The following is a 127,605-nucleotide window of genomic DNA, read 5'->3' as shown; positions in this document are numbered from 1 at the left end:
GGGTAAACCATGGAAAGCTGTGTAGGTATGTATATTTGCGTGTGTGGACGTATGTATATACATGTGTATGGGGGGGGGGGGTTGGGCCATTTCTTTCGTCTGTTTCCTTGCGCTACCTCGCAAACGCGGGAGACAGCGACAAAGTATAATAAATATATATATATATATATATATATATATATATATATATATATATATATATATAGATAGATAGATAGATAGATAGATATAGATAGATAGATTTCTAAACAGAACAGGAGTTAAGCGGGGAGTGCTCATCCTCCTCGTAGGCTCAGATTGGGTTGTCTAAATGTGTGTGGATGTAACCAAGATGAGAAGAAAGGAGAGATAGGTATAGTATGTTTGAGGAAAGGAACCTGGATGTTTTGGCTCTGAGTGAAACGAAGCTCAAGGGTAAAGGGGAAGAGTGATTTGGGAATGTCTTGGGAGTAAAGTCAGGGGTTGGTGAGAGGACAAGAGCTAAGGAAGGCGTAGCACTACTCCTGAAGCAGGAGTATGTGATAGACTGTAAGAAAGTGAATTCTAGATTGATGTGGGTAAAACTGAAAATGCATGGAGAGAGACGGGTGCATATGCACCTGGGCATGAGAAAGATCGTGAGAGGCATGTTTTGGGAGCAGCTGAGTGAGTGTGTTAGTAGCTTTGATGCATGAGATCGGGTTATGGTGACGAGTGATTCAAATGCGAAAGTGAGTAGTGTGGCAGTTGAGGATATGATTGGTGTACATGGGATGTTCAGTGTTTTAAATGGAAATAGTGAAGAGCTTGTGGGTTTGTGCTGATAAAAGACTGGTGAGTGTGAATACCTGGTCTGATTTATATATATATATATATATATATATATATATATATATATATATATATATATACCTATGAGTCCACGGGGAAAATGAAACACGAAAAGTTCCCAAGCGCACTTTTGTGTAATAATCACATCATCAGGGGAGACACAAGAGAGAAATATAAGTCAGTTGATATACATCGAAGAGACGAAGCTAGGACACTATTTGGTAAACATGTTTACATGTTTACCAAATGGCGTCCTAAAAGGGAGTGACTGTATTGTTGACTGGTTGGTAAGGTTATCTAATGTATGTATGATTCATGGTGAGGTGGCTGAGGATTGGCGGAATGCTTGCATAGTGCCATTGTACAAAGGCAAAAGGGATAAGAGTGAGTGCTCAAATTACAGAGGTGAATGCAAGAGTTTTGGAAAGAGGGGCAAGTATGAAGTCTGTTGGGGATGAGAGAGCTTGGGAAGTGAGTCAGTTGTTGTTCGCTGATGATACAGCGCTGGTGGCTGATTCATGTGAGAAACTGCAGAAGCTGGTGACTGAGTTTGGTAAAGTGTGTGAAAGAAGAAAGTTAAGAGTAAATGTGAATAAGAGCAAGGTTATTAGGTACAGTAGGGTTGAGGGTCAAGTCAATTGGGAGGTGAGTTTGAATGGAGAAAAACTGGAGGAAGTGAAGTGTTTTAGATATCTGGGAGTGGATCTGGCAGCAGATGGAACCATGGAAGTGGAAGTGGATCATAGGGTGGGGGAGGGGGCGAAAATTCTGGGAGCCTTGAAGAATGTGTGGAAGTCGAGAACATTATCTCGGAAAGCAAAAATGGGTATGTTTGAAGGAATAGTGGTTCCAACAATGTTGTATGGTTGCGAGGCGTGGGCTATGGATAGAGTTGTGCGCAGGAGGTTGGATGTGCTGGAAATGAGATGTATGAGGACAATGTGTGGTGTGAGGTGGTTTGATCGAGTAAGTAACGTAAGGGTAAGAGAGATGTGTGGAAATAAAAAGAGCGTGGTTGAGAGAGCAGAAGAGGGTGTTTTGAAATGGTTTGGGCACATGGAGAGAATGAGTGAGGAAAGATTGACCAAGAGGATATATGTGTCGGAGGTGGAGGGAACGAGGAGAAGAGGGAGACCAAATTGGAGGTGGAAAGATGGAGTGAAAAAGATTTTGTGTGATCGGGGCCTGAACATGCAGGAGGGTGAAAGGAGGGCAAGGAATAGAGTGAATTGGAGCGATGTGGTATACCGGGGTTGACGTGCTGTCAGCGGATTGAATCAGGGCATGTGAGGCGTCTGGGGTAAACCATGGAAAGCTGTGTAGGTATGTATATTTGCATGTGTGGACGTATGTATATACATGTGTATGGGGGTGGGTTGGGCCATTTTTTTCGTCTGTTTCCTTGCGCTACCTTGCAAACGCGGGAGACAGCGGCAAAAAAAAAAAAAAAAAAAAAAAGTTTGTTTAGTATTCCTGGTAAATTATATGGGAGGGTATTGATTGAGAGGGTGAAGGCATGTACAGAGCATCAGAGTGGGGAAGAGCAGTGTGGTTTCAGAAGTGGTAGAGAATGTGTGGATCAGGTGTTTGCTTTGAAGAATGTATGTGAGAAATACTTAGAAAAGCAAATGGATTTGTATGTAGCATTTATGGATCTGGAGAAGGCATATGATAGAGTTGATAGAGATGCTCTGTGGAAGGTATTAAGAATATATGGTGTGGGAGGCAAGTTGTTAGAAGCAGTGAAAAGTTTTTATCAAGGATGTAAGGCATGTGTACATGTAGGAAGAGAGGAAAGTGATTGGTTCTCAGTGAATGTAGGTTTGTGACAGGGGTGTGTGATGTCTCCATGGTTGTTTAATTTGTTTATGGATGGGGTTGTTAGGGAGGTGAATGCAAGAGTTTTCGAAAGAGGGGCAAGTATGAAGTCTGTTGTGGATAAGAGAGCTTGGGAAGTGAGTCAGTTGTTGTTTGTTGATGATACAGCACTGGTGGCTGATTCATGTGAGAAACTGCAGAAGCTGGTGACTGAGTTTGGTAAAGTGTGTGAAAGAAGAAAGTTGAGAGTAAATGTGAATAAGAGCAAGGTTATTTGGTACAGTAGGGTTGAGGGTCAAGTCAATTGGGAGGTAAGTTTGAATGGAGAAAAACTGGAGGAAGTAAAGTGTTTTAGATATCTGGGAGTGGATCTGGTAGCGGATGGAACCATGGAAGCGGAAGTGAATCATAGGGTCGGGGAGGGGGCGAAAATCCTGGGAGCCTTGAAGAATGTTTGGAAGTCGAGAACATTATCTCGGAAAGCAAAAATGGGTATGTTTGAAGAAATAGTGGTTCCAACAATGTTGTATGGTTGTGAGGCGTGGGCTATGGATAGAGTTGTGCGCAGGAGGGTGGATGTGCTGGAAATGAGATGTTTGAGGACAATATGTGGTGTGAGGTGGTATGATCGAGTAAGTAATGTAAGGGTAAGAGAGATGTGTGGAAATAAAAAGAGTGTGGTTGAGAGAGCAGAAGAGGGTGTTTTGAAATGGTTTGGTCACATGGAGAGAATGAGTGAGGAAAGATTGACCAAGAGGATATATGTGTCAGAGGTGGAGGGAACGAGAAGTGGGAGACCAAATTGGAGGTGGAAAGATGGCGTGAAAAAGATTTTGAGTGATCGGGGCCTGAACATGCTGGAGGGTGAGAGGCATGCAAGGAATAGAGTGAATTGGAATGATGTGGTATACCGGGGTTGACATGCTCTCAATGGATTTAACCAGGGCATGTGAAGCGTCTGGGGTAAACCATGGAAAGTTCTGTGGGGCCTGGATGTGGAAAGGGAGCTGTGGTTTCGGTGCATTATTACATGACAGCTAGAGATTGAGTGTGAACGAATGTGGCCTTTGTTATCTTTTCCTAGCGCTACCTCGCACACATGAGGGGGGAGGGGGTTGTTATTCCATGTGTGGTGAGGTGGCGATAGGAATAAATAAAGGCAGACAGTATGAATTATGTACATGTGAATATATGTATATGTCTGTGTGTGTATATATATGTTTACATTGAGATGTATAGGTATGTATATTTGCGTGTGTGGACGTGTATGTATATACATGTGTATGGGGGTGGGTTGGGCCATTTCTTTCGTCTGTTTCCTTGCGCTACCTTGCTAACACGGGAGACAGCGACAAAGCAAAATAATATTATTATTATTATTTTGCTTTGTCGCTGTCTCCCGCGTTTGCGAGGCAGCGCAAGGAAACAGACGAAAGGAAAGGAAACAACCTACCCCCATACACAATGTATACACACACACGTCCACATACGCAAATATACATACAAATATACATCTCAATGTATACATATATATACATACACAGACACATACATATATACCCATGCACACAATTCACACTGTCTGCCCCCATTCACTCCCATCGCCACCTCATCACACATGGAATGCCTTCCCCCTCCCCCCTCATGTGTGCGAGGTATCACTAGGAAAAGACAACAAAGGCCCCATTCGTTCACACTCAGTCTTTAGCTGCCACGCAATAATGCCCGAAACCACAGCTCCTTTTCCACATCCAGGCCCCACACAACTTTCCATGGTTTACCCCAGAAGCAAAATAAATAAATAAATAAAATATATATATATATATTTTTCTTTATACTATTCGCCATTTCCCATGATAGCGAGGTAGCGTTAAGAACAGAGGACTGGGCCTTTGAGGGAATATCCTCACCTGGCCCCCTTCTCTGTTCCTTCTTTTGGAAAATTAGAAAAAAAAAAGAAAAAAACGAGTATAAGTATGTGAGTAGGAGAGATGGTCAAAGGGCATTATTGGATTACATGTTGATAGGCATGTAAAGGAGAGACTTTTGGATGTTGATGTGCTGAGAGGGGCAGCTGGAGGGATGTCTGATCACTATTTTGTGGAGGGGAAGGTGAAGATTTGTAGAGGTTTCTAGAAAAGAAGAGAGAATGTTGGGGAATAGAGAGTAGTAAGAGTGGGTGAGCTTGAAAAGGAGACTTGTGTGAGGAAGTACCAGGAGAGATTAAGTGTAGAATGGCAAAAGGTATGAGCAAATGATGTGAGGGGAGTGGGTGAGGAATGGGATGTATTTAGAGAAGTAGTGGGGGCTGTGCAAAAGATGTGTTTGGTGAGAGAAAGGTGGGACGTGGGCAGATTAGAAAGGGAAGGAAGTGGTGGGATGATGAAGTAAGGTTGTTAGTGAAAGAGGAAAGAGAGGTGATTGGACGATACTTGCAGGGTAGTAGTACAAATGACTGGGAGATGTATAAAAGAAACCAGCAGGTTGAAAGAAAGGTGCAAGAAGTGAAAAAGAGGGCAAATGAGAGTTGGGGTGAGAGTATCAATAGATTTTAGGGAGAATAAAAAGATGTTTTGGAAGGAGGTAAATAATGTGCGTAAGACAAGGGAACAAGTGGGAACATCGGTGAAGGGGGCAATTGGGGAGGTGATAACAAGTAGAGATGAAGTGAGGAGATGGAGTGAGTATTATGAAGGTTTGTTAAATGTAGCAGATATACTGTGGTTTGGTCAGGGTGGTGTGCGAAGTGAGAGGGTCAGGGAGAATGGTTTGGTAAAGAGGGAAGAGGTAGTGAAAGCTTTGCAGATGAAATCCGGCAAGGTGGCGGCTTTGGATGGTATTGCCGTGGAATTTATTAAAAAAGGGGGTGACTGTGTTGTTGATTGGTTGATAAGAACATTCAATGTATGTATGGATCATGGTGAAGTGCCTGAAGATTGGCAGAATGCATGCATAGTGCCATTATACAAAGGCAAAGGGGATAATGTTGAGTGTTCAAAATAGAGGCATAAGCTTGTTGAGTATTCCTGGGAAATCATATGGGAGGGTATTGATTGGAAGGGTGAAGGCATGTACAGATCATCAGATTGGGGAAAAGCAGTGTGGTATCAGAAATGGTATAGGATCTGTGGATCTGGGGTTTGCTTTGAAGAATGTTTGTGAGAAATACTTAGAAAAACAGATGGATTTGTTTGTAGCATTTATGGATCTGGATGCTTTGTGGAAGGTTTTAAGAGTATACAGTGTGGGAGGTAAGTTGTTAGGAGCAGTGAAAAGTTTTTACCAAGGATGTAAGACATGTGTACAAGTAGGAAGAGAGGAGAGTGATTGGTTCCCATTGAATGTTAGTTTGCGGCACGGGTGTGTGACATCCCCATGGTTGTTTAATTTGTTTATGGATGGGGTGGTTAGGAAGGTAAATGCAAGAGTTTTGGAGAGAGGTGTGAGTATGCAGTCTGTTGTGGATGAGAGGGACTGGGAAGTGAGTCAGTTGTTGTTCGCTGATAATACAGCTCTAGTGGCTGATTCAGATGAGAAACTGCAGAGGTTGGTGACTGAGTTTGGAAAAGTGTGTGAAAGGAAAACTTGAAAGAAAATGTGAATAAGAGCAAGGTTATTAGGTTCAGTAGGGTTGACGGACAAGTTAATTTGGATGTAAGTTTAAATGGAAAAAAATTGGAGAAAGTGAAGTGTTTTAGATATCTGGGAGTGGACTTAGCAGAAGATGGAACCATGAAAGCGGAAGTGAATCACAGGGTGGGGGAGGGGCTGTAGGTTCTGGGAGCGATGAAGAATAGAGTTGTACGGAGGAGGGTGGATGTGCTGGAAATGAAATGTTTGAGGACAATATGTGGTATGAGGTGGTTTGATTGAGTAAATACTGAAGGGGTTAATACTGAAGAGTGCGGTTGAGAGAGCAGAAGAGGGTGTGTTGAAATGGTTTGGACATATGGATCACAGGCACCTCCTTTAGGACATGAGGAAGTATGCCATCTGAGTGATACACCTTTTCCACCTGGAGCTGGAAGAGTACTCAAAGACCTTGCACAAGAAAAGTACAGGGTGTATAGGGTATGACATGGTTTCAGTGGAAGGAGGTCTTTCTTCTACTCTGAGTACCACCTTACATTTAAAATCTCAATTCAACATAATACAATAACTTGAACAAGTCTTAAGCTTATGACATGTATTAAATGGAGAAATATCTGTAAATGTAATGCCCAACATTCCTTACCATAAAATATATTACGTCTTTTTACTCTGTACTAGAATTTTCAGGAGTAGCACCATTTGCCATCTAAATGACTTTCAAATACAAGTGACAGAGAACCAAATTACACAACAATACCAAATTGATTGAGTAACATTTATGTACCTTTGTATTAATGTTTTGTACATACTTGCCTTTTCTGCCATAGAAAGGTAACATTAGGAACTTAAGTCCTGAAGAAAAATACTTACTTAGCTCCTTTTTCTGCCTTCAGGAAGTGATTATACAAAAGAGGAGGATTATTATTGTCATCATTGTTACATAACTTTAGGCCACTTTCACAGTGATTCTGTAAAATTATACTCCACACAAGAGCAGGTTAAGGTGGGCTCCTTTGGGGTGGAAAGGCCTTGACAACACTATGGTACTCTTGTCTCTCCACTCATGGTGATAAAGCCTCAATGAGTGGTGTTACCACTCCAAAAAATGAGTTCCCTAGACTGGCCTCTAAAAAATCCAAAGATGGACCATAAAATACTAAGAATCTAATTTCATATAAATAACATCCATATCACTAAACAAGATATCATTTTAGAAAAACTGGCAATAATGCTTCTTTGTCATCACTGGGAGCCTTAGCATCGCCAGGGTGCAGAGTTGCCATGTCCCTATTTTCCTGTTGACTTCCAGGTCCATGTACCACTTGTGGCACTGCCCATCCTTAACTTCTTTCACAAGTGATGTTGAAGGCTCCCACTGATGACAAGGTACCTCTTGTCACACAATAGCTTGCTTTGCAAGGAGGCAATTGGCTGTGGTGGACACATGGAGTCTATTTGTCTGCTTAATTCTGATTATGTTAAACAGGGAGAGGACCCTCTTAACACATGTATAGGAGTGAGGTAGGGCCACAATGCTGCACATAAAGTTTGAAAGAAGACTGAATTTGAACTGATTGTTGCCATCTTTATTTGTCTGTAGTTCAAACCAGAAAGTTGTTGCCTCATCACTCATGCTTCTCAAGGATTCTTTAGCATACAATAAATGCTCCAGTGATCCTGCAGCTTATCCAAGTCTTCTTTCATGAGTGTAATAGAATGGAGTGCCAATTTTACTATAGACTCAGTGTTCCACAAAGAGGAAAGAGATTCTTTAGAGTTCTGTGATTTGCAGCATGGATAGGACAGTTTTCATAAAATGTAAATATGTTTTTGGTTTGTGAACACAATTCCATGAACACTCAATGGTCAAGGTGAAATCTTTTCTCCTTATCTCTTAGAGATTCCTTAAGTGTACCACTCCCCCAGGATCAAGAATTCCTAGATGCACTCATTGTTCTCATGATACAGCAGTCTTAAACCACACCAGTCCAAAAAGAGGTCTAAAATGTAAACGAAGACAGGAGCAGAAAGGGGACAGGGAAATCTCTCAAACTCACAGGTCCTGGATGCATGAGTTTTCATGTCTGCTACGAGTGATTTCTTAATGTTCCTTAAATCTCACAAATTCTATCACTTTTAGCTAAATTTAGTGACATAGAAATTCAGCATATGTTATTGTTTCAACAGCTGTCCTACTAGAGAGAAAAAACTAATCCATTGCCCAAACTAAAGAGAACTTTACATTAATGGGGTCAGAAAAGGGACTATATACCATGTTGGAATCTGGTCTCACATACATTCATGTCGAAGAATATGGGTGTACACAGTCATGAATGTGATTAGTTATATATGGCTGTATGCAAGTATACTATGATGTATAAACAAAACCAGCAATGTACTTTCTTAGCCTCTTTTATTACATTATATACAATGTTTATCAATAGTAAGAAATACTTTGAAAATCCAAAAATCAGGGGGATCTTGCTGATAAAAAGCCAAGATCCTAAGACTGCACCTAATATCCCATGATCTTGGGAAAATACCAAAGACTGGTAACTGACAGGGGAAATCTTTCAAACTCACAGGTCCTCGACACATAAATCTCATAAATTCTGCCAATCTTAGCTCGACTTTGAGGCATACAGAAATTCAGATGATGTTATTGTTCCAACAAGCATCCTACCAGAAAGTGAAAAGCAGTCCATTACCCAAACTGATGAAAACTTTACATTAACAGTCTTGGGCATGTCCACGTCCATGAACACAAGTGTGTACAGTCATGAATGTATGCATGGACACTCTAAAGTATAAACCAAACCAAAAATGTAATTTCTCAGCTTTTTTTATTACATTATTTACAACGTTTACTAATAGTACGAAATGCTTTGAAAATCCCAAGATCAGCAGCATTTTGCTTATAAAATGCCAAGATCCCAAGACTTTACCTAAAATCCTAAGATCTTGGAAAAAAATGCCAAGGAGTGGAAATGCTGCTTTTAGGTGAAGTTTCTTAATGCCATAGGTGAGAATTTGTAGTTTTCCCAGGGATAACCATGCTTACCCTGTGTGTCACTCCACCTATTTTTGGTTACACTACAAATGGTAAGTCACTTCTTGCAAGGCTGTATCATCATCAGTTGACCAAAGAGTACACAGTCTTGTTAAAGAAATTTTTACCTCAAAGATATCCATTCCATCCCTCTTAATGAGTGAAGTGCAGTCTTGATGATGCAGGATCACCTACAGAAGGGGTCCTAGAGTTATGTAATATTTAACAAGCCTTAATCAACCCGGTCAATCATAATTTATAGTTGGATCAAGTCCCTTGTGTTAAAATGTTTTATTTTGACTGTACATATACATCCCTGCAATGCATAAACCAGAAAAAAACATTTGTGGAAGAGTCTTTATTTGCAGCCTTTTTCATCAGTATTTGTCTTATGTATCATTTATAGCCTTTACTCAGGTGATATAAAATTCTCTAAGTAACCTAAATACTATGTTTATTCTAATAAGCTTCAGTACAGATTGCAAGAGGGACCTAGTATAGAATGAAGGGAGTTTCATGAGATATATAAATTTAAGTAAGTAAATATTACCAATATATTATACATCATGTCAAAAAATTCTAACACCACTATGCCCAATTAGATGTCTCAGGAGATTACCCTTATGTGAAAACAGTTTCCCAAATTCATTGCATCCAAACTTTTACATGTCACTGTGTACAATCAAGTGCTCTGGAAGAAGTCATCTGCAAGAAGTTTGCTGCATTCTATAAATCTCTTTTATAAGTCAATGTGCTGAAGTTGATGTTTTTGAAGGCTAGTTTTCTGTGAAAACTCTTTCCCACACTTGTCACATCCAAACTTTTTCGCACCATTATGCACAGACAAATGTCGCTTAAGATGACATTTCTGTGAAAACATCTTACCACATTCATCACATCTAAACTCTTTAATACCAATGTGAATAGACAAGTGTCGCTGAAGATCACATTTTTGCATAAACAGTTTCCCACATTCATTACATCCAAACTTTCTCACTCCACTGTGTATAAGCAAATGTTGAGATAGCGCATACTTCCGTAAAAACAGTTTCCCACATTCTTGACATCCAAACTTTTTCACACCACTGTGTATATGCAAATGTCGTTGAAGATAATAATTCTGCACAAACAGTTTCCCACACTGATCACATTCAAATGTTTTCTCACTACTGTGCACAGGCAAATGTCGTTGAAGATCACAGTTCCACAAAAATTGTTTCCCACATTCTTCACATCTAAACTTTTTCTCACCATTGTGCACAAGGAGATGTTTCTGAAGATTTCTCTTACATGAAAATGGTTTCCCACATTCAGTACAATAACTTTCCTCTCCACCAGACATTGCAAATTTCTGATCTGTTCTGAGTCTTGAGATGTGATTTCACACAGCATCTGAAAAAAAGTGAGTTATCTTAAGACTGCAGTATCATCATGTGTCAAATTTCATACTCTGAACTGCTGAGGAATATGTCATATCAAATAGAGATGGCACTGGAATAATAGCTGTTTGAAAGTAGAATTCTGATTATATACACAAATTCAGCAAGAATAACAATATTAGTCAAGTTTGCTGAAAATGAATAGGGATGTAAGGTAGTTTGATCAAGTAAGTAATAAAAGATGGAGGTGTGATAATTTGAAGAGTTTCATAGAAACAGCTGAAGAGGATGTACTGAAATAGTTTGAATATATAGAGAAAATGAGAGGGGAAAGATTAACAAAGGGAATATATGTGTGTCAGAAGTGGAGGGGAAGAGGAAAACAAGGAGATCAAATTAAGATGGAGGGATGGAGTGAAAAAGATTTATAGTGACTGGTGGGGCTTGAACATGGTAGAGAGTGAAAGGCATGCACGGGAGCTTTAACTGTAACAATGTGGTGTACAGGGGGTAATGTGCAATCAAGTATAATAAAATAATTTTTTTGATTATGCTTAACCACCGTCTCCTGCGTCAGCATGGTAGCACAAGGAAACAGATGAAGAATGGCCCAACCCACCCACGTACATATGTATACATACATGCCAATACACAGATATATACATATATATACATACACAGACATCTATACTAATTCATCTAAATTATTTTATTTTACTTTGTCGCAGTCTCCCACGTTAGCAAGGTAGTGCAAGGAAACAGATGAAAGAATGGCCCAACCCACCCACATACACATGTATATACATACATGTCCACACACGCAAATATACATACCTATACATCTCAACGTATACAAATGTATACACACACAAACATATACATATATACACATGTACATAATTCATACTGTCTGCATTTATTCATTCCCATCACCACTCCGCCACACATGAAATAACAACCCCCTCCCCCCACATGTGCATGAGGTAGCACTAGGAAAAGACAACAAAGGCCACATTCGTTCACACTCAATCTGTAGCTGTTATGTATAATGCACCGAAACCACAGCTCCCTTTCCACATCCAGGCCCCACAGAACTTTTCATGGTTTACCCCAGATGCTTCACATGCCTTGGTTCAATCCATCAACAGCATGTCGACCCCGGTATACCACATCATTCCAATTCACTCTATTCCTTGCACGCCTTTCACCCTCCGGGATGTTCAGGCCCTGATCACTCAAAATCTTTTTCACTCCATCTTTCCACCTCCAATTTGGTCTCCCACTTCTCGTTCCCTCCACCTCTGACACATATATCCTCTTTGTCAATCTTTCCTCACTCATTCTCTCCATGTGACCAAACCATTTCAAAACACCCTATTCTGCTCTCTCAACCACACTCTTTTTATTACCACACATCTCTCTTACCCTATCATTACTTACTCGATCAAACCACCTTGCACCACATATTGTCCTCAAACATCTCATTTCCAGCACACCCATCCTCCTCCACACAACTCTATCTATAGCCCATGCCTCGCAACCATATAACATTGTTGGAACCACTATTCCTTCAAACATACCCATTTTTGCTTTCCAAGATAATGTTCTCGACTTCCACACATTCTTCAACGCTCTCAGAACTTTCGCCCCCTCCCCCACCCTATGATTCACTTACACTTCCATGGTTCTATCTGCTGCCAAATTCACTCCCAGATATCTAAAACACTTCACTTACTCCAGTTTTTCTCCATTCAAACTTACCTCCCAATTGACTTGTTCCTCAACCCTACTGTACCTAATAACCTTGCTCTTATTCACATTTACTGCCAGCTTTCTTCTTTCACACACTTTACCAAACTCAGTCACCAGCTTCGACAGTTTCTCACATGAATCAGCCACCAGCGCTGTATCATCAGCGAACAACAACTGACTCACTCCCCAAGCTCTCTCATCCACAACAGACTGCATACTTGCCCCTCTTTCCAAAACTCTTGCATTCACCTCCCTAACCCCATCCATAAACAAATTAAACAACCATGGAGACATCACACACCCCTGCCACAAACCAACAATCACTAAGAACTAATCACTTTCCTCTCTTCCTACACGTACACATGCCTTAGATCCTCAATAAAAACTTTTCACTGCTTCTAACAACTTGCCTCCCACACCATATATTCTCAATACCTTCCACAGAGCATCTCTATCAACTCTATCATATGCCTTCTCCAGATCCACAAATGCTACATACAAATCCATTTGCTTTTCTAAGTATTTCTCACATACATTCTTCAAAGCAAACACTTGATCCACACATCCTCTACCACTTCTGAAACCACACTGCTCTTCCCCAATCTGATGCTCTGTACATGCCTTCACCCTCTCAATCAATACCCTCCCATTTAATTTCCCAGGAATACTCAACAAACTTATACCTCTGTAATTTGAGCACTCACTTTTATCCCCTTTGCCTTTGTACAATGGTACTATGCAAGCATTCTGCCAATCCTCAGGCACCTCACCATGAATCATACATACATTAAATAACCTCACCAACCAGTCAGCGATACAGTCACCCCCTTTTTTAATAAATTCCACTGCAATACCATCCAAACCCGCTGCCTTGCCGGCTTTCATCTTCTGCAAAGCTTTTACTACCTCTTCTCTGTTTACCAAATCATTCTCCCTAACCCTCTCACTTTGCACACCACTTCGACCAAAACACCCTATATCTGCCACTCTATCATCAAACACATTACTATCATTATCATCATATTTATCTATAATTATTATCATCATCATCGTACTTAATTGCCGTTCCCGCGTCAGTGAGGTAGCGCAAGGAAACAGATGAGGAATGGCCCAACCCACCCACATACACATGTATACACATAAATGCCTATACATGTATACGTAATATACACCTGTACATATTCATACTTGCTGCCTTGATCCATTCTCATCACCACCCCACCACACATGATATAGCACCCCCATCCCACCACTACCACCACCTACAGTAAGGTAGCGCTAGGAAAAGACAAAAAAAGGCCACATTCATTCACACTCAGTCTCTAGCTGTCATGTGTAATGCATCGAAACCACTGCTCCCTTTCCACATCCAGGCCCCACAGACCTTTCCAGGTCTACCCCAGACACTTCACGTGCCCAGGTTCAATCCACTGAAAGCACATCGACCCAGGTATACCACATTGTTCCAATTCACTCTATTCCTTGCATGCCTTTCACCCTTCTGTATGTTCAGGCCCAGATCGCTCAATTTCATTCCATCCTTCCATCTCCAATTTGGTCTCCCGCTCGTCCTTCTTCCCTCCACCTTTGACACATATATCCTCTTTGTCAATCTTTCCTTACTCATTCTCACCATGTGTCCAAGCCATTTCAACACACCCTCTTCTGCTCTCTCAATCACGTTCTTTTAATTACCATACAACTCTCTTACCCTCTCATTACTTAACTGATCAAACCACCTCACACCATAAATTGTCCTCAAACATTTCATTTCCTACACATCCATCCCCCTCTACACAACCTTATCTATAGCCCATGCCTCTGACACTACTTCACTGATGCAGGAAACAGCGATTAAGTAAAAAAAAAATTTTCATACACATTTGCCATTTCCCATGTTAGCAAGGTGGCATCAAGAAGAAAATATCAATAAAATAAAAGTTAAAACTGGAGGGGAGAACTTCCAGCCCCCTACTCCCATCTCTTTAGTTGCCTTCTAAAACACACAGGGGATACATGGAAAGTATTCTTCCTCCCCAATCCCCAGGATAATATACATATATTCTATTTCATTTATCGTACTTGATCGCTGTTTCCTGTGTCAGCGAGGTAGCACCAGGAAACAGACGAAGAATGGCCCATCCACTGATATACACATTTATCACACTTTTATCAATATACTTAACAGCCGTCTCCCACATTAGCGAGATAGCGCAAGGAAATAGACAAGGAACGGCCCAACCCACCCACATATATATGTATATACAATAACACCCTGGGGATAGGGGAGAAAGAATACTTCCCACGCATTCCTCACGTGTCGTAGAAAGCGACTAAGGGGGACAGGAGCGGAAGGCTAGAAACCCTCCCCTCCTTGTATTTCAACTTTCTAAAAGGGGGAAACAGAAGGAGTCACACGGGGAGTGCTCATCCTCCTCAAAGGCTCAGATTGGGGTGCCTAAATGTGTGTGGCTGTAACCAAGAGGAGAAAAAAGGAGAGATAAGTAGTATGTTTGAGGAAAGGAACCTGGATGTTTTGGCTCTGAGAGAAACGAAGCTCAAGGATAAAGGGGAAGAGTGGTTTGGGAATGTCTTGGGAGTAAAGTCAGGGGTTGGTAAGAGGACAAGAGCAAGGGAAGGAGTAGCATTACTCCTGAAACAGGAGTGGTGGGAGTATATGATACAGTGTAAGAAAGTAAACTCTAGATTGATATGGGTAAAACTGAAAGCAGATGGAGAGAGATGGGTGATTATTGGTGCATATGCACCTGGGCATGAGAAGAAAGATCATGAGAGGCAAGTGTTTTGGGAGCAGCTGAGTGAGTGCGTTAGTAGTTTTGATGCACGAGACTGGGTTATAGTGATGGGTGATTTGAATGCAAAGGTGAGTAATGTGGCAGTTGAGGGAATAATTGGTGTACATGGGGTGTTCAGTGTTGTAAATGGAAATGGTGAAGAGCTTGTGGACTTGTGCAGTGAAAAAGGACTGGAGGCTGGGAATACCTGGTTTAAAAAGAGAGATATACATAAGTATACGTGTGTAAGTAGGAGAGATGGCCAGAGAGCGTTAATGGATTAAGTGTTAATTGATAGGTGCGCAACGAGAGACTTTTGGATGTTAACCTGAGCTGAGAGGTGCAACTGGAGGGATGTCTGATCATTATCTTCTGGAGGCGAGGGTGAAGATTTGCAAAAGTTTTCCGAAAAGAAAAGAGAATGTTGGGGTGAAGAGAATGGTGAGAGTAAGTGACCTTGGAAAGGAGACTTGTGTGAGGAAGTACCAAGAGAGACTGAGTACAGAATGGAAAAAGGTGAGAACAAAGGACGTAAGGGGAGTGGGGGAGGAATGGGATGTATTTAGGGAAGCAGTGATGGCTTGCGCAAAAGATGCTTGTGGCATGAGAAGTGTGGAAGGTGGGCAGATTAGAAAGGGTAGTGAGTGGTGGGATAAAGAAGTGAGATTATTAGTGAAAGAGAAGAGAGAGGCATTTGGACGACTTTTGCAGGGAAATAATGCAAATGACTGGGAGATGTATAAGAGAAAGAGGCAGGAGGTCAAGAGAAAGGTGCAAGAGGTGAAAAAGAGGGCAAATGATAGTTGGGGTGATAGAATATCATTAAATTTTAGGGAGAATAAAAAGATGTTCTAGAAGAAGGTAAATAAAGTGCGTAAGACAAGGGAACAAATGGGAACATCAGTGAAGGGGGCAAATGAGGAGGTGATAACAAGTAGGGGTGATGTGAGAAGAAGATGGAGTGAGGATTTTGAAGGTTAGTTGAATGTGTTTGATGATAGAGTGGCACATATAGGGTGCTTTGGTCGAGGTGGTGTGCAAAGTGAGAGGGTCAGGGAGAATGGTGTGGTAAACAGAAAAGAGGTAGTAAAAGCTTTGCAGAAGATGAAAGCCGGCAAGGCAGCAGGTTTGGATGGTATTGCAGTGGAATTTATCAAAAAGGGGGTGACTGTGTTGTTGACTGGTTGTTAAGGTTATTTAATGTATGTGTGAGTCATGGTGAGATGCCTGAGGATTGGCGGAATGCTTGCATAGTACCACTGTACAAAGGCAAAGGGGATAAGGGTGAGTGCTCAAATACAGAGGTATAAGTTTGTTGAGTATTCCTGGTAAATTATATGGGAGGGTATTGATTGTGAGGGTGAAGGCATGTACAGAGCATCAGATTGAGGAAGAGCAATGTGGTTTCAGAAGTGGTAGAGGATGTGTGGATCAGGTGTTTCCTTTGAAGAATGTAATTGAGAAATACTTAGAAAAGCAAATGGATTTGTATGTAGCATTTATGGATCAGGAGAAGGCATATGATAGAGTTGATAGAGATGCTCTGTGGAAGGTATTAAGAATATATGGTGTGGGAGGCAAGTTGTTAGAAGCAGTGAAAAATTTTTATCGAGGCTGTAAGGAATGTCTATGAGTAGGAAGAGAGGAAAGTGATTGATTCTCAGTGAATGTTCGTTTGTGGCAGGGGTGTGTGATGTCTCCATGGTTGTTTAATTCATTTATGGATGGGGTTGTTAGGGAGGTGAATGCAAGAGTTTTGGAAGAGGGGCAAGTATGCAGTCTGTTGTGGATGAGAGCTTGGAAAGTGAGTTAGTTGTTGTTCGCTGATGATACAGCGCTGGTGGCTGATTCGGGTTAGAAACTACAGAAGCTGGTGACAGTTTGGTAAAGTGTGTGAAAGAAGAAAGCTGAGAGTAAAGGTGAATAAGAGCAAGGTTATTAGGTACAGTAGGGTTGAGGGACACGTCAATTGGGAGGTAAGTTTGAATGGAGAAAAACTGGAGGAAGTGAAGAGTTTTAAATATCTGGGAGTGGATTTGGCAGCGGATGGAACCATGGAAGTGAAAGTGAATCATAGGGTGGGGGAGGGGGTGAAAGTTTGGGAGTGTTGAAAAATGTATGGAAGGCAAGAGCGTTATCTTGGAAAGCAAAAATGGGTATGTTTGAAGGAATAGTGGTTCCAACAATGTTATATGGTTGCGAGGCATGGGCTATAGATAGAGTTGTATAGAAGAGGGTGATTGTGCTGGAAATGAGATGTTTGAGGACAATATGTGGTGTGAGATGGTTTGATCGAGTAAGTAACGAAAGGGTAAGAGAGATGTGAGGTAATAAAAAGAGTGTGGTTGAGAAAGCAGAAGAGGGTGTTTTGAAATGGTTTGGTCACATGGAGAGAATGAGCGAGGAAAGATTGACAAAGAGGATACATGTGTCAGAGGTGGAGGGAACGAGGAGAAGTGGGAGACCAAACTGGAGGTGGAAAGATGGAGTGAAAAAGATTTTGAGTGATCGGGCCTGAATATGCAGGAGGGTGAAAGGCATGCAAGGAATAGAGTGAACTGGAACGATGTGGTATACTAGGGTCATCGTGCTGTCAATGGATTGAACCAGGGCATGTGAAGCATCTGGGGTATTTGGAAAATTTTTCCAGGGAAATAGTGCAAATAAATGGGAGATGTGTAAAAGAAAGAGGCAGAAGGTGAAGAGAAAGGTGCAATAGGTGAAAAAGAGGGCAAATGAGAGTTGGGGTAAGAGAGTATCACTAAATTTCAGGGAGAATGAAAAGATGTTTTGTAAGGAGGTAAATAAGGTGTGTAAGACAAGAGAACAAATGGGAACATCAGTGAAGGGGGCTAATGGGGAAGTAATAACAAGTAGTGGTGATGTCAGCAGATGGGGGGATCATTTTGAAGTTTGTTGAATGTATTAGAGGATACAGTGGCAGATATAGGGTGTTTTGGTCGAGGTGGTGTGCCAAGTGAGAGGGTTAGGGAGAAAGGATTGGTAAACAGAGAAGAGGTAGTGAAAGCCTTGCAGAAGATGAAAGCTGGTAAGGCGGCGGGTTTGGATGGTATTGCAGTGGAATTTATTAAAATGGGGGTGACTGTGTTGATGACTGGTTAGTGAGGATATTCAGAAAACCTCACACCACATATTGTCCTCAAACATATATCAGGTTTATTTTCATTCATTATACTTTGTCGCTGTCTCCCGCGTTAGTGAGGTAGCGCAAGGAAAGACAAAAGAATGGCCCAACCCACCCACATACACATGTATATATATAAATGCCCACACACGCACATATATATACATATACATTTCAACGTATACATACACATAGATACACAGACATATACATATATACACACGTATGTATATATTCATACTTGCTGCCTTCATCCATTCCCATTGCCACACATGAAATGGCACCCCCCTCCCCTGCGTGTGTGCAAGGTGGCACAAAGAAAAGACAACAAAGGCCACATTCGTTCACACTCAGTCTCTACCCGTCATGTGTAATGCACCAAAACCACAGCTCTCTTTCCACATCCAAGCCCCACAAACTTTCCATGGTTTATGCCAGATGCTTCACAAGCCCTGGTTCAATCCACTGACAGCATGTCAACCTCAGTATACCACATCATTCCAATTCACTCTATTCTTTGCATGCCTTTCACCCTCCTGTATGTTTAGGCCCAGATCGCTCAAAATCCTTTTCACCCCATCCTTCCACCTCTAATTTGGTCTCCCACTTCTCGTTCCTTCCACCTCTGACACATATATCCTCTTTGTCAATCTTTCTTCACTCATTCTCTCCATGTGACCAAATCATTTCAATACACCCTCTTCTGTTCTCTCAACCACACTTTTTTATTATCACATAACTCTCTTACCCTCTCATTACTTAACTGATCAAACCACCTCACACCATAAATTGTCCTCAAACATTTCATTTCCTACACATCCATCCCCCTCTACACAACCTTATCTATAGCCCATGCCTCTGACACTACTTCACTGATGCAGGAAACAGCGATTAAGTAAAAAAAAAATTTTCATACACATTTGCCATTTCCCATGTTAGCAAGGTGGCATCAAGAAGAAAATATCAATAAAATAAAAGTTAAAACTGGAGGGGAGAACTTCCAGCCCCCTACTCCCATCTCTTTAGTTGCCTTCTAAAACACACAGGGGATACATGGAAAGTATTCTTCCTCCCCAATCCCCAGGATAATATACATATATTCTATTTCATTTATCGTACTTGATCGCTGTTTCCTGTGTCAGCGAGGTAGCACCAGGAAACAGACGAAGAATGGCCCATCCACTGATATACACATTTATCACACTTTTATCAATATACTTAACAGCCGTCTCCCACATTAGCGAGATAGCGCAAGGAAATAGACAAGGAACGGCCCAACCCACCCACATATATATGTATATACAATAACACCCTGGGGATAGGGGAGAAAGAATACTTCCCACGCATTCCTCACGTGTCGTAGAAAGCGACTAAGGGGGACAGGAGCGGAAGGCTAGAAACCCTCCCCTCCTTGTATTTCAACTTTCTAAAAGGGGGAAACAGAAGGAGTCACACGGGGAGTGCTCATCCTCCTCAAAGGCTCAGATTGGGGTGCCTAAATGTGTGTGGCTGTAACCAAGAGGAGAAAAAAGGAGAGATAGGTAGTATGTTTGAGGAAAGGAACCTGGATGTTTTGGCTCTGAGAGAAACGAAGCTCAAGGATAAAGGGGAAGAGTGGTTTGGGAATGTCTTGGGAGTAAAGTCAGGGGTTGGTAAGAGGACAAGAGCAAGGGAAGGAGTAGCATTACTCCTGAAACAGGAGTGGTGGGAGTATATGATACAGTGTAAGAAAGTAAACTCTAGATTGATATGGGTAAAACTGAAAGCAGATGGAGAGAGATGGGTGATTATTGGTGCATATGCACCTGGGCATGAGAAGAAAGATCATGAGAGGCAAGTGTTTTGGGAGCAGCTGAGTGAGTGCGTTAGTAGTTTTGATGCACGAGACTGGGTTATAGTGATGGGTGATTTGAATGCAAAGGTGAGTAATGTGGCAGTTGAGGGAATAATTGGTGTACATGGGGTGTTCAGTGTTGTAAATGGAAATGGTGAAGAGCTTGTGGACTTGTGCAGTGAAAAAGGACTGGAGGCTGGGAATACCTGGTTTAAAAAGAGAGATATACATAAGTATACGTGTGTAAGTAGGAGAGATGGCCAGAGAGCGTTAATGGATTAAGTGTTAATTGATAGGTGCGCAACGAGAGACTTTTGGATGTTAACCTGTGCTGAGAGGTGCAACTGGAGGGATGTCTGATCATTATCTTCTGGAGGCGAGGGTGAAGATTTGCAAAAGTTTTCCGAAAAGAAAAGAGAATGTTGGGGTGAAGAGAATGGTGAGAGTAAGTGACCTTGGAAAGGAGACTTGTGTGAGGAAGTACCAAGAGAGACTGAGTACAGAATGGAAAAAGGTGAGAACAAAGGACGTAAGGGGAGTGGGGGAGGAATGGGATGTATTTAGGGAAGCAGTGATGGCTTGCGCAAAAGATGCTTGTGGCATGAGAAGTGTGGAAGGTGGGCAGATTAGAAAGGGTAGTGAGTGGTGGGATAAAGAAGTGAGATTATTAGTGAAAGAGAAGAGAGAGGCATTTGGACGACTTTTGCAGGGAAATAATGCAAATGACTGGGAGATGTATAAGAGAAAGAGGCAGGAGGTCAAGAGAAAGGTGCAAGAGGTGAAAAAGAGGGCAAATGATAGTTGGGGTGATAGAATATCATTAAATTTTAGGGAGAATAAAAAGATGTTCTAGAAGAAGGTAAATAAAGTGCGTAAGACAAGGGAACAAATGGGAACATCAGTCAAGGGGGCAAATGAGGAGGTGATAACAAGTAGTGGTGACGTGAGAAGAAGATGGAGTGAGGATTTTGAAGGTTAGTTGAATGTGTTTGATGATAGAGTGGCACATATAGGGTGCTTTGGTCGAGGTGGTGTGCAAAGTGAGAGGGTCAGGGAGAATGGTGTGGTAAACAGAAAAGAGGTAGTAAAAGCTTTGCAGAAGATGAAAGCCGGCAAGGCAGCAGGTTTGGATGGTATTGCAGTGGAATTTATCAAAAAGGGGGTGACTGTGTTGTTGACTGGTTGTTAAGGTTATTTAATGTATGTATGAGTCATGGTGAGATGCCTGAGGATTGGCGGAATGCTTGCATAGTACCACTGTACAAAGGCAAAGGGGATAAGGGTGAGTGCTCAAATACAGAGGTATAAGTTTGTTGAGTATTCCTGGTAAATTATATGGGAGGGTATTGATTGTGAGGGTGAAGGCATGTACAGAGCATCAGATTGAGGAAGAGCAATGTGGTTTCAGAAGTGGTAGAGGATGTGTGGATCAGGTGTTTCCTTTGAAGAATGTAATTGAGAAATACTTAGAAAAGCAAATGGATTTGTATGTAGCATTTATGGATCAGGAGAAGGCATATGATAGAGTTGATAGAGATGCTCTGTGGAAGGTATTAAGAATATATGGTGTGGGAGGCAAGTTGTTAGAAGCAGTGAAAAATTTTTATCGAGGCTGTAAGGAATGTCTATGAGTAGGAAGAGAGGAAAGTGATTGATTCTCAGTGAATGTTCGTTTGTGGCAGGGGTGTGTGATGTCTCCATGGTTGTTTAATTCATTTATGGATGGGGTTGTTAGGGAGGTGAATGCAAGAGTTTTGGGAAGAGGGGCAAGTATGCAGTCTGTTGTGGATGAGAGCTTGGAAAGTGAGTTAGTTGTTGTTCGCTGATGATACAGCGCTGGTGGCTGATTCGGGTTAGAAACTACAGAAGCTGGTGACAGTTTGGTAAAGTGTGTGAAAGAAGAAAGCTGAGAGTAAAGGTGAATAAGAGCAAGGTTATTAGGTACAGTAGGGTTGAGGGACACGTCAATTGGGAGGTAAGTTTGAATGGAGAAAAACTGGAGGAAGTGAAGAGTTTTAAATATCTGGGAGTGGATTTGGCAGCGGATGGAACCATGGAAGTGAAAGTGAATCATAGGGTGGGGGAGGGGGTGAAAGTTTGGGAGTGTTGAAAAATGTATGGAAGGCAAGAGCGTTATCTTGGAAAGCAAAAATGGGTATGTTTGAAGGAATAGTGGTTCCAACAATGTTATATGGTTGCGAGGCATGGGCTATAGATAGAGTTGTATAGAAGAGGGTGATTGTGCTGGAAATGAGATGTTTGAGGACAATATGTGGTGTGAGATGGTTTGATCGAGTAAGTAACGAAAGGGTAAGAGAGATGTGAGGTAATAAAAAGAGTGTGGTTGAGAAAGCAGAAGAGGGTGTTTTGAAATGGTTTGGTCACATGGAGAGAATGAGCGAGGAAAGATTGACAAAGAGGATACATGTGTCAGAGGTGGAGGGAACGAGGAGAAGTGGGAGACCAAACTGGAGGTGGAAAGATGGAGTGAAAAAGATTTTGAGTGATCGGGGCCTGAATATGCAGGAGGGTGAAAGGCATGCAAGGAATAGAGTGAACTGGAACGATGTGGTATACTAGGGTCATCGTGCTGTCAATGGATTGAACCAGGGCATGTGAAGCATCTGGGGTATTTGGAAAATTTTTCCAGGGAAATAGTGCAAATAAATGGGAGATGTGTAAAAGAAAGAGGCAGAAGGTGAAGAGAAAGGTGCAATAGGTGAAAAAGAGGGCAAATGAGAGTTGGGGTAAGAGAGTATCACTAAATTTCAGGGAGAATGAAAAGATGTTTTGTAAGGAGGTAAATAAGGTGTGTAAGACAAGAGAACAAATGGGAACATCAGTGAAGGGGGCTAATGGGGAAGTAATAACAAGTAGTGGTGATGTCAGCAGATGGGGGGATCATTTTGAAGTTTGTTGAATGTATTAGAGGATACAGTGGCAGATATAGGGTGTTTTGGTCGAGGTGGTGTGCCAAGTGAGAGGGTTAGGGAGAAAGGATTGGTAAACAGAGAAGAGGTAGTGAAAGCCTTGCAGAAGATGAAAGCTGGTAAGGCGGCGGGTTTGGATGGTATTGCAGTGGAATTTATTAAAATGGGGGTGACTGTGTTGATGACTGGTTAGTGAGGATATTCAGAAAACCTCACACCACATATTGTCCTCAAACATATATCAGGTTTATTTTCATTCATTATACTTTGTCGCTGTCTCCCGCGTTAGTGAGGTAGCGCAAGGAAAGACAAAAGAATGGCCCAACCCACCCACATACACATGTATATATATAAATGCCCACACACGCACATATATATACATATACATTTCAACGTATACATACACATAGATACACAGACATATACATATATACACACGTATGTATATATTCATACTTGCTGCCTTCATCCATTCCCATTGCCACACATGAAATGGCACCCCCCTCCCCCTGCGTGTGTGCAAGGTGGCACAAAGAAAAGACAACAAAGGCCACATTCGTTCACACTCAGTCTCTACCCGTCATGTGTAATGCACCAAAACCACAGCTCTCTTTCCACATCCAAGCCCCACAAAACTTTCCATGGTTTATGCCAGATGCTTCACAAGCCCTGGTTCAATCCACTGACAGCATGTCAACCTCAGTATACCACATCATTCCAATTCACTCTATTCTTTGCATGCCTTTCACCCTCCTGTATGTTTAGGCCCAGATCGCTCAAAATCCTTTTCACCCCATCCTTCCACCTCTAATTTGGTCTCCCACTTCTCGTTCCTTCCACCTCTGACACATATATCCTCTTTGTCAATCTTTCTTCACTCATTCTCTCCATGTGACCAAATCATTTCAATACACCCTCTTCTGTTCTCTCAACCACACTTTTTTATTATCACATATCTCTCTTACCCTTTCAATACTTACACGATCAAACCACCTCACATCACATATTGTCCTCAAACATCTCATTTCCAACACATCCACCCAATCTATAGCCCATGCCTCATAACCATATAACATTGTTAGAACCACTATTCCTTCAAACATACCCATTTTTGCTCTCCAAGATAACGTTCTCGAATTCCACACATTCTTCAACGCTCCCAGAACCTTCGCACACTCCCCCACCCCATGACTCAGTTCTGCTCCCATGTTTCCATCCCCTGCTATATCCACTTCCAGATATCTAAAACACTTCATTTCCTCCCATTTTTGTCCATTCAAAATTACCTCCCAATTAACATGTCCCTCAACCCTACTGAACCTAATAACCTTGCTCTTATTCGCATTTACTCTCAGCTTTCTCCTTTCACACACTTTACCAAACTCAGTCACCAACTTCTGCAGTTTCTCTAACGAATCAGCCACCAGCGCTGTATCACCAGTAATGATATATATTCTATCTATCATTATTATACTTTGTCGCTGTCTCCCGCGTTAGCAAGGTAGCTCAAGGAAACAGACGAAAGAATGGCCCAGCCCACTCACATATACATACATATATATATGTATATATATATATATATATATATATATATATATATATATATATATATATATATATATATATATATATATGGGGATAGGGGAGAAAGAATACTTCCCACGTATTCCCTGCGTGTCGTAGAAGGCGACTAAAAGGGGAGAGAGCGGGTGGCTGGAAATCCTCCCCTCTCGTTTTTTTTTTTAATTTTCCAAAAGAAGGAACAGAGAAGGGGGTCAGGTGAGGATATTCCCTCTAAGGCCCAGTCCTCTGTTCTTAACGCTACCTCGCTAATGCGGGAAATGGCGAATAGTATGAAAGAAAAGAAAATATATATATACACACATAAACGCGCACACATGCACATATATACATAAAAGCCCACACACGTGCATATACATACCTATACGTTTCAACATATACATATATATACATGTACATATTCATACATGCTGCCTTCATCCATTCCCACCGCCACCCATAAACGGCACCCCCCCCTCCCCGTGCATGTGTGCGAGGTAGTGCTAGGAAAAGACAACAAAGGCCACAATCGTTCACACTCAGTCTCTAGCTGTCATGTGTAATGCACCAAAACCACAGCTCCCTTTCCACATCCAGGCTCCAGAAACTTTCCATGGATTACCCCAGACGCTTCAAATGCCCTGGTTCAATTCATTGACAGCAAGTTGACTCCGGTATACCACATCGTTCCAATTCACTCTATTCCTTGTACACCTTTCACCCTCCAGTATGTTCAGGCCCAGATCACTCAAAATCCTTTTCATTCCATCCTTCCACCTCTAGTTTGGTCTCCCACTTCTCGTTCCCTCCCCCTTTGACACATATATCCTCTTTGTCAATCTTTCCTCACTCATTCTCTCCAAGTGACCAAATCATTTCAATACACCCTCTTCTACTCTCTCAACCACACTCTTTTTATTACCACACATCTCTCATACCCTTTCATTACTTACTCGATCAAACCACCTCACACCACATATTGTCCTCAAACATCTCATTTCCAGCACATCCACCCTCCTCTGCACAACCCTATCTATAGCCCATGCCTCACAACCATATAACATTGTTGGAATCACTATTCCTTTAACCATACCCATCTTTTGCTCTCCAGGATGATGTTCTCGCCTTTCATGGTTCCTCCGCTGCCAAATCCACTCCCAGATATCTAAAGCACTTCACTTTCTCCAGTTTTTCTACATTCAAACTTACCTCCCAGTTTACTTGTCCCTCCTCCACCCTACTGTACCTAATAACCTTGCTCTTATTCACATTTACTCTCATCTTTCTTCTTTCACACACTTTACTTAACTCACTAAACTCAGCCATCAACTTCTGCAGTTTCTCACCCGAATCAGCCACCAGCACTGTATCAGCAAACAACTGACTCACATCCCTAGCCCTCTCATCCACAACAGACTGCATACTTGCCCCTCTCTCAAAAACTCTTACATTCACCTCCATAACAACCCCATCCATAAACAAATTAAACAACCATGGAGACATCACGCACCCCTACCGCAATTCATCTCACTGGGAACCAATCACTTTCCTCTCTTCCTACTCATACACATGCCTTACATCCTGAATGAAAACTTTTCACTGCTTCTAGCAACTTACCTCCCACATCATATGCTCTTAATACCTTCCAAAGAGCATCTCTATCAACTCTATCATATGCCTTCTCCAGATCCATAAATGCTACATACAAAGTCATCTGTTTTTCTAAGTATTTCTCACATACATTCTTCAAAGCAAACACCTGATCCACACATCCTCTACCAGTTCTGAAACCATAATGCTCTTCCCCAATCTGATGCTCTGTACATACCTTTACCCATTCAATCAATACCCTCCCACATACCTCTGTAATTTGAACACTCACCTTTATCCCCTTTGCCTTTGTACAATGGAACTGTGCACACATTCCACCAATCCTCAGGCACTTCACCATGAACCATACATACACTGAATATCCTCACAAACGCAGTCAACTACAGAGTCACCCCCTTTTTTAATAAATTCCACAGCAGTACCATCCAAACCCGCTGCCTTGCAAGCTTTTACTTCCGCAAAGCTTTCACTACCTCTTCTCTGTTTACCAAATCATTCTCCATGACCCTTTCACTTTGAACACCACCTTGACCAAAACACCCTATATCTGTCACTCTATCATCAAACACATTCAACAAACCTTCAAAATACTCACTCCCTCACACTTCCCCACTACTTGTTATTACCTCCCCATTTGCCCCCTTCACCGATGTTCCCATTTGTTCTTGTCTTATGCACTTTATTCACCTCCTTCCAAAACATCTTTTTATTCTCCTAAAATTGAATGATACTCTCTCACGCCAACTCTCATTTGCCCTCTTCTTCATCTCTTGCCTCTTTCTTTTAAACATATCCTCATCATTTGCTCTATTTCCCTGCAAAAATTATCTGAATGCCTCTCTCTTCTCTTTCAGTAACAATCTTACTTCTTCATCCCATCACTCACTACCCTTTCTAATCTGCCCACCTTCCGTCTTTCTCATGCCTCAGGCATCTTTTGCACACGCCATCACTGCTTGCCTAAATACATCCCATTCCTCCCCCACTCCCCTTGCATCATTTGCTCTCACCTTTTTCCATTCTGCGCTCAATCTCTCCTGGTACTTCCTCACACAAGTCTCTTTTCCATACACACACATATACAATTTTATTTCATACATGTTCGTCATTTCCCTCATTGGTGAAGTAGCATTAAGAAGAGGACTGAGCCTTAGAGGGAATATTACTTGGCCCCTTTTTTGTTCCTTTTTTTGAAAAAGTTGAAAAAAAAAAAAAAAAAGAAATTGGATGGGAGGATTTCTAGCCCCTTGCTCCCTCTCCTTACATTTGCCTTCTATGACATGTGGGAATACGTGGGAAGTATTATTTCTCCCCTATCCCCAGGGATACATATTGATATTCACATATACATACATATTCATATGCATACACGAACATATACATATATACACAAGTACATATTCATACTTGCTTGCCTTCATCCATTTCTGGGTATACCCTGCCCCACAGGAAACAGCTTCACTACCCACTGCTTCAGTAAGGCAGTGCCAGGAGACCAGACAAAAAAGGCCACATTCATTCACACTTACTTTTGGCACACTTTCTACCACACTTACCTGCATAATAGCAAAGTTTGACCACATAACAAGAGGGACTGGTAGAAGTATGTCTCTTACAGAATAGTAAAATCACATATAGTGATCCTGTATGAAGCGAAAAATGGGTGTAATTTGAAAGCATATCATGAGGTTTTATAAAAAGGTAAGTCAGTTATATCCACAAAGCTTTAAGATAATGTACTATCAAAGTAAACTTAAACTCCCATAGCTCTGCAAATTTTGTTCCTGTTTATGACTGTTACAACCATTCTTAATGCAACTAAAACCACCCTGTCATAGGCTGTCCACCATTACTCTTGTAACCTTTTACTAAGATTTGGGCAAAAATGAAAATGCAAAGCTAAAACATGAAAAATTCAAAGAAATATACCGTAAGTTCATTACATACCAAAATGTGGTGGCATATCAGTATGCATCAGCTCATAACACGTATGAGTATGTTGATGTGAGAGCAACCAACAGAAATGTAAGGCCACTCAATGTCTGAAAAAACAAAATTGTTTCATTAAATAGGACAGTATTTTCATCACTGTACAATGAAATATCAACATGAGAGCAGAAATGAACATATCAATATTCATAATGTCCAAGTAGAAAATAAAAGGTAAAACATCTTTCAACCATCTCCAAGTTACCATTGAGTGGTATCTGCCCAGTGATAAGTGTTTGTCTTGGGATAACACAATCAAAAGTCCTTAAAAATAATAAATCAATCTCATCACCTCTTCATTGCCTGTTGCTACTTCCCCATCTGCTTCCCTCACTGATGCTCCTATTTGTTCTCTTATTCTCATACTATTCCCCTTCTTCCAAAATATTTTTTTTATTTTCCCTGATGTTTGCCAATGATCTCTCAACCCAACTCTCAATTGTCCTCTCTTTTAACCTATACATTCTCCTCTTGGCCTATTTCTGTATCCTCATCTACATCTAAATATTTGCACTCCTTTCCTGCAGGTAATATCCATACACCTCTCTTTTCACTCACTTGCAACTTAATTCCTTATCACACCACTCACTACACTTTCTCATAAGTCCGCATCTCACATTCCACACACTTACTTCTCCAGCAAATGTAAGCTCTATTTCCCTCAATTCCTTCCATTCCTTGGCCACTTCCCTAGCTCTGTTTACTCTCACCTTCTGCAACTATTCACCAAATCGTTCTTGCTATCTCCTAAAACAAGCCTTTTCCAGGGTCATTCACTTTCACCATTCTCTTCCCATCCACTGTTTCCTTTTCTCCTACAGACTCAACAAACTCTCTCCTTTGCCTCCAACAAGAAGTGATCAGCTGACCCTCTTACCAGGGAACTGAAGGAGCCAAGCAAGGTGTGATCCTCCTCTGAAGCTGAGGCAGGGGTGTCTGAATGTGCAGGGACTTAACCAAGATCAGGAGGGACAGACTAGTAGCATGTTTAAGGAGGTGAACCTGGATTCTGGCTCTGAGTGAAACTAAGCTCAAGTGGAAGGGGCACTAAAATGTTTGAAGACATCTTTGACATAAAGTCTGAGGTTAGTGTCAGGGTTACAGCAAATGTGAGGGTGGCACTTCTGCAGGAGTAGTTATAGGAATGTATTAAAGAGTGTAAAGAAGTAAGCTCCAGATGAATATGGGTGAATATGAAAGTGTATTATGAGACACGAGTGACTGTCAAGTGCTTATTCACCTGGTATCAAGCTCTCATAGATGTTCATCTTGTGATCTCAGTTTTTCTTGGTGATATTTCTGGCATACACAAGCTAATGTAAGAAAAAAAAAAAAAGAGCTCCTTTTCAGACTTCCAGGACACACTTTTCCTCAGAAGTCACTTTTGATAATCCTGACATGTCCTCAAAGTATGAGAAGCTACTGACCTTCATCAGTTCCAGAAGATTTGACCTTGCCTTCACCAAGAGGATTGGAGCCACAGACCTTCCTTAATTCCAGATGACAAAACCTTTGCTTTCACCATGAAGATCATGTTAAAGTATGATGTCCCAGTACCTAAGTTATCACTGGGGGATTTGAGGAAAGCACACAACAGCAAAATCATGGTGCAAGGAAAGGACCCTGCCTTGGATGTGGGACTCTTCTGCGCATAACCACGAAGTTTTTTCTTTTTCTTTGTCCAAGTGTTTTTTCAAAAAAGGAAAATGTAACCTCTCCACCTGCTAATTCTGAGGCCAGGTAATCACATGAAGTCTCATACTTTAGTAAAGAGAGGCCTTACTGGCTTTTAGTAGAGTTTCTTACGTGTTTTTCCTTAACCTTACACTCCATATTGTCTCACCAGAGAATATGGCAATCCCTTTGGGTCAAAAATTTTTGTTCCTAAGATCAATGTTAGTGGTGTTGTCTAGTGTAAGAATCACTATGAATGGTATAGCCTCCATGCTTCTTAACCCCTAAAAGATGCTTTGTGTTTAAGATATGTAATGGATTTTGTCCCATATTTCAGCAAGGACACTTCTTGAACAAAGACTAAGCTGATGTCATGATATTTCATACAATAGGAACTAAGAAATTGTGTGAAATTCAAATGTGTGAAGTTCATTGTTTTCAAAGTTAATACAAAATTCAGGAAAGATTCCCCTTAGTAAAACACCAATTACTGCCCTCAAAGTCCCCTCAAATTCTAAAAAATCACAGAAATATTGAAAAAAAGTAGCCAAGTGTGGCGAGGTGGCGATGGGAATGAATAAAGGTAGACAGTGTGAATTGTATGCATGGGTATATATGTATGTGTCTGTGTGTGTATATATATATGTGTACATTGATATGTATAGGTATGTATATTTGCGTGTGTGGACGTGTATGTATATACATGTGTATGGGGGTGGTTGGGCCATTTCTTTTGTCTGTTTCCTTGCGCTACCTCGCAAACGCGGGAGACAGCTACAAAGCAAAATAAATAAATAAATTATCTATTTATTCATTTAATTTTGCTTTGTTGCTGTCTCCCGCATTTGTGCAGTAGCGCAAGGAAACAGACGAAAGAAATGGCCCAACCCACCCACATACACATGTATATACATACACGTCCACACAAGCAAATATACATACCTATACATCTCAATGTACACATATATATACACACACAGACATATACATATATACACATGTACATAATTCATACTGTCTGCCTTTATTTATTCCCATCGCCACCTCACCACACATGGAATAACATCCCCCTCCCCCTTCATGTGTGCGAGGTAACGCTAGTAAAAGACAACAAAGGCCCCATTCGTTCACACTCAGTCTCTAGCTGTCATGTAATAATGCCCGAAACCACAGCTCCCTTTCCACATCCAGGCCCCACAGAACTTTCCATGGTTTACCCAAGACGCTTCACATGCCCTGATTCAATCCATTGACAGCACGTCGACCCCAGTATACAACATCGATCCAATTCACTCTATTCCTTGCCTGCCTTTCACCCTCCTGCATGTTCAGGCCCCGATCACTTAAAATCTTTTTCACTCCATCTTTCCACCTCCAATTTGGTCTCCCAATTCTCGTTCCCTCCACCTAAGACACATATATCCTCTTGGTCAATTTTTCCTCACTCATTCTCTCCATGTGACCAAACCATTTCAAAACACCCTCTTCTACACCCTTTTCTACAAAAATGATAGAAAAACTTGGTGGTAGAATTGGAACTGTCATATATCACAAATGCTTGGATTGGTTTGAGTTTAAAACATTCAACTTATAATTAGTAAATGATACGAAACACTGCATTTTTCATATATTGTTTCCATACAGTTTTCTTCAGTAAGTTCTCATCCAATCCTGAATTAATATCCATCCACATATTCAGTAAATATGGGATAAATAAGTGAAATGGAGAGAAGTCATACTGTTTTGCGATCATTAGCAATCAAGTTTATTTCAAAACTCTTAACACATAATCATAATATGACATGGTGAGTTGCTTCTCCATACATTGCTTCAACTAACTTTCTTCATTTCTAACCTAATGCTTGAATTTGTAATCATCTGTGTACTTAGAACAATACTTTGTAAAACAAAACAGCTAAAAGGTATGGAATTCTTACCAATAGGTACAGTATCTTTCACTAGCCTTCATTTCATAACAATCAGTATTCTGCACAACTCTCTTCAGATGATTCTTACCTAATGCATGCAGTGATTATGTATATATTAAGAAAAATACAACAGAAAACAATTAAAGTGAAACAGGGTATGACAAAATCCCAATTTTGCCATAATTACTGTGCAATACAAGTACCTTTTTATCGAGGATGTAAGGCATGTGTACGTGTAGGAAGAGAGGAAAGTGATTGGTTCTCAGTGAATGTAGGTTTGCGGCAGGGGTGTGTGATGTCTCCATGGTTGTTTAATTTGTTTATGGATGGGGTTGTTAGGGAGGTGAATGCAAGAGTTTTGGAAAGAGGGGCAAGTATGGAGTCTGTTGTGGATGAGAGAGCTTGGGAAGTGAGTCAGTTGTTGTTCGCTGATGATACAGCGCTGGTGGCTGATTCATGTGAGAAACTGCAGAAGCTGGTGACTGAGTTTGGTAAAGTGTGTGAAAGAAGAAAGTTAAGAGTAAATGTGAATAAGAGCAAGGTTATTAGGTACAGTAGGGTTGAGGGTCAAGGCAATTGGGAGGTAAGTTTGAATGGAGAAAAACTGGAGGAAGTAAAGTGTTTTAGATATCTGGGAGTGGATCTGGCAGCGGATGGAACCATGGAAGCGGAAGTGGATCATAGGGTGGGGGAGGGGGCGAAAATCCTGGGAGCCTTGAAGAATGTGTGGAAGTCGAGAACATTATCTCGGAAAGCAAAAATGGGTATGTTTGAAGGAATAGTGGTTCCAACAATGTTGTATGGTTGCGAGGCGTGGGCTATGGATAGAGTTGTGCGCAGGAGGATGGATGTGCTGGAAATGAGATGTTTGAGGACAATGTGTGGTATGAGGTGGTTTGATCGAGTAAGTAACGTAAGCGTAAGAGAGATGTGTGGAAATAAAAAGAGCGTGGTTGAGAGAGCAGAAGAGGGTGTTTTGAAATGGTTTGGGCACATGGAGAGAATGAGTGAGGAATGATTGACCAAGAGGATATATGTGTCGGAGATGGAGGGAACGAGGAGAAGTGGGAGACCAAATTGGAGGTGGAAAGATGGAGTGAAAAAGATTTTGTGTGATCGGGGCCTGAACATACAGGAGGGTGAAAGGAGGGCAAGGAATAGAGTGAACTGGATCGATGTGGTATACCGGGGTTGACGTGCTGCCAGTGGATTGAATCAGGGCATGTGAAGCGTCTGGGGTAAACCATGGAAAGCTGTGTAGGTATGTATATTTGCGTGTGTGGACGTATGTATATACATGTGTATTGGGGTGGGTTGGGCCATTTCTTTCGTCTGTTTCCTTGCGCTACCTCGCAAACGCGGGAGACAGCGAAAAAAAAAAAAAGTACCTTTTATATAGCATGTGGGAAGGATATCGAAGGTGTTTTTTTTTCTTAAGAAATATTTTGGCTCTTTACCTGTCACCAAAGCCTTCCACCAAACCAAAGATTAAATAAGAAAAAATTAAGCACAGTTAATACAAAACCTTTTCCACATGTGCGATGTCAATAATGACACCTGTACAGGCTTTCCACCTTATGTTATCCACCTAGTATCACATTTAATTCAAAATTTCTCCACAAGTGCGAGGTCAGTAATGACACCTGTACAGGCTTCCCACCTTATGTTATCCACCTAATATCACCAAGTCACTCATTTCTTTACTATTCTCATGCCATTCTTCTTAACTGTACTCACAAACTGATACATAACTATTCCTCCATATGACTTAGATCATCCAGCAATCGACATATTTTACATGGGGTCACTGTGTAACACATGAACAGTAAGTCAACAGCCTTGCAATTGAAATGGTGACTACAGGGGTACTGTACTGAGGAGAGCAAAAATTTTCCTGTGCCTACCTAGCATTGGACAAGACATCTTTAAGCTGAGATCTCTTTTGATATTCAATATCCTAGCAAAATATGCCTAACATATCAATGATTATGACCTAAATCAACTGCTGATGAATGTAAATAAACAAGCAATAGCCAAGGCAGCCAAGCTACTATTTGCCATTCCCACATACATCCATCCTACAACATATTTTAAATATGTCAACCCCTTTAAGTTTCCAGAAAAACTCAGTTAAATTATTCCTGTCTCTGTCTATGTCTTGGTGCCATGGTGCCATCCACTGGATACAAAACAAAGGTACATCTGCTCTGAAATGAAGGAAATTAGCCAAACTAGGCCACTAATTTCATCTTTAACACTCCAAAATAAGAGAAAAGTTTTCCTAGACAGATTCTGATAAAAATGGTCCTTACACACTGTAAAATTGATAAACAGGTTGTGTTTTCACCCATAACACCTCCAACTCCCATGAGGTAAAGTCCTCAAAAAGTGAGCTGGGCATTGAATTCAAGAAAATCGTGGGGTAAAACCAACTAGTGCTGAGAGTAACACATTGATTGGTAACGCTCCTGTCAAAATCTATCAATTCAAACAGGAGACACCTACAATATCCTAAAGTATCTTGCAAATGTAACAAAGTGGACTTTAGCAAAAGACTATCCTGCAGATGGCTATAATACAGATCCACCCTGTGCTTTGTTCTGATTCTATAAACCTTGTTCAAATTGTAAAATCTATTTACAAATTAGTTAAAGTTAAAAAAAAAACGTAACTTGCTTGTGGGGTTCAGCAGTGGCTAATTTCACTTTTTTATTAAAGAGGCACACTGTAACATATGAAAGGTAAACACAACCAAATCCAAGTCTAGTGAATATGTTGGAAGAGTTCAAATGTCTATAGCAAAAAAGGACTGAATTACTATGTTAGGGAACTGATGTACAAACTGAATAAAGTTTCATAGCATCTCAAAGCATCTCAACAAAATGGATATATTTGTAAACCATTCTCAGGATAGTCAATTGTGAACTGCTTTGAAAGAGCACAAAACCCAAGCAAATGACTACAATGCCAAGGCATCTCTCCTGTGGCCTGCAAACACTGGGTCAGATTCTGATATATCAATAGACATTTGAACTCAATGTTTACATCGAGTGCAGTAATATCTCCTCAATAAAAAGGAAAATTACCCACAACTAGAACCCATACATCATATCTAGCATTCATACAAGCAAGTTACATTTTAATTTTTACATTCTTTGGTATTTTACATATTATTGCTTAATAACATATATCCATCCTCTCTTTCATAGCCCTCCTCATTATGGATAAATATGGCGACAGTCCAAAAACACATTCTATTTCCTTATAGAGAAGCCAACTAATGATTCCATAATTGAATAAAGATACCAGAGCTTGAACTTGCATGTGTGTTTTCTAACAAATTATTTTTCTTTATCCTGGTATAATTTGCATTATACTCTTACCCCATATTTTCCCTCCTTTATAACCCTCCTCACTATCAAGTTAATTATCATTAATGATAAGAATTTTGGTGCAAATGAAAAGACAGTCTTGATTTCTTATTCTTAGTGTTTTCCTAAACAACAAAAACCACTAAATTCCAAAAAAATTTCAGCACAATCAGTGGAATACACCTGTAATACTGTAGCATGCCCAATCAACTCTTGAAATTGTCTATATTAGTAGTTTATTGATCCCCTATATATATTCTCATACCATTTCAATCTCAATCCCAATGATGTGTCACCATAATTCCTACTGACTAATGGTAAGCACTACACAACTTATTCTAACCACTTGGATTATGTTGCTTAGGGATACCAATATTCTTATACCAAAAACTTATTCCATAAGAGTATTATGAGGACCCTAAAGCTAGGGTAAAGTATCAGAAAGAAGACCTGCATTTTCTAGGTTCATACTTTGGTTTACTTTTATGGAAAGATTTAAGAACACACAAGATTTTCATTTTCACTTCTTTTTCATTGTCAAATAACATTTTAGTGGTACGGTTGAGGGACAGTGGTACTGTGGAGTTAGATAATAGTACTGTAAAATACCAATAAATAAAATGACAAAAGACATCTTACCTCTCTGAATGCTACAGACGAGATGTGGATTCTATTAAACCATTTTGCAAGCTGTGTTTCTAAGGTCCTCAGACCTCCAAAATCCCCCTTGTGGTCATGGCTGAGTAACACAGCTGCAACCCTGTGCTTCTTTTTAACAATGCACACATGATGTTACCATTTTTTCCCACAACATGTATAGGATTATTTTGTCTTGTAAAATAGTCTATCTACTTCCTGAATGAATTAGCCCTAATATATTTCCTACAGTGATTGAAAATTTTCCCAGCAGTATCACAGAATTATATCATGTTCATACTTGATTCTAAAAGTTTATCTATTTACTGGTAAAAAGCAAATAAGAATCTTGTGTCTCCCACCTCACCCCTATACTAAATCAAAGAACAATGCATTTCAGCCATTGCTGTCTGTCCATCTTGATAGATCTCAAATAATTTGCTCATAGAGACAAGGGAAGCAAACAAAGTATCTCACACCAAAGGCAGGACTCAAAACATTTCCTTTGTCAGTGTTGTCACTCTGTCACTTCTGTCTTTATACATAATTCACCAGAAAATAAGCAAAGAGGGTATCTTTTTTTACTTCACTTCAAAAACAAAACACAATGCATGGTTTACATGTCACTGCTATCTATTTCTACACATCTGAAACAAATTATGTTTTCATAAAACTCAAACTAACCCCAGATATTTGTCAAACCTACTGAGGTTGATTACAGCTAGAAGTTGATGAATGATGCTCAGGATGAAGTGATGAAAGCTCCTCCACAAGATGGTATGAAGATGACCCAGAAGGAAGAGGGGATGCTGCTGTGTGTTTACCCCTTAGTGACTAACCATGCATCAGTAGCTGCCTTAGGGCTGCAAAATCTTTTGGTAATTATGAAATAAAACACTGTGTGCATAAAATGCAGCATGTGTCATTGGCCAGCAAACAGGGTTAAATTTCTACAGATGCTATCAGCATCATCAGCCAGCAAACAGGTGAGGTCTCTGCAGCATGCAATAATGTGAAAGGATTAATAGTTAAATTTCACTGTTAATTAAAAGATGTAGCTACTCCAATGCATGGTACCAATCACTGTTAGGTTTGAGAGGTAAACAGTGAGTTCAGGTGCCTATAGAAATATGATCTGAGCCTGTGTGGGACAGATCCCTTTAAGCAGGACATCTGAACTCAAGCAAAATATTTCCATGACCTGAATTCAGTTATATGTAACTTTGTTTACCTTTCAAATATTACAATTTACAATACATGAAACCATTTCATCAATAATATTGGAAATTAGCCATTCTAAGACCCTACAGGCAATTTATCTTGTTATACAGCTCCACTTTGCTTGCAAATTAATTTGAATATGTTATAAAGCCCTACTGAATCTGAACAAGTGCTAGGTGGAGGTATGATCACAACCAACAGCAGGACATTCACAATTTACTCAGGATGCCCTAGGTGTCTCGTACTAACAAACAGATTTTAATGAAAGTGGTACCATTCAATTTCTTAAACTCTAAACAGCTGGATCAGAGTGCCCTTACCCCATAATTTCTATCAAATTCAAATCCCTGTGAAGACTGTAAATCGTGGGAGTAGGATGGGCAACTGGTTAAATCTCACACTACTAACTCTGCAGTATGTAAGGATTCCCATAGAGCCACTTATAGTAAAATCTGTTGACTAGAACATGTGTATCCTGTTTCTGATACACTACTAAAGCTGAAACAAGTGATCCTAAATTAATACTTAAACATGATCAATTACATCATACCCATAATAAATGTTCAACCCAATATAAATCGCTGACTGATCACCATATCCCTCAACTCCAAACACTATCCATTGTCACCAAAATTCAAGACGACTGTGCCAGAGTTGGTGATCTACACCTGTAATACTATCAAAAAGCAAAGTGATAAATGAAATTTATGTTTATAGCCAAACTTTATTACTTTCTCTGTACAATACTTTTAGGAATTTGTTTCTCGATACCCAGCCTGATGATGTGATACTACACTTCCTATTCTTTTAAAAGAATAAAATCTTTTTTTAGGTAGAGTGAGAAACAATTTCTCTCTTATAATATAAAAGATCAGAAAGGAAAACTACAGAACCATGAACAATATGTCATAGAAGACTCATCTTACCCTTAAAGAAATGACAAATGTCTAGTGAAACTGAAAATCTAAGATAACAGTAAGTGCATACATAGTCTCATGTTGACATGACTCGCCAGGTGGCACTTGGTGCTCTTTATATCAGCACTACACTTACTACTGATTTCTCTTATATATATGCTTCTGGAGACTTTTTATTTATATTTGATCGCCATTTCCCGCATCAGTGAGGTAGAGCCAGTAAACAAACGAAGAATGTCTCATTCACTCACATACACAAATATATATATATACATAAATGCCCATCCACGCACATATACATATCAACATATTTACATAAACATAGGCATACATATACATATGTGCATATTCATACTTGCTTGCCTTCATCCATTTCTGGTGCTACCCATGCACCAGAGGAAACAGCATCTCTACCCACTGCTTCAACAAGGTAGCACCAGCAAAACAAACAAAAAAGGCCACATTCATTCACACAGTCTCTAGCTGTAATGTGTAATGCTCCAAAACCACAGCTCTCTATCCACATCCAGGCCCCAGAGACCTTTCAATGGTTTACCCGAGATGTGTCCCATGCCCTGGCTCAACCCACTGACAGCACATCAACCTTGGTATACCACATCGTTTTAATCCACTCTATTCCTTGAACACTTTCTCACCCTCCCATATGTTTTGGCCCCGACCAATCAAAATATTTTTCGCTCCATCCTTCCACCTCCAATTTGGTCTCCCATTTCTTGTTCCCTCAACCTCTTTGTTAATCTCTCTTCACTCATTCTCTCCATATGTCCAAACCATTTCAACACATCTTCTGCTCTCTCAACCACACTATATTTCCCCACATCTCTCTTACCCTTTCATTACTTACTCGATCAAATCATCTCACACCACATATTGTCCTTAAACATCTCATTTCCAACACATCCATCCACCTTCATACGACCCTATCTATAGCCCACGCCTAACAACCATTCAATATTGTTGGAAATACTATTCCTTCAAACAAACCCATTTTTGCTCTCCAAGATAACATTCTTTCCTTCCACACATTCTTCATTGCTTCCAGAGCCTTTGCCCCATTTACAACACTGTGATCCACTTCCACTTCCATGGTTCCATCCGCTGCCAGATCCACTCCCAGATATCTAAAAAAAACTTCACTTCCTCCAGTTTTTCTCAATTCAAACTTACCTCCAAATTAACTTGACTCTCAACTCTACCGTACCTAATAACCTTGCTCTTATTCACATTTACTTTCAACTTTCTTCTTTCACACACTTTACCAAACTCAGTCACCAGCTTGTGCAGTTTCTCACATGAATCAGCCACCAGCGCTGTATCATCAGCGAACAACAACTGACTCACTTCCCAAGCTCTCTCATCCACAACAGACTTCATACTTGCCCCTCTTTCCAAAACTCTTGCATTCACCTCCCTAACAACCCCATCCATAAACAAATTAAACAACCATGGAGACATCACACACCCCTGCCACAAACCTATATTAAATGAGAACCAATCACTTTCCTCTCTTCCTACACGTACACATGCCTTCCATCCTCGATGTGTGGTTTTTGGAAGCATTAAGCGGTATTCTTTGTTTACATCCACCAGCTTGATGATCCAACCTTACACCTTCAACTTTCTACATCATCTCTTAATTTTAACTGTTTGTTTCTCTCACATGATTTACCCAATGACGAAGTTACTAGCCACCCGACCTTTTCATTTATATTTCATTAAATCAAACGCTAAACGATTTTCTCTTTCCAGTGAGATACATCAGTTGTACATCATACCTGGCCTGCACTTATTATCTTGCTTTTTGTTGCTGTCTGTTGTGAGATACTGGACTTTCTAAGCTCATAAGTCCCACCTTAACATTATTATGACTGGAAAGTAAATAAGCAAGACGATGTCTAATTCAACACAACAATACGATGCTTGTTGTCAAGCCAACGTATTTATGCAAAGCAAACAAACATATCCAGCGCATAAAGGAAGTAGTATAAAAACATAGCCAGCGCATCCAGTGAGCAGCAAACATTCAGTTATCAAGGAGGAATACAAATATATCTAGAATATCTGAGAAGTAGCACAAATATATCCAATACATCCATCATGCAGCAAAAAAGAAAAATATTATCTACATCCAGAAAGAAACAAAAACATATTTTTCACGTCTAACACGCAAACATCACAGAGACATATCCAGCGTAAATATTAACCCTCAAGGAATTCAGCGCATCCAGGAAGCAGTAAACAAACATATCCAGCACATCCAGGAAGCAGCACACAAACATATCCAGCACATCCAGGAAGCAGCACACAAACATATCCAGCACATCCAGGAAGCAGCACACAAACATATCCAGCACATCCAGGAAGCAGGACACAAACATATCCAGCACATCCAGGAAGCAGCACACAAACATATCCAGCACATCCAGGAAGCAGGACACAAACATATCCAGCACATCCAGGAAGCAGCACACAAACATATCCAGCACATCCAGGAAGCAGCACACAAACATATCCAGCACATCCAGGAAGCAGCACACAAACATATCATATCCAGCAAATCCAGGAAGCAGCACACAAACACATCCAGCCAACCAGGAAGCAGCAAACAAATATATCCAGCACATCCAGGAAGCAGTACACAAACATATCCAGCACATACAGGAAGCAGCACACCAACATATCCAGCACACCCAGGAAGCAGCAGACAAACATATCCAGCATATACAGGAAGCAGCACACAAACATATCCAGCACATCCAGGAAGCAGCACACAAACATATCCAGCACATCTAGGAAGCAGCACACATACATTTCTAACATATCCACGAAGCAGCACACAAACATTTCCAACACATCCAGGAAACAGCACACAAACATATTCAGCACATCCAGGAAGCAACACAAATACATTTCCAACACATCCAGGAAGCAGCACACAAACATATCCAGCACATCCAGGAAGCAGTACACAAACATACCCAGCACATCCAGGAAGCAGCACACAAACATATCCAGGACATCCAGGAAGCAGCACATAAACATACCCAGCACATCCAGGAAGCAGCACATAAACATACCCAGCACATCCAGGAAGCAGCACATATACATTTACAGAACATCCAGGAAGCAGCACACAAACATTTCCAACACATTCAGGAAGTAGCAGACAAATATATCCAGCATATCCAGGAAGAAGCACAAACATATCCAGCACATCCAGGAAGCAGCACAGAAACATGTCCAGCACATCCAGGAAGCAGCACATATACATTTCTAACACATCCGGGAAGTAGCACACAAACATATCCAGCACATCCAGGAAGCAGCACACAAACATATCCAGCACATCCAGGAGGCAGCACACAAACATATCCAGCACATCCAGGAAGCAGCACACATACATTTCTAACATATCCAGGAAGCAGCACACATACATATCCAACACTTCCAGGAAGTAGCACACAAACATATCCAGCACATCCAGGAAGCAGCACACAAACATATCCAGCACATTCAGGAAGCAGCACACAAACATATCCAACACATCCTGGAAGCAGCACACAAACATATCCAACACATCCAGGAAGCAGCACACAAACATATCCAGCACATCCAGGAAGCAGCACACAAACATATCCAGCACATCCAGGAAGCAGCACACAAACATATCCACACTCCAGGAAGCAGCACACAACATATCCAGCACATCCAGGAAGCAGCACACAAACATATCCAGCACATCCAGGAAGCAGCACACAAACATATCCAGCACATCCAGGAAGCAGCACACAAACATATCCACACATCAGAAGCAGCACACAACATATTCCAACTCCAGGAAGCAGCACACAACATATCCAGCACATCCAGGAAGCAACACACACAGTTCCAACACATCCAGGAAGCAGCACACATGCATTTCCAACACATCCAGGAAGCAGCAAACAAACATATCCAGCACATCCAGGAAGCAGCACACATACATTTCTAACACATCCAAGAAGCAGCACACATACGTATCCAGCGCATCCAGGAAACAGCACACAAACATATCCAGCACATCTAGGAAGCAGCACACAAACATATCCAACACATCCAGGAATCAGCACCCAACCATATCCAACACATCCAGGAAGCAATACACAAACATATCCAACACATCCAGGAAGCAGCACACAATCATATCCAACACATCCAGGAAGCAGCACACAAACATATCCAACATACCCAGGAAGCAGCACCCAAACATATCCAACACATCCAGGAAGCAATACACAAACATATCCAACACATCCAGGAAGCAGCACACAAACATATCCAACACATCCAGGAAGCAGCACACAAACATATCCAACACATCCAGGAAGCAGCACAAACTTATCCAACACATCCAGGAAGCAGCACACAAACATATCCAACACATCCAGGAAGCAATACACAAACATATCCAGCACATCCAGGAAGCAATACACAAACATATCCAGCACATCCAGGAAGCAGCACACAAACATATCCAACATATCCAAGAAGCAGCACACAAACATATCCAGCACATCCAGGGGGCAGCACACAAACATATCCAGCACATCCAGGAAGCAGCACACACACATTTCTAACACATCCAGGAAGCAGCACACAAACATATCCAGCACATCCAGGAAGCAGCACACAAACATATCCAGCACATCCAGGAAGCAGCACACAATATGTCCAACACATCCAGGAAGCAGCACACAAACATATCCAGCACATCCAGGAAGCAGCACACAAACATATCCAGCACATCCAGGAAGCAGCACACAAACATATCCAGCACATCCAGGAAGCAGCACACATACATATCCAGCACCTCCAGGAAGCAGCACACATACATTTCCAGCACATCCAGGAGGCAGTACACAAACATATCCAGCACATCCAGGAAGCAGCACACAAACATATCCAGCACCTCCAGGAAGCAGCACACATACATTTCCAACACATGCAGGAAGCAGCACACAAACATATCCAGCACATCCAGGAAGCAGCACACAAACATAGCCAGCACCTCCAGGAAGCAGCACACATACATTTCCAACACATGCAGGAGGCAGCACACAAACATATCCAGCACATCCAGGAAGCAGCACACTTACATTTCCAACACATCGAGGAAGCAGCACACAAACATATCCAGCACATTCAGGAAGCAGGACACAAACATATCCAGCACCTCCAGGAAGCAGCACACAAACATATCCAACACATCCAGGAAGCAGCACACAAACATATCCAGCACATCCAGGAAGCAGCACACATACATTTCCAACACATCCAGGAAGCAGCACACACATTTCCAACACATCCAGGAAGCAGCACACATACTTTTCCAACACATCCAGGAAGCAGCACACAAACATTTGGATCTCAGTCAAGACACCTGGCTCACAGGCCAGTGCTACCATTCGTTAGCATTATTCACAAGTATTTAGGATTGTATATGCAGACTTGGGATCTTGGCATTTTAGTAGCAAAATGTCCCCAAACTTGGACTACCAAAGCAGTTGTTGCTATCATTAAATGTCGTCTGTACTGTGATACAAAATGTAAGAAATTGCATTATTTGTTTGGTTTGTACTTCACAGTATCAGTGCATACAAGTTTATACAACGAATCACATTCCAATTTTGTACACTAACGTTCACAGACATTGACGTGTCCGGAACCGAACGACGACATAGCATACTGTCGTTTCTAATGTAAACATTTCTTAGCTGATACTGGGAGAGTTGGTGAGATTTGAAGCGTATTAAACTTACAGCTCCTGTCTTCAGTTACAGGTTAGGCCTCTTGCGTGATTGGTGAGGGATTAAGATGGCTGTATCATTAGAACAATGAATGCATCTTGGAATTCTGGACCTGGAAGGAATGGTACATCTTAAAGAAGGAGAAAAGGTTTTGTCTTGAATGATGAGCTCTCTTGGTGCGACTGTGTTCACAAATGAAAGATATTTGCATTTCATGAAATGTGTCCCATTCCCATTGCGCTTCACTGAATCAAAAGAAGCTCTTTCACCTTATAGGAATATCGAGTTCATAGTAAAACTGGCACTCCATCCATTTTCCCACAATCATGGCAGAAGAAGACTTGGATGAGCTGCAGGATCAGTGGGTGGGCAGTGCCACAAGCGGTACGTGGACCTGATGGGCAGTGTCACAAGCGGTACGTGGACCTGATGGGCAGTGTCACAAGCGGTACGTGGACCTGATGGGCAGTGCCACAAGCGGTACGTGGACCTGATGGGCAGTGCCACCAGCGGTACGTGGACCTGATGGGCAGTGCCACAAGCGGTACGTGGACCTGATGGGCAGTGCCACCAGCGGTACGTGGATCTGATGGGCAGTGCCACAAGCGGTACGTGGACCTGATGGGCAGTGCCACAAGCGGTACGTGGACCTGATGGGCAGTGCCACCAGCGGTACGTGGACCTGATGGGCGGTACGTGGACCTGATGGGCAGTGCCACAAGCGGTACGTTGACCTGGTGTATGGTGGAGTTGCTAAAAAGAAGATCGGGTCTTTCTTCGTTCCGTGGTACTCAATGAAGATCAGGTGACCTCTGTAGTTTTATTATAAAGATAAATACGAACATGTGTAGGAGTCTGGGTTATGGTCTTATGACACATACACGAGGCTGGCCAGTGTGTCCCCTCAGGTACCACTGCCAGGGGTTATATTGGAGTCTGTCAACATATGTTTGTGTGCTGCTTCCTGGATGTGTTGGATATGTTTGTGTGCTGCTTCCTGGATGTGTTGGATATGTATGTGTGCTCCTTCCTGGATGTGCCGGATATGTTTGTGTGCTGCTTCCTGGATGTGTTGGATATGTATGTGTGCTCCTTCCTGGATGTGCCAGATATGTTTGTGTGCTGCTTCCTGGATGTGCTGGATATGTTTGTGTGCTGCTTCCTGGATGTGCTGGATATGTTTGTGTGCTGCTTCCTGGATGTGTTGGATATGTATGTGTGCTCCTTCCTGGATGTGCCGGATATGTTTGTGTGCTGCTTCCTGGATGTGCTGGATATGTTTGTGTGCTGCTTCCTGGATGTGCTGGATATGTTTGTGTGCTGCTTCATGGATGTGTTGGATATGTTTGTGTGCTGCTTCCTGGATGTGCTGGATATGTTTGTGTGCTGCTTCATGGATGTGTTGGATATGTTTGTGTGCTGCTTCCTGGATGTGCTGGATATGTTTGTGTGCTGCTTCCTGGATGTGCTTGATATGTTTGTGTACTGCTTCCTGGATATGTTTGTGTACTGCTTCCTGGATATGTTTGTGTACTGCTTCCTGGATGTGTTGGATATGTTTGTGTGCTGCTTCATGGATGTGTTGGATATGTTTGTGTACTGCTTCCTGGATATGTTTGTGTACTGCTTCCTGGATGTGCTTAAAACCTTGAGGGTGAATATTTGCGCTGGATATGTTTCTGTGATGTTTGTAGGTCAGACGTGAAAAATATGTTTATATGTTTCTTTCTGGATGCACAAAATATGTTTTTGCTGCATCATGGATGGACTGGGTATATTTGTGCCACTTCTTAGATACTTATACTTGATCGCCGTTTCCCTCGTCAAATAGGTAACGCCAAGAAAAAGAGGCGAGGAATGGCCCATCTACTCTCTCTCACACACACACACACACACACACACACACACACACACACACACACACACTCACACACACACATATATATATATATATATATATATATATATATATATATATATATATATATATATTCCTGGTAAATTATATGGGAGGGTATTGATTGAGAGGGTGAAGGCATGTACAGAGCATCAGATTGGGGAAGAGTAGTGTGGTTTCAGAAGTGGTAGAGGATGTGTGGATCAGGTGTTTGCTTTGAAGAATGTATGTGAGAAATACTTAGAAAAGCAAATGGATTTGTATGTAGCATTTATGGATCTGGAGAAGGCATATGATAGAGTTGATAGAGATGCTCTGTGGAAGGTATTAAGAATATATGGTGTGGGAGGCAAGTTGTTAGAAGCAGTGAAAAGTTTTTATCGAGGATGTAAGGCATGTGTACGTGTAGGAAGAGAGGAAAGTGATTGGTTCTCAGTGAATGTAGGTTTGCGGCAGGGGTGTGTGATGTCTCCATGGTTGTTTAATTTGTTTATGGATGGGGTTGTTAGGGAGGTGAATGCAAGAGTTTTGGAAAGAGGGGCAAGTATGAAGTCTGTTGTGGATGAGAGAGCTTGGGAAGTGAGTCAGTTGTTGTTCGCTGGTGATACAGCGCTGGTGGCTGATTCATGTGAGAAACTGCAGAAGCTGGTGACTGAGTTTGGTAAAGTGTGTGAAAGAAGAAAGTTAAGAGTAAATGTGAATAAGAGCAAGGTTATTAGGTACAGTAGGGTTGAGGGTCAAGTCAATTGGGAGGTGAGTTTGAATGGAGAAAAACTGGAGGAAGTGAAGTGTTTTAGATATCTGGGAGTGGATCTGGCAGCGGATGGAACCATGGAAGCGGAAGTGGATCGTAGGGTGGGGGAGGGGGCGAAAATTCTGGGAGCCTTGAAGAATGTGTGGAAGTCGTGAACATTATCTCGCAAAAGCAAAAATGGGTATGTTTGAAGGAATAATGGTTCCAACAATGTTGTATGGTTGCGAGGCGTGGGCTATGGATAGAGTTGTGCGCAGGAGGATGGATGTGCTGGAAATGAGATGTTTGAGGACAATGTGTGGTGTGAGGTGGTTTGATCGAGTAAGTAACGTAAGGGTAAGAGAGATGTGTGGAAATAAAAATAGCGTGGTTGAGAGAGCAGAAGAGGGTGTTTTGAAATGGTTTGGGCACATGGAGAGAATGAGTGAGGAAAGATTGACCAAGAGGATATATGTGTCGGAGGTGGAGGGAACGAGGAGAAGAGGGAGACCAAATTGGAGGTGGAAAGATGGAGTGAAAAAGATTTTGTGTGATCGGGGCCTGAACATGCAGGAGGGTGAAAGGAGGGCAAGGAATAAAGTGAGTTGGAGCGATGTTGTATACCGGGGTTGACGTGCTGTCAGTGGATTGAATCAGGGCATGTGAAGCGTCTGGGGTAAACCATGGAAAGCTGTGTAGGTATGTATATTTGCGTGTGTGGACGTATGTATATACATGTGTATGGGGGTGGGTTGGGCCATTTCTTTCGTCTGTTTCCTTGCGCTACCTCGCAAACGCGGGAGGCAGCGACAAAGCAAAAATATATATATATATATATATATATATATATATATATATATATATATATATATATATATATATATATATATATGAAAGCCGGCAGGGCAGCAGGTTTGGATGGTATTGCAGTGGAATTTATTAAAAAAGGGGGTGACTGTATTATTGACTGGTTGGTAAGGTTATTTAATGTATGTATGACTCATGGTGAGGTGCCTGAGGATTGGCGGAATGCGTGCATAGTGTCATTGTACAAAGGCAAAGGGGATAAGAGTGAGTGCTCAAATTACAGAGGTATAAGTTTGTTGAGTATTCCTGGTAAATTATATGGGAGGGTATTGATTGAGAGGGTGAAGGCATGTACAGAGCATCAGATTGGGGAAGAGCAGTGTGGTTTCAGAAGTGGTAGAGGATGTGTGGATCAGGTGTTTGCTTTGAAGAATGTATGTGAGAAATACTTAGAAAAGCAAATGGATTTGTATGTAGCATTTATGGATCTGGAGAAGGCATATGATAGAGTTGATAGAGATGCTCTGTGGAAGGTATTAAGAATATATGGTGTGGGAGGCAAGTTGTTAGAAGCAGTGAAAAGTTTTTATCGAGGATGTAAGGCATGTGTACGTGTAGGAAGAGAGGAAAGTGATTGGTTCTCAGTGAATGTAGGTTTGCGGCAGGGGTGTGTGATGTCTCCATGGTTGTTTAATTTGTTTATGGATGGGGTTGTTAGGGAGGTGAATGCAAGAGTTTTGGAAAGAGGGGCAAGTATGAAGTCTGTTGGGGATGAGAGAGCTTGGGAAGTGAGTCAGTTGTTGTTCGCTGATGATACAGCGCTGGTGGCTGATTCATGTGAGACACTGCAGAAGCTGGTGACTGAGTTTGGTAAAGTGTGTGAAAGAAGAAAGTTAAGAGTAAATGTGAATAAGAGCAAGGTTATTAGGTACAGTAGGGTTGAGAGTCAAGTCAATTGGGAGGTAAGTTTGAATGGAGAAAAACTGGAGGAAGTAAAGTGTTTTAGATATCTGGGAGTGGATTTGGCAGCGAATGGAACCATGGAAGCGGAAGTGGATCATAGGATGGGGGAGGGGGCGAAAATTCTGGGAGCCTTGAAGAATGTGTGGAAGTGGAGAACATTATCTCGGAAAGCAAAAATGGGTATGTTTGAAGGAATAGTGGTTCCAACAATGTTGTATGGTTGCGAGGCATGGGCTATGGATAGAGTTGTGCGCAGGAGGATGGATGTGCTGGAAATGAGATGTTTGAGGACAATGTGTGGTGTGAGGTGGGTTGATCGAGTAAGTAACGTAAGGGTAAGAGAGATGTGTGGAAATAAAAAGAGCGTGGTTGAGAGAGCAGAAGAGGGTGTTTTGAAATGGTTTGGGCACATGGAGAGAATGAGTGAGGAAAGATTGACCAAGAGGATATATGTGTCGGAGGTGGAGGGAACGAGGAGAAGTGGGAGACCAAATTGGAGGTGGAAAGATGGAGTGAAAAAGATTTTGTGTGATCGGGGCCTGAACATGCAGGAGGGTGAAAGGAGGGCAAGGAATAGAGTGAATTGGAGCGATGTGGTATACCGGGGTTGACGTGCTGTCAGTGGATTGAATCAGGGCATGTGAAGCGTCTGGGGTAAACCATGGAAAGCTGTGTAGGTATGTATATTTGCGTGTGTGGACGTATGTATATACATGTGTATGGGGGTGGGTTGGGCCATTTCTTTCGTCTGTTTCCTTGCGCTACCTCGCAAACGCGGGAGACAGCGACAAAGCAAAAAAAAAAAAAAAAAAATATATATATATATATATATATATATATATATATATATATATATATATATATATATATATATATATATATATACACACACTGACATATACATATAAACACATGTACATAACTCATTCTTGCTGCCTTCATTCATTCCCGTTGCCACACATGAAATGACAACACCCTCCTCCCCCGCATGTACGCAAGGTAGCGCTAGGAAAAGACAACAAAGGCCACATTCGTTCACACCCAGTCTCTAGCTCTCATGTATAATGCACCGAAACCACAGCTCCCTTTCCACATCTAGGCCCCACAAAACCTTTCATGGTTTACCCCAGACGCTTCACATACCCTGGTCCAATCTATTGACAGCACGTCGAACCCGGTATACCATATCGTTTCAATTCAATCTATTCATTGCACGCCCTTCAACCTCCTGCATGTCCAGGCCCCGATCGCTCAAAATCTTTTTCACTCCATTCTTCCACCTCCAATTTGGTCTTCCACTTCTTGTTCCCTCCACCTCTGACACACATATCCTCTTTGTCAATCTTTCCTCACTCATTCTCTCCATGTGACCAAACCATTACAATACACCCTCTTCTGCTCTCTCAAACACACTTATCTTATCACCACACATCTCTCTTACCCATTCATTACTTACTCGATCGAACCACCTCACACTACATATTGTCCTCAAACATCTCATTTCCAACACATCCACCCTCTTCAGCACAACCCTATCTATAGCCCACGCCACGCAACCTTATAACATTGTTGGAACCACTATTCCTTCAAACATACCCATTTTTGCTTTCCGAGATAATGTTCTCGCCTTCCACACATTCCTCAACGCTCCCAGAACCTTCGTCCCCTCCCCCACCCTGTGACTCACTTCCGCTACTATGGTTCAATCCGCTGCCAGATCCACTCCCAGATATCTAAAACACTTCACTTCCTCCAGTTTCTCTCCATTCAAACTTACCTCCCAATTGACTTGTCCCTCAACCCTACTGTACCTAATAACCTTGCTCTTATTCACATTTACTCTTAACTTTCTTCTTTCACACACTTTACCAAACTCAGTCACCAGCTTCTGCAGTTTCTCACATGAATCAGCCACCAGCGCTGTATCATCAGCGAACAACAACTGACTCACTTCCCAAGCTCTCTCATCCACAACAGACTTCATACTTGCCCCTCTTTCCAAAACTCTTGCATTCACCTCCCAAACAACCCCATCCATAAACAAATTAAACAACCATGGAGACATCACACACCCCTGCCGCAAACCTACATTCACTGAGAACCAATCACTTTCCTCTCTTCCTACACGTACACATGCCTTACATCCTCGATAAAAACTTTTCACTGCTTCTAACAACTTGCCTCCCACACCATATATTCTTAATACCTTCCACAGAGCATCTCTATCAACTCTATCATATGCCTTCTCCAGATCCATAAATGCTACATACAAATCCATTTGCTTTTCTAAGTATTTCTCACATACATTCTTCAAAGCAAACACCTGATCCACACATCCTCTACCACTTCTGAAACCACACTGCTCTTCCCCAATCTGATGCTCTGTACATGCCTTCACCCTCTCAATCAATACCCTCCCATATAATTTACCAGGAATACTCAACAAACTTATACCTCTGTAATTTGAGCACTCACTCTTATCCCCTTTGCCTTTGTACAATGGCACTATGCACGCATTCCGCCAATCCTCAGGCACCTCACCATGAGTCATACATACATTAAATAACCTTACCAACCAGTCAACAATACAGTCACCCCCTTTTTTAATAAATTCCACTGCAATACCATCCAAACCTGCTGCCTTGCCGGCATATATATATATATATATATATATATATATATATATATATATATATATATATATATATATATATATATATATATATATATATATATATATATATATTGTATTTCCACACATCTCTCTTACCCTTACATTACTTACTCGATCAAACCACCTCACATTGTCCTCAAACATCTCATTTCCAGCACATCCACTCTCCTGCGCACAACTCTGTCCATAGCCCACGCCTCGCAACCATACAACATTGTTGGAACCACTATTCCTTCAAACATACCCATTTTTGCTTTCCGAGATAATGTTCTCGACTTCCACACATTCTTCAAGGCTCCCAGGATTTTCGCCCCCTCCCCCACCCTATGATTCACTTCCGCTTCCATGGTTCCATCCGCTGCCAGATCCACTCCCAGATATCTAAAACACTTTGCTTCCCCCAGTTTTTCTCCATTCAAACTTACCTCCCAATTGACTTGACCCTCAACCCTACTGTACCTAATAACCTTGCTCTTATTCACATTTACTCTTAACTTTCTTCTTTCACACACTTTACCAAACTCAGTCACCAGCTTCTGCAGTTTCTCACATGAATCAGCCACCAGCGCTGTAACATCAGCGAACAACAACTGACTCACTTCCCAAGCTCTCTCATCCACAACAGACTTCATACTTGCCCCTCTTTCCAAAACTCTTGCATTCACCTCCCTAACAACCCCATCCATAAACAAATTAAACAACCATGGAGACATCACACACCCCTGCCACAAACCTACATTCACTGAGAACCAATCACTTTCCTCTCTTCCTACACGTACATATGCCTTACATCCTCGATAAAAAGCGTGGTTGAGAGAGCAGAAGAGGGTGTTTTGAAATGGTTTGGGCACATGGAGAGAATGAGTGAGGAAAGATTGACCATGAGGATATATGTTTCAGAGGTGGAGGGAACGAGGAGAAGTGGGAGACCAAATTGGAGGTGGAAAGATGGAGTGAAAAAGATTTTGTGTGATCGGGGCCTGAACATGCAGGAGGGTGAAAGGAGGGCAAGGAATAGAGTGAATTGGATCGATGTGGTATACCGGGGTTGACGTGCTGTCAGTGGATTGAATCAGGGCATGTGAAGCGTCTGGGGTAAACCATGGAAAGCTGTGTAGGTATGTAAAATTTGCGTGTGTGGACGTATGTATATACATGTGTATGGGGGTGGTTGGGCCATTTCTTTCGTCTGTTTCCTTGCGATACCTCGCAAACGCGGGAGACAGCGGAAATATATATATATATAATATATATATATATATATATATATATATATATATATATATATATATATATATATATATGAAACCCGGGAAAGGGCAGCGGGTTTGGAGGGATTTGAAAGGGAATTTTTTTAAAAAAAGGGGGTACTGAAATTTTAAAACCGGGTTTTTAAAAGGTTTTTTAAATGTAGTATGACTAAAGGTGGGGCCTGAGGTTTTGGGAATCCCTCATGGCCTTTGTACAAAGGCAAAGGGGTTTAAGAGGGGTGCCAAATTACAGAGGAAAAGTTTTTTGGGAGTATTCCTGGTAAATTATATGGGGGGGTTTTGATTGAGGGGGGAAAAGGGTTTGTACAGAGCATCAGAGGGGGGAAACAGGTTTTTTCAGAAGTGGTAGGGGAATTTGGTTCGGGTGTTTGCTTTGAAGAAGTATTTTAGAAATACTTAAAAAGCAAAGGGATTTGTATGTACTTTTTATATTTTGGAAAAGGCCAAAAGATGATTTTTAAATAAAAGATGCCTGTGAATATTAAAATAATGGGGTTGGGGCAAGTTGTTAGAACATGAAAAGTTTTTATCGGGGATGAAAGGGAAATGTGTACGTGTAGGAAGAAGGAAATTGTTTTGGTTCTCATAAATTGTGGGTTTTTGGGGGCAGGGGTTGTGATGTCTCCATGGTTGTTAAATTTGTGTTTGGTTTGGGTGTTTAGGGGGGAAAAAATCAAGATTTTTGGAAAAAAGGGCAAGTTTTAAGTTTTTGGGGATGAGAGGCTTGGGGGGGGGGGGTGAGTCGGGTTGTTGTTCGCTAGGATACAGCCTGGTGGTGTTTTCATGTGAAACGCAAATCGGTGATAAGTTTTAAAGGGGGGAAAGAAAAATTAAGAGTAAATGGGAAAAAAGCAAGGTTTTTGGGTACAGTATTAGGGTCAATCAATTGGAGGTAATTTGAATGGAAAAAAACCCGGGAGGAATTTTGGGGTGTTTTAGTTTCCCGGGGAAGGGAAATTTCAGTGGAAACCATGGAAGGGGAATTGGACATGGGAATGGGGGGGGGCAAAAAAACTGGAACCCTTAAAGAATGTGTGGAAGTGAGAAAAATTATTTTGGGAAAAGCAAAAAGGGGTATTTTAAAGGGAATTAGGGGGTTCCAACAATGTTTGTAGGGTTGCGAGGCTGGGCTATGGAAAAGTTGTGCGCAGGAGGAGGGAAATTCTAAAAAATGAGATGTTTGAGGACAAGGGGGTTTTAGGGGGGTTTGATCGAGAAAGAAACCGAAGGGTAAGAAAAGTTGTGGGGAAATAAAAAAGCTTTGGTTGAAAGAGCAAAGAGGTTTTTTTGGGAAAAGGTTGGGCACAGGGAGAGAAGATGGGGAAAAGATGACCAAGGGGGATAAAAGTTGGGAGGGGGGGGAACGAGAAAGGGGAAAACCCAAATTGGAGGGGGAAAGATGGAGTGAAAAAGATTTTGTGTATCGGGCCTAAACATGCAGGAGGGGAAAGGGGGGCAAGGAATAAAAGTAAATTTTGGGCGATGTGGAATCCCCGGGGGTTGACGTGCTGCCCAGGGGATTGAATGGGGGCCCTGTAAAGGGCGTCGGGGAAAACCCAGGGAAAAGTTGGGGTAGGTATGTATTTTTGGTGTGGGGACGTATTTAAAACAGGTTTTGGGGGGGTTTTTTGGCCATTTTTTTCCCGGCCCCTTTTCCCCCTTCCTACCCGAAAAACGCGGGAAAACGGGCGACAAAGCAAAAAAAAAAAAAAAAAAATATATATATATTTATATATATAATAAAAAATATATTTATAAATATTTAATTTTTATATATATATAATATATAATATAAAACTAATATAATATAAAAATTAATAAAATTTTTTTTTTTTTTTTTTTTTTTTAAAAAACCTGCCCCCTCCCCCCGATGCGAAGGTAGCGCGGGAAAAGACAAAAAAGGCCCACAACCCCCTCCCTACCCATGTAAAATAAAACCGCCACACCCCTTTAAAATCTACCCCAAAAAACCTTTCCCAGGGTTTTCCCCCAAAGACCTTAAACATCCCGGGTTAAAAACCCATGACAGCACTCAACCCCCGGTAAAACCATTTTTTCAATTAAATCTTTTCCCTTGCCCCCCCTTTAAACCTCCCCCATTTTCCGGCCCCAAATCCCAAAAAATTTTTTTTTCCACTCCATCTTCCCCCTTTCCAATTTGGCCCCTTTTCCCCTTTTCTTGTTTTCCCCCCAAACCCCCGACACAATATCCTCTTTGTAAATCTTTCCTCACCCCATTCTTTTCCATTTTGAAAAAAAACCATTAAAACCCCCCTTTTTCTGTTTCTCTCAAAAAACCTTTTTTTTTTCCACACAACTCTCTTACCCTTACTTTATTTTAGTCGTAAAACCCCCCAAACCCCAACAATTGTCCTCAAACACCATTTCCACACATCCACCCCTTTTCCACAACCCAACCCATACCCCAAACCCCCGGGAATTTTTAAACATTTTTGGGGAAAACCACTATTCCTTCAAAAAAACCATTTTTGCTTTCCGAAAAATTTTTCTCGCCTTCCCCCACATTTCAACCCCCCCAGAATTTTCCCCCCCCCCCCCGGGTGGCCCCCTAAACTTCCGCTCCTTTTTTTTTCCAATCCGCTGCCGGGATCCACCCCCAAAATTATCTAAAACACTTCACTTCCCCCCTTTTTTTTTCCTATTAAAACTTCCTCCCAATTGACTTGCCCTCAACCCAACTGTACCAAAATAACCTTGCTCTTTTAAATTTTACTCTTAACTTTCTTTTTTCCACACATTTTCCCAAAAACTAGTCACCAGTTTCTGCATTTTCTCACATGAATCACCCCCACGCTGTATCATCACGAACAACAACTGACTCACTTCCCAACCCTCTTCTCACCCCCAAACAATTTCAAAATTTTCCCCCTTTTTCCCAAAAACTCTTGCTTTTCCCCTTTCCCAACAACCCCATCCATAAACAAATTAAAAAACCCAGGGAGACTTCACACCCCCCCTGCCGCAAACCTACATTCCTGAAACCAATCATTTTCCCCCCTTTCCACACTTTCAAAACCCTTACATCCTCGATAAAAACTTTTCACTGCTTCTAACAATTTTCCTCCCACACCATAAAATTCTAATCCCTTCCACAGGGGGCATTTTCTACAACTCTATCATATCCCCTTCTCCAGATCCATAAATGCTACTACAAATCCATTTGCTTTTCTTAAATATTTTTCACATACATTCTTCAAACCAAAAACCTGATCCACACATCCTCTAAACCCTTTTGAAACCACAAATGCTCTTCCCCAATCTGATGCTCTGTAAAATGCCCCCCCCCCTCTCATTTAATACACTCCAAAAATTTACCAGGGAAAAACTCAACAAAAAATTATACCTCTGGAATTTTTAGCACTCAAATTTTTATCCCCTTTGCCTTTGTTTCAATGGGATAAGCACCATTCCCCCAATCCTCCCGGGACCTCAATTTATCAAACATACAATTTAAAAAAACCTTACCAACCATCAACAAACAATTTACCCCCTTTTTTAAAAAACCCTCAATACCCTCCAAACCTTCTGCCTTGCCGGCTTTCATCTCCCCAAAGCTTTTACTACCTCTTCCCCCCGTTTTCCAAAAAAATTTTCCCAAACCCCCTCCTTTGCCACCCCCTCGACCAAAAAACCCTATATCTGCCACTCTATCACAAACAATTAAACAAACCTTCAAAAACTCACTCCAACCCCCCCTTCTCACATCACCACTACTTGTTTTCCAAACCTTTCCCCCTTTTTCGCCCCCTTTTTTGAAGTTCCCCTTTCTCCCTTGTCCCACGCACTTTATTTACCTCCTTCCAAACACTTTTTTTTTCTCCCCAAAATTTTTAAAATACTTTTCTCACCCCAAAATCTCATTTGCCCCTTTTTTTTTTAAAACTCTTGCCCCAAACCCTTTCCCCTTGACCTCCTGTCTCCTTTTTTTTATACATCTCCCCTCAATTTTTTTTTTTTTCCCCGGGAAAAATCGTCCAAATGCCTCCTCTTCCTCTTTTTACTAATACTCCCTTACTTTTTCATCCCCCCACTCCCCTACCCTTTTTAATTTAAACCCCCCTTTCCCCCTCTTTTTCATGCCACAAGGCCCTTTTTTTTTGGGGCAATCCATCACTGATTCCCTAAATACACCCCCTTCCTCCCCCACTTTCCCCCCCCTTTCTTCCTTTTTTTTCTCAAACCCTTTTTTCCCTTCTGTACTCATTCTCCTGGTTTCTTTCCTCACAAAAGGTTTTCCTTTTCAAGCTCACTTAAATCCCCACCACCCCTTTTAAACCCCCAAAATTCCCCTCTCTTTTGAAAACCCCCCAGATCTTCCAAACCCTTTGCCTCCACAAGATAATGATCAGACATCCCCCCATTTTCCCTCTTTAAACACATATATATATATATATATATATATTATATAATATATATATATATATATATATATATATATAATATATATATATATATATATATATATATATTTTTTTTTTTTTCATACTATTCGCCATTTCCCGCGATAGCGAGGTAGCGTTAAGAACAGAGGACTGGGCCCCCGAGGGAACACCCCACCCGGCCCCCCCCTCTGCTCCCTCCCTTGGAAAATCAAAACAAAAAAAATGAGAGGGGAGGATTTCCAGCCCCCCGGTCCCTTCCCTTTTAGTCGCCTTCTACGACACGCAGGGAATACGTGGGAAGTATTCTTTCTCCCCTATCCCCTATATATCCCCTATATATATATATATATATATATATATATTAATATATATATATATATATATATATATATATATATATATATATATATATATTCATGCTTACGTTCATCCTTTCTTGGCGCTACTCCGCCCCACAGGAAACAGCATCGCTACTTCCTGCTTCAGTGAGGTAGCGCCAGGAAGACAGAGAAAATAGCCCACTTTCGTTCATACTCAGCCTCTTGCTGTCATGTGTAATGCACCGAAACCACAGCTCCCTATCCACACTCAGGCCCCACAGACCTTTCCATGGTTTACCTCAGACGTTTCACATGCCCTGGTTCAGTGCAACGAAGGTATGTCGACCCCGGTATACCACATCGTTCCAATTCCCACCATTCCTTGCACGCCTCTCACCCTCCTGCATCTTCAGTCCCCGATCGCTCAAAGTTCTTCTCACTCCATCCTTCCACCTCCAATTTGGTCTCCCGCTTCTCCTTGCTCCCTACACCTCTGACACATATATCCTCTTTGTAAATTTTTCCTCCTTCATTCTCTCCATATGTCCAACCATTTGAACACATCCTCTTCTGCTTAAATATTCTAGATATATTTGTATTCCTCCTTGATAACTGAATGTTTGCTGCTCACTGGATGCGCTGGATATGTGTTTATAGTACTTCCTTAATGCGCTGAATATGTTTGTTTACTCATGATACTGTGCGCTGGCTTGACAACAATCACGGTAATTGTTGTGGTGACGTGGACGTCATCCCATCTATTTACTTTCCATGCATAATAAAGTCATGTTAAGGCGGGACTTATGAGCTGAGAAAGTCCAGTATCTCACCACAGACAACAACAAGACAAAGCAAGATAATAAGTGCAGGCCAGGTATGATGTACAGCTAATGTACTTCACTGGAAAGAGAAAATCGTTTAGCATTTGATTTAATAAAACATAAATGAAAAGGTCGGGTGGCTTGTAACTTAGTCATTGGGTAAATCATGTGAGAGAAACAAACAGTTAGAATTAAGAGATGATGTAGAAAGTTGAAGGTGTAAGGTTGGATCATCAAGCTGGTGGATGTAAACAAAGAATACCACATAATGCTACCAAATGTCATAATTAATTTCTTTGTATATCTTCAGATGTACTGAAGACGCGTGGAATTTGGTTATTTATATAAGAGTAATCAGTAGTAAGTGTAGTGCTGATATAAAGAGCACCAAGTGCCACCTGGCGAGTCATGTCAACATGAGACTATGTATGCACTTACTGTTATCTTAGATTTTCAGTTTCACTAGACATTTGTCATTTCTTTAAGGGTAAGATGAGTCTTCTATGATTTATTGTTCTTGGTTCTGTAGTTTTTCTTTCTGATATTTTATGAGAGAAATTGTTTTTCACTCAGCCTAAAAAAAGAATTTATTCTTTTAAAAGAATAGGAAGTGTAGTATCACATCATCAGGTTTGGTATCAAGAAACAAATTCGTAAAAGTAGTGTACAGAAAAGTAATAAAGTTTGGTTATAAACATAAATTTCATTTATCACTTTGCTTTTTGATAGTATTACAGGTGTAGATCACCAACTCTGGCACAGTCGTCTTGAATTTTGGTGACAATGGATAGTGTTTGGAGTTGAGGGATATGGTGATCAGTCAGCGATTTATATTGGGTTGAACATTTATTATGGGTATGATGTAATTGATCATGTTTAAGTATTAATTTAGGATCACTTGTTTCAGCTTTAGTAGTGTATCAGAAACAGGATACACATGTTCTAGTCAACAGATTTTACTATAAGTGGCTCTATGGGAATCCTTACATACTGCAGAGTTAGTAGTGTGAGATTTAACCAGTTGCCCATCCTACTCCCATAATTTACAGTCTTCACAGGGATTTAATTTTTGATAGAAATTATGGGGTAAGGGCACTCTGATCCAGCTGTTTAGAGTAAGAAATTGAATGGTACCACTTTCATCAAAATCTGTTTGTTAGTACGAGACACCTAGGGCATCCTGAGTAAATTGTGAATGTCCTGCTGTTGGTTGTGATCATACCTCTGCCTAACATTTGTTCAGATTCAGTAGGGCTTTATAACATATTCAAATTAATTTGCAAGCAAAGTGGAGCTGTATAACAAGATAAATTGCCTGTAGGGTCTTAGAATGGCTAATTTCCAATATTATTGATGAAATGGTTTCATGTATTGTAATATTTTAAAGGTAAACAAAGTTACATACAACTGAATTCAGGTCGTGGAAATATTTTGCCTGAGTTCAGATGTCCTGCTTAAAGGGATCTGTCCCACACAGGCTCAGATCATATTTCTATAGGCACCTGAACTCACTGTTTACCTCTCAAACCTAACAGTTATTGGTACCATGCATTGGAGTTGCTACATCTTTTCATTAACAGTGAAATTTAACTATTAATCCTCTCACATTATTGCATGCTGCACAGACCTCACCTGTTTGCTGGCTGATGATGCTGATAGCATCAGTAGAAATTTAACCCTGTTTGCTGGCCAATGACACATGCTGCATTTTATGCACACAGTGTTTTATTTCATATTCACCAAAAGATTTTGCAGCCCTAAGGCAGCTACTGATGCATGGTTAGTCACTAAGGGGTAAACACACAGCTTTCATCACTTCTTTGTCCTGAGCATCATTCATCAACTTCTAGCTGTAATCATCCTCAGTAGGTTTGACAAATATCTGGGGTTAGTTTGAGTTTTATTAAAACATGATTTGTTTCAGATGTGTAAAAATAGATAGCAGTGACACATAAACCATGTATTGTGTTCTCCTTTTGAAGTGAAGTGAAAAAATACTTTCTTTGCTTATTTTCTGGTGAATTATGTTAGATGTATGAAAACAGAAGTGATAGATTGTCAACACTGATGGAAAGGAAATGTTCTGTGTCTAGCTTTTGATGTGAATTACTTTTCTTTCTTTGAGCAAATTATTTGAGATGTGTCAAGACAGACACAGCAGTGACTGAGAGGCCATGTTCTCTGATTTGCTGTAGGAGTTAGGTAAGAGATTTGTGAGGTAGGGGACACGAGATACTTTATTTGTTTATTTTTCAGTAAATAGATAAACTTTTACAATTATGTATAAATACATATAATTCTTCAATACTGCTGGGAAGATTTTCAATTAGTAGTGGGAACATATTAAGGTATAATTATTCATTCAGGGAAGTAGATAAACTATTTTACAAGATATATTGAGGACAATATTTATTTTTATTATTATACTTTGTCGCTGTCTCCCGTGTTAGCGAGGTAGCGCAAGGAAACAGATGAAAGAATGGCCCAACCCACCCACATACACATGTATCTACATACACGTCCACACACTCACATATACATACCCATACATCTCAATGTATACATATATATACACACACACAGACATATACATATATACACATGTACATAATTCATACTGTCTACCCTTATTCATTCCCGTTGCCACCCCGCCACACATGAAATGACAACCCCCTCCCCCGCATGTTTCATACTGTCTACCCTTATTCATTCCCATTGCCACCCCGCCACACATGAAATGACAACCCTCTCCCCCCGCATGTGCCCGAGATAGCGCTAGAAAAAGACAACAAAGGCCACATTTGTTCACGCTCAGTCTCTAGCTGTCTTGTATAATGCACCGAAACACAGCTCCCTTTCCACATCCAGGCCCCACAAAACTTTCCATGGTTTACCCCAGACGCTTCACATGCCCTGGTTCAATCCATTGACAGCACATCGACCCTGGTGTACCACATCATTCCAATTCACTCTATTCCTTGCACGCCTCCTGCATATTCAGGCCCCGATCACTCAGAATCTTTTTCACTCCATCTTTCCACCTCCAATTTGGTCTCCCACTTCTCCTCATTCCCTCCACCTCTGACACATATATCCTTTTTGTCAATCTTTCCTCACTCATTCTCACCATGTGACCAAGCCCTTTCAAAACACCGTCTTCTTCTCTCTCAACCACACTCTTTTTATTACCACAAATCTGTCTTACCCTTTCATTACTTACCCGATCAAACCACCTCACACCACATATTGTCCTCAAACATCTCATTTCCAGCACATCCAAACTCCTCTGCACAACTCTATTTATAGCCCATGCCTCGCAACCATATAACATTGTTGGAACCACTATTCCTTCAAACATACCCATTGTTGCTTTCCAAGATAACGTTCTCGACTTCCATTCATTTTTCAATGCTCCCAGAACTTTCGCCCCCTCCCCCAACCTATGATTCACTTCCGCTTTCATGGTTCCATTCGCTGCCAAATCCACTCCCAGATATCTAAAACACTTCACATCCTCCAGTTTCTCTCCATTCAAACTTACCTCCCAATTGACGTGTCCCTCAACCCTACTGTACCTAATAACCTTGCTCTTATTCACATTTACTGTCAGCTGTCTTCTTTCACACACTTTACCAAACTCAGTCACCAGCTTCTGCAGTTTCTCACCCGAATCAGCCACCAGCGCTGTATCATCAGTGAACAACAACTGACTCACCTCCCAAGCTCTCTCATCCACAACAGACTGCATACTTACCCCTCTTTCCAAAACTCTTGCATTCACCTCCATATCAACCCCATCCATAAACAAATTAAACAACCATGGAGACATCACACACCCCTGCCCCTAACCACCATTTACTGAGAACCAATCACTTTCCTCTCTTCCTACTCATACACATGTCTTACATCCTCGATAAAAACTTTTCACTGCTTCTAACAACTTGTCTCCCACACCATATACTCTTAATGCCTTCCACAGAGCATCTCTGTCAGCTCTATCGTATGCCTTCTCCAGATCCATAAATGCTACATACAATTCCATTTGCTTTTCTAGATATTTCTCACATACATTCTTCAAAGCGAACACCTGATCCACACATCCTCTACCACTTCTGAAACCACACTGCTCTTCGCCAATTTGGTGCTCTGTACATGCCTTCACCATCTTAATAAATACCCTCTCATATAATTTTCCAGGAACACTCACTTTTATCCCCTTTGCCTTGTACAATGGCACTATGCCATTGACACACAATATAATCCTATTTATTTATTTTTTTTATTTATTTTGCTTTGTCGCTGTCTCCCGCGTTAGCGAGGTAGCGCAAGGAAACAGATGAAAGAATTGCCCAACCCACCCACATACACATGTATATACATACACGTCCACACACGCAAATATACATACCTATACATCTCAATGTACACATATATATACACACACAGACATATACATATATAAACACATGTACATAATTCATACTGTCTGCCTTTATTTATTCCCATCGCCACCCTGCCACACATGGAATACCAAACCCCCTCCCCCCTCATGTGTGCGAGGTAGCGCTAGGAAAAAGGCAACAGGGGCCCCATTCATTCACACTCAGTCTCTAGCTGTCATGTAATAATGCACCGAAACCACAGCTCCCTTTCCACATCCAGGCCCCACAGAACTTTCCATGGTTTACCCCAGACGCTTCACATGCTCTGGTTCAATCCATTGACAGCACGTCGACCCTGGTATACCACATCGTTCCAATTCACTCTATTCCTTGCACACCTTTCACCCTCCTGCATGTTCAGGCCCCGATCACTCAAAATCTTTTTCACTCCATCTTTCCACTTCCACTTTGGTCTCCCACTTCTCCTCGTTCTCTCCACCTCTGACACATACATCCTCTTTGTCAATCTTTCCTCTCATTCTCTCCATGTGACCAAACCATTTCAAAACACCCTCTTCTGCTCTCTCAACCACACTCTTTTTATATCCACACATCTCTCTTACCCTTACATTACTTACTCGATCAAACCACCTCACACCACATAGTGTCCTCAAACATCTCATTTCCAGCACATCCACCCTCCTGCACACAACTCTATCCATAGCCCACGCCTCAAAACCATACTACATTGTTGGAACCACTATTCCTTCAAACATACCCATTTTTGCTTTCCGAGATAATGTTCTCGACTTCCAAACATTCTTCAAGGCTCCCAGAATTTTCGCCCCCTCCCCCACCCTATGATTCACTTCCGCTTCCATGGTTCCATCTGCTGCTAGATCCACTCCCAGATATCTGAAACACTTTACTTCCTCCAGTTTTTCTCCATTCAAACTTACCTCCCAATTGACTTGACCCTCAACCCCACAGTACCTAATAACCTTGCTCTTATTTACATTCACTCTTAACTTTCTTCTTTCACTCACTTTACCAAACTCAGTCACCAGCTTCTGCAGTTTCTCACATGAATCAGCCACTAGTGCTGTATCATCAGCGAACAACAACTGACTCACTTCCCAAGCTCTCTCATCAACAACAGACTGCATACTTGCCCCTCTTTCCAAAACTCTTGCAATCACCTCCCTAACAAACCCATCCATAAACAAATTAAACAACCATGGAGACATCACACACCCCTGCCGCAAACCTGCATTCACTGAGAACCAATCACTTTCCTCTCTTCCTATACGTACACGTGCCTTACATCCTCGATAAAAACTTTTCACTGCTTCTAACAACTTGCCTCCCACACCATATATTCTTAATACCTTCCATAGAGCATCTCTATCAACTCTATCATATGCCTTCTCCAGATCCATAAATGCTACATACAAATCCATTTGCTTTTCTAAGTATTTCTCACATACATTCTTCAAAGCAAACACCTGATCCACACATCATCTACCACTTCTGAAACCACACTGCTCTTCCCCAATCTGATGCTCTGTACATGCCTTCACCCTCTCGATCAATACCCTCCCATATAATTTACCAGGAATACTCAACAAACTTATACCTCTGTAATTTGAGCACTCACTCTTATCCCCTTTGCCTTTGTGCAATGGCACTATGCAAGCATTCCGCCAATCTTCAGGCACCTCATCATGAATCATACATACATTAAATAACCTTACCAACCAGTCAACAATACAGTCACCCCCTTTTTTAATAAATTCCACTGCAATACCATCCAAACCCACTGCCTTGCCGGCTTTCATCTTCCGCAAAGCTTTTACTACCTCTTCTCTGTTTACCAAATCATTTTTCCCAACCCTCTCACTTTGCACACCACCTCGACCAAAACACTCTATATCTGCCACTCTATAATCAAACACATTCAACAAACCTTCAAAATACTCACTCCATCTCCTTCTCACATAACCACTACTTGTTATCACCTCCCCATTTGCCCCCTTCACTGACCTTCCCATTTGCTCCCTTGATTTATGCACTTTATTTACCTCCTTCCAAAACATCTTTTTATTCTCCCTAAAATTTAATGATACTCTCTCACCCCAACTCTCATTTGCCCTCTTTTTCACCTCTTGCACCTTTCTCTTGACCTCCTGCCTCTTTCTTTTATACATCTCCCACTCATTTGCATTTTTTCCCTGCAAAAATCGTCCAAATGCCTCTCTCTTCTCTTTCACTAATAATCTTCTTCATCCCACCACTCACTACCCTTTCTAATCAACCCACCTCCCACGCTTCTCATGCCACAAGCATCTTTTGCGCAAGCCATCACTGCTTCCCTAAATACATCCCATTCCTCCCCCACTCCCCTTACCTCCTTTGTTCTCACCTTTTTCCATTCTGTACTCAGTCTCTCCTGGTACTTCCTCACACAAGTCTCCTTCCCAAGCACACTTACTCTCACCACTCTCTTCACCCCAACATTCTCTCTTCTTTTCTGAAAACCTCTACAAATCTTCATTTTCACCTCCACAAGATAATGATCAGACATCCCTCCAGTTGCACCTCTCAGCACATTTACATCCAAAAGTCTCTCTTTCGCACCGCCTATCAATTAACACGTAATCCAATAATGCATTCTGGCCATCTCTCCTACTTACATACGTATACTTATGTATATCTTGCTTTTTAAACCAGGTATTCCCAATCACCAGTCCTTTTTCAGCACATAAATCTACAAGCTCTTCACCATTTCCATTTACATCACTGAACACCCCATGTATACCAATTATTCCCTCAACTGCCACATTACTCACCTTTGCATTCAAATCACCCATCACTATAACCCGGTCTTGTACATCAAAACCACTAACACACTCATTCAGCTGCTTCCAAAACACTTGCCTCTCATGATCTTTCTTATGCCCAGGTGCATATGCACCATAATCACCCATCTCTCACCATCCACTTTCAGTTTTACCCATATCAATCTAGAATTTACTTTCTTACACTCTATCACATACTCCCACAACTCCAGTTTCAGGAGTAGTGCTACTCCTTCCCTTGCTCTTGTCCTCTCACTAACCCCTGACTTTACTCCCAAGACATTCCCAAACCACTCTTCCCCTTTACCCTTGAGCTTCGTTTCACTCAGAGCCAAAACATCCAGGTTCCTTTCCTCAAACATACTACCTATCTCTCCTTTTTTCTCATCTTGGTTACATCCACACTCATTTAGACACCCCAATCTGAGCCTTCGAGGAGGATGAACACTTCCCGTGTGACTCCTTCTGTTTCTCCTTTTAGAAAGTTAAAATACAAGGAGGGGAGGGTTTCTGGCCCCCCGCTCCTGTCCCCTTTAGTCGCCTTCTACGGCACATTAGGAATGCGTGGGAAGTATTCTTTCTCCCCTATCCCCATTTATGTTATGGGAAAAAATGATAACATTATGCAGGCATTATTAGATGGGAGCATAGGGTTACAGCTGTGTAGGTCAGCCATGACCATGAGGGGGGTATGGAGGTCTGAGGACCTTAACAACACAGCTTGCAAAATGGTTAATAGAAACCACATCTCATCTGCAGCATTCAGAGGGGTAAGATATCTTTTGTCATTTTATTTATTGGTATTTTACAATTCTATTATCTAACCCTCACATTACCCCTTTCGTTCATCCCTACCCCTAAAAAGTTATTTGACAATGAAAATGAAGTTATACAAGGGAAAATGAAAATCTTGTGTTCTCTTAAATCATTCGTAACAGTGGAAGCAATGATTCCATAAAAGTAAAACAAATTATTAACCTAGAAATTGCAGGTCTTTCTGATACTTTACCCTAGCTTTAGGGTCCTCATAATACTCTTATGGAATAAGTTTTTGGTATAAGAATATTGGTATCCCTAAGCAACAAAATCCAAGTGGTTAGAATAAGTTGTGTAGTGCTTACCATTACTCAGTGGGAATTATGGTGACACATCATTGGGATTGAGATTGAAATGATATAAAAATACATGTAGAGGAGCAATAAACTGCTAATATAGACAATATCAGGAGTTGATTGGGGTCTGCTACAGTTTTACAGGTGTATTCCACTGATCATACTGAAATTTTCTTGGAATTTAGTGGATTTTGTTGTTTAGGAAAACCCTGAGATTAAGAAATCAAGACTGTGTCTTTTCATTTGCACCAATTTTCTTATCATTAATGATAATTAACCTGATAGTGAGGAGGGTTATGAAGGAGAGGGGAAAATGTGGGGTAAGAATATAATGTAGATTATAATGAAAGATAGAAAAATGATTTCTTAGGAAACACACACATGCATCTTTATTGTGGAATCATTGGTTGGTTTGTCTATAAGGAAACAGCATGTGGTCTTTGGACTGTCACCATATTTATTAATAATTGGGAGGGCTATGGAGAGGATATATATGGTGTTAAGCAGTAATATGTAAAATTCCAAGGAACATGAAGATAAGAATATAGCTTGCTTGTTTTAATGGTAGAGATGATGTGTGGGTTCTAGTAGTAGGTAATTTTCAATTTTATTGAGGAGATGCACTACACTAGATGCAAACATTGAATTCCAATTTCTATGAATATATTAAAATTTGACCCAGTTTGTGCAGGCCACAGGAGTGATGCCTATGGCATGGTAAAGTCATTTGCTTGGGCTTTGTGCTTTCTTGAAGCAGTTTACAAATGACTCCAGAAAATGGCCGACAGAAATATCCACCTTGCATTTTGTTGAGATGCTGTGAAACTGTATTCAGTTTGTACCTCAGTTCCCCCATGCAGTAATTTAGTCCTTTTATGTTGTAGACATTTGAAGTTATCCAACATATTTACCAGACTTGGCTTTGGTTGTTTACCTTTCATTAATCAGGAGGGCTATGAAGGAGAGGATATATATGGTGCTAAGCAATAATTTTTAAGATACCAAAGAACATGAAGATAGAAATATAGCTTGCTTGTCTGAGTGCTAGAGATGATGTGTGCCTCTAAACTCCACAAGCTAGTTATCTTTTTTTTTCAACTTTATCTAATTTGTAAATAGATTTACAAACTGAACAAGGTTTATAGAATCAGAACAAAGCATGGGGTAGATCTGTGTTATAGCCATCTTCAGGATAGTCTTTTGCTAAAGTCCACTTTGTTACATTTGCAAGATACTTTAGGATGTTTTAGGTGTCTCCTGTTTGAGTTGATAGGTTTTGACAAAAGTGTTCCAAATCAATATATTACTCTCAACACTAGGTGGTTTTACCCCACAATTTTCTTAAATTCAGTGCCCAACTCATTTTTTGAGGACTTTATCTTGTGGGAGTTGGAGGTGCTATGGGTGAAAACCCAACCTCCTTATCAATTCTGTAGTGTGTAAGGAACCAATTTGAACCATTTCTATCAAAATCACTTGTGGGAAAAAGTTTTGCATTAACTGTGCCTAATTTTTTCTTATCTAATCTTTGGGTAGCGGAGGGCTATGGTTACAAGTAAGAGCCAAAATATTGACATCCTTCCCACATGCTCTCCTAATGGGTATTTGTATTGCACAGTAGTTATGGCAAGGTCAGGATTTTGTCACACCTTATTTCCCTTTTAACTGTTTTCTGAAGAAAATAAGGTCGAAGAAATGTATGGAAGCACAATTTACCATATCATGTTATGATTATGTCTTGAGAGTTTTGAAATAAACATGATTGCTAACGATCGTAAGATGGTATGACTTCCCTCCATTTCACCTATTTCTCCCATTTTTTCTGAGTATGTGGGTGGATATTAATTCAGGCATTGGATAAGAAATTACTAACGAAAATTGTATTAAAACAATGTATGAAAATGGAGTGTTATGTATCATTTGCTAATTGTAAGTTGAATTTTTAAACCCAAAACAATCCAAGCATTTGTGATATATGGCAGTTACAATTCTACTCCCAACTTTTTTTAACATTTTTGTAAATATGTAAATAATCATTAGTTTATGACTATATGTTTTATTTATTTCTCTGATTTTTTTAGAGTTTAAGGGCAATAATTGGTGTTTTATTAAGGGGAATCCAGTCCCTAATATTGTATGAACATTGAGAAGCAGTTAACTTCACACAATTGAAAGACACAATTTCTTATTTCCTATTGTAAGAAATATCATGACATCAGCTTACTCATTGTTCAAGAAGTGTGCTTGCTGAAATATGGGCCAAAATCCATTGCATATCTCAAACACCAAGCATCTTTTAGGGGTTAAGAAGCATGCAGGCTATATCATTCACAGTGATTCTTACAGTAGACAACACTACTAACATGACCTTTGGAACAAAAATGTTTGACCCAAAGGGGTTTCCATATCCTTTGGTAAGTGAGACAGTATGGAGTGCAAGGTTAAGAAAAAACACATAAGAAACTCACTAAAAGCCAGTAAGGCCTCTCTTTACTAATGTGTGAGACTTCTTGTGGTTACCTGGCACCAAAATTAGCTGGTGGAGAGGTTACATTTTTTCTTTTTTGAAAAAATAATGGGACAAAGAAAGAGAAAAAACTTCATGGTTATGCACAGAAGAGTCCCACATACAAGACAAGATCCTTTCCTTGCACCATAATGAGTTTGCTGATGTATGCTTTCCTGAAATCCCCCAGTGATAACTTGGATGCTGGGATATCTTACTTCAATATGATCCTCATGGTGAAAGCAAGGTCAAGTCTTCTGGAACTGAGGAAGGTCTGTAGCTTCTCAAACTTCGAGGACATCAGGACTATCAAAAGTGATCTCCGAGGAAAGTCTGAAAAGGAGTTTTTTTAACTCTTACATTAGCTTGTGTATGCCAGAAATATCACTAAGAAAAACTGATATCACAAGATGGATACCTATGAGGGCTTACTACCAGGTAAATAAGCCTTTAACAGTCACCCACGTCTCATAATACACTTTCATATTCACGCACATTCATCTGGAGCTCACTTCTTTACACTCTTTCATACTTTCCTATAACTCCTCTTTCTGTAGAAGTGCCACCCCAACATTTGCTGTCACCCTGACGCTAATCTCAGACTTTATGTCAAGGATATCTCCAAACCATTAGTGCCCCTTCTACTTGAGCTTAGTTTCACTCAGAGCCAGAATCCAGGTTCATCTCCTCAAACATGCTACCAGTCTCTCCCTCCTGATCTTGGTTAAGTCCCTGCACATTCAGACACCCCAGCCTCAGCTTTAGAGGAGGATCACACCCTGCTTTGCTCCTTCAATTCCTTGGTAAGAGGGTCAGCTGATCACTTCTTGTTGGAGGCAAAGGAGAAAATTTGTTGAGTTTGTAGGAGAAAAGGAAATAGTGGATGGGAAGAGAATGATGAAAGTGAATGATCTTGGAAAAGGCTTGTGTTAAGAGACACTGAAAGCAATTGGGTGGAGCATTGCAAAAGGTGAGAGTAAACAAAACTAGTGGAGTGGTCAAGGAATGGAAAAGAAAGTGTGTGACATGTGGACTGTAGACTTATAAGAAAGTGTAGTGAGTGGTGGGATAAGGAGTTAAGTTGTAAGTGCAAGAAAAGAGAGGAAGTGTATGGGTATTACATGCAGGAAAGGAGTGCAAATATTTAGATGTAGAAAAGAGGAGAATGCAGAGGTTAAAAATGAGGATAAATGAGAGTTGTAGAAAAGAGGAGAATGCAGAGGTTAAAAATGAGGAGAAATGAGAGTTGTAGAAAAGAGTAGAATATAAAGGTTAGAAATGAGGAGAAATGAAAGTTGTAGAAAAGAGGAGAATGCAGATGTTAAAAATGAGGAGAAATAAGAGTTGGGGTGAGAGAGCATAGGCAAACTTTAGGGAAAATAAGAAAATGTTTTGGAAGAAGGGGAATAGTATGAGAATAAGATAACAAATAGGAGCAGATGGGGAAGTAGTAACAGGCAATGAAGAGGTGAATACTAGATGGAGTGAGTATTCTTAAGGACTGTTGATTGTGTCAGCCCAAGACAAACAAACTCTTCTTGTTGGACAGATACCACTCAATGGTAACTTGGAGATGGTTGAAAGATGTTTTACCTTTTATTTTCTACTTGGACATTATGAATATTGATATGTTCATTTCTGCTCTTATGTTGATATTATTTCATTGTACAGTGATAAAAATACCATACTATGTAATGAAACAATTTTGTTTTTTCAGACACTGAGTGGTCTTACATTTCTGTTGGTTGCTCTCACATCAACATACTCATACTGATTATGAGCTGATGCATACTGATATGCCACCACATTTTGGTATGTAACAAACTTAAGGTATATTCCTTTGAATTTTTCATGTTCTAGCCTTGCATTTTCATTTTTGCCCAAATCTTAGTAAAAGGTTACAAGAGTAATGGTGGACTGCCTGTGACAGGTTGGTTTTAGTTGCATTAAGAATGGCTGTGACAGTCATAAACAGGAATGTAAAATCTGCAGAGCTATGGGAATTTAAGTTTGCTTTGATAGTACATTATCTTAAAGCTTTGTGAATATGAGATAACAGTGATTTATCTTTTGTAAAACCTCATAAGATATGTTCTCAAATGTAGGATCACTGTATGTGATTTTACTATTCTGTAAGGGACCTACTTCTACTAGGCCTTTTTATGTGGTCAAACTTTGCTACTATGCAGGTAAGTGCAATAGAAAGTGTGCCAAAACTTAATTTTTTTCTGTATATTTATTGATTCTCTATATGCAATTTCTTTTTGTTTGAGGTTTTAGTAGAATACAGCCCCCATTTAAAGTGAGGTACAGGTGATCCTTAAAATAAGGCACCAAGATTTATTGAATATGCAACTTTTTAAGGGTATTACCGTGGATTCTGTAGCAGAGCTTTTTGCCATTGCTTCTTGCACAGCTATTGGTAAAAGTGTCTCAGATATTTACTTCGAACAAAAGCGTCTTTTAGGTGCTGTAAATTAAGTACTACTACCTTAATTCTGAAACTCTGAAGTTATTTTAGTACCTTACATGGCATTGGGATATCCAAAACCCCAATCGTTGGTCTTTTCAGGTGAAATAAGTGTAAGAAAAATAATTTAAGAGAAATTGATTTGAGCTTTTCAAGTGTTTTAGATGTGACTTTTATCCCTTTAGCTCTCAGGTATGGCTAAAGTTATAAAACAAATTATTCCATCTCACTGTCAAACAATCCTAATAGCCACAGCTGTCAAAAGACAGTATGTGCAGTTCATTGACCCTCCCCCAGTGAGGAAATGGTGCAAGGGTCTGGTAAGGTTTACCCCCATATGATGGCTGGTTGAAACCTCTCACATAAACAATGACTCAGTCCAGTGATGGCTGCCACCCACTTAGTGATGCATTTTTTCTCATCATTTAGGTAAATTACAGAGTGATGCATTTTTTCTCATCATTAAGGTAAACTACAGATATGATAATGTCAAAATGTGCTATGTAAGGACGTGTTAAATATCAAAATGCTCAGATAGTGATAATATACAGGTTGAGTATCCCTTACCATAGAAATGGAAGTGATTCATAGTATAGGGGAGGGATGAAAGTTTTGGAAGCGATTAAGAATGTGTGGATAGAAAGAAAGTTATTTCAGAGAGCAAAAATGGTATGTTTGAAGGAACAGTAGTTCCAACAATGTTATATGCTTGCAAGGGATGAGCTGTAGATAGGGTTGTGCAAAGGAGGGTGGATATGTCAGAAATGAAATGTTTGAAGACACCATGTGGTGTGAGGTGGTTTGATTGAGTAAGTAATGAAAGGGTAAGAGAGATGTTTCGTAATAAAAGAGTGTGGTTGAGAGAGCAGGAGAGGGTGCATTGAAATGGTTTGAACATATGGAGAGAATGAGTGAGGAAATTTTGACAAAGAGGATATATGTGGCAGAAGTGGAGGGAACAAGGAGAACTGGGAGACCAAATTGGAGATGGGAGGATGGAGTGAAAAAGATTTTGAGCAATTGGGGTCTGAACATGCAGGAGGGTGAAAGGTTTGCACATAAGAGAGTGAATTTGAATATGGTATGTGAGGTCGATGTGCCATCAATGGAGTGAGCCAAGGCATGTGAAATATCCAGGTTAAACCATGAAAAGGTCTGTGTGGCCTAGATGTGGATAGTGTATTTCAGTGCATTACACATGACACCAAGAGGATGAGTGTGAATGGGTGTGGCCTTGTTTTGTTTGTTTCCTATTGACACTTCACTGATGCAGGGCAGCTATTGGGTGTGAGGGAGAAAAAATTTGTATGTTATTTATTTTCTTTTTCTTCATGCATTTGTGCTGTATTCTGTGGGGTGGGGATGGCATTGGGAATGGATGAAGGTGAGCAAGTATGAAGATGCATATGTATATATATATGTAAATGTATGTACACATGTACATGTTTATTATAGTATCATTTTTTTTTATTATTATTATTTGGCTTTGTTGCTGTCTCCCACGTTAGCGAGGTAGCGCAAAGAAACAGACGAAAGAATAGCCCAACCCACCCACATACACATGTATATACATACACGTCCACACACGCAAATATACATACCTATACATCTCAATGTACACATATATATACACACACAGACATATACATATATAAACACATGTACATAATTCATACTGTCTGCCTATATTCATTCCCATCGCCACCCTGCCACACATGGAATACCAAACCCCCTCCCCCCCTCATGTGTGCGAGGTAGTGTTAGGAAAAGGCAACAAAGGCCCCATTCGTTCACACTCAGTCTCTAGCTGTCGTGTAATAATGCACCGAAATCCCAGCTCCTTTTCCACATCCAGGCCCCACAGAACTTTCCATGCTTTACCCTAGATGCTTCACATGCCCTGGTTCAATCCATTGACAGCACATCAACCCCAGTATACCACATCATTCCAATATACTCTATTCCTTGCACGCCTTTCACCCTTCTGCATGTTCAGGCCTCGATCACTCAAAATCTTTTTCACTCCATCTTTCCACCTCCAATTTGGTCTCCCACTTCTCGTCATTCCCTCCACCTCTGACACATATATCCTCTTGGTCAATCTTTCCTCACTCATTCTCTCCATAATATTATTATTATTATTATTAATATTATTATTATTATTATTATTATTATTATTATTATTATTATTATTATTTTTTTTTTTTTTTTTTTTTGCTTTGTCGCTGTCTCCCGCGTTTGCGAGGTAGCGCAAGGAAACAGACGAAAGAAATGGCCCAACCCACCCCCATACACATGTATATACATACGTCCACACATGCAAATATACATACCTACACAGCTTTCCATGGTTTACCCCAGACGCTTCACATGCCTTGATTCAATCCACTGACAGCACGTCAACCCCGGTATACCACATCGCTCCAATTCACTCTATTCCTTGCCCTCCTTTCACCCTCCTGCATGTTCAGGCCCCGATCACTCAAAATCTTTTTCACTCCATCTTTCCACCTCCAATTTGGTCTCCCTCTTCTCCTCGTTCCCTCCACCTCCGACACGTATATCCTCTTGGTCAGTCTTTCCTCACTCATTCTCTCCATGTGACCAAACCATTTCAAAACACCCTCTTCTGCTCTCTCAACCACGGTCTTTTTATTTCCACACCTCTCTCTTACCCTTACGTTACTTACTCGATCAAACCACCTCACACCACACATTGTCCTCAAACATCTCATTTCCAGCACATCCATCCTCCTGCACACAACTCTATCCATAGTCCACGCCTCGCAACCATACAACATTGTTGGAACCACTATTCCTTCAAACATACCCATTTTTGCTTTCCGAGATAATGTTCTCGACTTCCACACATTCTTCAAGGCTCCCAGAATTTTCGCCCCCTCCCCCACCCTATGATCCACTTCCGCTTTCATGGTTCCATCCGCTGCCAGATCCACTCCCAGATATCTAAAACACTTCACTTCCTCCAGTTTTTCTCCATTCAAACTCACCTCCCAATTGACTTGACCCTCAACCCTACTGTACCTAATAACCTTGCTCTTATTCACATTTACTCTTAACTTTCTTCTTTCACACACTTTACCAAACTCAGTCACCAGCTTCTGCAGTTTCTCACATGAATCAGCCACCAGCGCTGTATCATCAGCGAACAACAACTGACTCACTTCCCAAGCTCTCTCATCCCCAACAGACTTCATACTTGCCCCTCTTTCCAAAACTCTTGCATTCACCTCCCTAACAACCCCATCCATAAACAAATTATTATTATTATTATTATTATTATTATTATTATTATTATTTTTATTTATATTTATATTTTTTTTTTTTTTTTTTTTACCAATTATTCCCTCAACTGCCATATTGCTTACCTTTGCATTCAAATCACCCATCACTATAACCCGGTCTCGTGCATCAAAACCACTAATACACTCATTCAGCTGCTCCCAAAACACTTGCCTCTCATGATCTTTCTTCTCATGCCCAGGTGCATATGCACCAATAATCACCCATCTCTCTCCATCAACTTTCAGTTTTACCCTTATCAATCTAGAGTTTACTTTCTTACACTCTGTCACATACTCCCACCACTCTTGTTTCAAGAGTAGTGCTACTCCTTCCCTTGCTCTTTTCCTCTCACTAACCCCTGACTTTACTCCCAAGACATTCCCAAACCACTCTTCCCCTTTACCCTTGAGCTTCGTTTCACTCAGAGCCAAAACATCCAGGTTCCTTTCCTCAAACATACTACCTATCTCTCCTTTTTTCTCATCTTGGTTACATCCACACACATTTACACACCCCAATCTCAGCCTTCGAGGAGGATGAGCACACCCCGCATGACTCTTTCTTCTGTTTCCCCTTTTAGAAAGTTAAAATACAAGGAGGGGAGGGTTTCTATCCCCCCCGCTCCCGTCCCCTTTAATCGCCTTCTACGACACGTGAGGAATGTGTGGGAAGTATTCTTTCTCCCCTATCCCCAGGGGGTGTTCAGTGTTGTAAATGGAAATGGTGAAGAGCTTGTAGATTTGTGTGCTGAAAAAGGACTGGTGATTGGGAATACCTGGTTTAAAAAGAGAGATATACATAAGTATACGTATGTAAGTAGGAGAGATGGCCAGAGAGCGTTATTGGATTATGTGTTAATTGATAGGCGTGCGAAAGAGAGACTTTTGGATATTAATGTGCTGAGAGGTGCAACTGGAGGGATGTCTGATCATTATCTTGTGGAGGCGAAGGTGAAGATTTGTTGAGGTTTTCAGAAGAGAAGAGAGAATGTTGGGGTGAAGAGAGTGGTGAGAGTAAGTGAGCTTGGGAAGGAGACTTGTGTGAGGAAGTACCAGGAGAGACTGAATACAGAAGGGAAAAAGGTGAGAACAAAGGAGGTAAGGGGAGTGGGGGAGGAATGGGATGTATTTAGGGAAGCAGTGATGGCTTGCGCAAAAGATGCTTGTGGCATGAGAAGCGTGGGAGTTGGGTAGATTAGAAAGGGTAGTGAGTGGTGGGATGAAGAAGTAAGATTGTTAGTGAAAGAGAAGAGAGAGGCATTTGGACGATTTTTGCAGGGAAATAATGCAAATGAGTGGGAGATGTATAAAAGAAAGAGGCTGGAGGTCGAGAAAGGTGCAAGAGGTGAAAAAGAGGTCAAATGAGAGTTGGGGTGAGAGAGTATCATTAAATTTTTGGGAGAATGAAAAGATGTTTTGGAAGGAGGTAAATAAAGTGTGTAAGACAAGGGAACAAATGGGAACTTCAGTGAAGGGGGCTAATGGGGAGGTGATAACAAGTAGTGGTGATGTGAGAAGGAGATGGAGTGAGTATTTTGAAGGTTTGTTGAATGTGTTTGATGATGGAGTGGTAGATATAGGGTGTTTTGGTCGAGGTGGTGTGTAAAGTGAGAGGGTTAGGGAAAATGATTTGGTAAACAGAGAAGAGGTAGTAAAAGCTTTGCGGAACATGAAAGCCGGTAAGGCAGTGGGTTTGGATGGTATTGCAGTGGAATTTATTAAAAAAAGGGGATGACTGTATTGTTGACTGGTTGGTAAGGATATTTAATGTATGTATGACTCATGGTGAGGTACCTGAGGATTGGTAGAATGCTTGCATAGTGCCATTGTGCAAAGGCAAAGGGGATAAGAGTGAGTGCTCAAATTACAGAGGTATAAGTTTGATGAGTATTCCTGGGAAATTATATGGGAGGGTATTGATTGAGAGGGTGAAGGCATGTACAGAGCATCAGATTGGGGAAGAGCAGTGTGGTTTCAGAAGTGGTAGAGGATGTGTGGATCAGGTGTTTGCTTTGAAGAATGTATGTGAGAAATACCTAGAAAAGCAAATGGATTTGTATGTAGCATTTATGGATCTGGAGAAGGCATATGATAGAGTTGATAGAGATGCTCTGTGGAAGGTATATATATCCCCTTGGTCAATCTTTCCTCACTCATTCCCTCCATGTGACCAAACCACCTCAAAACACCCTCTTCTGCTCTCTCAACCACACTCTTTTCATTATCACACATCTCTCTTACCCTATTATTACTTACTCGATCAAACCATCTCACACCACATATTGTCCTCAAACATCTCATTTCCAGCACATCCACCCTCCTCCGCACAACTCTATCTATAGCCCATGGTATTATTATTATTATTATCATTATTGTTATTATTATTATTATTATTATTATTATTATTATTATTATTATTATTATTATTATTATAATACTTTGTTACTGTCTCCCACATTAGCGAGTTAGCACAAGGAAACAGATGAAAGAACGGCTCAACTCACCCACATGCACGTGTATACACATACACGTTCACATGTGCACATATACATACCTATACATTTCAACGTATACATATATATATACATACACAGACAAATGCACATATATACATGTACATAATTCATACTTGCTGCCTTTGTTCATTTCCACCACCACCCTGCCACACATGAAATGACACCTCCCCTCCCTGTGCATGCATGCGAGGTAGGGCTAGGAAAAGACAATGAATGCCACATTCATTCACACTCAGTCTCTAGCTGTCATGTATAATGCACCGAAACCACAGCTCCCTTTCCACATCCAGGCCCCACAAAACCTTCCATGGTTTACCCCAGATGCCTCACATACCCTGGTTCAGTCCATTGACAGCACGTCAACCCCGGTATACCACATTGTTCCAATCCACTCTATTCCTTGGATGCCTTTCACCCTCCTGCATGTTCAGGTCCCAATTGCTCAAAATCTTTTTCACTCCATCCTTCCACCTCCAGTTTGGTCTCCCACTTCTCCTCGTTCCCTCCACCTCTGACACATATATCCTCTTTGTCAATCTTTCCTCACTCATTCTGTCCATGTGACCAGACTATTTCAACACACCCTCTTCTGCTCTCTCAACCACACTCTTTTTATTACCACACATCTCTCTTACCCTTTCATTACTTACTTGATCAAACCACCTCACACCACATATTGTCCTCATACATCTCATTTCTTACATTTTTCATATATATATATATATATATATATATATATATATATATATATATATATATATATATATATATATATATATTTTTTTTTTTTTTGCTTTGTCGCTGTCTCCCGCGTTTGTGAAGTAGCGCAAGGAAACTGACGAAAGAAATGACCCAACCCACCCCCATACACATGTATGTACATACGTCCACACACGCAAATATACATACCTACACAACTTTCCATGGTTTACCCCAGACGCTTCACATGCCCTGATTCAATCCACTGACAGCACGTCAACCGCGGTATACCACATCGATCCAATTCACTCTATTCCTTGCCCTCCTTTCACCCTCCTGCATGTTCAGGCCCCGATCACACAAAATCTCCTTCACTCCATCTTTCCACCTCCAATTTGGTCTCCCACTTCTCCTCGTTCCCTCCACCTCCGACACATATATCCTCTTGGTCAATCTTTCCTGACTCATTCTCTCCATGTGCCCAAACCATTTCAAAACACCCTCTCCTGCTCTCTCAACCACGCTCTTTTTATTTCCACACATCTCTCTTACCCTTACGTTACTTACTCGATCAAACCACCTTACACCACAATTGTCCTCAAACATCTATTTCCAGCACATCCATCCTCCTGCGCACAACTCTATCCATAGCCCACGCCTCGCAACCATACAACATTGTTGGAACCACTATTCCTTCAAACATACCCATTTTTGCTTTCCGAGATAATGTTCTCGACTTCCACACATTCTTCAAGGCTCCCGGGATTTTCGCCCCCTCCCCCACCCTATGATCCACTTCCACTTCCATGGTTCCATCTGCTGCCAGATCCACCCCCAGATATCTAAAACACTTTACTTCCTCCAGTCTTTCTCCATTCAAACTTACCTCCCAATTGACTTGACCCTCAACCCTACTGTACCTAATTACCTTGCTCTTATTCACATTTACTCTTAACTTTCTTCTTTCACACACTGTACCAAACTCAGTCACCAGCTTCTGCAGTTTCTCACATGAATCAGCCACCAGCGCTGTATCATCAGCGAACAACAACTGACTCACTTCCCAAGCTCTCTCATCCCCAACAGACTTCATACTTGCCCCTCTTTCCAAAACTCTTGCATTCACCTCCCTAACAACCCCATCCATAAACAAATTAAACAACCATGGAGACATCACACACCCCTGCCACAAACCTACATTCACTGACAACCAGTCACTTTCCTCTCTTCCTACACGTACACATGCCTTACATCCTCGATAAAAACTTTTCACTGCTTCTAACAACTTGCCTCCCAAACCATATATTCTTAATACCTTCCAAAGAGCATCTCTATCAACTCTTATTATTATATATATATATATATATATATATATATATATATATATATATATTTTTTTTTTTTTCTATACGATTCGCCATTTCCCGCATTTGTGAGGTAGCGTTAAGAACAGAGGACTGGGCCTTAGAGGGAAAATCCTCAAGTGGCCCCCTTCTCTGTTCCTTCTTTTGGAAAATTAAAAAAAAACGAGAGGGGAGGATTTCCAGCCACCCGCTCCCTCCCCTTTTAGTCGCCTTCTACGACACGCAGGGAATACGTGGGAAGTATTCTTTCTCCCCTATCCCCAGGGATAATATATATATATATATATTTTTTTTTTTTATACCTCATCGCTGTCTCCCACGGTTGCGAGGTAGCGCAAGGAAACAGACGAAAGAAATGGCCCAACCCCCCCCATACACATGTACATACACACGTCCACACACGCAAATATACATACCTACACATCTTTCCATGGTTTACCCCGGACGCTTCACATGCCTTGATTCAATCCACTGACAGCACGTCAACCCCTGTATACCACATCGCTCCAATTCACTCTATTCCTTGCCCTCCTTTCACCCTCCTGCATGTTCAGGCCCCGATCACACAAAATCCTTTTCACTCCATCTTTCCACCTCCAATTTGGTCTCCCTCTTCTCCTCGTTCCCTCCACCTCCGACACATATATCCTCTTGGTCAATCTTTCCTCACTCATTCTCTCCATGTGCCCAAACCATTTCAAAACACCCTCTTCTGCTCTCTCAACCACGCTCTTTTTATTTCCACACATCTCTCTTACCCTTACGTTACTTACTCGATCAAACCACCTCACACCACACATTGTCCTCAAACATCTCATTTCCAGGACATCCATCCTCCTGCGCACAACTCTATCCATAGCCCACGCCTCGCAACCATACAACATTGTTGGAACCACTATTCCTTCAAACATATCCATTTTTGCTTTCCGAGATAATGTTCTCGACTTCCACACATTCTTCAAGGCTCCCAAAATTTTCGCCCCCTCCCCCACCCTATGATCCACTTCCGCTTCCATGGTTCCATCCGCTGACAGATCCACTCCCAGATATCTAAAACACTTCACTTCCTCCAGTTTTTCTCCATTCAAACTCACCTCCCAATTGACTTGACCCTCTACCCTACTGTACCTAATAACCTTGCTCTTATTCACATTTACTCTTAACTTTCTTCTTCCACACACTTTACCAAACTCCGTCACCAGCTTCTGCAGTTTCTCACATGAATCCGCCACCAGCGCTGTATCATCAGCGAACAACAACTGACTCACTTCCCAAGCTCTCTCATCCCCAACAGACTTCATACTTGCCCCTCTTTCCAAGACTCTTGCATTTACCTCCCTAACAACCCCATCCATAAACAAATTAAACAACCATGGAGACATCACACACCCCTGCCGCAAACCTACATTCACTGAGAACCAATCACTTTCCTCTCTTCCTACACGTACACATGCCTTACATCCTCGATAAAAACTTTTCACTGCTTCTAACAACTTGCCTCCCACACCATATATTCTTAATACCTTCCACAGAGCATCTCTATCAACTCTATCATATGCCTTCTCCAGATCCATAAATGCTACATACAAATCCATTTGCTTTTCTATATATATATATATATATATATATATATATATATATATATATATATATATATATATATATATATATAAATAACCTTACCAACCAGTCAATAATGCAGTCACCCCCTTTTTTAATAAATTCCACTGCAATACCATCCAAACCTGCTGCCTTGCCAGCTTTCATCTTCTGCAAAGCTTTTACTACCTCTTCTCTGTTTACCAAATCATTTTCCCTAACCCTCTCACTTTGCACACCACCTCGACCAAAACACCCTATATCTGCCACTCTATCATCAAACACATTCAACAAACCTTCAAAATACTCACTCCATCTCCTTCTCACATCACCACTACTTGTTATCACCTCCCCATTTGCGCCCTTCACTGAAGTTCCCATTTTGCTCCCTTGTCTTACGCAATTTATTTACCTCCTTCCAGAACATCTTTTTATTCTCCCTAAAATTTAATGATACTCTCTCACCCCAACTCTCATTTGCCCTCTTTTTCACCTCTTGCACCTTTCTCTTGACCTCCTGTCTCTTTCATTTATACATCTCCCACTCAATTGCATTATTTCCTTGCAAAAATCGTCCAAATGCCTCTCTTTTCTTTCACTAATAATCTTACTTCTTCATCCCACCACTCACTACCCTTTCTAATCAACCCACCTCCCACTCTTCTCATGCCACAAGCATCTTTTGCGCAATCCATCACTGATTCCCTAAATACATCCCATTCCTCCCCCACTCCCCTTACTTCCATTGTTCTCACCTTTTTCCATTCTGTACTCAGTCTCTCCTGATACTTCCTCACACAAGTCTCCTTCTCAAGCTCACTTACTCTCACCACCCTCTTCACCCCAACATTCACTCTTCTTTTCTGAAAACCCATACAAATCTTCACCTTAGCCTCCACAAGATAATGATCAGACATCCCTCCAGTTGCACCTCTCAGCACATTGACATCCAAAAATCTCTCTTTCGCGCGCCTGTCAATTAACACGTAATTCAATAACGCTCTCTGGCCATCTCTCCTACTTACATACATATACTTATGTATATCTCGCTTTATAAACCAGGTATTGCCAATCACCAGTCCTTTTTCAGCACATAAATCTACAAGCTCTTCACCATTTCCATTTACAACACGGAACACCTCATGTATACCAATTATTCCCTCAACTGCCACATTACTCACCTTTGCATTCAAATCACCCATCACTATAACCCAGTCTCGTGGTTGGTAAGGTTACTTAATGTATGTATGACTCATGGTGAGGTGCCTGAGGATTGGCGGAATGTGTGCATAGTGCCATTGTACAAAGGCAAAGGGGATAAGAGTGAGTGCTCAAATTACAGAGGTATAAGTTTGTTGAGTATTCCTGGTAAATTATATGGGAGGGTATTGATTGAGAGGGTGAAGGTATGTACAGAGCATCAGATTGGGGAAGAGCTGTGTGGTTTCAGAAGTGGTAGAGGATGTGTGGATCAGGTGTTTGCTTTGAAGAATGTATGAGAGAAATACTTAGAAAAGCAAATGGATTTGTATGTAGCATTTATGGATCTGGAGAAGGCATATGATAGAGTTGATAGAGATGCTCTGTGGAAGGTATTAAGAATATATGGTGTGGGAGGAAAGTTGTTAGAAGCAGTGAAAAGTTTTTATCGAGGATGTAAGGCATGTGTAGGAAGAGAGGAAAGTGATTGGTTCTCAGTGAATGTAGGTTTGTGGCAGGGTTGTGTGATGTCTCCATGGTTGTTTAATTTGTTTATGGATGGGGTTGTTAGGGAGGTGAATGCAAGAGTTTTGGAAAGAGGGGCAAGTATGAAGTCTGTTGGGGATGAGAGAGTTTGGGAAGTGAGTCAGTTGTTGTTCGCTGATGATACAGCACTGGTGGCTGATTCATGTGAGAAACTGCAGAAGCTGGTGACTGAGTTTGGTACAGTGTGTGAAAGAAGAAAGTTAAGAGTAAATGTGAATAAGAGCAAGGTAATTAGGTACAGTAGGGTTGAGGGTCAAGTCAATTGGGAGGTAAGTTTGAATGGAGAAAAACTGGAGGAAGTAAAGTGTTTTAGATATCTAGGGGTGGATCTGGCAGCAGATGGAACCATGGAAGCGGAAGTGGATCATAGGGTGGGGGAGGGGGCGAAAATCCCGGGAGCCTTGAAGAATGTGTGGAAGTCGAGAACATTATCTCGGAAAGCAAAAATGGGTATGTTTGAAGGAATAGTGGTTCCAACAATGTTGTATGGTTGCGAGGCGTGGGCTATGGATAGAGTTGTGCGCAGGAGGATGGATGTGCTGGAAATGAGATGTTTGAGGACAATTGTGGTGTAAGGTGGTTTGATCGAGTAAGTAACGTTAGGGTAAGAGAGATGTGTGGAAATAAAAAGAGCGTGGTTGAGAGAGCAGGAGAGGGTGTATTGAAATGGTTTGGGCACATGGAGAGAATGAGTGAGGAAAGATTGACCAAGAGGATATATGTGTCGGGGGTGGAGGGAACGAGGAGAAGTGGGAGACCAAATTGGAGGTGGAAAGATGGAGTGAAGGAGATTTTGTGTGATCGGGGCCTGAACATGCAGGAGGGTGAAAGGAGGGCAAGGAATAGAGTGAATTGGATCGATGTGGTATACCGGGGTTGACGTGCTGTCAGTGGATTGAATCGGCATGTGAAGCGTCTGGGGTAAACCATGGAAAGCTGTGTAGGTATGTATATTTGCGTGTGTGGACATATGTATATACATGTGTATGGGGGTGGGTTGGGCCATTTCTTTCGTCAGTTTCCTTGCGCTACCTCGCAAACGTGGGAGACAGCAACAAAGCAAAAAAAAAAAAAGATATATATATATATATATATATATATATATATATATATATATATATATATATATATATTATCCCTGGGGATAGGGGAGAAAGAGTACTTCCCACGCATTCCTCACATGTCGTAGAACGCGATGGGAGCGGGGGGCCAGTAATCCTCCCCTCCATGTATTTTAACTTTCTAAAATGGGAAACAGAAGAAGGAGTCATGCAGGGAGTGCTCTAAATGTGTCTAAATGTGTGTGGATGTAACCAAGATGTTAAAAAGGAGAGATAGGTAGTATGTTTGAGGAAAGGAACCGGGATGTTCTGGCTCTGAGTGAAACGAAGCTCAAGGGTAAAGGGGAAGAGTGGTTTGGAAATGTCTTGGGAGTAAAGTCAGGGGTTAGTGAGAGGACAAGAGTAAGGGAAGGAGTAGCACTACTCTTGAAACACGAGTTGTGGGAGTATGTGATAGAATGTAAGAAAGTAAATTCTAGATTAATATGGGTAAAACTGAAAGTTGATGGAGAGAGATGGGTGATTATTGGTGCATATGCACCTGGGCATGAGAAGAAAGATCATGAGAGGCAAGTGTTTTGGGAGCAGCTGAATGAGTGTGTTAGTGGTTTTGATGCACAAGACCGGGTTATAGTGATGGGTGATTTGAATGCAAAGGTGAGTAATGTGGCAGTTGAGGGAATAATTGGAATACATGGGATGTTCAGTGTTGTAAATGGAAATGGTGAAGAGCTTGTAGATTTATGTGCTGAAAAAGGACTGGTGATTGGGAATACCTGGTTTAAAAAGCGAGATATACGTAAGTATACTTATGTAAGTAGGAGAGATGGCCAGAGAGCGTTATTGGATTACGTGTTAATTGACAGGCGCATGAAAGAGAGACTTTTGGATGTTAATGTGCTGAGAGGTGCAACTGGAGGGATGTCTGATCATTATCTTGTGGAGGCTAAGGTGAAGATTTGTATGGGTTTTCAGAAAAGAAGAGTGAATGTTGGGGTGAAGAGGGTGGTGAGAGTAAGTGAGCTTGGGAGGGAGACTTTTGTGAGGAAGTACCAGGAGAGACTGAGTACAGAATGGAAAAAGGTGAGAACAATGGAAGTAAGGGGAGTGGGGGAGGAATGGGATGTATTTAGGGAATCAGTGATGGATTGCGCAAAAGATGCTTGTGGCATGAGAAGAGTGGGAGGTGGGTTGATTAGAAAGGGTAGTGAGTGGTGGGATGAAGAAGTAAGATTATTAGTGAAAGAGAAGAGAGAGGCATTTGGACAATTTTTGCAGGGAAAAAATGAAATTGAGTGGGAGACGTATAAAAGAAAGAGACAGGAGGTCAAGAGAAAGGTGTAAGAGGTGAAAAAAAGGGCAAATGAGAGTTGGGGTGAGAGAGTATCATTAAATTTTAGGGAGAATAAAAAGATGTTCTGGAAGGAGGTAAATAAAGTGCGTAAGACAAGGGAGCAAATGGGAACTTCAGTGAAGGGCGCAAATGGGGAGGTGATAACAAGTAGTGGTGATGTGAGAAGGAGATGGAGTGAGTATTTTGAAGGTTTGTTGAATGTGTTTGATGATAGAGTGGCAGATATAGGGTGTTTTAGTCGAGGTGGTGTGCAAAGTGTGAGGGTTAGGGAAAATGAGTTGGTAAACAGAGAAGAGGTAGTAAAAGCTTTGTGGAAGATGAAAGCCGGCAAGGCAGCAGGTTTGGATGGTGTTGCAGTGGAATTTATTAAAAAAGGGGATGACTGTATTGTTGACTGGTTGGTAAAGTTATTTAATGTATGTATGACTCATGGTGAGGTGCCTGAGGATTGGCGGAATGCGTGCATAGTGCCATTGTACAAAGGCAAAGGGGATAAGAGTGAGTGCTCAAATTACAGAGGTATAAGTTTGTTGAGTATTCCTGGCAAATTATATGGGAGGGTATTGATTGAGAGGGTGAAGGCATGTACAGAGCATCAGATTGGGGAAGAGCAGTGTGGTTTCAGAAGTGGTAGAGGATGTGTGGATCAGGTGTTTGCTTTGAAGAATGTATGTGAGAAATACTTAGAAAAGCAAATGGATTTGTATGTAGCATTTATGGATCTGGAGAAGGCATATGATAGAGTTGATAGAGATGCTCTGTGGAAGGTATTAAGAATATATGGTGTGGGAGGCAAGTTGTTAGAAGCAGTGAAAAGTTTTTATCGAGGATGTAAGGCATGTGTACGTGTAGGAAGAGAGGAAAGTGATTGGTTCTCAGTGAATGTAGGTTTGCGGCAGGGGTGTGTGATGTCTCCATGGTTGTTTAATTTGTTTATGGATGGGGTTGTTAGGGAGGTGAATGCAAGAGTTTTGGAAAGAGGGGCAAGTATGAAGTCTGTTGGGGATGAGAGAGCTTGGGAAGTGAGTCAGTTGTTGTTCGCTGATGATACAGCGCTGGTGGCTGATTCATATGAGAAACTGCAGAAGCTGGTGACTGAGTTTGGTAAAGTGTGTGAAAGAAGAAAGTTAAGAGTAAATGTGAATAAGAGCAAGGTTATTAGGTACAGTAGGGTTGAGGGTCAATTCAATTGGGAAGTGAGTTTGAATGGAGAAAAACTGGAGGAAGTGAAGTGTTTTAGATATCTGGGAGTGGATCTGGCAGCGGATGGAACCATGGAAGCGGAAGTGGATCATAGGGTGGGGGAGGGGGCGAAAATTCTGGGAGCCTTGAAGAATGTGTGGAAGTCGAGAACATTATCTCGGAAAGCCTAAATGGGTATTTTTGAAGGAATAGTGGTTCCAACAATGTTGTATGGTTGCGAGGCGTGGACTATGGATAGAGTTGTGCGCAGGAGGGTGGATGTGCTGGAAATGAGATGTTTGAGGACAATGTGTGGTGTGAGGTGGTTTGATTGAGTAAGTAACGTAAGGGTAAGAGAGATGTGTGGAAATAAAAAGAGCGTGGTTGAGAGAGCAGAAGAGGGTGTTTTGAAATGGTTTGGTCACATGGAGAGAATGAGTGAGGAAAGATTGACCAAGAGGATATATGTGTCGGAGGTGGAGGGAACGAGGAGAAGAGGGAGATGAAATTGGAGGTGGAAAGATGGAGTGAAAAAGATTTTGTGTGATCGGGGCCTGAACATGCAGGAGGGTGAAAGGAGGGCAAAGAATAGAGTGAATTGGAGCGATGTGGTATACCGGGGTTGACGTGCTGTCAGTGGATTGAATCAAGGCATGTGTATGGGGGTGGGTTGGGCCATTTCTTTCGTCTGTTTCCTTGCGCTACCTCGCAAACGCGGGAGACAGCGAAAAAAAAAAATACGTAAGTATATGTATGTAAGTAGGAGAGATGGCCAGAGAGCGTTATTGGATTACGTGTTAATTGACAGGCGCGCGAAAGAGAGACTTTTGGATTTTAATGTGCTGAGAGGTGCAGCTGGATGGATGTCGATCATTATCTTGTGGAGGCGAAGGTGAAGATTTGTATGGGTTTTCAGAAGAGAAGAGTGAATGTTGGGGTGAAGAGGGTGGTGAGAGTAAGTGGGCTTCGGAAGGAGACTTGTGTGAGGAAGTACCAGGAGAGACTGAGTACAGAATGGAAAAAGGTGAGAACAAAGAAGGTAAGGGGAGTGGGGGAGGAATGGGAAGTATTTAGGGAATCAGTGATGGCTTGCGCAAAAGATGCTTGTGGCATGAGAAGCGTGGGAGATGGGTTGATTAGAAAGGGTAGTGAGTGGTGGGATGAAGAAGTGAGATTATTAGTGAAAGAGAAGAGAGAGGCATTGGGACGATTTTTGCAGGGAAAAAATGCAAATGAGTGGGAGATGTATAAAAGAAAGAGACCGGAGGTCAAGAGAAAGGTGCAAGAGGTGAAAAAGAAGGCAAATGAGAGTTGGGGTGAGAGAGTATCATTAAATTTTAGGGAGAATAAAAAGATGTTCTGGAAGGAGGTAAATAAAGTGCGTAAGACAAGGGAGCAAATGGGAACTTCAGTGAAGGAGGCTAATGGGGAGGTGATAACAAGTAGTGATGATGTGAGAAGGAGATGGAGTGAGTATTTTGAAGGTTTGTTGAATGTGTTTGATGATAGAGTGGCAGATATAGGGTGTTTGGTCGAGGTGGTGTTCAAAGTGAGAGGGTTGGGGAAAATGATTTGGAAAACAGAGAAGAGGTAGTAAAAGCTTTGAGGAAGATGAAAGCCGTTAAGGCAGCAGGTTTGGATGCTATTGCAGTGGAATTTATTAAAAAAGGGGTGACTGTATTGTTGCCTGGTTGGTAAGGATATTTAATGTATGGATGGGGTTGTTAGGGAGGTGAATGCAAGAGTTTTGGAAAGAGGGGCAAGTATGAAGTCTGTTGGGGATGAGAGAGCTTGGGAAGTGAGTCAGTTGTTGTTCGCTGATGATACAGCGCTGGTGTCTGATTCATGTGAGAAACTGCAGAAGCTGGCGACTGAGTTTGTTAAAGTGTGTGAAAGAAGAGAGTTAAGAGTAAATGTGAATAAGAGCAAGGTTATTAGGTACAGTAGGGTTGAGGGTCAAGTCAACTGGGAGGTAAGTTTGAATGGAGAAAAACTGGAGGAAGTAAAGTGTTTCAGATATCTGGGGGTGGATCTGCCAGCGGATGGAACCATGGAAGCAGAAGTGGATCATAGGGTGGGGAGGGGGCGAAAATCCTGGGAGCCTTGAAGAATGTGTGGAAGTGGAGAACATTATCTCGGAAAGCAAAAATGGGTATGTTTGAAGGAATAGTGGTTCCAACAATGTTGTATGGTTGTGAGGCGTGGGCTATGGATAGAGTTGTGCGCAGGAGGATGGATGTGCTGGAAATGAGATGTTTGAGGACAATGTGTGGTGTGAGGTGGTTTGATCGAGTAAGTAACGTAAGGGTAAGAGAGATGTGTGGAAATAAAAAGAGCATGGTTGAGAGAGCAGAAGAGGGTATTTTGAAATGGTTTGGGCACATGGAGAGAATGAGTGAGGAAAGATTGACCAAGAGGATATATGTGTCGGAGGTGGAGGGAACGAGGAGAAGTGGGAGACCAAATTGGAGGTGGAAAGATGGAGTGAAAAAGATTTTGTGTGATCGGGGCCTGAACATGCAGGAGGGTGAAAGGAAGGCAAGGAATAGAGTGAATTGGATCGATGGGGTATACCGGGGTTGACGTGCTGTCAGTGGATTGAACCAGGGCATGTGAAGCGTCTGGGGTAAACCATGGAAAACTGTGTAGGTATGTATATTTGCGTGTGTGGACGTATGTATATACATGTGTATGGGGGTGGGTTGGGCCATTTCTTTCATCTTTTTCCTTGTGCTACCTCGCAAACGCGGGAGACAGCGATAAAGCAAAAAAAAAAAATAAAAAATGTATGCATATTGCTAGAAGCAGCCAAAAGCTTTTATGAAGGATGTAAGGCATGTGTCCAAGAAGGAAGATAGGAAAGTGATTGGCTCTCAGTGAATGTCTGTTTGCAGAAGGGGTGCATGATGTCTCGATGGTTGTTTTAATTTGTTTATGGATTGGGTTCCTAGGGAGGTGAATGTAAGACTTTTGGAAAGAGGGGCTAGTATGCAATCAGTTGTGGATGAGAGAGCTTGGGAAGTGAGTCAGTTGTTGTTCGCTGATGATACAGCGCTGGTGGCTGATTTGGGTGAGAAACTGCAGAAGCTGGTGACTGAGTTTGGTAAAGTATATGAAAGAACGAAGCTGAGAGTAAATGTGAATAAGAGCAAGGTTATTAGGTATGGTAGGGTTGAGAGACAAGTCAATACCATCCAAACCTGCTGCCTTGCCGGCTTTCATATTCCGCAAAGCTTTTACTACCTCTTCTCTGTTTACCAAATCATTTTCCCTAACCCTCTCACTTTGCACACCACCTCGACCAAAACACCCTATATCTGCCACTCTATCATCAAACACATTCAACAAACCTTCAAAATACTCACTCCATCTCCTTCTCACATCACCACTACTTGTTATCACCTCCCCATTTGCGCCCTTCACTGAAGTTCCCATTTGCTCCCTTGTCTTACGCACTTTATTTACCTCCTTCCAGAACATCTTTTTATTCTCCCTAAGATTTAATGATACTCTCTCACCCCAACTCTCATTTGCCCTCTTTTTCACCTCTTGCACCTTTCTCTTGACCTCCTGTCTCTTTCTTTTATACATCTCCCACTCAGTTGCATGATTTCCCTGCAAAAATCGTCCAAATGCCTCTCTCTTCTCTTTCACTAATAATCTTACTTCTTCATCCCACCACTCACTACCCTTTCTAATCAACCCACCTCCCACTCTTCTCATGCCACGAGCATCTTTTGCGCAATCCATCACTGATTCCCTAAATACATCCCATTCCTCCCCCACTCCCCTTACTTCCATTGTTCTCACCTTTTTCCATTCTGTACTCAGTCTTTCCTGGTACTCCCTCACACAAGTCTCCTTCCCAAGCTCACTTACTCTCACCACCCTCTTCACCCCAACATTCATTCTTCTTTTCTGAAAACCCATACAAATCTTCACCTTAGCCTCCACAAGATAATGATCAGACATCCCTCCAGTTGCACCTCTCAGCACATTAACATCCAAAAGTCTCTCTTTCGTGCATACATACATACATGTATATGTTATTTATTTATTATACTTTGTCGCTATCTCCCACGTTAGCAAAGTAGCGCAAGGAAACAGATGAAAGAATGGCCCAACCCACCCACATACACATGTATATACATGCACAGACATATACATATATACACATGTACATAATTCATACTCGCTGCCTTTATTCATTCCCGTCGCCACCCCGCCACACATGAAATGACAATCCCCTCCCCCTGCACATGCATGAGGTAGGGCTAGGAAAAGACAACAAAGGCCACATTTGTTCTCACTCAGTCTCTAGCTGTCATGTATAATGCACCAAAACCACAGCAACCTTTCTACATCCAGGCACCACAGAACATTCCATAGTGTACCCCAGACGCTTCACATGCCCTGGTTCAATCCATTGACATCATGTCAACCCCGGTATACCCCATCGTTCCAATTGACTCTATTCCTTGCTCGCTTTTCACCCTCCTGCATGTTCAGGCCCTGATTGCACAAAATCTTTTTCACTCCATCCTTCCACCTCCAATTTGGTCTCCCACTTCTCATCGTACCCTCCGCCTCTGACACATATATCCTCTGTCAATCTTTCCTCACTCATTCTCTCCATGTGACCAAACCATTTCAACACAAACTCTTCTGCTCTTTCAAACACACTCTTTTTATTACCATACATCTCTCGTACCCTTTCATTACTTACTCGATCAAACCACCTCACACCACATATTGTCCTCAAACATCTCATATCCAATACATCCACGCTCCTCTACACAACCTTATCTATAGCCCACGCCTCACAACCATATAACATTGTTGGAACCACTATTCCTTCAAACATACCCATTTTTGCTTTCCGAGGTAATGTTCTCGCCTTCCATACATTTTTCAGTGCTCCCAGAACCTTTGCCTTCTCCCCCACCCTGTGACTCACTTCTGGTTCCATGGTTCCTTCTGCTGCCAAATCCACTCCCAGATATCTAAAACACTTCACTTCCTCCAGTTTTACTCCATTCAAACTTACCTCCCAATCGACTTGTCCCTCAACCCTACTGTACCCAATAACCTTGCTCTTATTCACATTTGCTCTCAGCTTTCTTCTTTCACACCCTTTATCAAACTCAGTCACCAGCTTGTGCAGTTTCTTACTTGAATCAGCTACCAGCGCTGTATCATCAGCAAACAACAACTGACTCACTCCCCAAGCCCTCTCATCATCAACAGACTGCATACTTGCCCCTCTCTCCAAAACTCTTGCATTTACCTCCCTAGCAACCCCATCCATAAACAAATTAAACAACCATGGCAACATCATGCACCCCTGCCACAAACCGACATTCACTGAGAACCAGTCACTTTCCTCTCTTCCTACTCGTATACATGCCTTACATCCTTGATAAAAATCTTTTCACTGCTTTTAGCAGTATACCTACCTACATGTATATGTTTTCATTTATTATACTTTGTCACTGTCTCCCGCGTTAGCGAGGTAGCGCAAGGAAACAGTCAAAAGAATGGCCCAACCCACCCAAACACACATGTATATACATACACAGACATATACAAATATACACATGTACATAATTCGTACTTGCTGCCTTTATTCATTCCTGTTGCCACCCCGCTACACATGAAATGAGAACCCCCTCCCCCCACATGCACGCAAGGTAGTGCTAGGAAAAGACAATGAATGCCACATTCATTCACACTCAGCCTCTAGCTGTCATGTATAATGCACCAGAACCACAGCTCCCTTTCCAAATCCTGGCCCCACAAAACTTTCCATGGTTTACCCCAGACACCTCACATGCCCTGGTTCAGTCCATTGACAGCACGTCAATTCACTCCATTCCTTGCATGCCTCTCACCCTCCTGCATGTTCAGGCCCCAATCGCTCAAAATCTTTTTTCACTCCATCCTTCCACCTCCAGTTTGGTCTCCCACTTCTCCTTGTTCCCTCCACCTGTGACATATATATCCTCTTTGTCAATCTTTCCTAACTCTTTCTCTGCATGTGACCATACCATTTCAATACACCCTCTTCTGCTCTCTCAACCACACTCTTTACCACCATACATCTCTCTTACCCTTTCATTACTTACTCAATCAGACCACTTCACACCACATACATCTTATTTCCAACACGTTTACCCTCCTCCACACAACCCTATCTATAGCGTATGCCTCGCATCGATATTACATTGTTTGAACCACTATTCTTTCAAACATACCCATTTTTGCTTTCCGAGATAATGTTCTCGCCTTCCACACATTTTTCAACGCTCCCAGAACTTTCGCCCCCTCCCTCACCCTGTGACTCACTTCTGCTTCCATGGTTTTATCCGCTGCCAAATCCACTCCTAGTTATCTAAAACACTTCACTTCCTCCAGTTTTTCTCCATTCAAGTTTACCTCCCAATTGACTAGTCCCTCAGCCCTACTGTACCTAATTACCTTGCTGTTATTCACATTTACTCTCACTTTCTTCTTTCACACACTTTACCAAACTCAGTCACCAGCTTCTGCAGTTTCTCACTTGAATCAGCTACCAGCTCCATATCTTCAGCGAGCAACAACTAACTCTCTTCCCAAGCCCTCTCTTGCATAACAGACCGCATACTTGCCCCTCTCTCCAAAACTCTTGCATTCACCTCCCTAACAACCCCATCCATAAACAAATTTAACAACCATGGAGACATCATGCACCCCTGCCACAAACCATCATTCACTGAGAACCAATCACTTTCCTCTCTTTCTACTTGTACACATGCCTTACATCCTTGATAAAAACTTTTCACTGCTTCTTGCATCTTGCCTCCCACACCATAGACTCTTAATACCTTCCACAGAGCATATCTATCAACTTTATCATATGCCTTCTCCAGATCCATGAATGTTACATACAAATCCACTTATTTTTCTAAGTATTTCTCACATACATTCTTCAAAGCAAACACCTAATCCACACATCCTCTACCACTTCTGAAACCACACTGCTCTTCCCCAATCTGATGGTCTGTACATGCCTTCACCCTCTCAATCAATACCCTCCCATATAATTTCCCAGGAATACTCAACAAACTTATACCTCTGTAATTTGAGCTCACCTTTATGCCCTTTGCCTTTGTACAATGGCACTATACATGCATTCCGCCAATCCTCAGGCACTTCATGAGCCATATATACATTGAATATCCTTACCATACATGTATATGTATGTGTGTATATATATGCATATGTATGTGCACATATGTATGTGTATGTGAGTGGATGTGTGTTTCTTTTTCTGTTTTTTGAAGGAATAGTGGCTCCAACAGTGGTATATGTTTGCGAGGCATGGGCTATAGATAGGTTTGTGCGGAGGAGGGTGGATGTGTTGGAAATGAAATGTTTGAGGACAGTATGTGGTGTGAAGTGGTTTGATCGAATAAGTAATGAAAGGGTAAGAGACATGTGGTAATAAAACGAGTGTGGTTGAGAGAGCAGAAGAGAGTGTGTAGAAATGGTTTGGACACATGAAGAGAATGACAGAGGAAAGATTGATAAAGAGGATTCATGTGTCAGAGGTGGAGGGAGGAAGGAAAAGCAGGAGACCAAATTGGAGGTGAAAGGATGGAGGGAAAAAGATTTTGAGCAATTAGGACCTGAACATACAGGAGGGTGAAAGGAGTGCAAGGAATAGAGTAAATTGGGATGATGTGGTATACTGGGGTCAAAGTGCTGTCAAAGGATTAAACCAAAGCATGTGAAGTGTGTGGGGTAAACCATGGAAAGGTCTCTGGGGCCTGGGTGTGTAAAGGGAGCTGTGGTTTCGGTGCATTACACATAATAGCTAGAGACTGAGTGTGAACGAGTGTAGCCTTTTATTTTGTCTTTTCCTGCTGCTACCTTTCTGGAGGGGAGGGGGAATGCTATATCATGTGTGGCGGGGTGGCGATGGGAATAAATGAAGGCAGCAAATATGAATATGTACATGTTTATATATGTATATGTATGTATATGTTGAAATGTATATGTATGTATCTGTATATATATGTTGAAATGTATGTGTATGTATATGTGCGTCTATGGGCGTTTATGTTTATATATGTATATCTGGGTGGGGCCATTCCTCATCTGTTTCCTTGCACTACCTCCCTGACGCGGGAGATGGTGATTAAGTATAATGAAAATAAATTCCTGGCACTACCTTGCTGATGCGGGAAACAATGATCAAGTAATAACAGGTGCTGATGAAGTGAGAAAGAGATGGAGTGAGTATTTTGAAGGTTTGCTGAATAGGTTTGATGATAGAATGGCAGATATAGGGTGTTTTGGTTGGGGTGGTGTGTGAAGTCAGAGGGTTAGGGAGAATGGTTTGGTAAAGATACAAGAGGTAGTGAAAGCTTTGTGGAAGATGAAATCCGGCAAGGCAGCGGGTTTGGATGGTATTGCAGTGGAATTTATTAAAATAGGGGGTGATTGTGTTGTCGATTGCTTGGTAAAGCTATTCAGTGTATGTATGGACCATGGTGAAATGCCTGAGGATTGGCAGAATGCATGCATAGTGTCATTGTACAAAGGCAAAAAGGATACAAGTGAGTGTTCAAACTACAGAGGCATAAGTTTGTTGAGTATTCCTGGGAAATTATGGAAGGGTATTGATTGAGAGGGTGAAGGCATGTACGGAGCATCAGATTGGGGAGGAGCAGTGTGGTTTCAGAAATGGAAGAGGATGTGTGGATCAGGTGTTTGCTTTGAAGAATGTATGTGAGAAATACTTAGAAAAGCAGATGGATTTGTATATAGCATTTATGGATCTGGAGAAGGCTTATGATAGGGTTGATAGAGATGCTTTGTGGAAGGTTTTAATGGTATATAGTGCGGGAGGTAAGTTGCTAGAAGCAGTGAAAAGATTTTATCTAGGATGTAAGGCATGTATACGAGTAGGAAGAGAGGAAAGTGATTGGTTCCCAGTGGAGGTTGGTCTGCGGCAGGGGTGTAAGGGGTGTGTGATGTCTCCATGGTGTTTAATTTTTTTATGGATGGGGTGGTTATTGAAGTAAATGCAAAAGTTTTGGAAAGAGGGGTGAGTGTGCAGCCTGTTGGGGATGAGAGGGCCTGGGAAGTGAATCAGTTGTTGTTCACCAGCATTTTGGAGAGAGGGGCGAATATGCAGTCTGTTGGGGATGAGAGGGCTTGGGAAGTGAGTCAGTTGTTGTTCACCAGTGTTACAGCTCTAGTGGCTGATTTGTGTGAGAAACTGCAGAAGTTGGTTACTGAGTTTGGAAAAGTGTGTGAAAGGAGAAAGTTGAGAGTGAATGTGAATAAGAGCAAGGTTATTAGGTTCAGTAAGGTTGAGGGCCAAGTTAATTGGGATGTAAGTTTAAATGGAGAAAAATTGGAGGAAGTGAAGTGTTTTAGATATCTCAAGAGTTGACTTGGCAGCGGATGGAACCATGGAAGTGAAAGTGAGTCATAGGGTGGGGGGGGGGGGTGAAGGTTCTGGGAGTGATGAAGAATGTGTGGAAGGAGAGAACATTATTTCGGAGAGCAAAAGTTGGTATATTTGAAGGAATAGTAGTTCCAACAATGTTATATGGTTGCAAGGCATGGACTATAGATAGGGTTGAACAGAGGAGGGTGGATGTGTTGGAAATGAAATGTTTAAGGACAGTATGTGGTGTGAGGTGGTTTGATCAAGTAAGTAATGAAAGGGTAAGAGAGATGGAAATAGAAAAAAGTGTGGTTGAGATAGCAGAAGAGGGTGTGTTGAAATGGTTTGGACATATGTAGAGAATGAGTGAGGAAAGATTGACTGAGAGGATATATGAGTCAGAGGTGGAGGGAATAAGAAGTGGGAGACCAAATTGGAGGTGGAAGGATGGAGTGATAAAGATTTCGAGCGATTGGGGCCTGTACACACAGGTGGGTGAGAGGCATGCAAGGAATAGAGTGAATTGGAACGATGTGGTATACTGGGGTTGCCTGATGTCAATGGACTGAACCAGGGCATGTGAAGCGTCTGGGGTAAACCATGGAAAGTTTTGTGGGGCCTGGATGCGGATAGGGAGCTGTGGTTTTGGTGCATTACGCATGCTAGCTAGAGACTGAGTGTGAATGAACATGGCCCTTTTTATTTGTCTGTTTCCTGGCGCTACCTCGCTGAAGCGGGGGACATCGATGCTGTTTCCTGTGGGGTGAGGTAGCGACAGGAATGGATGAAGGCAAGCAAGTATGAATATATACATGTGTATATATGTATATGTCTGTGTATGTATATGTATATGTGTGTATATGAGTGTTTATGTATATATACATGTATATGAGTGGATGGACCATTCTTTGTCTGTTTCTTGGTACTACCTTGCTGACCCGGGAAACAGCGATTATGTATGATAAATGAATAATATATATAATTTTTTCATTCTTGTTTGCTGTTTTCCAGCCACACTCTAACAGTTAAATCGATCCTATGCATACTTTTCACTCTCTTGCATGTTCATACCCCAGTCTCTTTAAATCTTTTTCACTCCAACCCTCCATCTCCAATTTGTCTCCCGTTTTTGTTGTCCAGTCCTCTTCTAACACTTATTTTCCTTTTGTCAACCTTTCCTCTCTCATTTTCTCCATATGTTCGAACTATTTCAGTACATCCTCTTCAGCTCTTTCTACCACACTCTTCATATTATCACCTCCCTCTTATCCTGTTATTACTTACTTGATCAAACCACCATACACTGCCACACCTTGTCAATAAAACTTGACCAATATTGTTATTCTTGCTGAATTTGTGTATTTAATCAGAATTCTCCTGTCAAATAAGTATTATTCCAGTGCTATCACTATTTGATATGACATATCCCTTTGCAGTTCAGAGTATGAAATTTGACACATGATGATACCACTCTCTTAAGATAACTCCCTTTTTTCAGGTGTTGTGTGAAATCACGTCTCAAGACCCAGAACAGATCAGAAATTTGCAATGTCTGGTGGAGAGGAAAATTATTGCACTGAATGTGGGAAACTATTTTCATGTAAGAGAAATCTTCAGAAGCATCGCCTTGTGCACACTGGTGTGAAAAAGTTTAGATGTGAAGAATGTGGGAAACTATTTTTGAGGAACTGTGATCTTCAACGACATTTGCCAATGCACAGTAGTGTGAAAACATTTGAATGTGATCAGTGTGGGAAACTGTTTGTGCAGAAATGTTATCTTCGACGACATTTGCCTGTACATAGCGGTGTGAAAAAGTTTGGATGTCAAGAATGTGGGAAACTGTTTTTAAGGAAGTATGTACTCTCTCAACATTTGCTTATACACAGTGGTGTGAAAAAGTTCGGATGTAATGAATGTGGAAAACTGTTTTTGCAGAAATGTGATCTTCAGCGACATTTGTCTGCTCACATTGGTATTAAAAAGTTTAGATGTGATGAATGTGGTAAGATGTTTTTGCAGAAATGTCATCTTCAGCAACATTTGCCTGTGCACAATGGTGTGAAAAAGTTTGGATGTGATGAGTGTGGGAAACGGTTTTCACGGAAAAGTAATCTTCAACAACATCAGCTTCAGCACATTAGGTTATAAAAGAGATTTAGTGAATGCAACACAATTCGTACAGATGAGATCTTCCCGAACGCATGATTGTGCACAGTGACATGTGAAAGTTTGGATGTAATGAATGTAGAAAATTTTTTTCACATAAGGGTAATCTCCTGAGACATCTAATTGGGCATAGTGGTGTCAGAATTTTTGAACATGATGTATAATATATTGGTAGTATTTACTTATTCAAATTTATATATCTTATGAAACTACCTTCATTCTATACTGGGTCTCTTGCAATCTGTACAGACGCTTGTTAGAATAAACATAGTATTTAGGTTACTCACAGAATGTTGTATCACCTGAGTATAAGATATAAGACAAATACTGATGAAAAAGGCTACAAATACTTCTCTCATTTGTAGGGATGAAATGGATACCTTTGAGGTAAGAATTTCTTTAACAAGATTGTACGCTCTTTTGTCAACTGATGATATGGCTTTGCCATAAGTGACCTATCATTTGTAGTGTAACCAAAAATAGGTGGAGTGACGCACAGGGTAAGCATGGTTATCCTTGGGAAAACTACAAATTCTCACCTCTGGCATTAAAAAACCATCTACAGGCAGTATTTCCACTCCTTGGCATTTTTCCCAAGATCATAAGATTTTAGGTGTAGCCTTGGGATCTTGGCATTATGTAAGCAAAATGCTGCTGATCTTGGGATTTTCAAAGCATTTCTTACTATTAATGAATGTAAATAATGTAATAAAAAAGCTGAGAAATTACATTTTTGGATTGGTTTATACTTTTAGTGTCCATGTATACAACCATATGACTGTGCACACTCACATTTATTGTCATGGACATGTCAAAGACTGGATGCTGAAATGGCATATAGTCCCTTCCCCAAACCAGTTAATGTAAAGTTTTCTTCAGTTTGGGTAGTGGACTACTTTTCACTTTCTGGTGGGACACTTGGAACAATAACATATGCTGAATTTCTGTATGTCACAAAGTTGAGTTAAATTGGCAGAATTTTTGAGATTGAAGGTGCATTGATATATCATCTATATGGGATATGAAGTCATGCATCAAGGACCTGTGACTTTGAATGATTTCTCCATTGGTGTTACCAGTCTTTGGCATTCTCCCAAGATCTAGGGATATTAGGTGCAGTCTTAGGATCTTGGCATTTTATTAGCAAAATGCCCCTGATTATCAGATTTTTGAAGCATTTCTTACTTTTGATAAATATTGTAAAATATGTAACAAAAAGGTGAAAGAATTGCATTGTTGGCTTTGTTTATACTTATTGGTATACTTACATACAGCTGCCATGTATAACTATCACATTTGTGACTGTGGACACCCACGTTCTTGGACATGGGTGTGTCTGAGACCGGATTCTGACATGATGTAAAGTCCCTTTCCCGATCCCATTAATGTAAAGTTTCTGAGGTGTAGGCAATGGACTAGCTTTTTCTCTCTAGTAGAACACTTGTTGGAACAATAACATATGCTGAATTTCCATATGTCACTAATTAGAGCAAAAAGTGGTAGAATTTGTGAGATATAAGGCACATTAAGAAATCACCCAAAGGGGACATGAAAACACGCATCCAGGACCTGTAAGTTTGAAAGGTTTCCCTGTCCCGTTTCTGCTCTTGTCTTCAGTTACATGTTAAACCTCTTGTTGGACTGGTGTGGATTTAAGACTGTTGTATCATAATAACAGTGTGTGCATCTGGGAATTCTGTACCTGGGGGAAGTGGTATACTTAAGGAATCTCTAGAAGATAAGGAGAAAAGATTTCACCTTGACTGTTGAGTGTTCTTGGTGGAATTGTGTTCACAAATCAAGAATAGATTTATATTTAATGAAAACAGTGTCCTATCCTTGTGGCATATCATAAAACTCAAAGAAGCTCTTTCCTCTCGGAGGAACATTGAGTCCATAGTGAAACTGGCACTCCATTCTCTTACACTCATGAAAGAAGAAGACTTGGATTAGCTACAGGATCACTGGAGCATTTATTCTATGCTAAAGAATCCATGAAAAGCTTGTGCATGAGTGATAAGGCAACAACTTTCTGGTTTGAACTACGGACAAGTATTGATGGCAACAATCAGTCCAAATTCAGTCTTCTTTCAAACTTTATGTGTAGCATTTTGCCCCTGCCTCACTCCTATACATGTGTTGAGAGGGTGTTTTCCCTGTTTAGCGTAATCGAAACTAAGCAGACAGATAGACTCCTTGTGTCCACAGCAAGCTTTCATGTAACAGGAGGCACCTTGTCATCAGTGGGAGCCCTTGACATCACTTGTGAAAGAAGTTAAGGATGGGCAGTACCATAAGCAGTACGTGGACCTAGAAGTCGACAGGAAAAGTAAGTAAGTCTCCACCAGTACCAACAGCTGGTTTGGCATGAACAGGTCTCCACCAGCACCCACGGCTGATGTGGCAGGTGCAGGTCTCCACCAGTACCCACGGCAGGTTTGGCAGGAGAAGGTTTTGATCAGCACCCACGGCAGGTGTGGCAGGAGCAGGTCTCCACGAGTACCCATGGCAAGTTTTGCAACAGCAGGTATCCACCAGTACCCACGGCAGGTGTGGTAGGAGCAGGTCTCTACCAGTACACACAGCAGGTGTGGCCGGAGCAGGTCGCCACCTGTACCCACGGCAGATGTGGCATTAAAAAGTGTCCACCAGCACCCATTGTTGTTGTGGCAGGAGCATGTCTCCACCAGTACCCACAGCAGGTGTGGCATGAACAGGTCTCCACCAGCACCTACGGCAGGTGTGGCAGAAGGTCTCTATCAGCACCCACAGCAGGTGTGGCAGGAGCAGGTCTCTACCACCAACCACGGCAGATGTGGCATGAGCAGGTCTCCATGAGTACCCACAGCAGGTGTGGCAAGAGCAGGTACTACCCATGCATACGGCAGGTGTAGCAGGAGCAGGTCTCCACCAGTATAAACGGCAGGTGTGGCAGGAGCAGATCTCCATCAGTACTCACGGCAGAGGTGGCATGAAGAGGTCTCCACTAGCACCCAGGGCTGATGAGGTAGGAGCATGTTTATACCAGTACCCACGGCAGGTGTGGCATGAACAGGTCTCCACCAGCACCCACGGCAGGTGTGGTAGGAGTAGGTCTCTACCAGTACCCACGGCAGGTGTGGCATGAACAGGTCTCCACTAGCGCTCACGGCAGGTGTGGCATGAACAGGTCTCCAGCAGCACCCACTGCTGATGTGGCAGGAGCAGGTCTCCACCAGTACCCACAGCAGGTGTGGCATGAACAGGTCTTCACCAGCACCCACAGCAGGTGTGGCAGGTGCAGGTCTCTACCAATACCCATGGCAGGTGTGGCAGGAGCAGTTTCTACCAGTACCCAAGTAGATGTGGCATGAACAGGTTGCCATCAGCACCCATGGCAGGTGTGGCATGAACAGTACCAACGGCAGGTGTGGCATGAACACATCTCCACCAGCAACCACGGCAGGTGTGGCAGGAGCAGGTCTCCACCAGTACCCATGACAGGTGTGGCATGAACACATCTCCACCAGCACCCACGGAAGGTGTGGCGGGTCCAGGTCTCTACCAGTACCCATGGCAGGTGTGGCAGGAGCAGGTCTCTACTAGTACCTACGGCAGATTTGGCATGAGCAGGTCGCCATCAGTACCCACGGCAGGTGTGGCAGGAGCAGGTCTCCACCAGCACCCATGACAGGTGTGGCAGGAGCAGGTCTCTACTAGTACCTACGGCAGATTTGGCATGAGCAGGTCTTCATCAGTACCCACGGCAGGTGTGGCATGAACACATCTCCACCAGTATCCACGGCGGATGTAGCAGAAGGCCTCTATCAGCACCCACAGCGGGTGTGGCAGGAGCAGGTCTCCACCAGTACCCATGACAGGTGTGGCATGAACACATCTCCACCAGCACCCACGGCAGGTGTGGCGGGTCCAGGTCTCTACCAGTACCCATGGCAGGTGTGGCAGGAGCAGGTCTCTACTAGTACCTACGGCAGATTTGGCATGAGCAGGTCGCCATCAGTACCCATGGCAGGTGTGGCAGGAGCAGGTCTCCACCAGCACCCATGACAGGTGTGGCAGGAGCAGGTCTCTACTAGTACCTACGGCAGATTTGGCATGAGCAGGTCTTCATCAGTACCCACGGCAGGTGTGGCAGGAGCAGGTCTCCACCAGTACCCACGGCGGATGTAGCAGAAGGCCTCTATCAGCACCCACAGCGGGTGTGGCAGGAGCAGGTCTCCACCAGTACCCACAGCAGGTGTGGCATGAACAGGTCTCCACCAGCACCCATGGCAGGTGTGGCAAAAGCAGGTATCTACCAGTATCCACGGCAGTTGTGGCAGGAGCAGGTCTCCAGCAGTACACACGGCAGGTGTGCCAGAAGCAGGTCTTCACCAATACCCACAGCAGATGTGGCATGAACAGGTCTCCACCAGCATCAACGGCTGATGTAGCAGGAGCATGTCTCCACCAGTACCCACGGCAGTTGTGGCAGGAGCAGGTCACCACCAGTGCCCACGGCTGGTGTGGCATGAACAGGTCTCCACCAGTACCCACGTCAGATATGGCAGGAGCAGGTCTCCACCAGTACCCATGGCTGGTGTGGCATGAACAGGTCTCCACCAGCACCTGCAGCAGGTGTGGAAGGAGCAGGTCTCCACCAGTACCCATGGCTGGTGTGGCATGAACAGGTCTCCACCAGCACCCACGGCTGATGTGGCAGGAGCAGGTCTTCACCAGTACCCACAACGGGTGTAGCAGGAGAAGGTCTCTATCAGCACCCACGGCAGGTGTGGCAGAAGTAGGTATCTATCAGTATCCACGGCAGGTGTGGCATGAGCAGGTCTCCACCAGCATCCATGGCAAGTGTGGCAAAAGCAGGTATCTATCAGTACCCACGGCAGGTGTGGCAGGAGCAGGTCTCCACCAGCAACCACGGCAGGTGTGGTAGGAGCAGGTCTCCACCAGAACCCATGGCTGGTGTGGCATGAACAGGTCTCCACCAGCACCTATGGCAGATGTGGCAGGAGCAGGTCTCCACCAGTACCTACGGCGGGTGTAGCAGGAGAAGGTCTCTATCAGCACCTACGGCAGGTGTGGCAGGAGCAGGTCTCCACCAGCACCCACAGCAGGTGTGGCATGAACGGGTCTCCACCAGCAGCCACGTCAGGTGTGGTAAAACCAGGTATCTACCAGTGCCCACACCAGGTGTGGCAAGAGCAGGTCTCCAGCAGTACACACGGCAGGTGTGACAGAAGCAGGTCTTCACCAATACCCACGGAAGATATGGCAGGAGCTGGTCTCTATCAGTACTCACGGCGGGTGTAGCAGGAGAAGGTCTCTATCAGCACCCACAGCAGGAGTGGCAGGAGCAGGTCTCTGCCACCAACCACAGCAGATGTGGCATGAGCAGGTCTCCACGAGTACCCACGACAGGTGTGGCAAGAGTAGGTATCTACCAGTACCCACGGTAGGTGTGGCAGGAGAAGGTCTCCATCAGTACCCATGGTAGGTGTGGCAGGAGCAGGTCTCCACCAGTACCCACGGCAGGTGTGGCAGGAGCTGGTCTCTATCAATACTCACGGCAGGTGTAGCAGGGGCAGGTCTCCACCAGCACCCACGGTAGGTGTGGCAGGAGCAGGTCTTCCCCAGTACCCACGGCTGGTGTGGCATGAACAGGTCTCCCCCAGTACCCATGGCAGTGTGGCAGGAGAAGGTCTCTATCAGTACCCACGGCAGGTGTCTCAGGAGCAGGTCTCTACCACCAACCACGGCAGATATGGCATGAACAGATCCCCACTAGCTCCCACAGCAGTTGTGGCAGGAGCAGTACCCACGGCAGGTGTGGAATGAACTGGTCTCTACTAGCACCCACGGCTGATGTGGCAGGAGCAGGTCTCCACCAGTACCCACGGCAGGTGTGGCATGAACAGGTCTCCACCAGCACCCACGGCAGATGTGGCATTATCAGGTCTCTACCAGTACCCACGGCAGGTGTGGCAGGTGCAGGTCTCCACCAGTACCCACGGCAGGTGTGGCAGGAGCAGGTCTCCACTAGCACCCATGACAGGTGTGGCAGGAGCAGGTCTCTACCAGTATACCCATGGTAGGTGTGGCAGTAGCAGGTCTCCACCAGTACCCACGGCAGGTGTGGCAGGAGCAGGTCTCCACCAGTACCCACGGCTGGTGTGGCAAGACCAGGTCTCCACCAGTACCTAAGGCAGGTGTGGCAGGAGCAGTTCTCCACCAGTACCCACGGCAGGTGTGGCAGGAGCAGGTCTCCCCCAATACCCACGGCTGGTGTGGCATGAACAGGTCTCCACCAGCGCCCACGGATGATGTGGCAGGAGCAGGTTTCCACCTGTACCCATGGCAGGTGTGGCATGAATAGATCTCCACCAGCACCCACGGCAGGTGTGGCAGGAGCAGTACCCACGGCAGGTGTGGCATGAACAGGTTTCCACCAGCGCCCACAGATAATGTGGCACGAGCAGGTTTCCACCTGTACCCACGGCAGGTGTGGCTTGAACAGGTCTCCACCAGCACCCACGGCTGATGTGGCAGGACCAGATCTCTACCAGTACCCACGGCAGGTGTGGCATGAACAGGTCTCCACCAGCACCCACAGCGGGTGTGGCAGGAGCAGGTCTCCATCAGTTCCCACGGCAGGTGTGGCATGAACAGGTCTCCACCAGCACCTACGACAGGTGTGGCAGGAGCAGGTTTCTACCAGTACCCACGGCTGGTGTGGCAGGAGCTGGTCTTCACCAGTACCCTCGACAGGTGTGGCATGAACAGGTCTCCACCAGCAGCCATGGCAGGAGGTGTGGCAGGAGCAGGTCTCCACCGCTTCCCACAGCAGGTGTGGCAGGAGCAGGTCTCCACTGGTACCCACGGCAGATGTGGCAGGAGCAGGCCTCCACTAGTAACCACGGCAGGTGTGGCAGGAGGAGGTCTCCACCAGTATCCATGGCAGGTGTGGCAAGAGCAGGTCTCCATCAGCAGCCACGGAGCAGGTCTCCACCAGTCCCCACAGCAGGAGGCATAGCAGGAGCAGGTTTTCACCAGGACTCACGGCAGTAGGTGTGATAGGAGCAGGTCTATACCAGTATCCACTGCAGATGTGGCATGAGCAGGTCTCTACCAGCACCCACCACAGGATCTGTAGCTGGAGCAGGTCTCCACCAGCACCCACAGTAGGTGTGGTTGAAGCAAGTTTCTACCAGCACCTACGGCAGGAGGTGTGGAAGTAGCGGGTCTCAACCAGCACCCAAGGTAGGTGTGGCAGGAGCAGGTCTCCACCAGTACCCACAACAGGTGTGGCTGAAGCAGGTCTCTACCAGCACCCACAGCAGGTGTGGCAGTAGCAGGTTTCAACCAGCACCCACGGTAGGTGTGGCAGGAGCAGGTCTCTACCATCACCCACGGCAGGAGGTGTGGCAGGTGCAGGTCTCCACCAGCACCCACAGTAGGTGTGGCAGGAGCAGGTCTCCACCAGCAACCATGTCATGTGTTGCAGTAGCAGGTCTCCACCAGCAATCATGGCAGGTGTGGCAAGAGCAGGTCTGTACCAGTAACCACAGCAGGAGGTGTGGCAGGGGCAGTTCTCCACCGGCACTCATGGCAGGTGTGGCGGAAGCTGGTCTCTACCAGCGCCCACAGGAGAGGTGTGGCAGGAGTATTCTGCACCATCACCTACTGAAGGTATGGCAGAGGTAGGTCTCAACCAGTACCCACAGTAGATGTGGCAGGAGCAGGTCTCTACCAGTACACACTGGAGGTGTGGCAGAAGCAGGTCTCTAGCACAGCACCCACGGCAGATGTGGCAGGAGCAGGTTTATACCAATACCCATGGCAGGAGGTTTGGCTGAAGCATGTCTCTAGCAGCTGGTAGGAGGTGTAGCAGGAGTAGGTCTGCACCAGCACCCTTGGGAGGAGGTGTGGCAGAAGGTCTCCCCCAGCAACCACGCAGGTGTGGCAGGAGCAGGTCTCAACAAGCACCTACAGCAGGTGTGGGAGGAGCAGGTCTCCACCAGCACCCACAGCAGGTGTGGCAGGAGCAGGTCTCCCCCAGCACCCACAGCAGGAGGTGAGGCAGAAACAGGTCTCCACCAGCTCTCACGGCAGGTGTGGCAGAGGCAGTTCTCCACCAGCACTCACGTCAGGAGTTGTAGCTGGAACAAATCTCCACCAGCACCCACAGCAGGTGTGACATTAGCAGGTTTCTACCAGCATCAGGAGAGATGAAAGAGCACCAGAACGTGTGTGATATCAACCCTTAAAAATTAATGGGATGCAGACATTTCTAAGGGCACTATCTAAACATTTATATATTTATTTATCATACTTTGTCGCTGTCTCCCACATTAGTGAAGTAGTGCAAGGAAACAGACGAAAGAATGGCCCAACCCACCCACATAAAAATGTATATACATACTCGTCCACACATGCGCATAAGCATACCTATACATCTCAACGTATACATATATATACACACACAGACATATATACACATGTACATAATTCATACTGTCTGCCCTTATTCATTCCTGTCACTACCCTGCCACACATGAAATGACAACCACCTCCCCCCGCACGTGCGCGAGGTAGCACTAGGAAAAGACAACAAAGGCCACATTCATTAATGCTCAGTCTCTAGCTGTCATGTATAATGCACCGAAACCACAGCTCCCTTTTCACATCCAGGCTCCAGAGATCTTTCCATGGTTTATCCCAGACGCTTCACATGCCCTGGTTCAATCCATTGACAGCACGTTGACCCCAGTATACCACATCATTCCAATTCACTCTATTCCTTGCACACCTTTCACCCTCCTGCATGTTCAGGCCCTGATCACTCAAAATCTTTTTCACTCCATCTTTCCACCTCCAGTTTGGTCTTCCACTTCTCATTCCTCCACCTCTGACACATATATCCTCTTTGTCAATCTTTCCTCACTCATTCTCCCCATGTAACCAAACCATTTCAAAACACCCTCTTCTGCTCTCTCAACCACACTCTTTTTATTACCACGCATCTCTCTTACCCTTTCATTACTTACTCGGTCAAACCACCTCACACCACACATTGTCCTCAAACATCTCATTTCCAGTACATCCACCCTCCTCCGCACAACTCTATCTATAGCCCACGCCTCGCAAACATTGTCGGAACCACTATTCCTTCAAACATACCCATTTTTGCTTTCCGAGATAATGTTCTCGCCTTCCACACATTTTTCAACGCTCCCGGAACTTTCACCCCCTCCCCACCCTATGACTCACTTCCGCTTTCATGGTTCCGTCCACTGCCAAATGCACTCCCAGATATCTAAAACACTTCACTTCCTCCAGTTTTTCTCCATTCAAACTTACCTCCCAATTGACTTGTCCCTCAACCCTACTGTACCTAATAACCTTGCTCTTATTCACATTTACTTTCAGCTTTCTTCTCTCACACACTTTACCAAACTCAGTCACCAGCTTCTGCAGTTTCTCACCGGAATCAGCCACCAGTACTGTATCATCAGCAAACAACAACTGACTCACTTCCCAAGCTCTCTCATCCACAACAGACTGCATACTTGCCCCTCTCTCCAAAACTCTACATTCACCTCCCAAATAACCCCATCCATAAACAAAATAAACAGTCATCGAGACATCACTCACCCCTGCAGAAAACCGACATTCACTGAGAACCAATTACTTTCCTCTCTTCCTACTAGTACACATGCCTTACATCCTCGATAAAAACTTTTCACTGCTTCTAACAACTTGCCTCCCACGCCATATATTCTTAATATCTTCCACAGAGCATCTCTATCAACTCTGTCATATGCCTTCTCCAGATCCATAAATGCTACGTACAAATCCATTTGCTTATCTAAATATTTCTCACATATATTCTTCAAAGCAAACATCTGATCCACACATCTTCTACCACTTCTGAAGCCACACTGCTCTTCCCCAATCTGATGCTCTCTACATGGCATCATCCTCTCACCTTCCCATATAATTTCCCAGGAATACTCAACAAACTTATACCTCTGTAATTGGAGCACTCACCTTTATCCCCTTTGCCTTTGTACAATGGCACTATGCAAGCATTCCACCAGTCCTCAGGCACCTCACCATGAGTCATACATACATTAAATAACCTTACCAACCAGGCAACAACACAGTCACCCCCTCTTTTAATAAATTCCACTGCAGTACCATCCAAACCCGCTGCCTTGCCAGCTTTCATCTTTCACAAAGCTTTTGCTACCTTCTCTCTGTTTACTAAATCATTCTCCCTAACCCTCTCACTTTGCACACCACCTCGACCAAAACACGCTATATCTGCCACTCTATCATCAAACACATTCAACAAACCTTCAAAATACTCACTCCATCTCCTTCTTACATCATTACTACTTGTTATCACCTCCCCATTAGCCCCCTTCACTGATGTTCCCATTTGTTCCCTTGTCTTACGCACTTTATTTACCTCCTTTCAAAACATCTTTTTATTCTCCCTGAAATTTAATGATAATCTCTCACCCCAACTCTCATTTGCCCTCTTTTTCACCTCGTGACCATTCTCTTGACCCCCTGCCACTTTCTTTTATACATCTCCCAGTCATTTGCATTATTTCTCTGCAAAAATCGTCGTAATGCCTCTCTCTTCTCTTTCACTAATAATCTTACCTCTTCATCGTACCACTCACTACCCTTTCTAATCTACCCACAAGCATCTTTTGCGCAAGCCATCACTGCTTCCCTAAATACATCCCATTCCTCCCCCACTCCCCTTATGTCCTTTGTTCTCTCCTTTTTCCATTCTGTACTCAGTCTCTCCTGGTACTTCCTTACACATGTCTCCTTCCCAAGCTCACTTACTCTCACCACTCTCTTCACCCCAACATTCTCTCTTCTTTTCTGAAAACCCCCACAAATCTTCACCTTCGCCTCCACAAGATAATGATCAAACATCCCTCAAGTTGCCCCTCTCAGCACATTAACATCCAAGTCTCTCTTTCGCGCACCTATCGATTAACATGTAATCCAATAACGCTCTCTGGCCATCTCTTCTACTTACATATGTATACTTATGTATATCTCTCTTTTTAAATTAGGTATTCCTAATCACCAATCCTTTTTCAGTGCATAAATCTACAAGCTCTTCGCCATTTCCATTTACAACACTGAACACCCCATGTACACCAATTATTCCCTTAACTGCCACATTACTCACCTTTGCATTCAAATCACCCATCACTGTAACCCAGTCTCGTGCATCAAAACTACTAACACACTCACTCAGCTGCTCCCAAAACACTGGCCTCTCATGATCTTTCTTCTCATGCCCAGGTATATATGCACCAACAATTACTCATCTCTCTCCATCCACTTTCAGTTTTACCCATATCAATCTAGAGTTTACTTTCTTACACTCTATCACATACTCCCACCACTCCTGTTTCAGGAGTAGTGCTGCTCTTTCCCTTACTCTTGTCCTCTCACCAACCCGACTTTACTCCCAAGACATTCCCTAACCACTCTTCCCCTTTACCCTTGAGCTTCGTTTCACTCAGAGCCAGAACATCCAGGTTCCTTTCCTTAAACATACTACCTATCTCTCCCTTTTTCTCATCTTGGTTACATCCACACACATTTAGACGCTCCAATCTGAGCCTTTGAGGAGGATGAGCACACCTCACGTGACTCCTTCTTCTGTTTCCCCTTTTAGAAAGTTAAAATACAAGGAGGGGAGGGTTTCTAGGCCCCCGCTCCCATCCCCTTAAGTCACCTTCTATGACACATGAGGAATGCGTGGGAAGTATTCTTTCTCCCCTATCCCCATGTTTACAGGAAATGCCAAGATCATGAAGGAAATAAGTTACATAGACATTTAGGCAACCACATCTAAGGTCAAATCAAGTGATCTGGCCTTAACACATAAAAAATGCAGTCCCCTTGAAATAAGTACACGAAAAGAATTGCAAAGCTAAGCTCTCTCCCCATCCTTTAGTAACAAGCCTGACAGAAAATAGGTAGAAAAAATACCTTGCAGAATATATATACTTGAAAGAAATCTTTAAAGAAAAGTTATAAGGCAGAATGAACATGAATATATCATGCATCCTATCACCAACATGCATTCCTTCTTTTTTTTTGTTATATAGACACTAGTGAGGATAAACTTGAGCCTCTCAACTTACATTGTCTATATTATTCCTGATGTTGAAGAATGTTATAAAAATTCTTTCTCTCATAGCAGATGACACGGGTTAATCAGTGTTGATATGTCTCCACAGCATGGCCAGGGAGAGATCAGCAGTTAAGGTAGCATAACATGCCAATATGTTATGATGGTATTGATTAAGGGAATTATTATATAGCAGAGAGTGACAAATGATGACCAAGCCTATTGTTGAAGATATCAAGTGTTGCTCTGAACAACACGTTCTGGGAGCTTATTCTATGTATCAATAATGTCATTAATAAGAAACATTTTGTACAGTCCAGATCAACTTGTTGAACTGTAAATTTTAGTCCATCTCCTCTCATTAGTAGTTCTGACACTACTACAAAAAAATGTTCAGTACCAACGTTGTTGAGACCCCTAAGTATTTTGAAGCATTCTATCAATTTGCCTCAGAGATGCCTTTGCTGAGGGAGAACATGTTTAATTCTCACAGTCTTTCCTTATATGATTTGTTATGCAAGGTAGGAATCAATTAAGTTGCTCTTCTCTGTACTGCTTCCAATTTAAGAATATCCTTGCTTAATTGGGAGCCCAAAACTACACTGCGTATTCAAAGTAGGGTCTACCTAGACTTATGCAGTGGCAATATCATATCCTTCTTTTTGTACAAAAAGTTTATGTAAATAAATCTTGACTTCCTATTTGCTTTCTTGGCAGCTTCATTACAATGCAGGGAAATTCAAATTTGTTGGAATGGATCAAGAATAGAGAGGGTGAAAGGAAAGATTGGGATTGTGAAGTATGCATGGGTACATGCGCCTGAGGATATGAAGACTGTACAAGAAATGAAGCTTTTCTGGAGAAATTTGAATGAGTGTATAAATGGTTTTGAGAATGAGAGAAATGTTGTCATATTGGGTGATATGAATATGAAAGTGGGATGTGTTGAAATTGGTGAGATAGTTGGTAAAAGGGAAGTGCCTAGAATAAATGAGAATGGAACTACCTTGTGGATATTTGTGATGACATGAGTTCATACCTTGCAAACACCCTCTTTCAGCAAAAGATGATCCAACAATGTTATATGGTTGTGAGGCGTGGGCTAAAGATAGAGTAGTGCGGAGGAGGGGGGGATGTGTTGGAAATGAGATGTTTGAGGACAATATGTGGTGTGAGGTGGTTTGATCAAGTAAGTAATGAAAGGGTAAGAGAGATGTATGGTAATAAAAAGAGTGTGGCTGAGAGAGCAGAAGAGGGTGTTTGAAATGGTTTGGTCAAATGGAGAGAATGAGTGAGGAAAGATTGACAAAGATGATATATGTGTCAGAAGTGAAGGGAATGAGAAGTGTGAGACCAAACTGGAGGGGGAAAGATGGGGTGAAAAAGATTTTGAGCAATCGGGGCCTGAACATGCAGGAGGGTGAAAGGTGTGCAAGGAATAGAGTGAATTGGAATGATGTGGTATATTGGGGTCACTGTGCTGTCAATGGATTGAACCAGGGCATGTGAAGCATCTGTGGTAAACCATGGCAAGTTTTGTGGGGCCTGGATGTGGAAAGGGAGCTGTGGTTTCGGTGCATTATACATGACAGCGAGAGACTGAGTGTGAACGAACGTGGCCTTTGTGATCTTTTCCAGGCGCTACCTCGCACGCATGGGGGAGAAGGGGGTTGTCATTTCATGTGTGGCGGGTTGGCAACGGGAATGAGTGAAGGCAGCAAGTATGAATTATGTACATGTGTATGTATGTATATGTCTGTGTATGTATATATATGTATATGTTGAAATGTATAGGTATGTATATGTGCATGTGTGGATGTGTATGTATATACATGTGTATGTGGGTGGGTTGGGTCATTCTTTCGTTTGTTTCCTTGCGCTACCTCGCTAATGCGGGAGACAGTGACAAAGTATAATGATAAAAAAAATAGTATATATGTATATGTATGTGTATGTATATGTGCGTGTATGGGCATTTACGTATATAAATGTGTATATGAGGAGTTGGGCCATTGTATATGTATATGTATGTATATATGTGTGTGTGTGGGCATTTATGTGTAATGTGTATTCATATATATGTGTGTATATGAGTGGATGGGCCATTCTTCGTCTGTTTCCTAGCACTACCTTGCAGACATGGGAAACAGCAATTAAGTACAATAGTAATAATATATATTTATTTTATTTATTTATAATTCATAATCACTGTTTCCCATGTCAGCAAGGTAGTGCCAGGAAACAGATGAAGAATGGCCCATCAGTTTATATACACATATATATGAATACACATATATATACATAAACGCCCACACACACACATATACATACATATACATACACATACATGCACATGTACATATTCATACTTGCTTGCCTTCATCCATTACTGTTGTTACCCCGCCCCACAGAAAAGCAGCACTGCTATCCCCTGCTTCAGTGAGGTAGTGCCAGGAATACAGACAAAAAGGCCACATTCATTCATAATCAGTCTTTAGCTGTCATGTGTAATGCACCGAAACCACAGCTCCCTATCCACATCCAGGCCCCACAGACCCTTCCATGGTTTACCCCAGACACTTCACATGCCCTGGTTCAGTCCATTGGTAGAATTTCGAACCCAGTATACCACATCATTCCAATTCATTCTATTCCTTTCATGATTCTCTTTCTCCTGTATGCTTTGGCCCCAATCGCTTAAAATGTTTTTCACTCCATCCTTCCACCTCCAATTAGGTCTCCCCCACCTCTGACACATATCCTCTTTGTCAATCTTTCCTCAATCATTCTCTCCATGTGTCCAAACCATTTCAACACACTCTTCTGCTCTCTCAACCATACTCTTTTTATTTCCAAATATCTTTTTTACCCTTACATTACTTACTCAATCAAACCACTTCACACCACATACTGTCCTCAAACATTTCATTTTCAACACATCCACCCTCCCCTGTACAACCTTATCCATAGCCCATGCCTCGCAACCATATAACATTGTTGAAACTACTATTCCTTCTAACATACCCATTTTTGCTCTCCAAGATAATGGTCTCTCTTTCCACACATTCTTCATTGCTCCCAGAACTTTTTTATACTTAATCAATGTTTCCCGTGTCAGTAAGGTAGCACCAGGAAACAGACGAAGAATGTCCCATCCACTCATATACACGTATATACACATAAATGCCCATATACGCACATACACATATCAACATATACATACATACATATACACAGACATTACATATATACATACGTACACATTCGTACTTGCTTGTCTTCATCCCTTCCTGGATAGAGTGATAAGAAAGCTGAAAGCAAAACTAGGGAAGGGGGTGCAGAGATGGAGTGGGGCAGTGACATAAGGTGGCTAGTGGCAAGCCTGTTTGTGGATGATACTGTGTTGTTTGCTGAGAGTGAAGAGGAGTTGCAGAAGGTTGTAAGTGTGTTTTATGATAAGTGTAGGTGTAAGCGATTGAAGTTAAATGTAAGTAAAAGTAAAGTAATGGTGTTTGAATGGAAACAGAGTGAAAATGTAGATTTTGTATAACCATATAAAGTATATTAAATTGTGCTGTGGATATGGGAGGAAAAAGACAGAAAAAGTGAGGGAATTTAAATATCTTGGAGCTGTCTTAGGTAAGTGTGGTGATATAGAAGGAGAGATAAGGGAGAGATCAGTACACGGTAGAAGAGTTATTGGGTCCCTTAATATAATAATGAAGGGTTGAGGTGTAAGTATGGAAGTGAAGAAAGGATTAAGGGACAGCATAGTCCCTCCATTCCTGACCTATGCAGCTCAGACATGGACATGGAATGAGTCACAGAGGTCAAGAACCCAGGTTGGGGAAATGAGTTATTTGAGAGGCAAGTGGTGTGACTAGATGGAATGAAGAAAGAAATGAGAGGGAGCATGAGAGATGTGGTATGGCAGGGAATGCAAAGGGAGTGAATTGTGGAGTGGTAGAATGGATGAAACATAATACTTGGAGATGGTTTGGGCACATGGAAAGAATGCAAGACTGGGAGTTTACAAGGAGAATGTATGAATGTACAATTAAAGAGGTCAATGTGAGTGAATGACCACCTGTGACATGGGCAAATATGGTGAAGGAATAATGGAGGGAGAGAAACTGTGGAAGAATGCATGGAATGGTGTATGTGAGGGAGGCATGTAAGACAGGGATAAGTGGAGACTTTTTTGTCATGGCCACCCCTTGATGGGAGTTCCCAAAGGGAACAGGTGTCAGAGATACAGATAGATAGAAAAGATTGATTGCATCCACTTAAAGGGGGACCTAGGAAAACTCCAAAGTGGTCATAAAAATGGATAAGATTCAATCCACATGCAAGGTGATGAGAGTGGGATTATGCCTCCTATGCCTGATCATTGCACCACAGGAGGCCCTAATGTCTGACTGAGAAGGTACACAGGAAAGAAACTAAGATGGTGCCTTAATTAAGATATCTGGACTACAATGAGTGGTGAGGGATACAAATCTGTCCACAAAGACCAAGAGGTGAGAGAGGGAAGGGGGTTTCTGATAATAGCCTTCAGGTTTCTAGATCAGTTGGATGATACTGTCTGGGGACAATTCTTTAAGATATGCAGCACAAGAGTAAACAAAGGCTATGATAAAAAGCTGAATGAACAGCTTGTTAGAAAAAATGTTAAGAAGTACTGGTTTAGTTTTTGGGTGGTGGATGGTTGGAATAAACTAACAAATGAGGCAGTGAATGCTTGTAGTTTACAAAGGTTTAAAAGGCTACTTGATGACATAGAAAGGTCAGGAGATGGGGCCCCATAAATGTTGAACTCTCTCTGCACACTGTACAAATAAGTAATTAAACTTCAAGCCATATAATCCCTGGTTACAATGCATCCTTCTGCTTAAAGCATCATGGGACCTTGATGGTGTCTTGTCTCTCCTGCAGCACACCTACATGATCTAAATAACACCTCTTTCCTCTTCAAGCACAGTCATGGGACCTAAGTAGTACCTCCTCCCTCCTGAAGCATGATCATGGGAACCTTAGCAATGCTCCTTCCCATCTGCAGCAACAGCAAAACACCAGTGAATGACCCCTGCAGCAGCACCATGGAATTCCTACATGACCTTACCATCTGAACAAATTGTCACTGATGTTCCTTTCATCTTATCTATTTCCACTGCAAAATGTTCTAATCATTCTTTGCTATCTTTTTTATTATTTCTATCATACTTTGTTGCTGTCTCCTGCGTTAGTGAGGTAGCGCAAGGAAACAGATGAAAGAATGGCCCAACCCACCAACATACACATGTATATACATAAACGCTCACACATGTGCATATACGTACCTATACATTTCAATGTATACATACATATACATATACATATATACACGTACATATTCATACTTGCTGCTTTAATCCATTCCCGCTGCCATCCCGCCACACGTAAATGGCACCCCCCTCCCCTCGCATGCCCAAGAGGTAGCGCTAAGTAAAGACAACAAAGGCCACATTCATTCACACTCAGTCTCTAGCTGTCCTGTGTAATGCACCGAAACCACAGCTCCCTTTCCACATCCAGGCTCCACAAAACTTTCCATGGTTTATCTCAGAAACTTCACATGCCCTGGTTCAATCCATTGACAGCACGTCGATCCCAGTGTACCACATCATTCCAATTCACTCTATTCCTTGCACGCCTTTCATCCTCCTGTATGTTCAGGCCCTGATTGCTCAAAATCTCTTTCACTTCATCCTTCTACCCCCAATCTGGTCTCCCACTTCTCCTCATTCCTTCCACCTCTGACACATATATCCTCTTTGTCAATCTTTCCTTACTCATTCTCTCCATATGACCAAACCATTTCAATACACTCTCTTCTGCTCTCTCAACCACACTCTTTTTATTGCCACACATCTCTCTAACCCTTTCATTACTTACTTGATCAAACCACCTCATACCACATATTGTCCTCAAACATCTCATTTCCAACACATCCATCCTCCTTTGCACAACCCTATCTATAGCCCATGCCTTACAACCATATAACATTTTTGGAACCACTATTCCTTCAAACATACCCATTTTTGCTCTCTGAGACAATGTTCTCGCCTTCCACGCATTCTTCAATGTTCCCAGAACCTTTGCCTCCTCCCCTACCCTGTGACTCACTTCCACTTCCATAGTTCCATCTGCTGCTAAATCCACTCCCAGATATCTAAAACACTTTACTTCCTCCAGTTTTTCTCCATTCAAACTTACCTCCCAATTTACTTGTCCCTCAACCCTACTGAACTTAATAACCTTGCTCTTATTCACATTTACTCTCAGCTTTTTTTTCTTTCACACACTTTACCAAACTCAGTCACCAGCTTCTGCAGTTTCTCATCCAAATAAGCCACCAGCGATGTATCATCAGCGAACAGCAACTGACTCACTTCCCAAGCTCTCTCATCCACAACAGACTGCATACTTGCCCCTCTCTCAAAAACTCTTGCATTTACCTTCCTAACAACCCCATCCATAAACGGATTAAACAACAATGGAGATATCGTGCACTCCTGCCGCAAACTGACATTCACTGGGAACCAATCACTTTCCTCTCCTTCTACTCGTACACATGCCTTACATCCTTGATAAAAAATTTTCACTGCTTCTAGCAACTTACCTCCCACACCATATACCCTTAATACCTTCCACAGAGCATCTCTACCAACTCTTATCATATGCCTTCTCCAGATCCATAAATGCTACATACAAATCCATCTGGTTTTCTAAGTATTTCTCACATACATTCTTCAAAACAAACACCTGAACCACACATCCTCTTCCAATTCTGAAACCACACTGCTCTTTCCTAATCAGATGCTATGTACATGCCTTCACCCTCTCAATCAATACCATCCCATATAATTTCCCAGTAATACTCAACAAACTTATACCTCTGTAATTTGAGCACTCACCTTTATCCCCTTTGCCTTTGTACAATGCCACTATGCATGCATTCCACCAATCCTCAGGCACTTCAATATGAACCATACATGCACTGAATATCATCACCAACCAGTCATCCCCTTTTTTAATTAATTCTACAGCAATACTATCCAAACCCATCACCTTGATGGCTTTCGTCTTCTGCAAAGCTTTCACTACCTATTCTCTGTTTATCAAACCATTCTCCCTAAACCTCTCACTTCGCACATCATCTCAACCAAAGCACCCTATATCTGCCAATCTATCATCAAACACATCCAACAAACCTTCAAAATACTCACTCCATCTCCCTCTCACTTCACCCCTACTTGTTATTACCTCCCCATTTGCCCCCTTCACCGATGTTCCCATTTGTTCTCTTGTCTTACACACTTTATCTACCTCCTTCCAAAACATCTTTTTATTCTCCTTAAAATTTGATGATACTCTCTCGTCCCAACTCTCATTTGCCCTCTTTTTCACCTCTTGCACCTTTCTCAACCTCCTTCCTCTTTCTTTTATACATCTCCCAGTCATTTGCACTATTTCCCGGCAAAAGTCGTCCAAATGCCTCTCTCTTCTCTCTCACTAACAATCTTACTTCTTCATCCCACCACTCACTACCCTTTCTAATCTGCCCTTCTCCCGCCTTTCTCATGCCACAGGCATCTTTTGCGCAAGCCATCACTGCTTCCCTAAATACATCGCATTCCTCCCCCACTCTCCTTATGTCATTTGCTCTCACCTTTTACCATTCTGCACTCAATCTCTCCTGGTACTTCCTCATATGTCTCCTTCCCAAGCTCACTTACTCTCACCACTCTCTTCACCCCAACATTCTCTCTTCTTTTCTGAAAACCTTTACAAATCTTCACCTTCGCCTCCACAAGATAATGATCAGACATCCATCCAGTTGCGCCTCTCAGCACATTAACGTCCAAAAGTCTCTTTCATGTGCCTATCAATTAACATGTAATCCAATAACGCAGTCTGACCATCTCTCCTATTTACATGCATATACCTATGTATATCTCTTTTTAAATCAGGTATTCCCAGTCACCAGTCCTTTTTCAGCACACAAATCTACAATCTCTTCACCATTTCCATTTACAACACTGAACACCCCATTCTTTGCTATATCTCTTCTAATTCTAAGCATAATAAGTAAGACTTATTGATACAGTGGTTAAATTTATGAGAACTACTATTGACGTTTGTGTAAATAAATTATACATTTCCCTTTTCCATAGCCAGAGGTTGAACAATTATGTGACATTCATCTTCTCATTTCATTTCAAGCTAGAAGTTTCAGTTTTCTAAATTATTTCTTACTTTTTTCATATGTATATATATGTATATGTGTGTGTGTGTGTGTATATGTGCGTGTGTATGTGTATGTATATATATATATATATATGTTTATATATATAGATTGGGGAAGAGCAGTGTGGTTTCAGAAGTGGTAGAGGATGTGTGGATCAGGTGTTTGCTTTGAAGAATGTATGTGAGAAATACTTAGAAAAGCAAATGGATTTGTATGTAGCATTTATGGATCTGGAGAAGGCATATGATAGAGTTGATAGAGATGCTCTGTGAAAGGTATTAAGAATATATGGTGTGGGAGGCAAGTTGTTAGAATTGGTGAAAAGTTTTTATCGAGGATGTAAGGCATGTGTACGTGTAAGAAGAGAGGAAAGTGATTGGTTCTCAGTGAATGTAGGTTTGCGGCAGGGGTGTGTGATGTCTCCATGGTTGTTTAATTTGTTTATGGATGGGGTTGTTAGGGAGGTGAATGCAAGAGTTTTGGAAAGAGGGGCAAGTATGAAGTCTGTTGTGGATGAGAGAGCTTGGGAAGTGAGTCAGTTGTTGTTCGCTGATGATACAGCGCTGGTGGCTGATTCATGTGAGAAACTGCAGAAGCTGGTGAAAGAAGAAAGTTAAGAGTAAATGTGAATAAGAGCAAGGTAATTAGGTACAGTAGGGTTGAGGGTCAAGTCAATTGGGAGGTAAGTTTGAATGGAGAAAAACTGGAGGAAGTAAAGTGTTTTAGATATCTGGGAGTAGATCTGGCAGCGGATGGAACCATGGAAGCGGAAGTGGATCATAGGGTGGGGGAGGGGGCGAAAATCCTGGGAGCCTTGAAGAATGTGTGGAAGTCGAGAACATTATCTCGGAAAGCAAAAATGGGTATGTTTGAAGGAATAGTGGTTCCAACAATGTTGTAAGGTTGCGAGGCGTGGGCTATGGATAGAGTTGTGCGCAGGAGGATGGATGTGCTGGAAATGAGATGTTTGAGGACAATGTGTGGTGTGAGGTGGTTTGATCGAGTAAGTAACGTAAGGGTAAGAGAGATGTGTGGAAATAAAAAGAGCGTGGTTGAGAGAGCAGAAGAGGGTGTTTTGAAATGGTTTGGGCACATGGAGAGAATGAGTGAGGAAAGATTGACCAAGAGGATATATGTGTCGGAGGTGGAGGGAACGAGGAGAAGTGGGAGACCAAATTGGAGGTGGAAAGATGGAGTGAAGGAGATTTTGTGTGATCGGGGCCTGAACATGCAGGAGGGTGAAAGGAGGGCAAGGAATAGAGTGAATTGGATCGATGTGGTATACCGGGGTTGACGTGCTGTCAGTGGATTGAATCAGGGCATGTGAAGCGTCTGGGGTAAACCATGGAAAGCTGTGTAGGTATGTATATTTGCGTGTGTGGACGTATGTATATACATGTGTATGGGGGTGGGTTGGGCCATTTCTTTCGTCTGTTTCCTTGCACTACCTCGCAAACGCGGGAGACAGCGGAAAAAAAAAAAATAAGTAAGACATCTATTTGCACACTTTTTTACCATTCTTTACCTATGACAATGCATCTGAACTAAGTGATGTATATGAAAGATTTCTTGTAGTTCATGGTGGCCTTTCCTGATTTAGTGTGATTGCATTAGGCAATGTATATTCAAGGAAAAAATCCTCAATTTTTCTTATAGCGATAATATAAGAGGAGAGGATATATGCAATTATTTGGAGATTCCCCTTGCTAACAAGACCACGTTCATGAGAACTTGTTATACTACTGTGCCCCCATTATTTCTGCAAAGTTCACCTTTCCACACACAGTTTCTCATACTCACCATAAAGTACAGGGGTCACCAACCTTTTTGCCTCTGTGAACCAGATTATGTTTTGATGAGTGGATGGTGGGCCAGATAAATGCCATAAAAAGGCTTGAAATATGGGAATTATCCATTCAAGTAAATCTAGTTGTATTTTGCCTTAAATCAATGAATAATGCATTCAAGAAAATTGTTTGTGCTTAACCATGGTTGCCAATCAATAATCAGAGAACTCTGTCACAATTTATTTCAATCAAAGCATCTTTGAATCTGTTTAAAAGACACAGAGAATCTTTAAAAGATAAAAAGTATGAAAGTGATGCATTGTATGGTGGTATATTAAGTATAATAAGAAATAAGATCAATTTATTCTAATGCAAACAATCAATGAATCAATGTCAAACTTGACATTGTCTGTAGCTTGAAAGCTTTTCAATATTGGGTGTCAGACTTGCTGATGCCAAGAGCAAGACATTAACCAGATGGGTATCAATCAATCTTGTTCTCAAACAGTTCTTAGTTTCATTTTTTTAAAATAACTGCTCACACAGATAAGCACTGCCAAACAATGATACCATCTTTTTTGCATGGTCCACTAAGTTATACTTCCCACTTGAATGAATATATTTTCTATGGAAGTCAAGCACTGACACATCTTCAGAATGAAATTTCGATCTCAATATGTCATGACACTGGATCTCAATCAATTCCATTCTAAAAATTTCTGATGCAGTGTCCACTTCTACATCAAATTTAGTAGCAAAAAGCTTGAACTCATTTGCATGCAAGCAAAAATCAGCAAAACAAGATGAAAACTTTTCTCAATTCTTTGACAATATTCACAAAAATGCCTGGATCTTGTGCTTTACTTTTTTGAAATGTGGGAAAATGTGTACAATTGCCTTTTTGAGGCTGGTATTCCCACAATTGTAGTTTTATTTCAAAGGCCACAATATGACCATACACCTAAAGTATCAAATGATTTTTTCCTTGAAGTCCTAAATTCAAGTTATTCAAATGAGATGTAATATCCACAAGAAATGCCAAGGCTGCAAGTCAAAAAGGATCATGAAAAGTGGGAAGCATCCTTATGTTTGCTCTCAAGGAATATTGCCACTTCTTCAAGTAAAGCAAATGCTCTTTCCAGCACTGACCCTTGGCTAAACCAGAGTACATTGCAGAAATAAGCCAGATCCTCATATTTTGCCTTTGTATCCAACAAAAACTGCTGAAACTGGTGATGATTCAATCCATGAGATAGGGTCAGATTCACTGCCTTAATGACAATGTCCATAATATACTTTAATTTCAAAGACTTGGCACGTACAGCCTCTTCATGGATAATGCAATGAATTTTATCTAGTTTCTGTGCAGTTCCATGGTTTTTCATTTGTCCTTGCACCAATACAATGACACCTTTTTTCCCCACCATTACTGGTGCCCCATCAGTTGTGATGCAAATCAACTTTGACACATCGTTTCTTTTCTGACATTTTCAACAAAGGTACAAAAATGTCAGCTCCAGTAATTGTGTCCTTCATAAGAATTAACTGAATAAACTCTTCAAAAATTTGAAAAGTTGAGGTCACTCCTTGCATAAATATTGCAAGTTGAGCAGTGTTTCTTAAGTTTGTGCACTCATCAAGAACAACTGAAAAAATTGCAATTTGTTGCAGACACCCCTTAAACAACTTTTAACATCCGTTGACATTTCTTCAACTTGTTGTGTGATTCTTCCAAACAGGATGATAGATGCAAATGAAAATTTCCTTTCAGGACAAACAATATCCACTACTGCCAGTAAACATTCAAAACTCCATCTGTAAAAGGCTTCATCTTTTCTGCAATAGATTTTGTGACTTCATAGCTGGCATAAGCATTTCCTTCATTTTCACTACTTTTCCAGGCATAAAATGACATTTGTTTTCCAGAACTAGCCTTCAGTTGCTCAACTTCATCTTTCCTTGCTTGCCCAGTAAACTTATCAAAATTTCCACTACGGCAGGTCTCATAATAATGCCTGATATTTGCCACCTTCTTCACAGCAACATTTTCCACGCAAATGAGACAAACTGGTTTCCCAGCATGCTTAATGATGAAGCAATCTAGTGTCCAAGTGTCTTGGAAATTCTGGCACACAGCATCTACCCTCCTGCATTTTCCATTCTTGCCATTGGATTTTTTCTTCAATCTATTTCAAAATGTGAGTTATTCAACAAGGATCGTAGCACATGTAATATGTTTAGAGTAAAGGATCCTATCCCATAGAAACTCCATTTGCATGTTGTTTACAAGTTTTTTTAAGCAGGCTGTAGTGCCAGTTATGTCAGTGAAACCTGCTGACATTCCAACAAGTGTGGGATGGCATTTGTTGACGGATAGGAGCTCTCACGTTTTCAAACAGCTTCAGAGTTCGGAATTGTGTAAAATCGCTTGCTCAGAGGATGTTTCACAATTCTGGACTCCGACCCATCTTGGTATCAACTTAAGATTAGAGAAGCTATTCATATAGGTAAGGAAAAACAGTCTCTTAACAAGCAACTTTTCATGTAAATTTAACCCTTTCATTTTGGTGTGTAATGCTGTTTTTGTTTTCTATGTTTTTTATTTGCAACCAATGCTTTCACTGATTGTAACACGTTTTCATTTTAACACTTTTTTTATTTGGAACTTTGCTATGTTTTTTACTGCCATGTGATGCTTTAAATTCAGTTTATCTTCATATTTAATATATACTGAAGATGACTGTTGTACAATAAAAACCGGCACCAGTGCAGCAAACACCTCATAGAATTAAAAATGTCGATAATTTTGTCGAATTTGTACCATGTAAATATCTAGTTCACGTGATATCCTGTTGTTGCAAGAGGTTGAGAAGCTGCATGATATATGTGAACTGTCATCCTAGCATGCCTTTTAACCACCATATCTAAGGAAGCACCATTCCACGGTGAATGTAGAAAAGGGGTGATTAGTCCAAAATATTCCTTGCAAATCTCTTGCCTATCCACTGTATTAAACCATAAAAGAGGTGACAAAATACATACATTACTAGAAAGAATTACATTTTCTTTTTTAAGAAGATATTTGGCATGGATTTTTTGTTAAAAACAGTGATCCTGTTTCTGTTTACAAATCTGAATGATCCCACATGAAAGCTTGCACGTGCAAGGAGAGTATCTAATTTCTTATACATAATAAGGTAGTCCACCTTCCTGTCATTGGTGTATACATCAGCATTTCCATCACATTAGGTGTTTGGTTTGGAACAAAATGGAACTTAGGGCCAGTGTAACAAGACGTTCCACGAATGAGCCATCAGTGTGGTCATGTAAAACACTCGGAATAAGGAAAAATTTTTGAGAGCCAGATAAGCATAGTATCCCAATATTTGCTCATGGGCTGGTCAAAATCCCTTCGTGGGCCTGATCTGGCCTCCAGGCCATAGGTTGTCTAACCCTGATATAGCGTCTAAGTCAAAAAAGGTGAATCATGAATGGGTTTCCAAGGAGGTTACAAGCTCTCCTAACTCGGCTAACAGAATATATTACTCTAGAGTAGACTAGACAGATGAACATGTATGCAAAGAAAGAAATAACATTGTCCTAGACTCCAGACTTTTTTCTTTACCCTTGTAGTAGTTATTTGTGGGCAAACCCTTGTAGTAGTTATTTGTGGGCAAAAATGAATCCCATGCCTCAGTCTCTTTATGCCTGCAGGGATAACAAGGGATTAAGATGAACAAAGCCTCAGACCTTGGGGTCACTGGGCATATCCAGCTGAGAAACAATGGTCTAGAATGAGAGATAATAATCTAAGAGTAGCCTTTACACTCTTTATTCTGGGAAGTTTCAGAACAGACAGCAAAAGGAACCCAGTATAGATGGAGGGAAACTTCATATATCAAAATAAACAAGTAATCAGTACCAATATATTAGACATCACAACCTAAAACGTTCACATCAGGGTGCACATGCAAATGTTTCATGAGATCGTATTTAAGTGAAAACAATTTCCCACATTCATCACATCCAAATTTTTTCACACAACTATGCATATGCAAATGATTCTGAAGATCATTTTTCTCCAAAAACATTTTCCTAAATTTGTCATCAAAATTTTTTCACACCAATGTGCACACGCAAATGCTGTTGAAGATTACCTTTGTGCAAAAACAGTTTGCCACATACATTACATCCAAACCTTTTCACACCACTGTGGACAATCAGATGCTCTTTAAGACCATCTTTTCGCAAAAACATTTTCCCACATTCATCACATCCATACTTTTTCACACCACCATGCACGAGCAAGTGCCTCATAAGTTTATCTTTCTGCAAAAACGATTTCCCGCATTCATCACATCCATACTTTTTCACGCCACTGTGCACAATTAAATGTTCTTTAAGACCAGCTTTCCGCAAAAACAGTTTTCCACATTTATCACATCCAAACTTTTTAACACCACTGTGAACAAACTTATGTTCTTTAAGACTATCTTTTCGCAAAAACAATTTCCCACATTCATCACATCTAAACTGTTTCATACCACCATGCACAAGCAAATGCCTATTTAGTTTATCTTTCTTCAAAAACAGTTTCCCACATACATCACATGCAAACTTTTTCACACCACTGTGCACAAGCAAATGATGTTGAAGTCCATCTTTTCGCAAAAACTGTTTACCACATTCCTCACATCTAAATCTCTTCTTATGTCCTATATTTTCCACATTATTCTTCACATGGAGATGCTCTTGAAGATTGCTCCTATCTGAAAACAGTTTCTCACTTTCAGTACAGCCAACTTCTTCCTGATTATTGTGCAAAAGCATATGCTTCTGAAGGTGATCCTCTGGTGAATACAATGTTCTACATTCCTCATACAGGAAACTGTTCTCTCCACAAGACACTGTCAGTTTCTCCATTTTTAATCTTGAGATATATTTCACTCAATACCTGCAACAAGAGAAATGTCTTTAGAAAGTAATTTCACAATGTGTCACATTTCAAGCTCTAGAATACTGAGGAACTATATTAACTGTACTGAACTAAGTGATGACACTGAAATAGTGCACAATTAACTTGGAAGTTTTGAGAAATTTGAGCTAGAGTAAAAATACTCACAGCATAATTACATCCAGTTTTACCATCAAATACATAATGCATAAAGTAATTCAACAGAACATATTATAGAAACATATTTTGGTTGACTGCCAGAGGCAGTGTTGGAAATAATTATGGTAGAAGCAATAGCATGATGGTAGGTCAAGAGTAATGCCATAAGACCTTTCAATGAGTCATGTCATGTTTGTGGCAAGACAGTACAATGCACTAAACAACATTTTTGGCTCTATGCTTTCACCCACTTGTTCAAATTCCCAGCTGATGTATGATTCTCCATTCATGCACATCACTAATCTAAATATATGGAATCAATACCATACATCACAATAACCCATAAATCTTCAAAGAAAATGTAAATACATCATTAGAGTGGAAGGACAGATTTACACAGCAACTAATGTGGCATTTTCATGAAGTTCATAGAGTTCCTAAAATTAACTGCCACAAATATTACAGAAAACATAATGTTTATAAAAATAGAAAATTTGGTAAAGTCTATAGAGCCGAAGCTTCCAAGCACATATAAAATGGATTATCAATAACTAGTGATTCAGTACAGGAAGTACAGGTTGTACCTCTCTAATCCGGTGCTCTGTGGTTTGGCAACTCCCACAGTCCAGCACATTTTGAATCTGCTGCCATCAGTCTGTGAAACTGCCACCAGAGGGGCATGGTTAGCAGCGCTAAGGTGCCCAAATCTGTTAACACTGCAGCCGAGCTGATTAACTGTCTTGTTAATTTCTTATATTCAGTTTTTTGCTAAAAATGAAAGCCAGAAAAGTATTAAAGTTTTGGAAAACTCTGAAAAGTGCCAGGAGTACAGAATTAGACAGTGCACTTATAAAGTGGTTTAAGCTCCCAAGTAACTAAGGAGCAAGCATTTCTCAGGGGATGCTTATCCAGCAGGCCAAAGTTTTTCAAAGAGAACTAAAGCTAGACTAAGTGAATATTCACTAAGGTGGTTACAAAGTTTAAATGGAAACATGGAAGTTCAGTACACAGGGTGTGTGGTGAAAAGCATAGCACTGACACAGAAACTTGTAGTGTAAGGGCTTATTAAAAGAATGAATAAAAATTCAAATTCTCTTTTCAACAACCAACAGCAGTATGTACAAGGTGAGAGAGTGTGCAAGCTGGCTGCCTGGTTGGGACTGATGGAGCGTGGGCTGGCTGCTTTAATGATAACAATAAAATAACAATAGTAGCAAGAGTTGACCATAGCCAACTATTAACCTATGGTCATTTGTTACATTAAAAACTTGTCACAAAGCTACACCAATGTTTGTGGATGAATTTGCACAGTTAGTGGCAGTGGAAAACTTAGCCCCAAAACAAGTGTATAATACTGACGAATCTACCCTGAACTGGCGTCTTATGCCACACAAAATCCTTGCCCAAGATACTGAGGAGTTTCCATCTGGAGCTACTCTGATGCAATCTGTAACAATAAAAAATTTTGTTTGGAAGCATTAATGGTTGTATTATGTCTTATTTTAAGCTTTGTTCTACCTTTGATAACAGCAATATGTATGTGGCATGAGTTGGCAAGACTAGTGGTTGGACATATGTTTACAAAGGGGATTCCCTTAGGGGTCAATTTCTGTTTTCTAGCATTTTCTGTAGTCCGGTAATGGCCAAGTCATAAGGCTGCAGGATTAAAGAGGTTCAACCAGTAAAAATATATACATATGCATATGTATATGTGTATATCTCGATATGCATACGTATGCGTATGGTCAGGTATGTGTATATGTGTGTATGTGAGTGGATGGGTCTTTTATTGTCTGTTTCCTGGTGCTGCTTAACTGATGCAGGAAACAGCGATAAAGGACAATAAATAAATATATAAATATCTTTTTTTTTTATTATACTTTGTCGCTGTCTCCCGTGTTACCGAGGTAGCACAAGGAAACACATGAAAGAATAGCCCCAACCTACCCACATACACATGTATATCCATATACGTCCACACACGCACATATACATAACTATACATTTCAACGTATACATATATATTCATTTTTTTTTTTTTTTGCTTTGTCGCTGTCTCCCGCGTTTGCGAGGTAGCGCAAGGAAACAGACGAAAGAAATGGCCCAACCCACCCCCATACACATGTATATACATACATCCACACACGCAAATATACATACCTACACAGCTTTCCATGGTTTACTCCAGAAGCTTCACATGCCCTGATTCAATCCAGTGACAGCACGTCAACCCCGGTATACCACATCGATCCAATTCACTCTATTCCTTGCCCTCCTTTCACCCTCCTGCATGTTCAGGCCCCGATCACACAAAATCTTTTTCACGCCATCTTTCCACCTCCAATTTGGTCTCCCACTTCTCCTCGTCCCTCCACCTCCGACACATATATCCTCTTGGTCAATCTTTCCTCACTCATTCTCTCCATGTGCCCAAACCATTTCAAAACACCCTCTTCTGCTCTCTCAACCACGCTCTTTTTATTTCCACACATCTCTCTTACCCTTACGTTACTTACTCGATCAAACCACCTCACACCACACATTGTCCTCAAACATCTCATTTCCAGCACATCCATCCTCCTGCGCACAACTCTATCCATAGCCCACGCCTCGCAACCATACAACATTGTTGGAACCACTATTCCTTCAAACATGCCCATTTTTGCTTTCCGAGATAATGTTCTCGACTTCCACACATTCTTCAAGGCTCCCAGAATTTTCGCCCCCTCCCCCACCCTATGATCCACTTCCGCTTCCATGGTTCCATCCGCTGCCAGA

The 127,605-nt window shown here is 41.8% G+C and overlaps 2 protein-coding genes and 2 long non-coding RNA genes across 6 annotated transcripts in view; 1 reads left to right on the top strand and 3 right to left on the bottom strand.

Annotated features, from left to right (window-relative positions):
• Nucleotides 1-8,615: 8,615 nt before the first annotated feature.
• On the bottom strand, nt 8,616-39,990 carry LOC139763617 (uncharacterized). The gene is made up of 3 exons (XR_011716196.1): nt 39,807-39,990; nt 28,222-28,316; nt 8,616-10,660 (listed from the first exon to the last, which is right to left on the bottom strand). It is a non-coding gene; the product is annotated as an uncharacterized lncRNA (long non-coding RNA).
• Nucleotides 39,991-57,599: 17,609 nt separating this feature from the next.
• On the top strand, nt 57,600-98,201 carry LOC139763618 (uncharacterized). 2 transcript variants are annotated; one of them, XR_011716197.1, is made up of 4 exons: nt 57,600-57,759; nt 68,755-69,002; nt 70,282-70,376; nt 96,798-98,201. It is a non-coding gene; the product is annotated as an uncharacterized lncRNA (long non-coding RNA). The 2 variants fall into 2 exon arrangements; XR_011716198.1 differs by lacking the exon at nt 68,755-69,002.
• A 22,574-nt stretch (nt 98,202-120,775) lies between these two features.
• LOC139763712 (general transcription factor II-I repeat domain-containing protein 2B-like) lies at nt 120,776-121,141 on the bottom strand. Its single transcript, XM_071690035.1, has one exon. It carries the CDS (start codon nt 121,139-121,141, stop codon nt 120,776-120,778), a length of 366 nt encoding a protein of 121 aa, XP_071546136.1.
• A 2,389-nt stretch (nt 121,142-123,530) lies between these two features.
• LOC139763616 (uncharacterized) overlaps nt 123,531-127,605 on the bottom strand; it is a 195,524-nt gene continuing 191,449 nt past the window's right edge. The window contains exons 1-2 of one of the 2 annotated variants that reach the window (XR_011716195.1): nt 125,412-127,336; nt 123,531-124,668 (exon numbers count right to left, since the gene is read on the bottom strand). The gene's annotated coding sequence lies outside the window, so the exon portion shown is untranslated. Of the gene's footprint in view, nt 124,669-125,411; nt 127,337-127,605 lie in introns of those variants that run through there. The other variant, XR_011716194.1, reaches the window with a different exon arrangement.

The sequence above is a fragment of the Panulirus ornatus genome, chromosome 47 (assembly GCF_036320965.1).
Source record: "Panulirus ornatus isolate Po-2019 chromosome 47, ASM3632096v1, whole genome shotgun sequence".
NCBI lineage: Eukaryota > Metazoa > Arthropoda > Malacostraca > Decapoda > Palinuridae > Panulirus > Panulirus ornatus.
The sequence above is the reverse complement of the archived record's forward strand: the minus strand, read 5'-3'. Positions and strand labels throughout refer to the sequence as shown.

Bases quoted from the DNA above. Each gene is read 5' to 3' on its own strand.
- LOC139763712 (XM_071690035.1), bottom strand. From the start codon at position 121,141: ATGGTGGGGAAAAAAGGTGTCATTGTATTGGTGCAAGGACAAATGAAA.